The 137,374-nt window shown below is 46.1% G+C and overlaps 11 protein-coding genes across 21 annotated transcripts in view; 7 read left to right on the top strand and 4 right to left on the bottom strand.

The window, feature by feature from the left end:
* Positions 1–25,914, top strand: part of PLEKHO2 (pleckstrin homology domain containing O2) — a 26,921-nt gene extending 1,007 nt beyond the window's left edge. The window contains exons 2-6 of the mRNA XM_041469128.1: positions 3,665–3,817; positions 10,055–10,171; positions 17,123–17,227; positions 19,055–19,153; positions 21,451–25,914. Coding sequence (XP_041325062.1) covers positions 3,665–3,817; positions 10,055–10,171; positions 17,123–17,227; positions 19,055–19,153; positions 21,451–22,683 — 1,707 coding nt within the window. The 3' untranslated portion in view covers positions 22,684–25,914. The remainder of the gene's footprint in view (positions 1–3,664; positions 3,818–10,054; positions 10,172–17,122; positions 17,228–19,054; positions 19,154–21,450) is intronic.
* Positions 25,915–39,000: 13,086 nt separating this feature from the next.
* On the top strand, positions 39,001–50,911 carry ANKDD1A (ankyrin repeat and death domain containing 1A). Its single transcript, XM_041469228.1, has 15 exons — positions 39,001–39,049; positions 41,450–41,553; positions 42,184–42,282; positions 42,855–42,953; positions 43,405–43,509; positions 43,751–43,849; positions 44,266–44,364; positions 45,500–45,598; positions 45,929–46,027; positions 46,248–46,346; positions 46,912–47,010; positions 48,328–48,423; positions 49,419–49,620; positions 50,334–50,465; positions 50,707–50,911. The coding sequence occupies exons 1-15, from the start codon at positions 39,016–39,018 to the stop codon at positions 50,766–50,768; spliced, it is 1,527 nt and encodes a 508-aa protein (XP_041325162.1). The 5' UTR covers positions 39,001–39,015; the 3' UTR covers positions 50,769–50,911.
* A 787-nt stretch (positions 50,912–51,698) lies between these two features.
* SPG21 (SPG21 abhydrolase domain containing, maspardin) lies at positions 51,699–62,539 on the bottom strand. Of its 2 annotated transcripts, none has more exons than XM_041469226.1 (9): positions 62,423–62,539; positions 59,414–59,507; positions 55,888–56,049; positions 54,995–55,075; positions 54,261–54,406; positions 53,697–53,805; positions 53,148–53,255; positions 52,643–52,783; positions 51,699–52,356 (listed from the first exon to the last, which is right to left on the bottom strand). In XM_041469226.1, exons 2-9 carry the CDS (start codon positions 59,474–59,476, stop codon positions 52,234–52,236), a joined length of 933 nt encoding a protein of 310 aa, XP_041325160.1. In that variant the 5' UTR covers positions 59,477–59,507; positions 62,423–62,539; the 3' UTR covers positions 51,699–52,233. The 2 variants fall into 2 exon arrangements, with proteins under 2 accessions (XP_041325160.1, XP_041325161.1); XM_041469227.1 differs by lacking the exon at positions 62,423–62,539 and adding an exon at positions 60,714–60,732.
* Positions 62,540–63,504: 965 nt separating this feature from the next.
* Positions 63,505–82,911, top strand: CLPX (caseinolytic mitochondrial matrix peptidase chaperone subunit X). 3 transcript variants are annotated; one of them, XM_041468840.1, is made up of 14 exons: positions 63,505–63,661; positions 67,227–67,387; positions 68,718–68,835; positions 73,179–73,333; positions 74,150–74,309; positions 75,481–75,522; positions 76,000–76,176; positions 77,317–77,481; positions 77,774–77,862; positions 78,391–78,555; positions 79,178–79,477; positions 79,608–79,700; positions 79,933–80,039; positions 81,133–82,911. In XM_041468840.1, exons 1-14 carry the CDS (start codon positions 63,592–63,594, stop codon positions 81,221–81,223), a joined length of 1,893 nt encoding a protein of 630 aa, XP_041324774.1. In that variant the 5' UTR covers positions 63,505–63,591; the 3' UTR covers positions 81,224–82,911. The 3 variants fall into 3 exon arrangements, with proteins under 3 accessions (XP_041324774.1, XP_041324776.1, XP_041324775.1); XM_041468842.1 differs by having other exon boundaries at positions 79,933–80,089; XM_041468841.1 differs by lacking the exon at positions 75,481–75,522.
* Positions 82,032–87,213, top strand: PDCD7 (programmed cell death 7). The gene is made up of 6 exons (XM_041468898.1): positions 82,032–82,040; positions 82,989–83,507; positions 84,597–84,735; positions 85,065–85,301; positions 85,938–86,025; positions 86,398–87,213. The coding sequence occupies exons 1-6, from the start codon at positions 82,032–82,034 to the stop codon at positions 86,513–86,515; spliced, it is 1,110 nt and encodes a 369-aa protein (XP_041324832.1). The 3' UTR covers positions 86,516–87,213.
* Positions 86,481–98,006, top strand: UBAP1L (ubiquitin associated protein 1 like). 2 transcript variants are annotated; one of them, XM_041469372.1, is made up of 6 exons: positions 86,481–86,619; positions 90,675–90,829; positions 92,101–92,853; positions 93,737–93,946; positions 96,882–96,983; positions 97,864–98,006. In XM_041469372.1, the coding sequence occupies exons 2-6, from the start codon at positions 90,698–90,700 to the stop codon at positions 97,996–97,998; spliced, it is 1,332 nt and encodes a 443-aa protein (XP_041325306.1). In that variant the 5' UTR covers positions 86,481–86,619; positions 90,675–90,697; the 3' UTR covers positions 97,999–98,006. The 2 variants fall into 2 exon arrangements, with proteins under 2 accessions (XP_041325306.1, XP_041325307.1); XM_041469373.1 differs by having other exon boundaries at positions 86,513–86,619; positions 90,678–90,829.
* A 1,600-nt stretch (positions 98,007–99,606) lies between these two features.
* Positions 99,607–109,484, top strand: RASL12 (RAS like family 12). 3 transcript variants are annotated; one of them, XM_041469374.1, is made up of 6 exons: positions 99,607–99,740; positions 105,602–105,718; positions 105,798–105,854; positions 106,923–106,996; positions 107,082–107,272; positions 108,048–109,484. In XM_041469374.1, the coding sequence occupies exons 1-6, from the start codon at positions 99,647–99,649 to the stop codon at positions 108,430–108,432; spliced, it is 918 nt and encodes a 305-aa protein (XP_041325308.1). In that variant the 5' UTR covers positions 99,607–99,646; the 3' UTR covers positions 108,433–109,484. The 3 variants fall into 3 exon arrangements, with proteins under 3 accessions (XP_041325308.1, XP_041325309.1, XP_041325310.1); XM_041469375.1 differs by lacking the exon at positions 99,607–99,740 and adding an exon at positions 104,575–104,749; XM_041469376.1 differs by lacking the exon at positions 99,607–99,740 and adding an exon at positions 105,235–105,345.
* Positions 101,361–103,225, bottom strand: KBTBD13 (kelch repeat and BTB domain containing 13). 2 transcript variants are annotated; one of them, XM_041469371.1, is made up of 2 exons: positions 103,070–103,225; positions 101,361–102,829 (listed from the first exon to the last, which is right to left on the bottom strand). In XM_041469371.1, exons 1-2 carry the CDS (start codon positions 103,112–103,114, stop codon positions 101,732–101,734), a joined length of 1,143 nt encoding a protein of 380 aa, XP_041325305.1. In that variant the 5' UTR covers positions 103,115–103,225; the 3' UTR covers positions 101,361–101,731. The 2 variants fall into 2 exon arrangements, with proteins under 2 accessions (XP_041325305.1, XP_041325304.1); XM_041469370.1 differs by having other exon boundaries at positions 101,364–103,223.
* Positions 109,485–109,600: 116 nt separating the features above from the next.
* Positions 109,601–116,304, bottom strand: SLC51B (solute carrier family 51 subunit beta). Its single transcript, XM_041469377.1, has 4 exons — positions 112,068–116,304; positions 111,319–111,459; positions 110,799–110,889; positions 109,601–110,059 (listed from the first exon to the last, which is right to left on the bottom strand). The coding sequence occupies exons 1-4, from the start codon at positions 112,105–112,107 to the stop codon at positions 109,840–109,842; spliced, it is 492 nt and encodes a 163-aa protein (XP_041325311.1). The 5' UTR covers positions 112,108–116,304; the 3' UTR covers positions 109,601–109,839.
* A 3,840-nt stretch (positions 116,305–120,144) lies between these two features.
* Positions 120,145–127,961, top strand: MTFMT (mitochondrial methionyl-tRNA formyltransferase). Of its 4 annotated transcripts, none has more exons than XM_041469300.1 (10): positions 120,146–120,284; positions 120,717–120,929; positions 121,350–121,472; positions 122,276–122,378; positions 122,941–123,016; positions 123,562–123,653; positions 124,187–124,268; positions 124,578–124,660; positions 124,973–125,191; positions 126,855–127,961. In XM_041469300.1, the coding sequence occupies exons 1-9, from the start codon at positions 120,160–120,162 to the stop codon at positions 125,171–125,173; spliced, it is 1,098 nt and encodes a 365-aa protein (XP_041325234.1). In that variant the 5' UTR covers positions 120,146–120,159; the 3' UTR covers positions 125,174–125,191; positions 126,855–127,961. The 4 variants fall into 4 exon arrangements, with proteins under 4 accessions (XP_041325231.1, XP_041325234.1, XP_041325233.1 ...); XM_041469299.1 differs by lacking the exon at positions 126,855–127,961 and adding an exon at positions 126,122–126,273; XM_041469297.1 differs by lacking the exon at positions 126,855–127,961 and having other exon boundaries at positions 120,145–120,284; positions 124,973–125,409.
* A 2,143-nt stretch (positions 127,962–130,104) lies between these two features.
* The window catches only part of LOC121354552 (cartilage intermediate layer protein), an 11,330-nt gene continuing 4,060 nt past the window's right edge, over positions 130,105–137,374 (bottom strand). Inside the window, exons 5-9 of the mRNA XM_041469257.1 lie at positions 136,231–136,416; positions 134,809–135,123; positions 134,594–134,702; positions 133,993–134,150; positions 130,105–133,398 (exon numbers count right to left, since the gene is read on the bottom strand). Coding sequence (XP_041325191.1) covers positions 130,820–133,398; positions 133,993–134,150; positions 134,594–134,702; positions 134,809–135,123; positions 136,231–136,416 — 3,347 coding nt within the window. The 3' untranslated portion in view covers positions 130,105–130,819. The remainder of the gene's footprint in view (positions 133,399–133,992; positions 134,151–134,593; positions 134,703–134,808; positions 135,124–136,230; positions 136,417–137,374) is intronic.

The raw sequence follows: 137,374 nt of genomic DNA, 5'->3' as shown, positions 1-137,374 counted from the left end.
CCTTATTTCAGCTCCCAACATTCTGTGGCAAGAATGAAAGCTCTTTTAAAACAGCAGGGAGACGGCAAAGCAGCCCAAGTTGGTAGTGACTGAGAGTTGTTATTATCCGCTGGCATCCATGAAATTAATCCACAGCAGAGAAACTGCTTCCAGCTGGTGGCCGCCAGCCAAAGGGGCTTCACACTTACCCCAGCATTGGCTGGCCCTCTCACGGGCTTCTCTTATTTAGTGATACATGAATTCTCCAAGGATTGCTTGTAGAAGGGGTGTCAGAGGCAGTTCCCCAAGTTCCACGTGGATCTGAGCAGTTTGTTTCCAGTGAAACAATCTGTTCTGCTCCAGCAGGCTGGGGAGAAGTGGAAGTGCTAACAGCAAGGTTTGGGAGATAACAGGGAAAGGGAAAAAAAGAGTGGACGTGTGGGGATGCAGGTTGTCTCCTGGGAGTTGTTCATCAGCACCTTGGTAGAAGGGAGAGCATGATAAGTGAGATGCTTGATTGAAATGAAGTTGAGGTAACTGGCTAAGGCACTTCTGTGCTCTGTGTAACTTTAAAAACACCACTGTGATTCAGCTCTTGGGGGTTTGTTTTGTTGGAAGACATGAAGACTGTGTGGGTTTGTGGGCCCATGAAATACAGGGCAGAGGAGAAAAAACTGCCTAGTTGTTAAATAAAAAGCCATCTTGTCTGATTTGGGTTCTTTGCTGTGCTGCAAAATGTGAGGCTAAACCAAGCTGAAGGAGTGGAACTTATGTTTCACTTTTAATGCCACCGTGATATAAAATGCAAAAATGGCTCCTTTGGGTTGGTTTTGGGAGCGATGCCTTTGGCCTGAGCCAGCATTGGGATAACTTGGTTCTTCCTTCATTTACACTGGCTCACTTGGCTGGTGTCAGGGGGCTTCTTCTATGGAATTTACCACAAGAATGAATCCAGCCCAAGAACATCCCAGGAAGGATATCTGAATATTTCTTGTAGAATGTTCATATATAGCTGAGTTAACAGCAGCAGCTCATGTCTTTGTGTCATGCTCCCATTTTAATTGTGGAATTGCAGGCAGGGGACACAGGATGGACACAATGCCCTACTGCCCGTGCCCTTCCCTGGCCAACCTCCCCTTGCCAATTTGGGGTAGGGCTAGCGTAAAAATATTCTGCAAAAATGTCAGGCACCATCTCCGAGACTCTTCTTGCTTTTGCAGGAACAAAGTTTGCAGCTGAATCATCTGGGTTTTTTATGTCCTTAAGCTGCAGGTGTGGGATTACAGGACCTGCCCCCCTTGAGGGATGTGCTGGGTACTTATGAGGGGGAAGCTGCTGACCCAGAGCCCAGCAGCTCAGCATCCCTGAGTGCTGGATCTCACCCATCACATCTGCCTTGTAGCAGGAACTGGAGAAGGCAGCTCAGGCTCAGGTGACTCCTGTGCAGTGCAAGGGGCAGAGCCCTCTGCTTTTGGCTGTTGTCACTTGCTGAGAGCAGCACTCTCCATCTCATTGCACCTTCCCTCACCTTCCCTCTCCTGGGCTGCTCAGGTGGAGTCTGGAGTCATGGATCCTCTGTGTGGGTGCTCCCAGCTGCTGGCACAGCAGGAAATCCTGCCTGGTATGGCTCCTTTGCATGGCTCCTTTCAGGCAGGGTTTCCATCAGGGTTCCTGAGTGATCTGGGGAGCTCCAAGGCAGCCCTGCAATGCCAAGGGAGGAGGTGCAGTCCCTGAAATGCTGGAGAGCCAGACCCCAAACCAGCTCTGCCCTCGCTGTGCCTTGTACAGAGGTGCCAACATGAGCCCCAGCTCTGCTGGGGCAGGTTGTTTTTCAGAGGTAGATGTTAGGTGCTGTGTCTTCACAGGGAGTACTTTTATTTTAAAACCAGTGCAGTTTTCACTCTGCAGAACACAGCATGGATAGACATATTTACCATGTGACTTCAGCCTTTCTGCCAGGTGAAAAAAAAAAAGCCCAGCAAAAATTCACCTGCCAAGCAAAAAAAAAAAAAAAAGCCTTAAATAGTGAAAACATTTTAGCAGTTGTTGGTCTGGACTCACTTGAATAAACTCTTCATACAGCGACATCCATGCACAAGTGCTGCGAGGGAGGTTAAAGTCCATGCCCAATTATCTAAAAATGACATCAAAAGGGTTCTCGATCAGGAAACCAGCAGGTCTGTATTTGTGCAGGAATTGATGTTTGCTGAAGTCGCAGATCTCAACTGAATACAACTTCCTGGCAACCTAAAAAGTCAAGTTTAAAAAAAACCCACCCTATGTAGTCCCTCCATTTCCCGGAAAACTTTTTGATGCTCACTCATCCTGTATTGTGGCCGTTTCAGATGCAGCTCAGTATAACTGAAATAACTTCTACAAAAGGCACTGAGGTTGTTACAGGTTTCAATTTTCTTTTAGGTGAAACAGTTTATTTGAGTTTCCTGTTCCCACTTTGCACCTGAGCCTACCGGCAAAGCCCAGCCCCTTCCAGATCTTAGTGGAGGTCAGAATAAATGTGGGTGCATGGGGTGTTTAAGCTGTTTTTCTTCTTTTTATGAGTTCGAGCTCCCTCTTTGCAATAAGAGCTTACCCTGATGAGAGCTGCTGTCCAAGGGTGTGTTCAGTGGGAGTTTGGTGCATGGGAACAGATTCGTTAGCAAAGCTCTCCTCCAAATTTTTTAAGCTTGTCCATACACACTTGCTCTATCCTGGTTGTGGGAGTGTCCAGCTCTGACTCTGTTCCATGCACTTGGGATTTTCTCATGTTATGAAACAAGATGTCTGAGCTCCAGCCGGTCCAGTTTGTGCAGTGATGGCCATTTTGGGATGTTTGGGGCTTTCTTGTCACACACGCTCTTTTTGTGTGCCAGCTCTCTGCAGCAGGATTGCTGCTATTACACGTGGGGACATGGAGAAAACCGAGTCTGGGGGACAGTGGGGTTCCTGAGAGGAGGTTGGAGGATTTGGGCTTGGCCTCTCCTGACAAATCACAAGGTTGGTGAGGTGATTGTGTAAGGGGATTTGGCTCAGTAAGGGATTCCTCTTGCCTTGCTCCAGGGAAAGAGGCTTATTGAGGGGTCCATGAGGTGTGGGGAGCAGCAGGGTGCTCCAAGGGAGGGGTACAGGGATCCTGCCTTTGCAAAGGCTTCCAAGTGCACTGGAGAGGAGGAAAGCTTTCATCTTTAACCTGCTGGGAACATTTTAATGTGGATACAGTGAAGTCCTGTCCCTCATGCTGTGGATTTGCCCACAGGAGTTGGTTTGGGGATGATGACCAAGCGTAGAGACCTAGAAGAGAAGCTTGCAGAAGTGGACTTGGACTAAAATATGAGTGTTGCTACTGATGCCAGCAGAATCCATCATGCTGGGATTCATGAGAAAGCTGGAGGAGCAAAGAGGAAAGGAGGGTGCTCTCTTTCAAGGTGCACGAGTGAGCAAGGAGTACCTCCCCAGAGAGGGAAGCAGAGGAACAAGGTGGAGTTGCTGCCATCCCAACAATGTCTCCAGGGATGGCTGGGGTCTATGCCCACTTACCAGTCCTGTGAGAGCTGGTTGAGTTTTCCTCTGGAAGATGCCAGTCTCCCGTTGTGATCTGGTGGGGAGGGCCCACATTTGGTGGGTGCCAAAATCTTCTCTGGGCTGGCTTTCTGATGATGGAAACTCCTTATGCCTTCTGTCCTTGCAGGATACAAAGGAGGAGGTCTCAGAGAAACCAAAGTGTTCTCCAACTGCAGAGAAATATGGCTGGATTAAAAAAAGCAGCGGGGGGCTCCTGGGACTGTGGAAGGATCGTTACATCCAGCTGAGGAAAACACAGCTCATGGTCTACGAGGACGAGGTATGGTCACAGCTAATGGCCTTGAATGAGGGGCAGGAGCAGGCCCCTGGGGACACATGCATGTCCCTGTGTTTTTTACTCTTCTTCCAGCCCATTCCTTTCAAAAGGGCTTCTCCAGATATCTCCAGGAAGGGTAAACTCTGTAAAACAGACAGCAGCTGCATTTTAAATATATTATATATTATAAATATTTTAGCCACTGAATATTTTGACAGAGACATTGCCAAAATAAAAAAATGGGGGGCAGGACATCCTGTGAGAAGGTGAACAGAGTAAAGCTTTGGGCGGAAGCAGGATATGTGCAATGAGGTTTTGGCTTTGGAAGGATAAAAGTGATTGTAGCAGACTGACTTCCCACCTGCCACTTGAGGGGATGGCAGGCAACCCTGCAGCTGTTTGGCACCCCTCAGGCTGCTCAGATTGTTGCCAGCCAGACTCTTCAGGGTTTCTTTTAGCCACTGAAGAATGCAGAGTGAGGTTGTGAGTGCTTGCTGTCCTCCTTAAGTGTGGACAGTCTGGATTTGGCTCATCTTTTCCCTTTACTTGAGCCAGTTCTGAGCAAAGGACTCCTGGGAGCCTTGTCCTGGACTTCCCTGGATAAACTGCATGCCTTAAGTTCATGGCCACACTTAGAGCTGTTTCCAGACAAATGAGGAGTAAGAGCCAAGCCAAAGCTGTCCTGCATTTTCAGGAGAGAAGAATGAAAACTGCAGGGCTGGTCCTGCCAGGATGCAAAGGTGGCTTTGTTCCAAGTCAAGCCCTTGTTCCTGGGCTGGAAGCAGCTTCTGCAAGAGCAGAATTTGCCCCAAAAGTTAGAAATGACAGTGCAGAGCACAAGCTACAACCAAAAGGGGTTTGGGATGAGGGATGGGTAGGTCTGAGCCCTGTGGTGGCTTGTGTGTGCAGCAGGGTGGGGGACTGTGGTGTGCACAAGGACCACGTGCCTGTGAGGTGTCTGGCCCAAGAGGATCTGGGTCGTGTGTGGGCATCAGGACGAGATAAAAGCAAAATCATGTAAAGTTTCATGTGCAGTGTGTCAAGGGAAGAAGAATGGGGAAATGTTTCAGCAGCTGCATTGCTGTGGTGGTTTCAGGAACAGCAGGACTGACAGTGAGTTCAGTTCTCTTTTTTAAAAACATACTCTTGCCTAACAAAGAAGATTTGTTATAAACAATTTAGGTTAAAGGGTACTACCTCTTCCCTTATGCTGAACACTCCTGCTCTTCCCAAATCCCAAAGCTTTCTGGTGTCATTTGTTCTTAGCTGTGAAATGTCATGAAGAGTGCAAGAATAATGACAGGAGAAGTCAGTGTCAGGTGATGAGCAGTTCAGAAAGCAGGAAAAGCAAGGGGGGGTTTTCTTACCCAGAGGGATGCAGCCTGGTCCTGCAAACTGTTGACTTTCTGTAGATCATTTCCCAGTGCCCTGGACACTTGTTGACTCCAGCTGAAGCTTCAGGAACTCGAAGATTCAAAATCTATAAACATGACGTAGGTTTTTTTTAAAGGGCATGCCTTTAAAAACAAGATACATGGAGGCTCTCATTACCACAAGGGAAAAGGAGGCTTTTAAAGTAAGATTAATTTTCACAGACATTCAGAAGAAGGAAAAAATCCCAATCATTTAAAGGGTTATTTTATTATCTCAAGAAGGAAAATGGCATTTGTAACAACCAGGCATAATGTTTTCTGGTAGCCTGTGGATTGTGGTAACATCCTGTAATAAATTGCATCTGTAAGCTACAGTAGCTGCAAGGTCCCATTATTGTAAATAAGGGATCATGTTAATATCTATAGGCTATTAAACTGGCTTACAGTGAAGTCAAATGTCTTAGGAGAGGAAATTGCTGCAAAATTATCTGGTAGCACAATAGGATAACATGTGATTGTGCAGACTTACTACAGGGAAACCAAAGGAAATGGCAATTTTCTGCACTCAGGAGGGGTCTTGTTGCAACAGAATTGAGGCAGTTCATGTTTATTACTGTATTTATCTTCCTTTAATGTGAGTCAGGGCAGTGTGGCTGTCTCTGTCTTACAAATGGGGAGCTAAGTTTTTGAGATGGGAAGGGTGGATGTCTAGGCAGAGTCTGTGGTGCAGTGTGCTATGGTGGTTTGCATTTCTGGAGTTCAAGGTGCTATTTTTCCCACTGGAACTTCTCCACATATCTGCTCTGTGTGACCCTGGAGAAGAACACAGCATTCCAGACCATCCTCAGGCTGCAACATTTACAAATGAGATTGTTCAGTGCTTGCTGAAAAGGAAAGGAGATAAAACCTCAGGCAACAGGAATAAAAGGCATCTCTCCATATGTATCCTGAATTAGACTTGGATGGGTTAAACAGGGGGCCAGCTTCCATGTGGGCAGGCAGGTTTGGAGGCTGAGCATTTCAGCTGGTCTGAGCCCATCAGATTTCCAGGAACTGGGTAGAGCCTTGGACTCAGTGTGCTTTTCTCAGTCCCTCCCGTGTCCACCCCTTCACAAAGGGGTGCTAATGTTGCTTTTAGCAGTTGTTTCCTATGCAGGCCGCCTTGTTGATGCAGTTGCGTGAGCCTGGCTGCACTTGTAGCTGAGGCTTAGGTGCAAAACAAGAGCAGAGGGGACGGCCAACACGAGATACAGACAAGAACATTGTACAGTGTTGCTGGAAAGTACAGTGTGAGCAGCACACAAATACCATATATCATCACCAGTAGCAATCTCCAGGAATGTGCTCCTGACCTGCCCTGGGAACGTGTTCCCCAAGTTGCATCTGCTAGTCAGGCTTTGGGTTTGGTTTAAAGCAGAGCCACCTCCTGAAGGCAAATGGCAAATGCCTATTGTGTTACCTGGAGCAGATGGGGTGAAAGTCATCCCACATGGCTTCAGGTTTCTTTCAGAGGATGGGGAATGAAGGGAGATGAATTTCTTGTTTTCTGCTGTGCCTCCATCTACAGCACCCTGCATCTGTACCTTCACCTAAATGAAGACGCAATTAAGCAAGATGTTTGTATATTCCATACCCAAATGTCAGGAAAGGAGGCACTGATGCAAGTACAGCGTGCTTGGATCCCAAGAAACTGCTGTGCAGGTCTACATAGAACCAAGTGGGTTATTTTCTAGTGGGTTATTTTCTTGTCTTCTTGTCTCTGCATATTCTTGCAAGAATAAAAAAAACCTACAGAGTTTTTTTTGCCTGAAGACCAGGCAATCCAATGTAGGGTGACTAGACAGATCAATATTATCACTTCATGGATTAGAAAGCATCAGTCTTGAATTTGGATTTTTTTACTCCTAAACAGTGCAGCTAGTGCTTAGACCTGTTTTCTTGTGGTTTTAGGGTTTCTTTGTAAGTGTATTATTTGAGAGGGAAAGATCCTACTAGATTCTAGAGACCAGAGGATCCACTTCCAGTTCAACAAATGGACACTTAACATCTACATTTTGTCCCTGGTAAAGTGATAGCAAGGTATACCCAAAACGGATTTGTTAAAACACTTTGAGAGCCTCAAATAGAGGAATGAATTCTTATTTCAGGTTTAGACATTTTACACTGAATAGAGGGTCTCAGTGTGTGTCAGTGAAGACGTTTTTGCTGGGAATTACACCTTCATATAAATAAAAATTTCAGGGAGTCCTTTCCCCCCACCTTTTTATAAACTTTTCATTAAGGAAATTGTTTGCCAGGTGTGATTCTTTGGTTAAGCACATGCATTAATATGTCCAGGTGTTCACTAACTTTCTTCTTAAGGGCCAAGCCAATAGACACAGATATGTTTGTAACAGGATGTGCTCCATGAAGAGTTAATGGAATAGTTTTTCTGCATTAAATCATGAATGTAAGGGTTCTGTACCAGGATTGAGCTTGTCCAGAACATGTGTGAGGGCAGGACTCTGGAAGTGACCTTGTCTCTGCATGGTGCTGAGTGTCCTCCAGGTCCCAGGAGGCTGAAGGGACCTGGGGACCTGCATCAGGGTTGGGTCTTTCGTTCTTTATCTTAATAGTGTTGCAGAAAGACATAAAGGATCTCTTTGTGACCCAGGTAGGCTCACAGAGTGGGGATGGCTGCTTGCCAAGGGTAAAACACAGACAAAAGCCCCATTCTGGTGCTCCCTGAACTCAGATGCTTTTCCTTTGCCTCATACATGGAGTTTTTATATTTCTCTGGCTGTTTTCTTCCCTGCTTTCCCTGAAGAGGATAACTCACTTGAAAAGTTCAGGTCCCTGAGATGAAGGAACCATAGCTTGAAGAGTCAAGGTGTCTCTAGGAGACAGCATCCTGCATGTCCCCATCCTCTCTGCCCTTGTTCCCTGGCCAGGTCACAGTCCCCAAAGCCTTCCCAGGGAGAAGACAGGCAGCTGAAGGCAAGAGGGAATCTCACAGCAAAACCACACCTCTCTACCCTGCCGAGTCCCCTTGTTCCCCAGCTTGGTGTTCCACAGCCCTTAGGACATGGCACACGGCTTGCACAGGGAAGAGTTCCTGTCCAAGAGGCAGGACGGGTGGCATGGACAGGGAGGGTGACAGGGGCTCTGCTGGGGGACAGAGCTGCTCTTGAGAGCAGGGAGGGTGGGCAGGAGGCGTGGGGCTGGTGTCTGCTCAGAGCACTGCCGAGCTCTCTGCATCCTGAGCCCAGGGAAGGAGCTGGGAGCTGCACCGGCCGTGCGGCAGGGCTGTAACGTGGGCGGTCGTCCTCCGAAGGCCAGGATGAGATCACCCATCCCCGAGGCATGTATTCCTGACCTCACCCTTCTCTGTCATTTCTTGGCCGCAGAGGGGTTATTATTTCCATCCCTGTCCTTTTGCAGTGACATTGCGATACCAGGATTGCAGCAGGAGCCTTCAAAGGGCCCGGTAGCGTCAGCAGGATTTTATCGGCTGGGTTTTAGGTTTGGGCAGGATTCATCTCCTCCTCCTAGTATGCGTTTTCCCAGTTCACATTCACCTACTCAGTGTTAAATGAAATAAACAGTAATGTCATTAGAATAATAAACCTAAATTAGATCCAGACGTCCCTCGGTGGCTCAGGACTTGCTCTGTGTACTGGCATCAGCTCTGCTGGGCCCCCATCCCCAGATAGGAGGGTTAAAAAAACTGAAACACAGGCTGAGTTCTGCACACTGACTTAAATGTCAAGTGGTAAAGGGAGGAAATTCCCCGCAGCCCACTTCCCTCTGAACTCTCCATTCCCTGCCTCCAGCCACGCAGCAGCTTCCTGGCTATGACATGTTTCCTCATCCCACACCCCCTTCTCTGCTACAGGAATTGCTAAATACAAACTCATACAGGCACAAGGAGCTGCCTTGGGAGCAGGGCCTGAGCTGGGGGTGGTTATGGCCAGCAATTTTAATTCACGATGGTACTGGAGAGGTTCATGAGCCATGCTGACTGTAGCACTTCACTGGCAAGAACTGCTCTGAGATTCTCATTGCTCATTTGTGCTTAGCAAAAGGGAGCTTTGGTCTCTGCTGGGCTACCGAGACATGAAGAATATTATCTGCCCAGTGTTACGCTGCAATTCCTATTAGGGATGGTGCTCTGCAGCTGAACTGAGCCACGCACCACGTGTGGAATTTTAGTTATGTTACTGGGAGAAATGAGCCAAGATCGCGGCCGGCAGTCATCAGTGGAGATACTCCAGAGATAAATATTCCCCACTGAGATGCTGGCCCAGACAGTTTTGCTGGCTGTACAGGGCTGTATTTCCAATCCTAAGCGTTTTGACAGCTCAGACTGTGGCTGCAAGAGGACTGTGTCCATCACACATGGCTCCTGCTGACCTTTGTGATGTGAGGACCAGTCTGCCCCAGCTCAGTGTGGCAACAGGGCTCCCCTCTTATCCCTGCTCTGGCTCAGGCTTCCTGAGGGGGCTGCTTGGACCATCATGATGCTTGTGTCATCTTCCCTGTGAAAAAGCAGAATCACATCTCCTCCTTTCATTGTGGAACGGAGGTAGTGTCACTTCTGGCTGCAGATCCCTGGATGAGGCCAACAGCAATGACAGAAGCTGGTGTTACTGTCCCCAACCTGTTATTTGCTCAGCCACTGTGGAGCACTAGGCCTGTAGCTTAAAGACCAGGGTGTTTTCTTAATGAGATGCCAGCCTTATTTATGGGGCTTTCTAGCTGCATGCAGGTTATTTTTAAGGCAGAAGAGCTTTTAGACAGTTGCGAAGGGAAGAAATGCAGAATTTGATGGTCTATGATTGATTTCAGTGCCTCCTATTCATAATAATGTTTCATTCCCTCTCTGCAGGATGAACAGAAGTGCATAGAAACGGTGGAACTGGAGAGTTATGACAAGTGCCAGGAGCTGCGTGCACTACTAAAAAGGAAAAATCGTTTCATTCTAATCCGCTCCCCGGGTAAGAAGGTAGGATTGCCTTTCTCATCACCCTCAAGTTTGCTAACTCTAAAGTGAGTTCCAGCCAGCTGTGCCCAGAGCAGATGAAAAGCTCTGAGGCTGAACTCCTTGGCAGCTGGGAGAATGACCTGTAGGTGTGAAGGGTGTACAGTGTGTAAGAAGGAAAGCCACTATCATGTAGATTTCTTTCTTGTTGTGGGGAAAGCATCTTCCTGTGGCTTGACCTTTTCCTCTTGATTTTTTTTTTCCTGCCTTAGCGTTTTCTTTCTTCCAGTACTCCCTAAGTGGTACTTCTTAGATCATTCCCTGTGGTTCCTCTGTGTCCTCTGAGCACCTGTGGATGCTGCAGTTTTGCCCAAGTCCAGTGAAATCAATAATTCCAATACATGTACTGAGACAGTTCCTGGAGTTAGAACCATTGATCTGAGAAACTCCACTGCAAATTTACTTGCAGCCAAACAGTTCCTAGGAGAAAAGATTTATTTTGCAGAATTTGTGAAACCCTACATCTGTAGCTTCCTGCACAACATCTGGTTAGATCCAGAAGCTAAAAACCAGGCTGGCATTGCATAGAGACTATGCATCCATCTGAGCACTGGGTGTATGCAAGGACATCCTGCTTTACTTCCTATCTGTAGTCATCATCACTACACATCTTTTGATGTTCTCCTTAGCTCCTACTTGCATGCTATCCATTTCAGCATCTTTATGGGCTAGAATTCTTCATTGTTGCTTTGGGGTATCACACTTAGCCTTCTAATTTCAATGGGATTTTTTTGGCCTTAGAGTTGTTACTAAATCTCCCCATGCAAATCTGAGAAATTGTGAGGGACAAAAACACATTCATCTCCATAAGAACATGAACAGGCACAAATACCAACTTGCTGCGTTCCCCTATCTCCATTTTGTTTAAATAAATGGAGATTGTTTAGTCCTTGTTGTCACTGTTGCTTATTCTTTCACTCCAGTCACTTAATGTTTATACATATAATAAGACCCCAGCTGAGTTCAGAGCACCATTGTGCTAAACTTCATTCAAAACAACAAAACAAGGACTTTCCTGCCCCAGACCCCTGGGCTAGTGAGCTCCAGCAGAGCACTGGAGCCCAGAACACATTAGGAAGGAATTCTTCCCTGCAAGGGTGGTGAGGCCCTGGCACAGGCTGCTCAGAGCAGCTGTGGCTGCCCCATCCCTGGAAGTGTCCAAGACCAGGTTGGACAGGGCTTGGAGCAAGCTGGAATAGTGGAAGGTGTCCCTGCCCATGACAGGAGGGCTGGAAGTGGATGTTTTTTCTCTTCCAACACAAATTATTCTAGGACTATGTGATTCTAAGTGTACACCTATTCCCAGGGAGGCCAATAATACCCTGTGTGCTTAGAGATGGGCAGCATGGTATTATCTGCCAGTATGTTACTGAGGGAGAATTGTGTAATAGCTGCATATGTCTCTGCACTGCTCCATGAATCAATAGAGGGTGTGAGACCTGTTCCTAAACCTTTCATTTCTTGCTATGAGAAAAATATGCCCAAATGGTGCCCAAAAGGGTAACTTCATCCTTTTGGCATGCTGGCAAGTTTACAGCTACCCTGTTTTTCATGCCACTGATTCAATGGAGACCTAGATAGAGGCTACTTTTTATAAGGCTCTTTTGGTGAAAGGAAGGGCTTTTATAAATGAAAAGTTCCCTGTTTGTGGCTCCCCTCCCACCCTTCTTTTGGCTGGGAATCTGGTGAGGGTGTTGACACACAACATACTTTGGCAGATGTTAGCACAGGCTTCAATTAGGAGGCCAACGTACACAACTGTCCTTCTTCTGTTTTGAAATTGCAGCTGTGGCGATATATATCAGTTAAACATTTTCCTTTTGGAAGGCTTGCTGCCATCCACAGTTTAAAATCACTCTGTGAGCCAATTTGCCAAACCCTGCCACATCTTGCTAGGGTTTTTTTCTTTTCACCCTCTCTCCTGAGCATAATGGTGAGGAATGAGTTTGAGGGACTTAGCAACAAGCTAGGAAAGGCCATTTCTGTTTCAGTGCACAAATCTTGAATACAAGGAGCCCAGTTTAGTTGCAGGGGAATCCCAGTTTAAATCTTGGATGGGATATTTTTGAGCAGAGATGAATCAGTCAGTTAAAACTACTCTGCAGCTGAAGTTGCACCTGAATAAATAAGTTGTCCTGCTAAACACTGGTTGTTGATGAATGCACCCCAGATTCTGCTTGGCCTGTTGACAAGGATGACATTTTTGTTAAGCTGTGACAATATGAGCATGTCACACGCCTGCACTGGTATGGAACTGAAAGAAAGCACTGCCCCCTGAGCTTCAATTCTTCAGTGAAGGAAGCTGGCAGTGTGCAAAAGCCCTGTTCTGCTTCGAAATCTCAAATGCTTCATTCCATGCACAGCAATTAAGTGAAAACTTTTGGATGCAGAGAGCTGGGCTTCTAAGAAAGGGCAGTAGCCTTGACCTAGAGACTTTAAAATGTACTACTCACAATGCAGAAAAGCAGTGTAAATGATGCTTGGTGTAAACTCTGAAAATTACCAAGATTGGCACAAGTCTGGTGTTCAGTGGATCTGAAAAGCTTCAGCTGCAGGGAAGTATTAATATTGGGAAGAGGGTAGTAGTCAGGAAAGAGTCCACCAGCAAGTCCTGCAGCTCCTCAGGCATCCTCGCACCTGTGGTCAGGGATGGAAACTTCCATTGCTTATTTTTCCCTCCATCAATTTTTGAGTTACCTGGAACTGCCTTCACCAGGGGCCCAGCCTGGAAGCTGCAGTAGAATGAAGTGAGGCTTGGGGGACTCTGCTCCTGGGGTCTGCCAGTCTGGCAGAGATGCTGCATTATTTCCAGGGGTGATGTAGCTCGTGGTTCAGCTACAGAAATCCACCAGAATCATCTGACAATTGTCTCATAGAAGTATGGAGTGGTTTGGGTTGAAAGGCACCTTGAAGATCACCTAGTTCCAACCTCCCTGTCATAGGCAGGGAGTTCCTTGTCTTCTCCTTTCCCCTTCATGATATATAACCTGACAAAGTCATGTAGAAGAAGGCAAGAAATGACCTCCCATCTGGCAGATAGACTCTGCTGCACTCATGGTAGTTTAAGATATTACTGACCCAGCTCTGCTGCAGCTTCTGCTGGAGGTGACCACCCTATACCAAAAGTCAGCAGAAGGGAACACATCCCCCAGCAGTTCACAGGCAATTCACAGTCCAGCTTAGCCCAGTCCTACCAGGCTTTGCACTGAAACAGGTAAGGACCAAGTGAACACATCCCCCAGCAGTTCACAGGCAATTCACAGTCCAGCTTAGCCCAGCCCTACAGAACAGATCTGTTTCATCTGCACTGAAACAGATAAGGACCAAGCACAGGTTTGTGTCACCTACCTCTGCAGCAGATCTGCAGAACTGCTCAGCAAAGAAGAAGTGTTGGTAACAGCCTTAAACTGCAGCTATAAGCTCTCCAGAGCTTGTCTGTAAATCGCTTAGCACAGGTACAACAGACTGACCCCAGGAACACTTCTCTTTCCTGGAAAGCAAGCTTGGCATTGCCATCAGGCTGTCAGTGCTGGAGAAGACTGATGTCTCAGGGAGGACAAGGAGCAGTGAGGGAGCTGGTGCCCACTGCTGTCACGGACAGTGATCCGTGTGGGAGCTCTCCTGCCTGAGGTCTCAGCAGTGATTCAGCAGGAGCTGTGCTGTGCTCTGAGTAACTGTCAGTAAATTGCGTAGCCTGCATTCATGGCTTACAATGGTCACTAGGTTTGGCCATGACAGCTTTTCCTGGCACACCAGCCTGTTGTTTATGGCATGACTCAGTCTCAGCTGGCTTAGCAAGAAGGAGTGCAAATGTGTTACCCTGCCTGCTGCCCTCTCATATTGGTGTCACTGACTCTCTGCCTTAAATTCCTGCTGGAGAGCAGACATTGCTTAATGTTTTGTAGGAAATACCCATCTTTAGATGCATCTGCAGGTATCTGTAAATATTCAAATGAGTAAAGATGCAGACAAGAGAAATTAATTTGTTCCTTGTTTGCTGAGAGCTTGGGAGTCTCAGAGTACTGTGCAGAGTCCCAGTGACAGGCAGGACTGAGACCAGCTTCTTCCTGCCTCTCCTCTGCAGCTTCCTGCTTTACAGAGAGCTTCCATCCTGGTTTGGGTGAGCTTCCTTCCCCAGTGCCTTGGCCGAGGACAGGAGCCACAGATGGATACAGAGAGACCAGGGACTGCCAGGCAGTGAAGAGGCTGTGGCTGGCAGCAGCCTGAGCATGAGCCTTGGAGCCCCAGCAGCCTGACTCTGCCTTGATGTCTGTGGATGTGTTATAAAAAGGACAGAAAAAAATTCTAAGATACCTGGGCACTGGGAGGAACCTGCCCCTCTGTGTCACAGCCCCAGGGAGCTGTGCAAGGGGGAGCAGGGCTGCAGCAACATGAGGCTGGCACTGCCCACACTGCCCTGTGGGTCCCACTGTGCTGCTCATCCTCCCTCACCCAGCTCCCTTCTGCTGCCACCATGAGTCCCTTTCTCTCACCATCCACTGGATCTGCATTTGATGGCAAAGGGTTGCATGCCAGAGGGACATCTCAGCTTCTCATTAACGAGGAACCACCCCCCTGAGGTTCTCTCTGCTCTGCCACAGAGTTGCTGACACCAGCGCTTAGTCACAGACTGGGAGGCTTTATTTGGAATGAGGCACAGAAAGTGGCATTGGAAGAGGAAGCTTGAAGTGAGGCAGGAATCCTTCTCCTGAACAACGTGTACGGAGATTTCTAAACCCTGGTGCAGGCTGCCAGGTCTTTGCCAGGCAGTGCAGCAGCTCAGCTGCTCACAAGTAGAGCTTTCTCATAAGCTTTTATAATCACAAAGCTTTGGGGCAAAATCGTTTCCAAACAAAAAAAGTTTTTAAGCACACACAAAACCAGGCCAGCTCGGACTAAAACAAAATCTGGCCATCGCTCTGTTTTGGAGCCTTGCCTTCCCTTACATTCCCTGGTTAGAGTGGCTCTTCTGCATCCCAGACAAAGGGCTCTTTTTCCAGAGGGCTGTGGGTCAGGCCCTAACCTCCCCTCTGAGCATTCAGGAAGGCATGTGGTCCCCGTCACCTTACGTGCAAACTGATCAAATAAAGAATCTTTTCCCAAATTACTCCTTAACTCCCTCCTTGCCATGATGGTTGTGAGTGCCTGGCACTTCGAAGCTGTGATGTAAATCCATGGCACTGACACGAGAAATAAATACAGAAAGGAAGAACAGTTGGTTTCTAACAGCAAGAGTGGGTGTAAGGAGATCAGGCTTTAGTTCTGCAGAATTTCTGGTGGTCCCTTCAGAAGTTGCTGAGACCCAGAACAGTTGCTGCTTTGTTGTGCCATGAACAGGGAGCTGCTAAGACCACTCGACTGTCAGTCACCATTAGCTTTGTGCCTCTCATTTAATATAGTCCCTGTTTTATATAGACACTGCTGTGATTTTGGAATGTGGGGCCTCATTTACGAAAAGGCTGAGGCTACAACTGCCCTTGAAGGCAATGGGAAAGTGTAGAGTACCTATAGGATGTTAAATACCCCCAAAAAACTGTTCCAGGCAAAACCCCCATGAGGCTGTGTTTTGAACAAGCCTCTGTAGCTCACTTCTCCACCTGGAAGAGGTGGATAATTTCAGTTGCCCTGAAAAGGCATTTGTGAAGCCCCCCACATACTGTAGTGATAAGCAACAAATTAAAAAAAGACTGTCAGGGGAATCAGTAATTCTGTTTTCAGGGCTGGAGCAGAGTGAAATCAATAAGACATTGACCCAGGAGGATAAAACACATGATGGAATAATTCAGTAAGAAGTGCCACCCTGTTGTTAGGGACAGTGCTAGGAGGAGCACACACAGCAGGCTGACATCCCTGCAGCCCGGAAACAATGGGAGTGTCTAACTTTTCAGTGCTTCATTTTGCAATGTTGCTGGTGTCCTTTAGCACAGGAGTATTCCTGTGTAGTGTGGATTAGGGCACCACATGGAGCTCTTTGGATCCCAGCTGGTCTGCCATGGAGCCACCTGTAAGGTGAAGATGATATTTGTCTCACCTGGAGTGCACTCTGGGGTACAGCTACATTGTACTGGTGAGGTGCTCAGAGGAAACAGCAGCGAATTAAATAATACCCTTCCTATTGTCACTGCTTTGGGCAAGAAGAGATTGGAAACACTGAGCAAAGCCATGGGGCTGTCCTGGAGGAAGGGAAGAGCTGGCTGGCTGGAGGACAAGCCATACAATCACCCATCCTCCCTCCTTATTTGTGACCCATACTTCTTGCCAGTTCCTTCTTATATGGCCAGCTCTTCCCTCCTTCTTGGGGCAGCTCTTCAGACTCCAGAGAGTGCCTGTCTGCAGTGTTCACTGCTGGATTTCATTTGCAAACAGAAAAAGATATGGTGAATTTTTGCACTTACGTTGCTCTTATGCCTCATGGTGTCTGTTCCCAGCTGGGTCAGGGTTAGAGCAGCCAATGTCAGTGCCTCACATTCCAGTATCAGTTCTGTTCTGCAGAGCCACAGGAACAGGGAAGCAGGCAGAGACAACTGCATGCAGCCTTCCCATTCCTGGTATTCTGGAGGAAGTGGGAGATAAAGTGTTTTACTTCGTGTGAACCAGCCAGTATGACTTGGACTTTCAGTCTGACTCTATGCAGTGTGACCATTTGCTGTACAACTCACTGATGCTCCAAGAGCTATTCCAAGTGTTCTGCAGAAGGGAGAAACGTACATTTTTACAACTTTAGTAGTTACCAAAATAAAACTACAACAGAAAGCTGTCCAGCATAACATAATCCTGTTCATGGGAGCTATGCAAAACACAAAGGAATCTGTAGTTTAAACACAGGCTAGAAGTGGATGTTATACAGAAACTGAAGTGATTCAGAGGTACCTCTGTAGGAACACTCAGGCAAAAATTCTCTCTCTGCTCTTGCAGGTTCATGATATCAAATTTCAAGCTCCAACTTTGGAAGAAAAAGAATCATGGATAAAAGCTCTTAATGAAGGGATCAATAGAGGCAAAAACAAAGTATTTGATGAGGTAAGAGAAACAGTGTCTGTGTCTGTTCTCATCCATGGCTCCTTTAGCTAAAAGCAGAACTTGTCTGAACTCTTGTTCTCCCCATCCTTCCTGCATGCCAGCCATGGTCCAAGGAAAGAGAAAGGTGATATGCAAGGTAGGGCAGGTTCCTTCCCTTCAGAGCTTGGGATCAGGGGATTTCTGGGAGTCCTCCTCTCCCCATGGAAGCAGCTGGTGCAGAGAAGCAGCTGCAGTGCTGAGTTGTGTAGAGCTGCAGCCTGGAGGGACTCATCTTCCCCACACTGCCATGATCCTCAGCACCAAGCAGCCTGGAAATGGAGGTACTTGGTTAGGATATAGCCCAGTCTTCAGGACTGGAAAAGTCTGAAGTGACTCAGTCCACCAGCTATTCCGCCTGCAGTCTGGAGAGAAGTCTGGTGGAAAGTTACTCCATGGCCCTGGCAAAACCTGCCTGCCTCTCAGCTGGCCCCAGCACACCTGCACTTTCAAATTCTCCTCCCTTCCTGCTGTACAGAGGGGAGGATGAAAATTGCACAACCTAGAGCCTGTTTAACCTTGTCCTGCTCCCTCTTAGTTTGTAAATCAGCCCTGAGCTAAACCAAAGGAGCAGCATCTCTTCTGCAGTTCTTTCAGTAACTGAAAGGAAATGAACAAAACCACCACCATGGAAATGACACAAGAAAAAATGAGCAGGGTAAGGAGGGACAAGGAAATCAGCAAAACTGTTTAGCAAAGGAAACCAAAGTAATGAGTAAAAGTTCTGAGAAAAGGGTTAACTCGTGTAGATACAGTGCTAGAGCTGTAAACTCTGAGAAGTTGGGCTTTGCTTTTATTCAGTACAGTGGGCAGTGAACTCTGCACACCCTTCAGCAGCACAGCAAGGTGGGATCTCAGATCACCTCCCTGCCCTCTGAAGTGGGATTATCCTCCTTACAGAGGGATCCAGCCTCTAATTCTCAGTCATTCCAGTAAGGATCAAACCTCAGATTTAAAGTGTTTCCACATAGGCTAGGCACAGGGTAATGGGTCAAGCCCTCAGCTCACTTGGATTATCTGTTCTCCCCTGAAGGAGCTGTAAAACCACTCTGCCATACCAGCCATTTTTCTCTTTAAATCCCTATTTCACTCTCACCAGCTTTCCTTTTGTACAAACTTGTGGTACCAAGGACACACAGATGTTTCAGTGTTTCTGGTCACTGGTGCTGCCCCTCCATGGGGAGCAGACTCCAGCCCTTGGCCATCACACTGTGGGTGGACAGAGAAATACCTGTCAGGACACTGGGACTTCCCTCCTTAGGAGTGTGAGGCAGTGGATTTCTCGTCTGATTCCAGGAAATAAATTTGTTAATTCAGCTGGATCTGCAATTAATCCAGGTCACTGCTCACACCTTCTCCTCAGCATCCTGCAGTCATTAGAGCTGTGGAAGGGAAGGGCTGAAACAAAGTGCTGCTGATACAGTTCACAGTCAGGTCACGGTTATTAATGAGCTTTCACCTCTAAGATGGAAACAGCAGTTTTGGTGCTGTGTTCTGCCACATGCAGGAGCTGGTCCAAGCACAGGGAGCAGTGAGGACAAAGTTCCTTGTGTCCTTTTTTCCCTGCCTCTTAGGTGGAGATAAGTTTAGCCATTGCAAACCTCTGAGACCTTAAATATCCATCACATACGTGCAGGGCTTTGCAGGCAGGCTGTAATTGAGCTCTGAGGTAAAGACTAGAGGTGAAATGCTTTAACATTTCATGTGTGACAGTGACAACTTTATAGACATGTCTCGAGAAAGTAATGACCCTCTTCCTTTTTGTTTTCCTCCTCTTCCCCCTGTTAAAAGGTGAAAGTAGACGAGAGCCTTTCCTTGGACCACGTGACTCGGGACAGGGTGAAGGTGTCCCACGGACGTCGGCCACCCACGAGAAGTCACCTAAAGGAGGTAAGTGTACCCTGTTGGAGTGAGCCATCCCACCAGCTGGGATCACTGAGAGCTGCTCCTTCCACTCAGGTACCAAACCCCAGGGGAAACCCCAGGTGTGGACAGCCCAGAGAAAGCTGACAAGGGAAACAGCTTCCTGTAGGAAAGAGTGTGCCAGCATCTCTCTAATGAAGCTCCAGGTTCCCATAGACCTCTATCTGCTGCAGCATGGTACCATATATTTAGCTTTTCATAACTCATTAGCTGCTTCACCATCAGGTCAGAGCCATTAGAGACTGAAGCTCCTATATTTATTTTCAAAGATGTCATAATTTTGTAGCCACAGTGGTCTAAAGGTAGAAGAACTGCATGGTCCATGGTGAGAAGCTGTATTTTTATTAAGCTAACTGGAGAAAGCAGACAAGCTTTCAAGCTTACAAGCCCTTCCCTAGGTCTGAAACAGAATACATTATTCTCCCAGGCAGTTTTATAGACTAACCTGTCTACTTTTAACTGATTTTCTGGATCTGTTACTTTAAAAAAAAAAAAAAAAAAAAAAGAAAGAAAGAAAAAAGAAAAAAACACAAACCTGTATTTCATTTCCAGGGGAGAGGTTTTTACTAATGTTTGATTCCTGTGATTTATGAAAAAGTTTCTACAGACAGATTGATATTTTAGCAGAGCGTTAATCGCAAGCAAGGAAGGTTTTTAAATCAAACCTTCTTTCTTCAGACTTCCAAGGCTCTGACTTATGTGCCTGCACAACACTCAGATGACCCTTGTGCAGAAAATGAGATGCCTTGAGACTTTTTACTTTGCATAGAAATGGAGGGAGAGTGTCTCTCCCAGAGAAATGCATGAGAATGAATCATAGATTCCCATCCTCCAGAAAACCGCAGAAGAAAACATGACAAAAGTCACAGCAACAATGAAGTGTGGATTCTGTTGCCTAATACGGGTTCAGTAAGGTGGGGAGCCCTTCCCTAGGCACTAAAAACATCTCTCTTCCCTGCTCAGATCACTATTTTCAGAAGATACCCCTGAGGTTAATACCTCTAAGATGTCTCACCCTCAGCCAAAATCAGGGGAAACTGACTTACAAATTTAGCAGCAGGAATGAGGGGATAGAGCCTGCAGAAAGATGTGTATCATGGCTGCTGGCTGCAGATTCATGAAGGAAATGGCATGAACATGGATTTTCAGTGTTCAAAGCAGGCCAGGTGAGGATGGGTCAGGGCCAAGCCACCAGGATGCAGCTTGCCTCCGTCTCTCTGCTGGGCTGGAAAGGCAGAGAGAGGCTTTAACTAAAGTCTCTGCACTGCAGGAGCCTGGCCCTGGCTGCTGCTATGCCTCCGTGTGGTTTTGGGTTCCCTCACACAGGAACTGTCACTGCGGTTCTCCTTGTGGGGCACTGAGCTTACACACTGCAATGTCTTTGCTAAGTCCATCCTTTTTAGGAAAACCTCCCTGCTAGTGAGATTTGCATACAGGCTGTGGTCTGAAGGAGGTTTAACCAGCTGAGGCTTGGCCCTGGTCAGGCTGGGATGACGTTGGGTTAGAAGAAGCAAGCAGAAGGCAACAGGATTACAATCACTGGCCAAACGATCTAACTTGGTTTATGACAAGCTCAAAAGCAGAAAAGTGAGCCTTTGGGGGAGCACATTGTAAATGAATGGGGTAGAGGGATACCACTACTACAGGACAAAGAATAAAAAAGCAGAGCTTAACACTAGCAGCCACAGGAAAACCAAGAAATTAGGTTATTGTGGTACAGGCTTTAAGACAGTCTTTTCAAAAGAAGTACTAAAATAAGTTCTGCACTTTTCTTAGAATCAAGGGCTGGGTTGGAAGGGACCTTAAAAATCACCTGCAAGGGCAAAGAACCTTTCACTAGACTAGGTTACTTAGAGCCCCTTCCAGCCTGGCCTTGAACACTCCAGGGATGGGGAGTCCACAGCCTCTCTAGGTAACCTGTGCCAGGGCCTCACCACCCTTATAGTGAAGAATTTATTCTGAATATCTAATCTAAACATGTCCTCTTTCAGCCTAAGGCCATTCCTCCTTGTCCTATCACTCTATGGCCTTGTGAAATATCCCTCTCCAGCCCTCTTGGAAGCCCCTTCCCAAACTGGAAGGGGCTTTAAGGTCTCCCTGAAGCCTTCTCTTCTCCTGGCTGAAAAGCCCCAACTCTCTCAGCTTGAAGCAGCAACCCCTTGCTTGCCATGCTGGTTGCAAGGGTTTTGCACTTTAACTTGAAGTTAAAGGATGAAACACAAGATCAATGACAGAAACTGAAAACTTTCTCTCTTGTTTTTCAGGCTGCCAAGTGCACATCAGATGGTATCCTTCGACTAGATCTGGATATAGTAGACAATGGACCACCAACCTTTGATTCCACTATCAATGAAAGTGACAATGAGCCACCTCAGAAAGAAACTCCAAAGCCCCCTATGCCACCCACAAAACCCACTGGCACAAAAGAAAACCAGGAAGCAGAGAACAATGTTCCTGACCAGGAACATAAAAAACCTCTGTCTCCTCCGCAGCCTCCAGATAAGAAGCTTAAGGAAAACATCAAATCAAAGGACACTGTAAATGCCAAGGAAGAGGACTCTGGAAGTTCAGAGGAGAACGTGGAAGAATCCCAAGCACCAAGTGAGGAGAACAAGGAGAACCTCGCTGAGGTCAGCAACAGAGTTATAACAAAAGCTCCAATTCCACTTCCTAAGAGTGTGCCAGACAAACTGAAAGTAGCTTGGGACCAACCAACCATTGAACCTAAAAAGACAGAAGACTTGGAGTCATCAGGAGATGATGGCAAAGACAACCTGTCTGAGATTGCTGCTGCAGATGTTTCAAAGCCTCCTGTTCCTCCTAAGGTTTTGCCAGAGAAAATGCTTGCCACAGAGAACTCCAGCCATGGTGACCTGGAAGCTGGGGGCTGGGAACAGCAGGAGTCTGGCAGCTCCAAGCCCCCAGTGAATGGGATCACAGCCAGCGAGGTAGCAGAGTTCACATCCCTGACAGCTGAAACAGAAGAAGGAAATGGGAGGACCGCAGCCGAGAAGGAACAGCAAACTTCAGCAGAAGAGACAGAGACTTCCTTAGCTACAGAAACAGACCACGAGAGTGTAAAAGCAACTATTGAGAAGAAAGATTCTACAGAAAACACTTCAGTTCTCAAACTTCGCTGTTCTTCTCTGGGAGACTTGCTCTCTGATTCCAAAAGTAAACAGAGAGCACTTCCAGGCCAAGGTTTCCCAAAGGATTCCCATCAATGCATAGCTAAAATGGAGGAGAAAGTTGCTAATGAAAGGGAAAAAGCAGAAAAGCTTCTGCAGAAGGTTTTACGTGAAGGTTTGGAACAGGCCCAGGAGGGGAATGGACCCCCAGTGGTGGCAGAGACGTTGCTCAATGAGGCAGTAGAACAGCTTCGGCAAGCTTCACAAGTTTTGCAAGAAATTAAAGGTCTTGGAGAACTAAAAAAAGAAGGAACACAGAAAGAAAAGCAAAAGGATCTAGTGACTCTTTATAGGAGAAGTGCTCCCTGACACACTCTGCAGAGACTTCTTTCCCAAAATCAAAGCTAAACATTTGCATTTATGATTTGTACCATTGCTAGGCCAGTGTTTAAAGATGGTGTTTTGCTGTGCACACACCATGTTTGTGGGACAGAATTGAGCTTTCAGTTACAGCATCTTTCTTTCTTCATGTTGTACATACCAGTCTGGTTCTAATCCTCTTAGCACAGCAGAAGGTTACAGGACAGTGAACAGTTTCAAAAATGTGAATGCTCTTTAAGGATTCTGTCCAAAGTCCTTTCAATGGATCAGGCCTTAAAAATTTCTGGTAATCAGACCAAGCCAGATTTTTTTGAAAGGAGCAGAATGGCTATTCTAGCAAAAGCCCCAGTCTCTCTGCATTTACAGGCAAGCAAATACCAGATTACACTGGCACCTATCTGGTTTTCCCAGTTAAATAATTTCAGGATAAATGTAGTCAGTGTTTGTTCACTTGCTGGCATGGTTTCCCAGACCACCTGGCCCAGTGACATCTAGGAATGTAAAGATAAACGGTTTAATCTTCTCCAAAGATACTCATAAAACCACATCCACAGTTAAAAAGTGACCTCACACAGAGGCAAACCAAACTGGCCAGTTCTTGACTCCAAGTAGTGTCCCTGATGTGGAGCAGCTGTATGAAGGCACTTGGAGGCTGGCTCTGCAGTACTTTAGGTGTGCTAAGCACTGTGTGAGTGAACACAAGTCTCAAAGCATCATTGCCAGGCAAGTATTGATTGTTCATCTTTCATTAATAGGGAAATTGAGATTACACTTAGCCTGTGAAAGTGTCTTCTACCAGGACAACACATTTGTTATTGAGGAACATACCTATCTGATAACTCTGAATTCCCTCAGCATTGTTAGGAACAAATAGCCAGGCATTTGGAGAAGCTGTGTCCAGCAGATCCCCAGAAGCTTCCTAGGAGAGCTGTCACAAAGCACCTTTGGGGATGTGTGTTCCCTTAGTGTTGTCTTGGGATGTAACTGACAGGAGCATGCACATCAGGCAGTGGGTCTGGATGAGATCCCCCTTCCCATGGGACACATCTCTACCAGCTGTGTCCTGGCCAGCCTGAGAGCCATGGTTTGGCCCAGATCTCTCTAATTTACACACGTGGAGGGAAAGGCATTTTGCACACAAAACTTTGGGGCTGGTCCCTATGGCTTAAGTGTATGAAAATAAAAATGCATTGCTATAGAAAGGTCTGAGGAAGGCATTGCAGAAGGCTCCAGCATAATTCCCACAGCCTCCCCTGTCCACCACAGTTCTTGTGGTCCTCAGTGACTACAGCAGTGGCAAAATCGTGTCTTTGCACTGCTGCTGTGTGGCCCCATGCCTGAGCTGGGCCCTCTCCCCTGTTCTCTATTCTCCCCTGTTGCTTTGAGGGGAATTGTGTGACAGCCCAGAGGGCTTCTCCTTTGCTTGAGCCAGGCTCTGGAAACATGGAAAATGGCAATCTTCCCAGTCTGGTTTTAAGGAGCAACATGCTACTTAAATTCTTTTCTCTCATTTTCCAGCACTTTGTTCTTAGCTCATCCGTTTCTTTTTCTCCTAATTGCCCAGGTCCCACAAGTCTGCAGGGGGCTGCAAACACCAACCACAGCAGCAGTAAAGTTTGGTTTGAGCCTCCTCTTAGGCTAGGCATAGGTACTTCAGGTATGAGCACAGAAAGGTTGGCTTTGGGCTTCCAAATACCCTGGTTTCTACCACCTGGAGCCAGCGAGACAGATTGTGACCATAACTAATGCTTCTTCCTCTTTTGATTAAACTAGCCTTGGTTTTGGTAGTGAGTCCCCCTCTCAAGACAGACATAGATATTGTATGAGACTTCACTTGTTATTCTGTCACATGGAAAGTTCTACGTGGTCAAACACTCAGGGCTCAGGTGCCAGAAAGTTTTGCTTTGAGGCAAGAATTTTCCAATGTCCTAAGCCCACCCTGAGGCACACAGCCTGAAGCAAACTCTGGGCATGTGCCATTTGCTGCCGTGGGTTCAATGTGAACTCTGGGTCATATTCACCTTTCCAGACACACTTAGGACAAGGGCTAAGAACACAGACAATATTCAGTGCCTATCTGCTATCTAAATGTATTTTTCTGCATGTGCACTTTTGTTTACCGAACACTGTGTGGTATGAATGTGAGCTGTCAGAACCTGGTGTGCACTGGAAGTCGAGGGACATCAGCTCCAGAGAGCAGGCAGGCTTTTGCAAGATGCAGTTCTGTAACAATAGATGGGGGGAAACCCAGTTCACACTAATGAGAGTATACACAAACCAGGGCAAACTCTGGGTACAGGTTCATATCCCAAAGCTGAAGCCAATCCTAAACTTCAGGACAGGCAAATCAAAACCTGGCATTGAAATCCAGGAGAAAAACAACAGCTTATGGGGTAGCTCAGTCCCCTAATTTATACACAAATGCTTTTGCTCTCTCCAGTGTTTTCTTGTGGCAGTGTGTTCTGTGGATACTCATCTGGCAAAGTGCTGGTGAAAATACCCAGACATCCTCTCTGTTACAGCCAAACCTACAGGATGTGCTTATATTTACTGTATATTTTTATATTATACTCAATATTCTAATGAATAAATGTCTGACATTTTATTGAATAGCCATCAGTAGGAATCCTGACAGATAAATACCCTCTACCTGTTAGGGAATGGGCAAATTAAATAATTTTACAGCCTACAGCTAATTACTGTATATGCTGTATACTAACAGATCTTACTGGATTTGTATTATGTCTTGTAAATAGGTATAACTTAAGTGGCATCTCTGTATCAGCCAGTAACTTTACTGCTGCAAATGCTATGGTAGAGACTCTTGGTTTTAACTGTTTTTTCTAATAGATTTAGCAGTTTCATCCTAAAACATCCAGCCTGCAATGGCAACTCCCATCTTCAGTGTACATCCTGCCACCATGCACTTTTTAATCTTCTTTTAAACATGCATTTAAACTTGCATCTAATTCCTGGCTGCACTAAGGCTAGGGGGTTTTGTGCCTGAAAACCCTCTGGGCTTGGAGTGCTGGAGTGTGAGTCTGTGTTTTGGGCTGTGCCACCAGTTTACATGTCTGTGACAGGAAGGAAGTGAGTTTGCAAGTGAGCAAGTGTGGATGACGATCTGAAAAGCAGCTGCTGCAGCCCGTGGAAAGGCAGCACTTTGTCTCCTGTTTGTAAAGAGCTTTGAGATTTGGCAATAAAACCTCCTTTTAAAAATCTGCTGTTTCGGAGTAACTTTGTCCTAAAGAGGAGCAAGGAGGTGCCACCAGAAGCAGCACATTAAGGCTTTGCTCTGAAGGAGGGAATGCTGCACAGGCTGTGGTCAGGCTGAGGTGAGCTTGGTGCTGTGCTAACCACAAGACAGGAGGAAGGAGAAACGCTGGGGGCTGCAGCTGGCACAGAGCTGCAGCTCCTGCTGCACACAGGGCTGTTCCTGGCTCATCCCTGCCTGCCAGCTTGGCTGCCCTGGCCAGAAAGCATGGCTGAGGCCAGGATTTCCTTCTGGAAAGCAGTGGGAAGTGTCACCTCACCAAGTGCAGTCTCCAGCAGGGCTGGCTGGGCTGCTCTTAACACCTTCATGTGGACTCACTGGTGTCTACAGAATGTGGAGCCCACTCAGCACTCATTCCCTTGGTGGTGAGCAACACCAGAGCCTTGTTCCTCTGCCCAGATGCCAGGAAGCTGCAGCAAGAGAAGGGGGTGGTATCACAGTTACTGCTTCCCTTCTGGAATAACAGGTCAGAAATGGGTCAAAAGTAGGTAAGAAGTAGGTTCAAAAGTCACGAGGAAGCAGGGAAAAGAGTGCAAGAGTACGTGCCATCCTGTTGCACAATAAGAACATTCATTTGGGTAAAAAATTGTGGTTAGCAAACCCTCTAATCCCTTGTTGGGAAAGGGGATGTTCCTCAAAGGAACCTCCAAAAGCACAGGGTAATAATTTATAAAGATACAGAGAGAAAGGCATGCTCTTCTTCTCTCATAAGAAAACACACAACACATCATATTTCAGCCTGAAATTGGTGTTGATAAGGAAGGGAAATGTCTAGCACTATGTGGAAGAATAAAATATGTTAAAAAATGCAAAAGGATACAACATAATATTGGCATATGAATAATTTGTCTGACTTCTCTTAATTCAATGGATAGTTATGGTTTACTCATTTGAAGGGACTGTCTTGAGCAATAAACTCTGAAATAGACAATGCAGGTCCTAGATTCCTCACTGTGATCCTACAGAACTCAATAATTTGCTACTGAAAAGAAGCAGAAAGATCTCTTCCAGTCCCAGGAGGCCAGAGATTTACTACAGCCTGAGCTAGCCTACACTGATGACTAATTATTCTTGCTATTTAAAAAAGTGTGTTTTATCTTAAACATGAGTCATCAAGAGTGAAGCTCTCCAACATTTCCCCTTTCCAGTTTAAGACTCATAAAATTCGTAGATGGAAAGGTACCCACAGTGTTTAGAGAATGGTGATCACTGTTTTGTTATGCTGTGAAAATTCACACACTTCAAAAAGCCAGTGCTTAATTTATTCCAGGAAACTTAAGTCACTGTGTTCTAGAGCCTTACCTTACAGCTACAAGCCACCATACTCCTGTGATAACCACTGGTAGGAGATGTTACAAAACATTAACAGACTCAAAGAATGATAAACCTCACAGGATTTTCAGGTCTTTAACTGTGGCTTCCCTCTCACTGGGGACTTGTGAGATGTGTGAGATGATCAGTGTGGTGCCCCTGCAGACCCTGCTCACACCTCCTCAGCCTGGCCTGCTCTCCCAAAATAGATCCTCTCCTTCTGGTCTACATTTCAGTTCTCATCTTTCCTTACTTTTCCATCTCATGCCCCTTCTCTGCCAGAACAACTAAGCTCTAGAATGCTCAAAACTGTGTTGACAGAAACTTTCCCAAAGTTTTAGTTGTGCAGCTGCCAAGAAAATCCTTACTCCTACCATCATCAGATTCACAATCCAGTTTCTACATCCCCTACATCTACAATCCCCATTTTTACATTTCCTATTTCCACCCCATGCCCACGAAGGATGTTTGTGCTTCAGAATATGGGCATTCTTAAAATGAATTTTAAAATTACTAGCTCAAAATAAATGTATTAAAAGGCATCAAAATGTTCAAAGCCAAAACTACCTCTCTTGGTGGTTCTTTTATAGTGTCTTCCAGTACAAAGACCTAAAGGTTTTTTGTAGCCTTGAATTAATTTTGCCTTGTGGTGCACCCAGGAGAGATGACAGAGCCTCTCACCCTGCAGAATGAAGGCAAAGGCACAGAACATTGAAGAGGTGAGCTCCAAACCCATTCTCCTGCAGCAGATATTTTTATTTTCAGTTGGTGAACTAGTGACATTTTGCAATAAACATGGAATAACCAGAATATCCGATGACCACATGAAGTGCCTCTAAAAACAGAAGAAAACAAACAAACAAAGCCAATTCTGAGAACTTGTCCTTTGATGACTTTTCTAACCCTTAACAGGGATTGAGATGAACCTCCAAATTCTGCTTGTTTTGGACAATATGACAGTTAAAGAACTTGTATTCCCAGGCCTTAAGTGGATAAGACATACTATGAAAATACTGTATATATCTATGATATCTAAGATATTGTTCATTTCAAACACGAAATAAGAACTTGAAATATTTTGGAGATATTCTGGGTGAAAAGACAAAGCCATGTGGAGCAGAGACTATAAGGAGAAGAGGTCAGAGGCAGGAAGAGGGCAAGACGTGGGAATGCAATGCCAAGTACTAGCTGTCATTCATGGGTAAGGATATGACATTTATGCAATGCAAACAGATTCAAACTCTCCTTCCCCACAGAACTACACAGCAGGACATATCCAGAAATGAGGATATTTGAATGCTGATAACTGACTTTCCTTTACCCTTTATTGAAACATTTAATTCCCTCTTGGTCTCCCTCTAAATAGTTTCAGATGCTTGTGAAATTCTTAACTATATTAATATTTTTCCTTTTCCACTCCACAAAAACTCTAGTTTTGGAGGAAAGATATTTTTTCCTTCCAGAGAAATGTGCCTTGCACAGAAAGAAATGTTTCTTAGAGGACAAATTCTAATCTGTTTTAGATACAAGTTATCTAGCACACCAGCACACACTGGGATATTTATCACTGAAACTGATTGAACATGAGAAGATCTCCAGAAGTCCAACAGATATGCAAGCCAGCATGACTAACTGGGCAAGGATCTGTGCAAACAAAACTGCAAGTTCCTCAGCTGTTTCATTTGCAACAAGAAGTGAGTTTTGAAATGCTGGCAAAGTCTTCTGGGTTTGTTTAGACCACATCACCATGACAGCAAAGCACTGCCCAGCTCTTCATGTATTGTACAGCTTTGCAAGAGACTGGTGAGGAGAAGCTCAAAGGAAAAAACAAGGCCAGATGTCATATGGGAGATCACAGGAGATACCCCAGCCCATGCATAACCTTTCTCTCCAAGCACAGAGCTTTTGACAGGTTCTTTCTCTGGAGCAACGCTGAATTTTCAACAGCATGGGTTGAATTTCCTGAGCAAGGCAAATATATTCCACTTGTTTTCCATGGCCAAGAGCTAATGAACTTGTGAAAGGTCAGCAGTGCAAACAACAGTCATGTATTCAAAGGGCAGGACTGCTCTCAGCTTAGCCACACGTCTGCTCTTCCATCCAGGTGGGCTCAAAACCACCCACCTTCCAGGGTGGAATCAGGGCCTCATGGGAGTTGCTGGTGAGAAATTTTCTGGCAAAACATTTTCAGGTCAAAACAGAAATGCCAGGCTGTTATCAGAGGACTGCAGATATGGAAAGGTGTGCTGGTTTAAAAAACTACAAAAAATAATTTCGAGAGGCTGACATTTCAAAAGGTGACAATTTTGCTCTGCAGCTTGAAAACATGATTTCAAGACTTTGGCTTACAATTTCTTAACTAACCCAAGCATTTTTTAAAATATGAAATTACATATTTTGATGGAACTGGTGATTGCTTCTTGTTTTCTCACAAAAGTCTAAAAAATTTTAAAATGTTTTTCTTTGCCCTAGATAAAGGGAAGAAAATTTAAGCCCTTGGGAAAGCTGAGAAGATATGAAAGCTTTTTCAGTCCAATCTAGGCAAAGTAGGATTCCTGACAATTTTATTCAAAATGAGGCACAAGGTTCCAGCCTGGCTCCTCCTGCTCCTCAAAGGGGCATTGTTTCATTCTGAGATGATCCAGGCAGTACATGAGCTGTGGTCATTTATTTTGTTTCAAGACAACAGCAGCTGCACAGGTACCGGGTTGGTTTTTTAAATGAGATAAAATGTTACACAATCCCAGTAAATTTGCAGACATCAAAAGAAATCCTCAAAAGGTCTGTAAGGAGTCTGGTCTCATTCCTGTGACAAGTTTGCATTTAAGAATGTCATGTTCTTCTAGTAAGCTGCTTGTCTGGAATCAAAGTATTTTCAGCACTAAACACAAGAGATGTAAATTTGGGGGCTTGCAGCCAAGGCCACCACTCCTATAGAATAGAAAGAGCACAGGCTGTTCTCTACAGCTTCTGTTCTGCTCATTGAGACAGAGGCAGAGGGCAACATCCACAGCAGCCCCATCCTGGTTAGACATCCTTCCTGTGGACTGTGAGACGTGGCAGCAGAACAGAAGGAATTGTTCAGCCTCCAAATCAAGACCCTTGGAGGACCCTTCCCATTCACCACAGTGAATAACAGCAAATTGAAATGCAGCCACTGCCTACCCCAGTTTCCTGGCATTCAGCAGATACTTGCATTGGTTAATTATCACCAGTCCTGTCCTACCTAGAGCTCCCAAATATTGCAACAAACTGCTTTAGGGAAGAACAAGCACACAGGGGTCTGAACATGCCAGAAATACCGTGGGAATAGAAAGGATCTGGGTTTGAAGATGTAGCATCCACAGATTGGTTCTGCACAAATGCACTGATGAGGAGAGCCAGCCATTGGGTTCTGACCCCAATTTCTAGATTCAGCAACAAACAGAGGCCAACAGAGTTTAATTATGATTTTTTTTCCAAGCGGTTGGGCACTCAGCTGAGTTCCTGGGGCTGTAACTCAGCTGTGTTACAAGCCATCTCCAGCAAGAAGGCACTGGAGCAGGAGGTAATTGAGGGTTGGCTCCCAGAGGGAATTTTCCCTTAAAAGGATAACTACATTGTCATGAAGAAACCAGCTCACTTCCACTGCCCGCAGAGCTTTTTGCAAGCACGGCTGCCAGAGCTGGGGGCGGTGGCGGGTATTAAGAGCAGACAGCCAGGAGCAGCAGGGCAGTGCCTGCTCCCTACATGCCACAGCTACTGCAGCCTCTCTCAGCCATGCTCTGCCATGAAGGGCAGCAGGACACGCAGGCAGCCCCAGGGGGTCACTTCAGTGCCATGTAACAAGAGACCAACTCCCATCATCTGCTTGAGGCAAAAAGAAACCCAAGTGAGGGATTGCAATCAAAAAAAAAACCAAAAAACAAACTGTCGCAAGAAGGATTTGCACTCAAAATGAGCAATATTTTCAGAGAGGGGAAGGCAGTGCGCCAGCTGAAAGTGTGCCAAGGAATATTTCCAATTAAATATGTTTCCATCAGAAAATAACCAAAATCCCAGCTTTTCATTTGAGAGTTTGTGGAACAATTCTTATCAAAACTCTTAAGATGGGATCCAGCAGAATGATGAAAAGAGCAGATCCCCATGGTGGCCTCCCACCCAGCAACAGGCTGCTGAGAAGGGAGAGCCAGGTTTAAGGCCAAATTCCCCTCTGGAAGACTCAGCCTGATGACCAGCTTCCCATAATCAAGAGGAAACTGCCTTAGCTCTAACACAGCCCTGCTCCATACCCAGGATACCTCCTTGTCCTCTGGACAGCCCACCCACCTGGAGCTTTGTGCAGCTTTTACATGGAAGGAAGCTGAAATGGGCAAGGCTGGGTTTGGCCCAGCTGTAATGGCAGGCACCAATTCCCACCTCACAGCTAAAGCCTCTCTTGGGTGAGGTTTTCAACTCTGACTCATGCTCCTCTGGTCTCTAGCACAGAATAAGTGACCTATCACACTGCAAGAGAAGGAACCAGAGCCTGGTGTTCCCCTGCACCCTGATGAGAGGACAAAATATGTGCAAGTGAGCAACAGCCAGGTCTGAAATGAGCAGGGACTCCTGAGCTGGCAGTGCAACAGAGGTTTACACAGAGTAAAACACTTAAAACACCATCCCCTTCTCTGAGGACTGGCAGCCCACAGAACCCCAAGCAGCTCAAGTTCTTCTATTGCAGTAAGAAGTCCAGCCTAGAGAGTAGGTGAGACAGATTTCTGGTGACCAACACGTTATCACTGCTGGAAGCAGGAGCTTCTAGTACTGAGCACCTTTAAAAGATAGATCACCAGCAACCTCCTCCAGACCAGAGGTCAGCTCACGAGCTGCAGCAATTCTGCAGCTGCTCCCAGTTCTGCCTGCTGGTTGCTCCATCTGGTCCCATCCTGTTACTATCTTTGTGAAGTGTCCACTTGAAATAGTCCCATTTCAGGAACTCCACAAGCAGCCATGGAGATTCAGCACACTTCCTCTTTGCTTTAGGGGTAGAAAATTTTATTTTCTAATCAGTCTTCCTCTGTAGAAAGAAGTATTAAAAGCTTCAGCAAGGTAAGTGTGTTAGTGTCAGTAAGCAGAAGCTCATCCAGAGCAAAACAGCAGAAAGCTGGAGAATTACAGGTGGCTACAGGCACAGACTGGTTGTCATTTGGCTTTTCTTTTCTATGAGTAACAGCAAGAAAATGAGTCAGACTCTATGGCTGAGTCACAGTGAGTGAATATAAACTTGCTTTTCAGACCAAGAGACCTTGGGCAGGTGGAGGAAGAGCTCTGTATAATCTGCCCTGGATAAACACAGCATGGTCCCTCCATGTGCAAGTCCTGCTCCAGGGCCTAGGATCTGCAAGCCTGTCCCAAAGGAAGACCTCATGGTGGAAATATATGATAAACATATGACAACATCTGCCTTCTGTTTCCTGCACTGTGTACAGATTATCTCTCTCTACAGATAACCCTGTCCTTCTCAAAGAGAAAGCTGGGGTTATGCTTTAAAACGCTGCTGATATCAGTGACAATTTGAGTCAGTTCATTCTGTACCTGTTCTCAGACCACGTGTCTCACCACATCTCAGCACCATCTGCTCAACACCTGAGCGATGTGATTACACATCTGCCCGGGGTTGTTTGTTCTCTCATCCCTCCTGAGCACTGAAGCCAGAGGCAGGATAGGCAAAGTGTGCTTTCTGCATTCACGTGTGCTCTCTCCACACACAGAGTGGAGCTGACGCCCAGCTGAGCTCCCCCACCTCCTCTCCACTGGTGTCATTATTTTCCATGTTGCTTTTTGAGCCCAGCAGTGAAGAAGCACTGGGAATGCAGAAGCCCATGTCAGAGCATGATCACCAGCAACTCCAGCAGAGGACTTTAAAGGGAAGCCTGGTGGGCTGCAGTAAAGTAAAAATCATCAGGCTACAATTTGACATCAGCAGAGCTCCTTGTAAAACACATGACTTCGGCTGCTGTCCCAGCCCCCTCCCCCTGCCTCCAATTCCAAGACCATAAAATTACTCATTAGGCTTGGAACAAAACGCTCTCGGTGCACTTGCATGTGGCTGGAGGCAGAGACAGATGTTTTGGGCTCTGGAAGAAAATTGCTGAGAGACAGAAATGAAACACTTCCAAAGCTGCACTGTGCTTGCCTGCTCCTGTTGGACTGCATGGGGGTCAGATTTAGAAGGGAGCAATAGCATCACTGAGCAATCCTTTGCTTCCACTTAGCTTTTATTAAATCCTCAAACACAATTTTCTGTTTCACTTCAAGTTTTGCACTGAGTCCTTCAGCATGGCATAAAAGCAGCTCAGGGCTGTACTTCTGGAAGTAGGTTTCAGCACTTCGGGTTTATGGTTAAAAGATCCTACATTTCAGCTGCACTTTTGTCTTGAAAAGAACAGGGAGAGTTTGCCTTTAGGAGCCAGACAATCCTCAGAGGCCCAGGAAGCAGAGGATCCTCCCTCTTTTTACACATGCAGTAAAGTGAGAATAAAAACATTGCCTGCAGGCATGTCAGTGAGGGGATTAGGATTCAGTGTCCCGATTATAGCTTGGTTTATAGGAGGCAGCCGTTCCCACCTCCCATAACCAAACACTTGCTCAGTTAACCATCACATTCAAACGAGGGAGTGCAGTGACTCCAGCTCCATCGCACCATTTCTCTTCTTAAATTCAAGAGAGTATTCTGCCTTTAGATCCTTTCCTGCTACATTTGCTTTTGGTCACACAGTAGATGTTTTAAGACCATGCTACGTTACATTCCTGGCTTTGAAAGATCAGGTTCTGTGATTCCAGTAAGGCAAACAGTTCAAAGCACAGACAGAATGACCACTGCTACCTGATCACCACCATGAGACACAGACTGTCAAACCAGTAATCTCCCAGCTACTGGTCAAACCTGGTCCTCAGGCACTAAGAAAGTCTGAAGACAATGGGCTCATTTAGACCTCCCTCAGCCAAGCATCACAGAAATAACAATTTTTTTCTCCTACAGTTATTTCTAAGGTATCATTCAGATACAAAAGATACTGGGGAGGTGTTTTTTTACCTCTCATGTACTCCTGCAGGATAAATGTGAGCCCAATTCCCCACAGCTGGAAGGAGAATATATTGAGTTGGAAGATGTAGGGCCATATGTCAGTAAGCTCCAGGTGGAGGCCAGGGATCAACAGGAGTGGCCTGATGGTCAGGAACAACCCCTGCCACAGCGCTAATTACATGTAAGCTTCACTTTCAAAGCTACATAGAAGCTTAAGCTCATTTATCTTTACAAGGGATTTAAAGGCCTATCGGCTTTGGGAAGTGAGAGTGACAGGAGAGGGAAGTGCCAAATCATCAGCTCAAACTTCCAGTTGCTGTTAATATGGACTGAGCTATCTGTGTCAGCACCATGCAGCACACTGGCAAGGCTCACTCACCAGCCCCCTGTCTGACATCTCTGCCTGGTTCCTTGAGACTTTTTCTTACCAACAAACAAACAAACCCTTCAGTTTCTCTAACATGATTTCCTCCCAATCCCATAATACTGGATTATTCCTAAGCCTAAAGCAAAGAACATCACTTTGTGATTCAGGCTGCTTCCTGAGCTAGAAGGAACAGCTCTGCTGAAATACCTCATTCTGTGCTGTCTGAAACACTACACAGCATGAGCTGAGTCTGGGAAGACAGGAAAAGAGATGGAATTATGGGCTCGTGAAATGGACACTGACAAAAACCTGAAATGTCGAGCTCACTCAGATGCAGTCTGTGTTTAATCCAGTCATCAGACAGTCTCTGTTTAGCTAAATATTTGACTTCAGAATTGGGCCTGAATTATTATTGGCAAAGCTTCCAAGCTCCACAGGTCCCTCTAACAAGCTGTTCCTCTGTGGAAGCCTTGCAAGGAAATGAATGCAGCCTTTGAGGAAACTGCTGGAACCCTTCTCAGGCTTCCAGAGTGGGTTTGCGGAGTCCCGTTAGGTGTCCAGGCCTTCTGAAAGCTCCATATGTTGAGTGTTAGAAGCTACAGGGCTGATGTTTGTGTGCATTTCTGGGATGTTCCCAGAGGAGTTCTGGCTCCGCAGCATGTCACAGGAACAGAGTTATCAAAGAAAGCACCAAAAATAACCTAGTCTACAGAACAACTAAAAGCCAAACTCAGACAAAAAATAAATAAGCTGGAGCCACACATGAAGCCATGTAGCCAGAGCTGTAACGTGTATTCCATTCTAATGGGACGTATCTGAAAGAGCACAGAACTGGCATGGTTGGTCCCTTGTGAATACTCACAGCAGGGACATAAAGAAGCACAAACACAATTCCTCATCAATGGCAGCTGTGTATCACAGGGCCCAAAGGTCTGGTTCAGGTGCTGCCAGGCAGAGCCCATGGTTGCTATCTCAGCACACTGGGAAGTTTGACACCCTGTCACATAAAAACAGTCCGTCAGCACTGAAAGAGGAACGTGGTCATCCCCTCTCCCATGCAATATTCAATTTCTGTCTGTGGCAGCATATGCCAAAAAAGACAATCCTCCAAGGATGGAGGCTGTTCCTCAAGCCAGGCTCTCCTGCTATGGGCACCTCCAGAGAAGCAGAAGCTTGGCTTCCCAAATTACAGGCAGCTGCAGGCAGGAGGAGTCACCTTCCAGTTTTGCTTCCAAAGGAAGATTATAAATTAAAGTCCAATTTGCTAAACCTCTAGGTAAGCAACTGTTTCTGCATAAACACATACTGGTTTGTGGGCTGTATTACATGGCTAACTGCAAACCTGAGTGGCTTGAAAATCACACTGTATACAACTAAACCAGGGAGCTAACAGAGGCACATTTTAAAATTACATGGATTTAAGCAGCCTGGCTCATGATTTTTGAATGTGATAAAAAATAATGATTATCCTAAAGCAGTACCTAAAAATTGTGCATGAAAAATAAGAGCACAAAATTTTCTGACAGAAAGCTTCACTTCTAAGTGGGAAAGAGCACAAAGCTGGCTCAGCTAAAATTATTGTTCAAGTGAAATAAAGTCGAAGATTTTAATACCATCCTGAAGATGGGGTCAATGTCTGGAATATTTTGCAAAAAGGGGTCAAATTATCACCTCCCCCTGTCATTCTCTGTGCTACAACATTAGTGGAAAAATCCAAGAGCTGTTTCAGGTCTGTTAGCTAATAAATGGATCGCCAGGCCAATGTTCAGTGTCGTTAATAAATCGTCGCAGCATTCTGTACTTAGTATCAGCAGAAAGTCTTGGTCCCTTCCACCCCTGAACACATACCACTTTGGGAAGGACAGAAGGAACTGCCTACACTGCCTTTTTTTCTGCCTGCTGGAAACATCCAAGCTCACAAACAGATGCGAACTCTCAGTGCATCTGCACTGTTCCTCCTCCGAGATCAGCATTAACCCGCAGGAGAGCCGTGGGTGATGAGTCCTGGCTGCTCCAAGCTCTGGAAGACAATGACATTAACAGCGGCAGTTTAAATCCAGACAGCTTTCCATCCAATGATCTCTTACAGCATAACAAAAGGCTGGCAAGAGCCAGAGGTCCCATCTAAGGCTGGGATGCACAGTACCTCCATAGTCCGTGCAAGCAGGGATTATTCCCTGCCCTATTCAGGGCTGTTTCCCCAGCCCCCAGGCACTAGGATACCCAGTGGGAAGGGCTCATCCCTTCTCAGTCACCCCTGCTGGCGCCGTTCCAGTTTGTCTGAAGACACTTAAATATTCATCGAGAAAGCGCAAGACTCCGTCTTGCCGGGTGCACAGATTGCTCCCCAGGGAAACAGGACACCTGCCTTCTCCACTCCCTGCTCCATCAAATCATTAATTATTTAAAGTAACAGGAAAGAGCAAGAAAAACTCTCCGCATCAGACATGCTTGCAGCCCGTTGTTTGCGGTGCTCTCTGGGGTCTTGTGTGGCCCGAGGTTTGCATCTCCCCTCTGGCAGAAACAAGGATCAAGCCCAGCTTTCCCCTTTCCTTGGGGAGGATGCTCTACCCGCTAAGCTATTGTACAAAAGAAGGGCTTCCCCTTTATCCAGACAGACCTTATGTTCACTTTTCCTACCAGATAGAGTGGTGTTTTTTTTTTAACTTCAGTTTGAATAAAAGGCAAACAAAACACAAATCCAAATCTCTGAGAGAAGCAGCTATCCATAAACCTCCGCACATTCTGTATTTGTTCAAGAGCTTAGGGTCCACCTCCCCATTTCACAGCTGGGCAGGCCAAGCCATAGTGATCCAAATGGATTAGCAAGCACTTGGCTACTGAATCCATCGGTGATGGGTTTCAATGAAATGGAAACCACTGTCTCCCTGCCCTGAAGACAGTTCTGGTGTGCACAGAGGGACATGTTTGGAGAAGCAGAGGGTCTCTTATCTGCCTCCCGTCATGTCTCAACACACCAAACGCCCCACTCTCTCTCACAGGAGCAGCACGGATCCACGCAAGGGTCCCCGAGATCGGGATGTACCCCAAAACTGTCCCCAGCCCAGGGAACAGCCCCATCTACACCCTGCTAGAGCAGGAAGTCGTGGCAGGTGAACAGCACTGGCACCCTCATGTGGTGACAGGCATCAGAGTGAGCTCACAGTCAAAATCAGCGGTACACAGAGAGATACTTCTCCAGGGAGTCCTGACAAAGACCATCTGTGGGCCAGCATGGTCTAGGGACGGGATACAAACCTGATGTCACCTCTCCTATTCTGAGACCAGCAGCAAAGAATGACAGAATGATCTGCGCTGGAGGGGACCTTAAGGATCCTCCAGTTCCATCACCTTCCATGGGCAGGGACACCTTCCACTATCCCAGGGTGCTCCAAGCCCCTCCCAACCTGGCCTTGGATGCTTCCAGGGATGGGGCTTCATATAGGATCTCCCCGGAGCTGTCTTTTCTCCAGGCTGAACATCCCCAGCTCTCCCAGTCTGGCTCCAGAGCAGAGGTGCTCCAACCCTTGGAGAATTTCTGTGGCCTCCTCTGGACTCACTCCAGCTGCTCCATGCCCTTCTTATGCTGGGATCTCCCAGAGATGGAAGCAGTATTACGGGGGGGAATTACTGTGGGGGACGCACAGAAACAGATCTGGTTATCCCCTCAGCATCAGCTCACCCTGGTTTCTTCCTCATCATACTATCAAAATGGAGAACAAAATAAAAGATAAAACCAGGCCAGACGCTGAAACTGGAGAATTCACTAAAACTTTGAGGGAAAAACTCTTTTGCCCCCTCCTGCACCTGCTGAGGGACCTGTGGTAACAAGAGCACCTCATTCCCAGGAGACATCAATCCCTGAGCCTTGCTTTCAGCAGAAAACAAAAACAACCCCCCGTATTTCCTGCTGATTAGAAATCCCTCTCCTCCCAAACTGCTCTGGAAACAGAATTAAATTAATTTTAAATTAAACCACCCACCACCTCGAAGCAGCAGCACCCAGCAGAGCCGCGCTAAGGTGAGGAGCGGCACCTGGCCGAAATGGCGGCAACTGGATGTCCCCGCTCAAGTCCTCCCCAGACGGCCCGAAAATACCGTGCTTGCCGGGAAACGGGCTTGTTTTATGATCTTTTGCTTTAAAGAGCAGCAAAAGAGCAGCTCGGCGGCGGCGAGGTGGCCCGCGAGGAGGCGGGGACGCGCCTGTCAGCCGGCTCTGAGGCGGCGGGGACGCGCCTGTCAGCCGGCTCTGAGGCGGCGGGGACGCGCCTGTCAGCCCACCCTGAGGCGGCGGCGGCGGCGGGGCCGCTCTGTCGCGACATGGGGGACGACTTGGCGTCGGAAGGCGACACCCGTGAGTGGGGCCGAGGCGGGGGCTGCCCCAGCGGTGAGGGGCGATTCGTGTGGCAGGGGCGGGCGGGAGCCGGCGGGGCTGAGGGGCAGAGCCGGGATGCCCTGAAATAGAACCGGACACCTGAAAATCCGCTCGGAAACAAAGCGGGTGGTTAAAGCTACCCGTGAATCAGGACTGCTGTTGCCCCAAAGCATCCTACACCGTTGAGATGCTGCACATAACTCTGGTACCCCGCACTTGGGGTTTTTTGCCTCCTTGGTCCCTCGGTCCCCGTCGCAAGTTGTCTTTGTGTCCTGCAGCCCCAGGTGGGGCTCGGTGGATGGGTTTTGCACGTTTCTTTGCATGTCTTTCTCCTCCTTTGCTGCTTTTCTACATCTCTTGCATAATAAACCGCCTGTGAGTTGGTGCATTGCATTGAGGGTAAATAATTTAAAATGTTTTCCACGCTGTTTGTGGTAACGGAATTCCTGTTCAGTAACTGAATTCTTATTCAGTACGCTATGAAGTACCCTGGAATCTGAGCTCGAAAGAGAAGGAACACTGCTAAATATCCACTGAAGTGTTGCTTTTGGACAGGTGCATGCCGTGATGAGAGTGCATTTACACTTCCAGAGCCACTGTGGGTCTTAAGCAGGAAACTCAGACCATCAAACTGTTACTCATGTGTTGCTGAAAATAAATAAATTGCGGCTTCTACAGCCTTGGCAATGCCAGATTTGTTACTGCATCCTCACTGCTAGTACAAAGAATAACTAAGGTGGTTTGGCATCTCTTGGAAATGATGCTTTGTCTGTCCATAAAATGTAAGAAAACATTTTTGTCACCTGGAGAGCAGGGTCAGCAGCATTTGCTTAATCGGAGCATAGGATTTACTCCACTGAAGGGAGATGCTTGTACAAGGAGGTGTTATGTGTGTAGCCATTGGTGTTAATAATTAACAAAATCTCAACGTGTTTTTCACAGGTTCTCTTGATATTTCCTCTCAAATGAAGGGTCCATGCAGGGTGAAATGCAATCCTGTTAACATAGCTGATAAGGTGATAAGAGAGTCTTAATATACAGTATAGGAAATCCTGTTTCTTGCAGAAATCAGTGTCCAAATCCTACTGCCTTCATTGTAGCAGCAGGTCCAGCACTCTTGAATTCACACTCTCAGATGACCATGTCTGGTGTTAAGTGGATAAACATACTATTGAATGATCCTGTCTAGCATTAAAATTTGTGTTATTTGTGTTTTTCTTGAGCTAAAGTTCTTTTGTTTGAAGGCAAGGGGAATGGAAACTGGAGGATGAGGTTATACCTCTCTTGCTCTAAGAGTCCTCGGTAGGGATGCCTTTCTTCTGTGTCCTCCAAAGAGATTAATTCTGTTATTTAGGCAGCAAGTCTCCTGATTTTCTCCCTCAGTGTGGTGGAATGGGACCAATAATATCTTTTATGCCTTTTGTATGGCATATGGTTAATATGCAGTTGATATGTTGGAACAAACTGAAGTTGCATTGAGCCCCTCAAACTACAGCCTGGGTTCTGGAGAAGTCTAGAAGAGAGCAGAGCCTCTGGGCCAGCTCTCCAGTAGGATGTGATAGGCCAAGGGTCTGACTCAAGCACTTCTTGAAAGAATTCCCCAAAAGCCCTAGGACAGAGACGGAGTCCAACAAATGCCGACATCAGCCTTGCCAAAAGTCTTCAGAGCCTCCCTGTTGGGCTGTGGCCGTCACAGCCTTGCTCTTGTTTCTTGGCAGGAAGGTTTATTTGATGAAGAAGAAGATTGCTGGGGCATGGCCCAGCATGGAGAGTAAACACTCTTAAGTTGTGCCTAACTGTGCAGGACAAATACTGCCAGTCATGGTAAATTATGTGCAGAACTGCCATGGTTTATTAAGAGATGCAACACTAATCACAGGCCAGGCTGGCAGTTTTGTGCTGCTTGGCTGGTTCAGGTTGCCTGGAGGGGAACCATGTGTAAAGGCCTCCTTGTAGAGCAGTGGCATGTAGGTGTAAGGATGGATGGAGGAAAGGGTCTGTGTCATCTCAGAGCCTTCACACTGACTCTGGGCCTCAGAGGGTGCCCAGAAGATATGGACCTCATGGATCAAAAGGTTTTGCAGCTAGAGCAAATCCATGCCAAGAAAGACACTGAATTAGAAGAGAAGTGGGTAGGACTGGAAGAGCACTGATGTGGCACAGGGGTAGTCAGGGAACAGAGAGACAGTGGTAGAAATCTAAATCCAGCAAACATGCCTACATCTGTAGGTCTGGGATTCTTACTGGAAGAATCTTTCTGCAGTCATCCTTCCCTGAAGCCACGGGGCCCGGTGAGATGAAGGGGAGGTTTGTTGGGGCATGCTGTTCCCTGCCCCTTGCCAGCACTGTTTTAATGCTCACTCTTCTGCTCTGCTGCAGTGCTTCAGTCAGAGAAGGAGTTCCATGATGCGGCGAAGCGAAATGATACAGCCAGGATGGAGGAACTCATCAGGAGAGGAGTTGACATCAAAGCCAAAAACAATGTAAGTCCTGGGTTTTTCCACCTCCACGCTGCAGGAAGTGCTAAGGGCGTGTTTCAGAACTGCAGCTCCTTAATGCTACTCTTCTCATTAACTGCTTAATTTGTCAAAACTTTAAAATACAACACCCAGTGCCAAATAGGGCCTGTGGCAACCATGGAGTTTTCACAACACACTGAGACCCCCCAGAACTATCATCCTGGCCACACTGGATAGCTGCAATTGCCAGACAGATATGATTGCCATGAAAGGCTCTGATTTTGCTGTCTCTGTAGAGTAAGACTGTGGGACAAACTCTGTTTCTGGTGCAGGTCTTTCCTTGTTGACTAGTAAGTTCATGGAGATACAGGATTGCCCCCATCCCTAGTGTTTCAGTCTGTCCATTTATGGTCAGCAATGTTTTTCACTCTGTGCTGTCATTATAGTCCAGAACTGCAGCTCCTGAGCAGAAGGTGACTGACACCTCTCTGCCTGACAGGAGAGCAGAGACAGAGGGCTGCATCCAAAGAAAACTGTGCAGTGTGAGAAATTCTGGCTTCATAGATGGCCAAAGATATTTTGGCCTTCAGAAAGGCTGGTGGATACACACACTCTGCACACATCAGGCTTCCCTGCCTCTGTCCTTCCTTGCAGGCAGACCGGACTGCCCTGCACTGGGCTGCGGGAGCAGGGAGCGTGGATGCTGTGCGGCTGCTCCTGGATCACGACGTCCCTGTGGATGACGAAGACAGTGTACAGAGGCGACTCTGCCTTGCATGTGCTGCAGATGTGTTCAGTGCTGGGGCAGCTCCAGGGACTGGGTGCTAGGCCAGCAGTTAACAGACTGCACCTTAGCCCTGGGTGGGTGGCACAGGGTGGCACGCTGCACCTGCTGAGCAAGGGGCTGGAGCAAGCCTTGTTGGCACATGTGCTTGTGCTCTGTATTTTGGTCTTTTCCTTGCATGCACAGTGACTTGGAATAGGCTGGTAGAATCTGTGAAGTTTTCCATAGAGCATGGGAATGCTTGGCTTCTTCTGATTGTGTTGGTGGGTCTTGTAGGATGACAGTGACAGCCAAAGAGTTTTTTCTCTCCCCCATACAGTCAGGCTAATACATACCATTAAATAGGTAGTAGCTGCCAAGAAGCAGGTTTCTGCTCAGTGACAGGAATAACAATAATTGGAGAAAGTGCAACAAAAAAATATACCAGAGAGAAACAAATAGATTTGGAAAACTTCATTAAGCTAAGAAGACAGCTTCCCTCAGGGTGGGGATGGTGATGGCTGCAGTTTAACTGTAAATATCTTTCTTCTTTCTTGCCCAGTTTGGAATGAATGCTCTTCTCCTGTCTGCCTGGTTTGGCCACCTCCGTGTCCTGCAGATCCTTGTCAATGCTGGGGCCAAGATTAACTGTGCCAATAGGGTGAGAGTCTCCCCATGTGGTTCCATCACTTCACTCTAGACAGGGACAGGGAGAGGTTTACCTGTGAGCTCAGTTGTGTGTGACAGCATCTGCTCTGGGGACTGCCATCTGCACTCTGACTTATCCCAGAAGCAGCTGTAATAGTTGGAGCTCTGGAGATGCACACAGCTTCCTCACCTCATGTTTTGCAGTGCTAATGTGGAAGGTGTTACAGAAATGGAAAATGGGTTTAGTGAATCAGCAGTCCTTGTATTCTAAACCAGACCTCATCTGGGAAAAGGGGGACTAATATTTCAGTCATAACTTGCTGTCTGCAGCATAAGGAATTTTAGTCCTGGAGGTGCAGGGAGGATGAAATAGGCCTTTGCTAACAGGAGCAGTTTGTCAAAAGAGACTGACTGTCCCACAGTCTTGGACTTGTTGAGTGAGCAGTCCTTTGTCTCCTCTCCAGAATGGCAGGAACCTGCTTCACTGTGCAGCTCAGAGGGGACACATCCAGGTCATGGAGTTCATAATGGAGGACTTGGAGGACATGTGTGTGGATGAGACAGACAAGGTAGAAAGTCTTTTCACAGCTTTGTTTTACGAAGTCTGGTCTTGCTGTGCTGAGTTTAGCAGGAGTGTTGCCCTTGGTCTTGGGAAGAGAATCAGAGTCTGACACTACTCCAAGAAGTCTTCCTGCAGAGTAAGCTTAGGGATGATGGGGATTCTGGCTCTGGTCAAGCTTCTTGCAGCAGATGATCTGATCTTGTGTTTTCTGAGCCTTTTGGACTGTGTTTCTCTGTTTCCTTCCAAAGATGGACAGGACAGCTTTTCACCTGGCCGCAGAGCACGGGCAGCTGGAGGTGGTGGAGTTCCTCCTTCGACTGGGTTGTTCTCATGGTGCCAAAGACAAGGTACGGGCACAAAACCACATGCAAGGGAGGTGAAGTCCAGGGATTAGGGGATATGAAAACCAGGGAACAGAATACCAAATGGGGCTCAGGCAGGCAAGTTGTCCACAGCTGTTACTATGGCTGTGGTATGTCAGGCTTTTCTTCCCTATCCACTTCAAGCCATTTTCTTGCTCAGTTCATGATTTCTCTCCAGGACTTTTCAGGCAGGATGCACAACAAGTCTGGTGGACTGTGCTCCAGTTTAAGGTAGGAGGGGTTCTACCCTCGCTGCTGCAACTGTAGGAAGATTGCTTCATATTCGTGCTACTGGTTACAACCTCCTTTTCAGCCACACTGGATATACTCTGTGCAAGGTTGTGGTATATGAACACTCAGTCCTGTGAGACATATGTTTATAAAGTAATGTTTACTTTCAGGAAGAAAATACAGCATTACATTTAGCTGCTAAAAATGGACACCTCTCTGTGCTGGAGAAGATTATAGATGTCGGAGTGGACCTTGATGAAAAAAACTCAGTAAGTACACTTAAATTAAATCAAAACCACATCAGTTTTGCCCTTTTCCCCCCTAGAAATACTCTTCTGCCACAGTCATCAGGCTGAAAAGCCAGTATTGACAGGATAGGTCTAGAAAATAGCTGATTTTATCTGAAGCCTGTGTGGGTAAAGGCAGGTCACACTTGCAGAGTATCAGTGAAAGGCAACATCCGTCTTGGACCAATTTCCGGCTTTAAAGTGTTGCCTTCTCTTCCTGCTGTATCTGCACACCTACCTTATCACTCCATTTAATCTCCCTTTCTCTCCCTGACCCTTGTACATTCAAGTGCCTAAATGGTTATTGAGTGTGTTTTAAACTAAACTTCACCGTGCTTTAAAGTATTGACTTAGTCACTGAACATATGGGCCTTCTGTTTGAGATCTCTCTTTTGACAGATCCGCTCTGGAAAATTATGTGGCTGGAACACAGTTAATGACTTAGATAGCAAATATTGGCTTAGTATCACTGTTATTTATTCCAGGGCACACTCCCAATTAAGTTTATCAGCATTTTTTTTAGTCTTATTTGGTTACTGTCTTTGAAAAGTGTATTTGATTGTGATTAAGATCTGAAGGAAAGGGGGAGCCACCTTCTGTGGTAACTGGCAGCATTTGTCTACCCCCATAAGCTGCCCTTTGTGCAAAGAGCAATAATAAAACCAGATGAAATCACTTAGGAATTCTGCTTGCTTGCTTCTGTTTTCTTATAATGAAATGAGCTGCAGCCCTCAGAAGGGAAAACCAGTGATAGAGGGTTACAGGTTTCAAATTCTGTCTCTGCGTTATTCCAGGAAAATGGTTTGTCTTCACTGTCCATGTGAAATCCTTTTTGGTTTATTGATGGGCTGGAGGGGAGGAAAGATGGTGAACACAATGTCTGTCTTGTGGCCCAGAGCCAGTGACATTCAGGACAGAGCAGTACTCTGGTATGTCCAGGGCAGATAATTGTGTTCTCTATTTTCGTAACAGTCACCTGGAGATCCCTGGCCCTCAGAACTGGTACTGTAACATGTCATGGATTCAGAAGATGGGGTAGAGTCTGTGACTCATTCTGCTGCTCAGTCTTGGCCTTGTCTACAGAAATGCTGCTTGTGTCCTTTCTTGCCTTGTGCAGGAAGGACTCACGGCTCTGCACCTGGCTGCTGAGGGGGGACACAGCCACTGTGTGAAGCTGCTCCTGGAAGCGGGTGCTGATGTCAATGCCCAAACCCAGGTTAGCTCCATGGAGGTGATTCCATTCCCAAACCCTACTTTGTGGATTTATGCCCAGACCTGTGACTTCCCAGGTCACCCATAGAGAGAGGTCATGTGGAGCCCTGCATTCAGGAATAGCACAGGGAGTTTAGAGGAAGGTAAACATGGTTTTGTACAAAGAGGCAGGTGAAGCTCCCTGGGACTGGTTTGGCTGGAGACAATCTCCAGGAATTTGTCAGTGCTGGGCCATAGGACTCTTGCAGGGAGCTCTTTGTGGGCAGTCTGTAACAACTGCAGCCTCTGGGAAGAATCCCTGAATAACACTCCTCTCTTCTGACTTCCCTCTCAGAAAAAGATGAACTGCCTTCATTATGCAGCACTGCACGGCTATGAGGAGATAGCCAGGATCCTCATGGATGCAGGAATCCACACGGATGCTCTCAATCATGTGAGTCCCTCTCAGTGCTCTCACCACTAACAAAAAGGGTAAAGCCAGTTCACGGAGCTGCTCAAGGGCACAAAGCAACTCTGGAAGTACTAGTGCAGTATCCCCATCAGCCCCCAGTGCAGACTGGCAGCTGTGATAGAATAGGACATGCTGGGCACAGCATGGTCCTTTCAGTGCTGTGAGCTAAGCTCTCCCTAAGTGCAGGATCTTCTTTCCACAGCAAAATGCATCAGCAATGCACATCGCAGTCCTGCAGAACTTCCCAGCCATGGTGAAGCTCTTCATCAGTGCAGAGTGTGACCTTGACATTCCAGATAATGTAAGACTGCGGCTCCTGTTCTTTGTGTTTGAAATGTGAACCAGTTTCATGGGGATTTTGTCACTTTGGGACAGGATTAAAGAGGAGTGCTTTAAAATGTGGAGAACCTGGAAGCGCAGCTTAGGAAATGTGAAACCTGTGAAATTATTCTAAGTGTTGCAGTCAGGTAATCACTTGAGGGTGTTCAACATGAGGGCAGTGCTGTGTCCCCTGCAACATTGCATAGTCAGGCTCTCTTGCCCTTGCTGGAAGCAGGTAGGAGGAATTTCAAGATGGAATGTATTCTGCAAAATGTTTGGAGGGCTGAGAATTGGAGGCAAGGCTGGAGGTAGCTGATTGTCTCACCAAACTGTAATTTTCTGAATGAGGGGCTTTGTGTAGCTTGTTTTGGTTAATCCTCATACTTGTAGTGACGTTCTCTACTGATGATGCTGTAAAATTGACACATTTATATTCAGTTTTACTGGTTTCCATTAAACAGTCCCAAGCTCCTCCTGGTAGTGTTCTGTCCTTCCAGCCTCACCCTTGTCCTCTGAAGTGTAGTCCTTTCTCCCTCCTTCTGCAGAGGCAGCAGACCTCACTCCACATTGCTGCAGAGCACGGCAGGCAGGACATTGCTGAGATGATTCTCATTGCAGGAGTTAATCTGAAGCTGACAGACAAGGTAAAGGTCTCCATGGGTGAAACAGGTTCTGTGGGAGTATGGAGGGAAAATATACATAGATGGTCTTTGCTAATGTTTTTCATAATTTTCAAGAAAGGCTAGTAATATTAAAATTTTGATATTTCCAGAGATAAGCCCTTAAAACACAGTTGAATAGGTTATTTTGATGTGTTTTGCAGGAAAGAAGTGACTGGTTCTTAGGCAGGTAGAAAATAGATAACACAATGAACAACTCTTTCCTTCTCAAAGTTGTTCTAGTTCCTTCTACTTGTACTGTGATGAACAGTAATATCAAAGATTACCTCAAATAATGGTAAGTAATATACCTGAAAAATTACAGCCCATATATTCTAATAGGTTGAAAGGATCTGTTTGGTATAGATCTGGCACAGTTCTGGGGCTTTTGGCAAATAATAAAACCAACAGAACAAATTTCAAGAGCCCTGAAAATGTAGTCTGTGCCCAAAAATGCTGGAGGCCCTTGGGCAGGGATTAAAATATTGTTTTCCATTTGCAGTGGGTTAGAGCAAGTGCAGACCTGAAGCCACCTGGCTGAACTGGCCTTCAGCTGTGATGAATGTTTGTCACCTTTCAGCACTCTGTGGAGCTGCAGTGACACTCAGCACAGGGGACACATTCACACTTTCCTGTATGAAATTGGGTTTCTGCTCACATCTGAGGATAGAACTGTTCTTCCTGTTATGCCTGGTGCCTGGGCTGGCTCACTTGCCTTCATGCAACTTTCAAGTCTCATTCTTTTCTGCCTTCTGATTTTAGATAGAAATACAAATCTCCCCCTGCCCAATCCAAAATCATATTCATGAAAGGAACATAGCCACATTTTCATAGTCTCATCAGCCTGTGCTTCTCCTAGGAGACCATTTTTAATCATGTGTATCTGGAGCCTGTAAAGTTAATGAGGTTGTATAAATCACTTTGGTTTCATGTGTCAGCAAACCTGCTGTGCAAAAGGCTATAAAATACCTTGGACTGCAGAGCTGAGCTGGTTCTCTGATGGTTGCTCTCATGTTGGTGGGTTGCAGCTTTTCCAGTTGGTGGGTGAAGCTTTTCCAGTGGCTCCTGCAAAATAGGCAGATCTCTTGTAGCAACAGAGGAGATGCTGCAGAGGCTGGAAAACCACTGCCCATGCCCCGAATGCAGGAGCTTGACACCAGCTCACATCTGAAGTTCACAGGTGGAGAACAGGTCCTGGTGGCTGCATCCCTCAATAGTCCACGTGCCAGCTGCTGCAGATGCTGGGTGGCTGTGGAGATTGTACCTGCTAAGGTACAGCTCATTTTTCCTTTCTAATTTCAGCAAGGGAAAACATCTCTGGATGTTGCTGCCCGAGGCAATCACATCATCTTGGTGGACATGATTATCAAAGCTGATCGATTTTACAAATGGGAGAAGGTGAGCAGCTTACACAACAGCCCCTGTGCTTTCTCCTCTCCACTGAGACTCCACATAGCAGCTGTCAAAGAGAAAGAAATACAGGACATGCCATGACAGCCTGACCTCTATTTTCATCCCCTTACTTAAGAAAAACAGAAGTCCTCACCATGCCAACAGCATCTCCTTAAGGCTTTCCTTGTTTAAAAAGGTCTCTGCTGTTAGAAATCCCAGGCGGCACTGCTGGGAATAGGGGTTTCCAAAAATTATTTAACAGCTGCTCCCAAAGGGATACAATTAGTTCCTTTTCCCAGAAGGAGAAGCTGAAGGACTTGAGCGAAAAAGTGCTTGGCCTCAGGTCACCAAAATGGGATTTTGAGAGTTTTTCAGCAGTGGAAGGAGACAGCTCTTGTTGGAGTCATACAACTTCTCCCTCAAAGTGCAGCCTCTCAGCCCCAATCTCCCCTCTGAAACCCTGCCTACCCCAAGCCTGTGCCCAAACCAAGCTGAGCAGAGTGAGCTGAAAGTACAGCCCAATGTCACATCCCCTGCATGTTCTTCAGAGTTTGGTCATCCTCCCGTGGCAATGCTCCAGAGGGGGAAGCAAAGGAAGGAAAGGAGAGCATGTGCCTGTGGCTCAGGTGCAGCTTTGGGAGTCATGCTCAGTGTATCAGGCCCTTGCATTGGCTTCCCATGCAGCCCTAGAGAATGTCATGCAGCCTGGCATGTAGGCACTGTGAGCACAGCTCATGTTGCAGGGAAGCAGATTTAATTAAATGATTCTGCCCCAAACCCCAGATAAAAGGGAGTGTAGAAATGCAAATCGTGATCCGCATGGGCTTCCACAGCTGAGTGGCCATTAATGGCGTTTTAACCCTGATGAGAACAGAGATGATCATAAAGAGAATAAAAAAATGAGCTGTGCCAGAAAGAACTCACAGGGACCACAGAGCTGGGGATGTGGGAGGCTGCAGAACCACAGGCACTGCTGCAGCACCCCTGTTCTGGTTCTGCAGGACAACCTGAACAGCGACTCCAGCGCATGGGTGGCAAAGGACTTGACCTTTAAGCAGGATCACAGGCTGGAAACACAGCACATTCGCTCAGTCATGTGGAGATTAGCCACTAAGTACCTCAAACCCGGGGAGTGGAAGAAGCTGGCACATTACTGGAAGTTCACCGATGACCACATTAGGGCCATTGAGCAACAATGGACAGGTATAAAAAAGCTTCCCAGGTATTTTCCTTTCTTTCCTTGGAATTTGTTTCTAGGAGATAAAGCTGTAGTAAGAGCAAAGCATGAAGAAAACGAGTTGGTTTATTTGAAGTAACCAAAAGGTTAGGTTAAAAATACTGGTTTTGCTGAACGTGGAATTACCTACACACTGTAATTTGTCTAGAAATAAAGCACGCAAGCAGGGGAATTAGTGGTTCTTTGCTCACTCCTTCGGAGACATTTGGCAGGCCTGTGAGTTCTTGCTACAATTCTTGTTCTACAGAACAGAAGAAACTTGCTGGTTTTACTTTTTTCTTTTGAGTAGCAAGAAGGCAGTGAAGTGAATTCTTAGAATTTAAGAAAAATGTTAGCAGAAGCAGGGTCCGAGGGTCAGTAACAGATCACTGATAGTTCTGGCTGTGTCAAGAACTCTGTAGTTTGGATGATGAGCAAGGGGCCAAGCTGTGCTCTGAAGACAGAAACTATTGCCATGAAAGGCTGTGCAACAAACCCAAGCTCAGCCATAGTCACTCCATTAAGTTCCACATAAATCCAGCAATCACATCAGAACCAGGAATTAAAACCATGCTTTACAGCCTCCTAGTAAAATCCAGAAAGGAGGGAGGGGTGTGCAAACCCACCAGGGCAGAAAACTGCTCTGGTCAGGGCCGTGCACTCTGAGAGTGGGATTTCATCTGTGGTTTGATCCTGCCAGGCACTAAAAGCTACAGGGAACACGGCCACAGAATGTTGCTGATCTGGCTCCATGGTGTGATCACTGCAGGAGAAAATCCAATCAAGGGACTGTATGAAGGCCTGGTGGGAATTGGGAGAAGAGATTTAGCAGGTAATACTTTTGTCTTTCTTCAAATAACACACACTATTATCTATTTGAATTAATTTCCCCAAATTCTGTGCTTAGACAACATACACAGAGGAAAACTTCAGTGAAGCCAACTCACGAGCTGAAAGCACCTGCTCTGCCCCCTTGCTTCCATTACATGTAATCTCTTTCTCTTAGGTTTGATTAATGAACAGAGCCTGCCATGGCTTTATTGTTCTGTGCAGCAGATCATTCTCTCTTACAGAAAGTATCAGGAAAAAAGCAAACGCAGACTCCACCTCTCCACGGAAGTGCACCGCAATGTAACACCAGGAGCATCCTCAGCTGGTCTGAGCCACAGGAGAAACACTTCTCTGCTGCTGAGAGAAGGCAGATGCAACCTAAGGCCTTCTTGTCACAAACTGCTGGCACTGCTGCACCCTTCTGGACACGAAATGACAAGGGTAAAACAAATGGCCATGGTCAAAAACGCCTCTACACAGAAGGGAGATTTTTATCAGCAATTCCAAAGGGTCTGGGCACTGCAGTGAGTTTGGTGAGCGAGCCTTACTTGTCATATACTGCATCAGGAAATATTAACAGTTCTACTGTAACTTGTCTACAGCACAGTTTTGTATATAAATTTTCAATTGTCAAGTTTTTAAGTTAATGAGGGCAAAGGCTTTGTTCTCAGGAATGTTCTTTACTTACCTTATTTGAGGGGGTGTCTCATGTCTTTGGCATGTCCATACATTCCCACCGTAAGAAGAGAACTTAAGCAAAAGCAAAGCTACTGTTTAATCCTTTTGGAACCTGCGGAGTTGTGATCTTTAATGCTTTGACTCCTCACAAAAAGTTTGAGAAGAATATTAACATAGGCTGTTTGTAAATGTACATTTAGCATGTATGTTTATAAATCAAATAGGTGACTCTGACCTTTTCAAAACATCTTTTCATTTGTCATGTAATCCTTCATACTTATTTTTTACAGCAGCTCAAGGGGAAAATAATGTCTGTATTTCAATAAATCTAGATTTTACCCTTTAAAGTTGCAAGTTATATCTTGTCATCTTTATTAAAAAAACACTACAGCATTTTTTTTCAGAGCTAAACCAGTACAACCTTATAGTTAAAGCTGGAGAGGAATTCAAGCAGGTGGTGGTGGTTTCTTCATTTCCAGAGGTGTTTGTAGAGGCAAACCAGGACTGCAGTGAGCTCAGCTGCTGTTTTCTTGGAGTCAAAACAAGAGTCACTTGCTGAAAGTGAAGTTTTTATTGAAAACCATTTTTAAGCAGCAAGAAGGTTAAAAATTCAAATGCTTTATTTCAAATAGAAACAAACTAACTTACAACACAATGAATGAAGCAAATAAGTGATGGCAATATTGACACTTAAACATCTTTTAAATCAAATATTCAACAAAAATATATGTCAGCTTATAAGTACACAACCTGCATGTGGTAATATATACAGCTGAGTGAAAAATATAAAAAGAAATACCGTTCTGCTTAAGAACATGATACAGTGAAGACTTTGGTAGAAAAAATGTCTTTTATTTTTAAAAGTGTAGTCTTCTAAGATGCTTCCTTGAATCCAAAGACTAAAAATTAAACAGATCTATCCCATTACACTGCTGGAGGTTGCTGTCCATGGGTAGTTCACCGACTGTTGATCCTGCTGGAATCACACAGTGATAATCGGCTAACGCAAGGGAAAAGGCAGAGTGGGAACAGTTGATTGTACACAGGAAGACCACCAGACCAATGCCTCTGTTCCACTGGCACTGCCAAGCCTACTGCTCCTCTTGCTCGTTGCTGGTGTGAAGGCTGATCTTTTGGACTTCCAGCTCTTCTGCACTGACCATGGAGGGATCAATGGCTGCGTACCGGGTGCCGTGGAACTGCAGCAGATGGATCTGTTGGGAAATAACACAGGAACAGGTGTAGGAGCACAGTGTTTTGGTAAAAGAGAAACATTCCTTTGAGTAACTTTTGTGAGGGTGAAACCACAGCTCTGGAGTACAAGAGTTCAGGGACAGAAAACCCCCAAAGCTGGCCCAGCATGGACACAGCTGCTCCCAGCCCTGCCCTTTGGTATCAGCAGCACAGAGCACACAGGGAAGTTAAGTAACAAAAACTCAGCAGGAGTTTCCTTCTGCTGTTGTGGTTAAACACGTTCATAGACTGAATTCAGGAACTCACTTGAATGTACAGGTTGACCTCAGCACTCCTGCAGAGGTAGGGGAAGTTGCCTCCTGTTTTGAGGTGAGCTCTTCTGGCATTAGGGTAAAGCTTATACATTTCTTCTTTTGCTTCCGTTGAAAGCGCGCTTTGGTCGAACACCTGTGGAACAAGTCCCAGCAGTGAGTTCTGAACCTCAGAGTTTGTTGTTACATCAGATTGCCTGCATGCTGCTCCTAGAGGAGACCCTCAGCTTCTCTGTGGAATGGTGTTAATGAAAGAGAAAACAAGCAAACCTGGGCACTGACAGCTAGCAAGCCAATACTGTAATATTGAAACATATGGCACAGAATATCTAATCCATAATGCAGCACAGAAAAGTCACGGTGTTGCCCAGTCAGCAGAAGGCTTCCATAAATAGGAAGTTACATGCTGCAAATGCTTGCTAAGTTGCTGACTGAATAGTGTGGCTCCACCTGCCAAAGGGAGGAAATAGTGTTTAATTAAAAAATTGAGATTCACTTACATCCATAATGGTTACAGGGATGTCTCGGATTTTGTGAGGTTCTACATAGGAGTTCTGGCAGTTGAGGGTGAGTCTTGAGGCCAGCTCGCTCTGGCCCAGGCTCTCCAGCTTGCAGTAGAGAGAAACACTGATTAACAACATATTTCACTGCAGGAAGTTAATGCAATATTAATAATACAGCCAAAGAGAAGATAGCTTTAAGGGATGAAGGTTGTAATTCCAATTTAGTATTACTCTGCGGGAGACAAATGCCTAAACCACATTCCATGAGTTGTTCCTGCCCCCAGAGCATGGCCTACAGATCTACCCCAGCATTTTCTCCTTTTCCACCTCAGTTCCTTACTCCTCTTGATTGACACAAATAAACAGAACTAAGGTAGAGGGTCAGTGAATCAGTTGAACTGCTGGGGCTGTGACAGTCAACACCTGCTAAAGATCCACTTCCCACTCCTCCCTCCTGGGTCAGTGAATGAAGAAAGCAGCAGAAATATCTCCAACCTCCCAGTCAGTAACTCCAGAGTGACACCACAGCCATCAGAGCACACCTACCCTGTCCACCATGAAATCAATCCCATCTGCCATCTCAGGATCTAGAGGACCAGATGCAAAATTCCCAAGGACAATTTTTTTCAGCATAAAAGCAGGCATCAGCCAAAAGCTAAAACAGAAATAAGGTGTAAAAATATCTTCAAGCACCAAGGACTCAACATCAAGATGCTGTATTGTAAAATGCTTTCTTTCCTTGCAGAGGCTTTGTGTTTTAACTTCAGATTAAATCCTTGAAGAAACTTCTAGTTACATGGCAAAAGTATACTTTAAACATGGTGAACAACACTCTTCTTGCTCTAAATGGTTTTGCTAGACAACAGGCAGAGTTCTTAAATCTGACCACACATACACAGAGGATCACAGAACAATTTATCTAATTCCACACTCTGGATTGTTAACATTTCCATTCTCCTTGTGGTGTGCTTTTAGAAGTCACAAGTATTCCATCCCACACCTCCCCTGCCCAGGCTGGAATCAGGTTAGACACATATCCAACTAATCAATGTGACATTTAATTGCAAAAAAATTAATGCCATGAGTCTGCTTGCTCTCTGTGTTCTTTACCTGTTTGCTGTCCATGTCTGATTGAAAATAGAAGTGTCACTGAAGGCATTACACAAGATCAGAGATTGGACTCTGGGAGATTTGTGTGTGTATTCAGCAAACTTTTGAGCCAGAAAGCCTCCCAGAGAAGCTCCAAAAAGGTGAACCTAATGCAAGGGAAAAAAAAAAAACCAAACAGATGATGAAATGTGACCTCTGAGCACAGTGTTTCATTACAAAAATAGGTCATTCAAGTTGGCCTTGTCCTTATAACCCATTTTTTGAAAGAATCACTGTTCCATTCATCTTCTGGTTTTATGTGCAATATAAATGTGATAAATACTAACAAAAGGAAATGTTTCCCAAAGACTCACAGTGCTAATTTCTTTGTGTTCATCAAGCTTAAGAAAAAACCCAAATATTTCACTTTGTTCTCTATAGCTATTCCAGCACAACAGACTTGACTGTGCTCTTCTGTACTATGTGAGTTAGGAAGGATCTCACAAAAAATGAAGATAACCCATACAATTTAATAGGCCTGGAATAGCAGTTGAATTCAGGTCAAGTATGACAATTTCCAAAAGCTTCACCTTCAAAAATAAACTAGTTTCAAATGTGAAATTGCAACACAGCCTCTTTATTTATAGGCTGTATTTTTGTATCCTGTTTTTTGCACTGGCTCTTAAATGAGGCTGTTTCAAACATCAGATTTTTATTGCAACAATTTGTCCACTGCCTTGTCTTGGAGCACTCACTTTATCCAGCTGAAGGTGGTCTAAGAGTTTCCTGAATCCATCACAGAACTCAAGGTGATCCCAGTACACTGGATACTGCAACTAAAATAGCACAAAGTTAGAAAAAACTGGCTGAGATCAATCTGCTGCAAAGTTGTACCAGTCCCACATTAAAGGTTTCGAGACAGTGCTGTGCCTCTCCCATGTCATGAAGTTCCTCTTCAAGGTCCCCAGAGCCTGAGGGTGCCAACACCTCCCCCTCAGTTACACAAAAACACACAAAGTGCCACAGAGCAGAGTTTTCTGGGGAAAATGCAGCATTGCTTCACTCTGGGATCAGTGGCAGGGGAGGCTGGAATGGTTCTTCAGTGATTTTGTAGCGTGTAATAGATACAGAAATCATTAATTGCTGCAAAAGGCAGTGGTGCTGCTAAAGCCAGGCTGTTTAATATATTGTACAAATTTGTACAAATATATTGTACAAATTATATTGTACAAATATATTGTACAAATCAGCAGTTCAGCTCAGGAGCTGAGAAGCCCCAGAAGAGCAGGCTGGTAGGATTTAAGGAGTGAACCTGCAGCTATTATATAGTCTAAGAACCATGTTATCCACCATCCCAAAGGAAAACATGGAAACCCTGAATTAACTCGTGTGTTTGCCTCAGGGCTAACAAAGATGCAGCTGGAGGCAAAAAATACTTCTGTCCAGGACACACAAGGAGAAAAGTAGGCTGAGAAGTCAACAAGGTTTTGGTAAATCTGCTGTGGACATAGAGCAGATGCCAGCCTGGATCCATATGCTAACTACAAAGATTTTTGGTGGATTCCCTATGTCAAAACTAAGAAGTTCATTATCCAACCTCTACCCAGAGCAACAAGCACAAGTCCACCATAGGACTGAGAATACTCACAGCAATAACTCTGTAGCCCCATCCAGTCAGTGCCAGAATTTGCTGGAAAAACACATCTGCAGTCCCACTCACAGGAGGGAGAAATATGAGTGGGCAGCGAATGCTCCTTGGCCCTGCATCATACAGTGACCAGACTTTGCTGTCATCATCATCTACTATTATCTGGAAAGAGAGGCACAGAGGGGAGAAGAAACACAAGACAAGTGAGGTTCTTCAGCCAGCTTCCAGGATGGCTTCTAGAAACTTCCAACTTCTAGTGAATGTTATAATACTTAAGACCTTCTTTTACTCTTCTTCACAATAGCTTTCAGGCTGTTTTCTAACTGGAATGACAATGTGGATACAGCTGGAACAGAATTGTGGCCACACCATGAGACAGAATATTTTGTGCATCGTGACATAAGCTGGATAATGAACTGCACACCAGGAAAGGAGCCACCACGCTCAGAAGAGACCCAGGAGATCAGTTCAGGGTACCAAGAGCAGCAGCTGGAGGCTGGAAGAGCCAGCACTGCCCCAGGGACAGCTTTTTAAACAACCATTGATATTTGCATCACAGACAGAAGATGTTACAGGTCTGGAACCACGCAGGCCAGCGGAATTAAGCAGCTAGCACCACAAATGATTGATCTGAAACACCTACAGCAGCCTGCCAGAAATAGATACACACAACTCCCAGAGCAGCGCTGCAGGGCTGACCTGGAGGGAAAAATTCTTCCATCACCTGGCAGCATCTCAGGAGCTTCTGGATTGCCCAGGACACAGAGCTGGCTGAGGGAGATCACTCACACATGAGGTGCTATCCTTAATGAGCAGCTCCTCATACAGTACCACAAGTCCTAGCAAAATTAGTGCCTTCAGAAGTGTTAAGAATTGTGTCTTCTTTTCTAGCAGCACCAAAGCCTGACTTGTTTTGACAAGGCCTGTTCTACCAGAAACTGCTTCTATACTCCAGATGTTTTTTCAACTCCACAACCCAGCAGAAGCTGCATCTTGTACCAGATCAACAAGCACAAACCTCTGGGGAAAGCCTGAGTCAAGCAGCCAGGATGCATCTCCTCTATATCAAGATTTTATAGCTTTCTGAACAGTAATATGCAAGCACAATTTGCTTTTCCAACCCAGCAGTTAAGCTTCTCAGCAATCAGAGGAGAAGAGTGTACCACAAATCAGATTTGCTTGACTAACAAATCTGCTCCTAATAAAGCCAGTATTTCAGGCTCTGGGAGCATGTGAGAAATCACATGGTAACATTGTTTTCTAAAGTCTTTATAAAAAAAGACAGTTTGCATACCAGAGCCTCCAGACCACTGAAACCATTTAAACCTTGTACAAAAGCCCTTCCAATCCCCACAACAACTCCTTGCACACAACCCCTGGGCTCCAGGCCTTGCTGTTCTCAGCTGTAATTCCATCAGCAATGCTGGATCCATTCAGGATGGCTACTACCAAGTTTACCTTTAGGAGTATTTGCAAAGGCACACCATAGTCTTTGAAAAAACAACACCAAAGTTACTTCATGCCAGGAGAGCTGAGGCTGAGAGATATTGTTTCCTTCCTGGAGCCCAGACAGTGATACAATGGTTTAAGCACTTGTTCTGGTTGATTTCTAGCCACATGCTGGACAGTTTAACTCCAGCTCCTGAGCTGTGCAGGCAGCAGTGGGGTTAACTCCTGACTTGGGAGGTCACCAACCTTTTTCTTGTTCTGGTTATTGATCAAGATCAGCTACAGTTCACACAAAAGGTAAAACCTGCACTGCCTCAAAACGAAGAGCAGAACTTTTTAGCAGGGCCAGGGTGTCCCTTGATGAAAACTTTTAGGAAGGACTCAGACAAGAGCAAGTGTTGTATGAAAATGCAGGCACACAGGCAAAGCAGGAGATTTGGTTAAAAAATGTTATTTTCTATGCTGTACTTCCTATATCTGACCAGGGCAGGAAGGAGCTGTGCATTTCCTGTGCCTGTCAGGAGAAACATCTCAGCACATTCTCAAACAAACTGCTCTGGCTCTGCTTCCTTAGGCTGACCTGACAGCAGTTACCAAGGCTGGCCATTCCCTCCTCTGTACTGCCCATGCTTTGCACTTCTGGGGGATAATGCAGGCAAATGTATTCCCAAAGACTGCTTCAGAGATTAATTACATTTTCAATTTGAGCTTTTTAAAATTCTCTCTCCAATAACCAGGACTAGTCTGTTTATTTCTTCATACCCCACATTCAGCCCTGTGGCATCCTTTGCCTTCTGAGGAGACAGAAGCACTCAGGAGGGTAAGGCATTCCCGAGGCTGAAGGTCACCAGGTCACCATCAGCTTCAGCTTACACACATCCCAGTTATGAAACCCTGAGCACTGGCAGCAGCTGAAGGCTGTGTCTGCTGGCACTGAGCTGCAGCAGAACCACGTTTCCTTGGAATTAAAACCTCCAGCTCCTTCCATTCACCACCTTGCATCCCACCAAGCAGAGCCTCAAAGCACCCACACATCTTTGTACTGGCCCTGGCTTTGGTGACCCAGTGAGGCACTGCCCACTGAAGGCAGCAACAGAGCACGTGGGGTCAGCAGCAATGCACCTTTCTTATCTGCAGGACACTGGCAAAACTTAATGAGACTGCTACATCCCTTCCCTAAAGGTGCTTCTGCAGCCCACACAGTCAGGCAGGTAAGGGAGCCACACAAAGGTCAGCTTAGCCCAAAATCAAACTATAACACACCTGAGGCTAGACAGGACACTGCTGCTCAGCCTGCAGAGCCACAGCAGTGACTGTGCTACAGCAGCAGGGTGCAAAGGCAGGGCTGTCCCTCTGTCTGGCAGTCTGGGCTGCTGCAGGGCACTCTGTAACCACAGCCCCAGCAAGCCTGACCTGCAGAAGGTACACAGTGCTTTACTGGGTCAGGAGGTGCACACTGCACTGCCACTCTGCCACTCAGCACACAGAGAGCAGAAGCTGGAGCCCTGCACACCTCAAACATTCTCCTGGGGCTCAGTGAAAGGCAGTGGGGAAATCCAAGTAAGAGGAGAAAGTGGTTGGACAGTGTGATTAAGCAGAAGAAACTGTCTGGGTTTTTCCCCCGTGGTTAAGGACATTCCCACTCCCAGGAGCCTGCCTGACTGCTGGGAAGGTGCCTTTGGACATTGCTTTGGCCTGGGGACAATGGGCAGGAACAGTGGAGGTGGCTCTGGCAGCTCAGTCCAGTGTCCCCAGGCAGCTCTGAGAGGCCACACACGTGATGCCCAGCACACAGCACTCCCCTGGAGCCCCTCCTCGGGCAGGGCTGGCACCAGGATGGCAGGTACTGCTGCCATGGCTCACAGCTGAGTCTCTGCTCCCCAGCACAGGCAGAAGTGACCTCCAAGAAGCATGGGAAGATGAAGGGTGTGCTTTCATGCACTCACATGACATGTGGGACAACAGTTCAGGAGATAAAGCAGCTCAGTAGCACAGCTACAACTGCTCTGCATTAACCACACTGAGTTTCTCCTCCTTAAACAGCAGAGGAGATATTTCACCCACAAGATGTACATACCTTTTTAAGAGGAACTGTGCTTCTGAACCAGTTATAGTCAGGAGAGACTTTAATCTCTCCCATGATGTTTAGAAAAAACTCAGTTTGGATCAGCCTGAAAAAGAGAGAGAATGAGAAGTCAATAGCACAGTTTCACCGTGGGCAGCTCTCCAAAGCTGTGCTATGTAAATAAAGCAGTGCAGGCTGATTTGCTCTTATCAGTTGATGGCCCTACCTCTGACTCACACCAAGTTCACTTTTGCTCAGTTTTCATCAAAGCATGCAATTATTCTCCCAAGAGGCAGTCACCTGACTGCCTTACTGCACCAACCTAATTATGAAATGATGATGCTTCTGTAGCAGCATTCCCGTGTGACAGCTGCAGAGAAAGTCAATTGTGTTGCAGGCTGTAAGTGGCTTCAAAACCTAAAGCAGCTTCTTGGTTTCTTTTAAATTGATAAGGCACTCCAAGTTTATAGCTAATAAATATTCATACAATTCACTCAGGAGTTCACACCACAGACATTATTTCATGAACCTACTCAGTATTCAGGTCACGTTTTTCCATCTGAGTATAACTGACCCAAACGAGTCCCAGAGCACATCAGGAACATCACCTGATCCGAGGCTTAATTTACAGAAAATCCTTGAAATTTTAATTCTATCCACACAGAAGCAGGCTCTTGTCAGGAGTTACCAATGAAGAAATCCTTGAAGCACACCAATTAATACAGCACAAATTGATTCTGAGTTGGATCCACACAGGAATGCCACTAATTCACTCCCCAGCCAGAATGTCCAAGCATACATAATGAGTATCTTATAATACTCCGTTAATTAGTAATAAACACTGAGGTAGCTCCAAGATTTAACTGTTTGGGGTTTTTTTAGGCAGCAAGAGACCATTAGCTTCCATTTATACAACAAATAGCATCAAACACTTCTGAAGTTTGCAGACTCAATAGCTTCACCCTGAAAGCCAGCTGCCCTGGGAGATTATTTTCATGCATTCACACAGCACCAAGCACAGAAAAACAAAGAAACTTTTGCTCTTGTTACTTAACAGTTGCCAAGTCTAAATCAATAGGTTTTGTTTCTTAATTCTTCACAAAATAAGACCTCGTTGTGTTCTGTGAGTCACTCCAATTCTTTTGTCCCTGCAGGAGAGCTGCTGGTGGACAGCTCAACCAGTTTATGGGGTTACAGCTAGATTAACAGTGAGCTACACTTTCCTCATCTTTCAGTCTTCATTTGCCATCTTCCAAGTGCAGAACATATTAATTTAAAAAGGGAAAGTACTTTCTAAATTGCAAACACACACCTTCCACAGAGCACGTGCTACACCTCCCATGTTCAAAGGTCTGAGGTGGGATGTTCAGCTGTGGCTGCTGATTCAATGTGGTGTGGTTTCACTCTGGTGCTTGCACCAACTGCTCTGCTCTCTGTCAAAGTCTGGCAGCAGGAAAAATTACAGCTAGGGTAAAAAGGGTCTATTCCAAGAACCTGCAAGGCAGAGAAGGTGCAAGGATGCTTTCCTGGGCTGGGGGGCTGCATTGGAGTGAGGAAACCACAGCTCACATTAATTCCTTCCACAACCACACAGCAATGGCTCCTAAAAGCACTTCAGAAAACGACAGTGTGACAAAACTGTGGCAGACAAACTACAGGAAATGCCTTAAAACACACATTATCTTGGACTGATACTTGGGCAGGAAGCAGAAGCAAGAAGCAGAAGTCACAGTCAGGGCCCCGCAGGGACACAGAGGCACTGGAGACTCCTGCTGCTGTTCACCCTGGCTGGCAGAGAGGGCTGGCAGCCTCTTCCTGCTGTGCTCACCCCACTGCCTCTGCCACCTCAGTCCTTCAGCACCCTTTAGCGAAGTGCTGGGGGCTGGGAGCTGTGCCACTGCAGCTGGTAGGGAAAAGGCACCATGCAGGTGGACTTTGTGCTGGCCCTGCACCTTGCCTGGTACCACAGCGAGTTTAGAGTCCACCTGAAACCCAAATTTTGAACTTCCCAGTTCACCTGTTACCACTCATGGAAGGGAACCATTGGCCACTAACGCCTGGGCTGATTTCCACCAGATTTCTTCTGAAGGAGCATCTGTGGTTGCCACTCCTAAGCACTGCCTTTCTTTGCAGGCAAGAGGAAACCTGCATTAGAGACTGCCCTCTTACTGAAATGGGGTTTCTTCCTCCTTTGCACAGAAATGCACCATTAAATTTGCACACACAAACACTCACACTAACAACAACTACATGTGCTTTCCAGCCACAGAGAAGGTGAGCCATGAACTCAAAACAGGGATTCAGCTACTGAAGGTAAGTCAGACCACAAAGAGCCTGATGCTGGTCATGAGCAGCCTCTAAACACCCAAGTCTCACTTTCAGTAAAACCAAACAACCTGAAGAACTTTTAACCTTTTAAAAACAATTCCTCTGGAAGAATCACCTACGGATGTGCTCAGAGCACTTGGTAATAGTCTCCCTGTGAGTTATTCCACTACACTAATGACACACTCCATTCATTATTGATTTGAAAAGACAATGAGAAAGAAGATTTATGGGTAACTGGGATGTGGCAGCAGCACCTTCCCCTCTCCCCCAGCACTGCTCCCCCAACCCTGCCCCCCGCCCCTGCTCCTTCCCCCTCCTCAATCACATTTGGCTCCACAGCTTTGCAGGGAAAAGGGGACAAAACCCCGCAGCCTCAGCTCAGGCTTCCCTCTGCAGCACAGGCAGCCCCTTCCCCTGAGAGACCCCCACAACCGGAGCCCCCAGGGGGGCTCTGGGCTCCCCCAGGGCCGCGTCCCGACCCCGTCCCTCCCCTCGCTCAGGGCTCGCACCGACCCCGCTCCAGAGCCCAAAGGACACCCCCGCCCCGCAGGGCTGGCGCTGTCCCGAGGAGCGGAGCCCGCCCCGCTCCCTCAGCGCCCACCGGCCCCTCAGAGCTCCCCGCTCGGAGAGATCAGGGGCAGGCCCGTCTCCACAGCGAGACCCCCGCCAGTCCCATCGCTGCTGGGCGCTCACCGGCTGGCAGGGCCCGGGAACGAGGACCAGGCCCGGGAGCAGCAGGACCGGGAGCACCGGGGCCGCCGCCGCCGCTCTGCCGCTCCCGCCCCGCGCGCCCAGCCGGGGGCACCCGCCGGCCGCCACTTCCGGGTGCTGAGCCGTGCTCAGCCCAGTGATCCGGGGGCGGGGCGGGGGCGGGGCGGAAACAGCTCCGCCGCCATCGCTACCGAGGCGGAAGTGAGCGAGGCGGGCGCCATCGCTACTGAGGCGGAAGTCACGTGCCCGCTGTGTTAATTAATGTAAAAATTTGCGTTGGAAAGGACTTTTTAAAACTCGTTTTCTTCCATCCCGCCATAGTCAGGGACTACTAGATCACGTTGTTCCACGCCCCGTCTAACCTGGCCTTGAACACTTCCAGGGATGGGCCGCAGCTTCCCGGGCCATCTGTTCGCTGCCGGGCAGCTCAGGTTAATTGAGGAGGGCGGCAGGTGATACTGAGTCATTCCTCTAATGAACAGGTGGAGTCAATTAGCCCCGTTTAATTGGTATGTAATAAGTAAGAGTTGAAGGGGAGCTGAAAGAAACAGACCTATAGTTACCTGCAGTTATAGGTGTGCTCTCTGTAAGGCATGCCTAAAGGACTCACTTCATTAGACAATATATATTTATACAGTGCTCTTCCCTAACTGAAAATCACCCCACAACACGCGGCATAATTTTCTATTCGCTCTCAAAATTGCTTCATTATTCTTGAAATTTTTCTTCTCCCGTCTCAGCCTGATCTTGTCATGAAAGGCCTTTAAAAAACCTCATTTCTGTGATCTAAGGGAAATATTCCTCTCACATCGTATTTAGAAAGATAAATTAAAGAGCGGAATCACAGGGAACAAACACACCTGGACGGTGCGCACAGGACCGAGCAAGTCGGGGAGCAGACTACATTTCCCGCGATGCCACGCGGCGCCCGCGCACCCATTCACTGCTGGGACTACACTTCCCATGACTCTCCGCGTGGCGAGTGCGCTCACACGGGGCGCGCTGCGGCGCGATGCCCGCTGGGATCTGCAGTCCCGCGGCGACGCGCCGTGCCGTCACGGGGGCGTTACCGGGGCGGGCGGGGCCGGACCGTCGCCAGCGAGGCCTTGTCGGCGGCGGGGGGAGCCGGCCGGGCCCGCGGCCGCTGCACCATGTCCGCCTGCCACAGCTGCGCCGCCGCCGCCCGCCTCTTCGGCTCCACGCTGCCCTCCGCCCGCAGAGGTAACCGCGCTCCGGCCTTCCCTCGCCGGGCCCGGCGGGGTCGGGCCCTTCGCGCCGCGGCCCTGAGGGGAGCCCCGGCCCCGCCGCTGCCCTTATCGCGCTGTGACAGCGGCGGGACGCGGCGGCCTTTCCCTTTTTTCCCTCCTTTTAACCGTTTGCTGGGGTCACCCGCTTGGTGCGGCTGGGGTAAGGGCAGCTGTGGAGCTGGGGGAGAGTTTGCCCTCGCTGAGGGGAGATGGAATGCGAGAATCGAGTTTATTTCAACTGAAGCGATGCTCGGCAGCTGCCGGCCGGCGTGTGTTACTCTGCAGCGCGAGTAAATGTGTTTAATTGGATTAAAAACGGCTTAATTGCCCTAACTAATTAAAACCCTACCTTTATGGTAGTCTGAACTTGAAATATTTCTCCTAAAGATGGGCTTAGCAAAATTAATTATTACCAACTTGGTAGAAGGACGAGACTGTGCCAGCTGCTCCCTGGAAATCGAGGGCTGTGGGAGGTTGTTACTTTTTTGCTGTTTTTCCTTGTTTACCCTTTTCATGGTGTTCTCGGGGGTGCTGAGAGCAGATAAACCCTGTGCTGCTTTGGGTGAAAGGTAGAGCACTCCCAAATTGTGCTGAAAAAATCTCTCTGTTGCCACATTTGCAACAATATTTTCAATTCCTGTACCCTGAGCAATAGCCTGATGAGTCAGAGATCATGACTGCCCTTAAGAGGTGAGTTAACTCTTTGTAGGTGCCTTTCATTTCTCTCTCAGATATCAGCTGAAAGGTTCTAACCTGTGCTTTCAAACCCAGCCTGTCTGACCTTATGCAACCCCTATGGAACAACCGACTTTAAAGCAAGTACTCTTTGGAATTCATTGCAGAATTATCTTTTTTTTTTAAATTGGTGGGGTTTTTGGTCAGATCTAAGATTCAAAAATATTGTGTAAAAGAGCAAATGAGAATAAAATGCAGATAGAGCAATACACTTGTTTATCCATCAGCTTTCAATGAAAGCTACATTTAAAAATAAATGTGTCTCACTTTTGTGTGTCTTTTCTATTAAATTGTGTCATCTGCCAGGTGCTTTGTTTGCTGTTGCTGGTTGCTGCAAAGTTGAGAGTTCAGAGTGCACAGATCAATGTGATCAATCGAGTGTTATGTGGGACAGTTCCAGTTTGTCACTGTGTCCCTGTCACTTTCCTGAGCAGTAGATGCCTCCAAGATCCCCCAGGCTTGCCCCAAAAGTCAGTATTTATTCTGTCAAGTATCAATTAAAGGTTAATAAGGTGTTAAGGAGCTTCCCATCGTTTCTTAACTCACAAATCCCAGCACCCTGGATCGTTTCCATGGCTGCCAGCAACGTTAGGGACACGTCCTTTGAAGTCAGTGCTCCAAAAAAACCCATCACCTGAGCCTCCCTGCCAGGTGTGTGTGAGCACATCCTGCCAGATGTTACATGTTGGAACATTTATCAGAGGCTGGATCCCTCAGTGGCAGCTGCAAGGCATTGGGCTGGAATGTTGATTTCCCCTGGAAATCTCCCTCTGGGCTTATTGACTCAAGGAAGTCGTAGTGATAACTTTCTTATTGCTTCATTGTGTAATTATACAACGATATTTTGTCCAAAAACACCACTCAGACCTCACAATAAGCACGTGAGGCTTTTTGTGCTCAGCCACAAGCTGACGTAGCATTAATATGGTGTTTTTCCCCTGGTTTAGTCTTCACAGCTCAGTACTCAGTGCTGTGTAAGGTTTCATAGTTCATCCCGTGCAGTGCTCAGTGCATTCTGAATTGAAATGTCTCACAAGAGCACTCTGAATTGAAATGAGGAATGAAATGTTTCAGCTTCTGTGTTAGTGCTTCAGGCCACATCCCCCCGTGTTACCTGTGTGACTCCAGGTTTTGTTCAAGCGAGGCGAGGTGGTCATTGTTGGATTTTCAGGGGTATTTTCTCATTCCTAAACCAAGTCTCAGTGAAGGAACCATCTCAGAGGAATGAGCCTCCAAGCCGGGGAGCTGCTGAGAGCAGCTATTGCATTGTAAACACTCCCCACAGCTTGTTCCTCACTGACAAGTGCACTTGGCACACGGGGCTGTCAGAGTTCCCTGCACATTCACTTAAAAGACACAACTGCTTCTGAGAGCCAGCCAGTGTTTTCAAGTTTTCTGTGATGTTTTTGTAGCTTACCCTGTGTAATCTAAAATGTGTTGCAGTGGCACTCAGCAGAGGAATTTAAGATGGGGAGGCTCATTGATTGTTATTCCTCCCTCGCGTTTACAGACAGAAGCAATGCTGTTAAGAGATCATTAAAAGATTAATTTTTACTGATGTTAAAAATAGTACAAGTCATCTTCAGTAAGCAGCATGTAAGTTAATAAACCAGCTTCAAATCTCATTTGACTCTGTCATCTTTGTTGTGGCTTTGCAGAGCCTGTGAGAGTTTTCCTGGTAAATTTAGGTTCCTCTTCTTTATTTTTCTCCCTTCTTATTATAGTAACAAGGTGAATTTTCAGAGTATCCTCTTTCAGCTCCCATCTCTTGGTTGCTGTCGTTTCCTCTTTCAGAGCAAACGAGCTGTGCTTCTCTTGCCATTCTTTCCTTTTCTTATTTTTTGAAGAGTTTCTGGATTTTCCATGGGATTCTCTCATCCCCATAACAATAAACCTGTGTGTTGTCAGCAAGTCTGTAATTGCCCTTGTTGCTGTATAGCTCTGCTGTCAGTAGGGCACAGAGTCCTTACCAAAACCAGCGAGCCAAGTGAGAAATTTGCCACTTTAAATGCGAGAGATGAGATACAGATCCCAGGCTGTTGTTGATGTTGAAATCACAAGCACAACATATGTTGGCTCACGTCATACCCTGCCATGAAATGCAATCCTGCCCGTGTTGCAAGAGGAGGAAAAGGCTGTTTAGTTTCACAGGGAGGGTTTTTTCCATGTTGGCAAGAAGGAATTTCAGCAAAGTGAAGGTTACGCTGAGTTTGCCGGTGCCGGCCGGTCGGTGAGTGCCAAATAGGACACAGCTTCTCAGGTTCCCTCTGCACAGCTCTTGGTGCCAAGAGGTGCCTCAAATTCCTGGAAACTAATTTTTAGTGGAGTTCCCAAGTGAAAGCCAGATCCAGCCGTGCAGTTATTGAGTCTGAAATACCCGATTTGTGCATAATAGAGACTCTTCAAAGGTTTCTTTCTTTATTATTTCACAATAAAAGCTGTAAGTTGATTGTGTTTATCATTCTGAGGATCAGTTTCATAACTGGGATGTTCCCTATTTCATGCCATAACAGGACTCTCAGTTGTCTGAAGTTAGAGGATCTGAAATTATTTTGGAGTCTTTTTTGGGCAACCAAGGTAGCTTTCAACAAGGTGAACATTAAGGTGGTAAAGATCATTTATTTTGGATAATGAAAACCTGTTCAGAGCTGAATTCTGTTGCCAAAACCTTTAAGTTCCACTTAAAGTAAATCAGTTCTGAGATTTGGTGGCCATGGAATTAAAACAGGAGAATTTTAATATTTAACTTTCTTTTTTTTTCTTTTTTTTTCTTTTTTTTTCTTTTTTTTTCTTTTTTTTTTTAGGTATTACTTGTGGTCGAACACGCATCCCCGTTTTAGGAAAACTTGGGACTTTTGAAACTTGTTCTCTAAAACGAATTCCTCTTAGAAACTTTTCAGAAACACCAGCATATTTTGCTTCAAAGGATGGTGCAAGCAAGGATGGTTCTGGAGATGGAAGCAAGGTAATTTCCACAAACTGGGGGTTTCAGTAATTTATGTAAAATGTCCCTTACATTTTTAAAATTTTTTAACTTAAAATTAATCTTGACATTTTGGCCAACTCCTGACATTTCTAATCCCTCATATTGCTGCAACTGGCAGTGAAGAAAAAATAAATTGTATTGTGAATTTGTTAGGAGATAAACCTTGTCAACATTCCCACAATGCTTTTCCCAGTTTTATAGGTCTTTTTGCTCAGTGTAAACTTGAAAAATTTACTTGATGTCATAAATCAAGAACAGGATTTCAGGAAAGAGTAGTAATCAGAGCTATTGCTCCCAAGCAGACTTTTTTAAAGTAAATTTTAAATGTTTCTGGGTTAAGAACTGGTTTGTCTTAAGTAAGACAAGTCAGTGAGGACATGAGCTCACCTCTTGTTAGTCAGTAGTAGTCTATTTTTATCCTAGTCATTCTCTGTAATTATAGTTAATAAACAGCTTCTTCAGATAAATGATTACCTTGGAATAAAACTGCTCTTTAGTCAGCAAATAACATTTTGAGAGTTCACAGGCAATAACTTTGCCTTAGTATGGTGTGTTGTGAACCTGAGGAACTGTCCTGGTGACACAGGTCTGTTCTGAAGGTGCAATTAAACTTTTTAAAAAATAAATAAAAAGATAAATTAATAATTTTTTTTTTTCTTGAAAAGGGTTGTAAGGAGAAATCAGTAGGCAAGACAGGTTTAAAAAATGAAGAACTGCCTTAGAAATGGGAAGAGAGATTTTTGCTGTTTCCTAAAATATAATAACTTGTATTAATCAGAGTATGAAGGCATAGATACAGATATAAGTAAAAAATGCAGTATTTCCAAGCACTTTGAAATGCATGTTTTAGCATAGATTGCTGCACCTGCCAAGGAAGTGAGAGGAGCTGTGGCTTCAGAAACCCTTAGACTCCACGCAGTTGACATAAAAAATACTCTCTCAATATGATTTGTTTTCTTGTCTGGCATTAAAACATCAAAATACATTATTAAAAGAGAGCTTGCTACTGTTCTAGTGCCAGACAAGCAGCTCTAAGGCAGGTGTGGGATACCTCTTCCATGGGCATGCCCAAGACTGGCAGACCTGGGAAATGCAGATGTATTTGTAAATAATTTGCAAACGTAAAACACTTCCAAGTGTTTATGTCACATTCTTCTGTGTATCCAAAGCTTTTAAAAAATCCTGACAATAGCTACTTTGTCATTCAGCTGTTGCAAAATTCAAATTATTTGATTCCATAAGCACACTGCTAAATACCTGCTGTACCAGCTCCATTGTTTGGGGCTAATTGTCTGGAAATCTCTTTTAGAAATCTGTTGGTGAGGGTGGTGGTAAAAAGTCAAGCTCTGGAAGCTCTGGGAAAGGAGGGAACCAACTGCGCTGCCCAAAGTGTGGGGACTTGTGCACACACGTGGAGACCTTTGTGTGTAAGTTTTCCTTAAAACTTCCTTGTTTTAAATAGGCACAGATGTGACTTTGTGATTTTACATAGTCCTGATAGCTAAGTGGCAGCCTACCTAATTACATGGTGTCAGAAATTTTGTTATGCTCAGTTTGGCCTTGTTGGTTGGTGTAACCAACATTTTTTGTCTCTGTGGGTACATTTGTGTAATTCTCATGATGTGTGGGGATGTGGTAGTGGAATTCACATTGCATCTGTGAAATGCATTTTTAAAATAGTTCATGGCATTTTATACTTAATACCATTTGAACTACAGGTACTTTCACATCTCTATTATATAAGTATATACCTAATATATGTGCATTTGTAATGACTGTCCTTTCTTTCCTAAATAATATAACTTTAATCCTGCATGTACTATAACTAAAGTGCTTATCCAGCAGAGGAATTAGTGTGTGACAGATGGCTTACTGGAACAGTCTTCCATGGCAAAGTCAGAGCTATAATACATTCCAAACAACAGGCTGGAAAGTCCAGCTAGAAAATCCAAAATGCTTGTTCTCCAGCAGCAATTGCTCCTTTTTTTTTTTTTTCTTTTGAAGTATAATCCAAATTAATGCCTTTTATTCTTTAGGTTCTATCAGTCTTGAAGATATTTCATACTTTATTTCAGCACTAATGAGACCAGATTAGAAAACAAGAACTTTTGTCAGAAGGCAAATACCCACTGTTAGTTGGTGAGGTCAAGGAGCAAGTACCAAGTCATAATCAGACTTGTGCACTAAGAGGCTTAAGACAAGGTCAGCATAAACGTGTTCAGCAATTGTTCATATAACAGCTGGCAAAAATAATGAGTGGATGTGCTGTTATTTGCTGCTACTCGTATGAAATAGTATTTAAAATGATCAAATGTCACAATGAATCACAAGACAGTTCTATGGCAATAACAGTATATTTCTTTAGAGAAAGGATCAGTCCTCAGTAATTTTTCTCCCCAGGAATAAGGTTGTTTTTCCAGTTTGTTTGAAACTATAGGCAACAAGGTATTCTGCAAAACCTGGCACGAATTCATGGAACTGGAAATCTGATCCTGTCTGGTGCTCAGTGTGGTTTCTCCCTGGACTGGGTGTGGTTGGAAACTAGAAGGATTTTTAATCTCATTTACCTTCTTGTGATTCATGAGCAGGCAGAGATGTTTTTGAAACTCTCTCACTTCACTGGTGTGTTTCCCTTGGTGCTGCAGTTTGTGCTTTTGTCTGGAAATACCATTCAAGCATTGTCCCAGAACAATCCCTGGAAAGCAGAGATGTGATTTAGTGCTTTCTCAGTGTTGTTGGGAACACTTAAGCGTGCCTGGAAACTTCCTTGGGAACAGGATTTATTCATACCAACACTATGGGAGAGCATGTATTGATAGATACAATTTAAAATTCCCAAGTAGTGAACCCACCTGAGTTGCAGCATCAGAATAACACAGGTTTTGTAAACAGCTTGGGACTGGAAACCCACTTTTTTCCAAGGTTCCTGGGAGTCCTGGTGAAGTTTTTTCTGGACTTGTGTTATTCTGGTTTACTCTGTTAATTTGAGCAAACTGCTTCCCAACCACACTCTATAAAGCAGCTGGAAAACAGAAGTGCTAAATATCTTAAAATTGATTTGAAAAAAGAAAACAAAAACTAAGAAAAATAAATCTGTCCAATTCTGCCCAAAATGAATAGGTTGCAAGTTGTATTAAGCCTACTGTAACTTTATTTTTTTTGTTGTTGTTAGTCAGGAAAAATGATGAATTTGCACAGTTCTGGTTAGAATTGCCAACCTGCAAAGCCTTAAAAGCCAAAGGAAAACGTGCTATTAGCATTTGTTTCAGTTTAAATATTTTATTTTCTGTCATTTTGAGAGAAGCAGGGAAGCAAAATACTGAATAAAAGCCATGTTCATTAGAAAATTAATTGCCATTGAGTGGCATTGTGACAGGCTGGTTCTCCAGTGGGGTTTGTTTTTGATGGAGCTTCTCTTTGTATCTGCAAATCTTGCAGAAAGATTTGCTTGGCAATGGTTTTCCAGTAATTAACAATGAAGGGAAAACACGAGGCAAACAAAAAGTTATTTTGCTTTGCCCTCCTTTTTCAGCAGCTCCTGTTTTGTTTTGGGTTGTGAAAGTCTGTGAGGACAGTTTGTGATCAGTGAAATAAGACTTGATCCTCAGATGTGGAGTGAAATCCAATAGCTGAAAGCTGATTGACATAAGAAGCCTTATCTGGATGCAGTTTTACTGTCTCCACCTGATGCCAGCAGGTTACTCCACCCTCCAAAGCAGCACTTCCCTGCTATTGTACACACTCAGAAGCTTCCCTGCTTTCTTTTTCCTGGTTTGGGGTTTATTTTTTACCTTACAGCAATTTGATAGCAGCCCATTATCTCAACCCTACAGCTCTTTTTAATTTTAATCCTCTGATTATTTCTGTTTCCTGTATGTTTTGTAAAAACCTGCCATTTCTTTTTGGCAAGGTCAGCTCACACAGACTTCAGAAATGCCTTTGCTAATGCAGCCTCTGTGGCAATGTTGTCTGATGCAAAACAACATTTAACTTGCATTTTGGCACACTGGAAATATTTGCAGGCACCTTAATGACAGGGAGGTAATTTGACATGGATGTTCTATGTTGTGCTTTTATGTGTTTGCTAAAAGAACATAAGAAAACCTGACAGTATTTAGGATTAGCAAAGTTGCCTGCAACTCAATTTTGTTCTCTTTTTTTTTTTTTCTTTTTTTTTTTTTTTTTTGTGAAGATGCCCCATAGTACTCTTACAGTCCACTCCTTATTTTCTGGGGTTTTTAAATCATTCATGTGGCTCTATAAAGGCACCAACCATTCCCATGGCTATTCTATCCTAAATAAGCCTTGCATAAGGAAGGAGAGCAGCCTCATGGCACTGTAGTCATCACAAATATCACAGGTGTTTTGAGTGAGCCCTGGGAGAAAGGTTGAGTTGTTTTTTTCCCCTACAATATCCTTGCTAAGTAATAGTTACATAAGAGGAATGGGTTTGTGCAAGTGGATTTCCATCACATTCCCATGAGGCAGATAACAGTAATTTGGAAGGTTGCCAGGAGAACTTCCAGGCTGTAACACAGAATTTCTTTGAAGTAAAGTTAATAAAGCTGTGTTGGTCACAGTATTAGTTGCTATATTCTTAAAGTAATCTGTTGTTCTTGCTTGTCCAGGTGTAAGGTGGGACTATTGGTAAGAAAAACCCCACCCACTCCTCTTCTGCTGGTGCCAGTCCTATGGGAGACAACAAGTTATAAATAAGCAGCTTGTTTATTGCTAGAGGGTGTTGTTACAGTCAGCTGCTGCTACAGTGTTCAAGCCATTTTCTAAAAACTTTTTATGATTTCAGAAGTTCTGACATTGAAGTTTTCATGGCATTGTTTTTCTGCAGTTACTTAACTTGTAATTAAATTCATTTACTAGTATATTTCTTTTAAATGTATCCTATTGCTCATGATTTGCATTTAGTAGCATAATAATATGGCTAGAAAGGGTCTATTCTGAATTACTTTTATTATTCTTTTCTACTGTCTGTTTTTATTATTTCAACTTTGCTTTGCCAGAGGAAAAGAAGAGCAATGCAGGTTCTCATTTTCAGGCTTATGAAACCAACCTCTGCAGATTTCTTGAGACATAGTTCACAAAGCCAGCAGCAGGAGGGTTTAGCTTTTGGAATTTGAAAGAAATTTGTCCTAGTCTTGACAGTAAAAATAAATAAGCAGAAGATCTTGCAAAACATCCAAGTCCTTGATGGTTTGTTGCATACCACAGCTGCCTGTTGTTGGGGTGAGCCCTTTGGGTGCCCCCCCTGTGCTCCGTGTCCCAGGCTTGGGTGACTCAGGCCTGATCCACAGTGCTCCAAAGCCAGAGGGATGCAGAGAGCAGCAGCTGCCAGAGCCCTCCTGTAATGCTGTCTTTGATATTCTAGACTGCTTCCCTGCACTTTAGTCTGTGCCTAACCACAATATTTTATTTTGTTGTCAGTTTGAGAGTTAGGAACATTTCCTGCACAGCTAAAGCCTTCATTAATTTTGTCTCTCTCAGGAGTGTGATGCTACTGGATGAGTATCAAAAGGAGTTTAGTGTTTAATCCATTGTCTGGTTGCTGCCCAGCATTCTGATTTTTTTGGGCAAAATGTGTTCCCTCTGTGTCAAATTTCATAGGCCAATAGTAGCTTTTAAATGTTCTAAGGTGAGTGAGGGAGAAGTGTTGTGTAAACACAGAGAGGCTGTGCTGTCTTACAGGTGCTTGTCCTGTGTGATGAGCTTGGACAGAAGCAATTCCTCTTACTGTTTTGTTTGACTTTTTCTGCAGCTTCCACCCGTTTTGTGAAGTGTGAAAAGTGTCACCACTTTTTTGTTGTCCTGTCAGAGGCAGACACAAAAAAGAGCATCATTAAAGAGCCTGAGTCAGCAGCAGAAGCTGTGAAATTGGCATTCCAGCAGAAGCCACCACCTCCACCGAAAAAGGTATGTTCTGAATTCCACCAGAGTTCCCTCCTGTTGCAGCATGGAGAAATGCTTCCTTTAATCTGCATCAGGTGTGCAGTGGGCTGCTGGGACAGAGCAACAACCAATAAAGATGATTAGCTCAAGATTAAACCTTTGTGAGCTGTGTGACCCAGCAGAGCACTGATAAAGGGAACAAGTAGATCCAATAAAGGTATTGGAGCTGTTTTTCTCTGTCTTGTGGTTTCATTTTCTACTTTGACCTTGAGGCTGACCTCAGCCCTCACCAACCTAGTAACTTTTCTTTCTCACTATGGCCTTGCATTCTGTATTTTTATTTTGGCAGCTTCTTTCTGTAGCTGCAGAGCCTTTTATTTGGTGTGGATTTGGGTGAGAGCTGTAGCTGATTAACTTGTGGCCATGGTCCTTCTGAAGTCACTTGGTTTCCCTCTGGAGATTAGTGAGGAAGCCTTTTATGTTTCTCAGTTCTTGGTGGACTGTAATGGTTTCTGAACCTGCATGCAGCTCCTTGATAGGCCTCTTTTAAGAAAATAAGTGTTCTTAAAATTTCTGTTCCTCTTAAAAATCTGGGTGAAAATAGCAGTGGGCTTATGTATTAGTAGGGCAGAACTGACAGACACAATACGAGTCTGTGTAAGCATCACAGTTTTTAAGTAAACTTATCAACAGGAATATGTTTTGCATTTTAGATGTTAGTTTCTGTTTCTCAGGTCTGTAAGAGTTCAGACCAAAGTCTGTCTTTGGCACAATATACTATTTTTCCTTTTTTGCTGCAAGACAGTTTAGAAGTGTTACTGAGATGGAGCTGTTTTTCAGATTTACAACTACCTCGACAAATACGTTGTTGGTCAGTGTTTTGCCAAGAAGGTGCTTTCAGTTGCTGTGTATAATCATTACAAGAGAATCTACAATAATATCCCATCTAACATGAGACAGCAAGCAGAAGTTGAGAAACAGACTTCTTTAACACCAAGAGGTTTGTATGATATTTGGTATTTTTCTACCATAAATTACCATTTCAGGGCTCTTGAGAAATCTGAGAAAGATTTTACCCTGACTCTAGATGTTCTGTAATTGAAATGATCTATAAGAATTGAATGATCTATAAGAATTTCTACTAAATATAATTTTCACTGTGAACTTCTGTGATTTATTTAAATGGTAAGCAGAAGGTTTATGGTGCTTACCATATTAAATGCTTAGCCCTTTTTGCTGATACATATTATGGGGTATCCTCCTTTAACTTTCTAAAGTGAGTCTCCTGATTTTTTCTTTCTAATCTCATTTACTACTTAAAGGTAAATCTGCTGCTGAATCTGCAAGCAGCAATGCAGATCAGGAAGGTGATATTTGCATAGGTAAATTGATGAGTACTTGGATTTCTAACGTGCCTTGCTCCTGCTGGCAGCATCTGCTGGTCACCACAGTATTGTTCCATGTCCAGCAGGTGTAGATGGAGTTACTCTTGGCAGTACTTTTGCTGCTGAGTAAGTGTGTAGCTATGTTGATCTAATTTATTTTTAGAAGTAGGATTAAGTTACCATCTCTGACTCAAAGTGTACCTTGGGTGGTTTTTTTGAAAGGTGCTTTGTTCTGTCTTGCAAAAGTTACCATATAAATCTCCTTTTTTTTGAATTAACATAAGTATTTTAAATGAGGAGGGAACATTGTTAGCACTGTTCTGGTAATGGTAAGAGAGCAGTTGTGTACCTGGCACCAGGAATTTCCTGACCCTCCACAGGGAGATAACATGGTCCATACCCACAGAGACTGATGTGAATGTTTACATATTTCAGAGTTCTGTCTTGTAACAAGGAACATTGTTACACTCAGGGAGAGTTTAAGGAAGCCTCTTCAAACCAAAATTGTTATTCCATTTTTTTCCCTTCTATAATTGGTTTTAAAGTGAAAATCTAATTAGAGGTAATAGATTGTTGTTTTTAGAAGTAGATAGCTTGCTGGCATTTCAAAAACATGCAATTTGGGTTTTGGGTTAATTTTGACAGCAATAAAAATAGCTCTTCTGGGGATTTCTTGTCAGAAATACATTCATAGACAGTGATGTATTCAGAAGAGGGCAAGAGGTGGAGAACTTATAAGCTTTTATAGCCTTATTTTTTTATGACTGTTTTCATCCTCTCTCTTAGAATTAGAAATCAGAAGACGGGAGGATGAGTACAGATTTACAAGTAAGTGAACCCTCTCCTCATGTCCTCCTCTGCAATACCTACTTTATGACATGGAGAAGAGTCTTTAGTGACTGCTAGTTTGAAATGTTGGGTGAAGTCCAGTGCTTGTACTTTTTGTCATGGAAATCCACAGCTTGGGTTTATTTCTTCTTGTATGTTAAAAAAAATATATAAGAAATTAGAGTAAAAATGAGTAAATTTGTAAGGAGTGAAAATTTCTCTTGCTTTTTAATGTAGAGGAATGCTTTTAGGTAATCCACTGTGCCATTGGAAATTATTTTCCTATATGCCTCTGCAAAAGTGTGGTTGGAGCTGCTGTTTGTGTAATAATTGTACTGTATTTCTGTTGCTTTCCTCTCTGTAAGCTTCTGTACAGAGAGAGTTCTGGGTTTGCAGAAGAAGCTTGCTGTTATTGTGTGTCTAAAGTAGTGACAGACCTCGTTGGTGCTCAAACAGTGCTGTTATTGTTCTCTTCAGAACTCCTGCAGATTGCTGGAATCAGTCCACATGGTAATGCTTTGGGAGCATCAATGCAGCAGCAGATGAACCAGCAGATACCTCAGGAAAAACGGGGAGGAGAAGTACTAGATTCAGCCAATGATGACATTAAACTTGAAAAAAGTAATATTTTGCTGCTTGGACCAACTGGATCAGGTATACAGCTGCGTGTTTCTATAGGTGTCCTATTTTTCATGGAATTTGTTGTTAATGGGTGATTTTCCTCTTCTGTGATTATTCAGATTTGGTTTATAAGAAAACTAAACTGGATTGGATTCCAGTGCTTTCATGCCATGTTAACACACTGAGCTAGTGGCCTTAAAAAGGAATGAGCTGTAGTTATATGGTTTTCTTTTTCTCTTTTTTTTTTTTAATGCCTTTATTTACTGACTGAATAAGATATGCCACTTTGACCAAAAAGTGGCAGTTACAGTTTCACTGCTTTAGCTGGCAAGCTGAGATGTTGCAGTTAATGCTGTTTCACCTCTGGGACAGATTAGTTGCAGGGAGTTGGAAAGAGAGATTACTTTGTATGTTCATAGGACTTGGGAGTATTTGTGCTGAAGTGATGGCATTTTGCAGACTTTTTGGGAGAACATTCACTAAACAATATTTTAATTCTGTTTCTTCCCAACTTCAAAGCAGGAACAATTGGACTTTGCACTGCACCCTGAGTGTCTGCAAAGGACTACTGATTTATTTAATCTTTAAACTCTGCAAGTACATGTATTATGGTTTTTATATTGTGTGACATTTTGTGATACTGTATGCATTTCAAGCTGCCTTAAATGTGTATTATTAAACTAAAACCAGAAATACAACCTGCCAATGTAAAAACCACTGCTTATGAAAGCTATCTCCCTGGGAAAATACTCTTATATTAAGATGTTGGTATGATTCAGAATGTTTAATAAGAGTAATGATGATCCTGTGGTAAATCCTTGAATGGTTTGGGTTGGAGGGTACCTTAAAGCTCCCCTTGTTCCACCCTTGCCGTGGGCAGGGACACCTTCCACTATCCAAAGTTGCTCTAAGCCCCATCCAGCCTGGCCTTGGACACTTCCAGGGATGGGGCAGCCACAGCTTCTCTGGGCACCCTGTGCCAGGGCCTCCCCACCCTCACAGACAAGGATTTCTTCCCAATATCTCATTTAAACCCACCCTCTTTCAGTTAAAGCCATTCCCCCTTGTCCTGTCACTACACACCCTTGTTAGAAATCCCTGTCCAAATGCTTGGATTTGTGTGCTCTAAGAGAAATGTGTGTCAGTTCTACCATGCAGCTTTTATTTTACCAGGTAAAACCTTGCTGGCTCAGACTCTGGCTAAATGCCTAGATGTTCCTTTTGCCATCTGTGATTGCACCACCTTGACTCAAGCTGGCTATGTTGGAGAAGACATTGAATCTGTCATCGCTAAACTCCTGCAAGATGCCAACTACAACATAGAAAAAGCACAGCAAGGTAAACTTCTCACGTGTGTTACAGAGACTGTTCATTTTGTTGAAGTGCTCTAAGCTTTTGAGACTAACAGTATTCCTGAAATTACTGTCCTGCTGCATGTACCCAAAGTTTAAACCAGATAGAATGAACCTGAAAAGAGCTCAACATGTATTTTTTTTGGTTTTGTTCACAATTGGCCAAAATGACACATTTTTGCAGTTGGGAAGTAGAACAGAAATCTTATTATTCTCTGTAAATACTTGCTTCTCTTTAAAAGTAGGGTCTCCTTTAAACCCATTTTCTGTAACTGCAGGAATTGTTTTCCTGGATGAAGTAGATAAGATTGGCAGTGTTCCTGGTATCCATCAGTTACGGGACGTTGGGGGAGAAGGTGTTCAACAGGTAAATATTTCCATGGAGTAATTTTACTTCCTGAGTGAGCAGGACATAGGATCCTGTCATGTCAAACAGCATGGGAATGTATGGAGTCATGGTTCTTCAGTTCCTTCATTATTCACCTTCAAAACACACATCTTTCCTCTTGACTTTGTTAAAAAACGTAATCTCAAAACCAATTTGAGACATCCTGATGGAAACATTTTAGTTCAAAAATGTCTTTGCAGCATTCAGACAACCAGTTCATAATGTAGGCAAGGACAGGTAACAATTCCCATTTAAACAAAACTCTTAAAGCAGCTCATCATTATATGCATAATGTGCATGGGACCCACATTAAAGGAACATTTTTGTCCTTGCTTGGGATTGTCTAATAGGGAAAACTGACTTTTTTGGACACTTACTGTTACTATAAAGGCAAAAGGGAGCAAAAAATAGGAGTGTATTTGTTAAAGTGAACATATCATGGTGTGCCCCTTTATATGATGCTACAGAATGGAAATTTTTATTGCTTGTTTCTTCTTTCCTTCTTAGGGCTTGTTAAAATTACTTGAAGGCACAATAGTAAATGTTCCAGAAAAGAATTCTCGGAAACTACGTGGAGAAACGGTGCAGGTTGACACAACAAACATTCTGTTTGTAGCTTCTGGTGCTTTTAATGGTCTTGACAGAATTATCAGCAGGAGGAAAAATGAAAAAGTGAGTGCATCAGGCTGTATCCAGGCTGAAAAATCATCATCTTGATCACTGTTTGCGATACTGACTTCTACAGGTCTTGCTGTATTTGTAAACACACTTAATTTCTTTATTTCAGCAAGTGGTGCTAAAAACCATCATCATCTTAAAATACCTGGTCCTGCAGTTCACTGTTTTGTAGATTAATGTCTGGGGACAGGGTTCTGGCTGCAGCATTCTGACAAAATGTGCTCCCTGTCTAACACTAAAGGAGTGAAATTCAATTATTGTTCACGCTAATTTGTGTAGCTTCCCATGTAAGCAAACTTGCCTGAATTTGCTTCACTTATGAAGTGTCACTGGTACTTGTAAAATGACCAGAACATGTTGATAACCTCCTTTCTTTTAAGAAAAAATTGCTCTTGCACTGATGTACTAATCCTTCACTGAGGAGAGTCAGTCTTTTAAGAAACTGATTGTATGCAAGGGGTCTAATTTTACTCTGAATAGTTTTTTGAGCTCAAATTAGTACACAATGACCTAATCAGTCACTGCAGATTTTTTAATACTCATGGAAAGTGATTTATTTACATCAAGAAAACTCAGTTATTACAGTTCTCTAAGCAGAACACGTTTGTTTTTGCAGTACCTAGGATTTGGGACACCATCTAACATGGGGAAAGGCAGAAGGGCTGCAGCAGCAGCTGATCTTGCCAATATCAGTGGAGAGTCTGACCCACAGGAGGATATTGAGGAGAAGGATCGCCTCCTGCGCCACGTGGAAGCCAGGGATCTCATCGAGTTTGGCATGATCCCTGAGTTTGTGGGACGTTTGCCTGTTGTGGTTCCTCTGCACAGCCTGGATGAGAAAACCCTCGTCCGGATTCTGACGGAGCCGCGGAACGCTGTGGTTCCTCAGTACCAGGCGCTCTTCAGCATGGATAAGGTTTGAGTTTTCATTTGATGGCTCTTTGGTGTTCATTTTTAGAAATACAGGGGTTTCAGTAGTGCTTGTACTCACCACATTGAGTTATAAATGAAATGATTAACTGAACTTGCCATTTTTCTCTGTGTAGTGTGAATTAAATGTAACTGAAGATGCGTTGAAGGCTATAGCCAGACTGGCCCTGGACAGAAAAACTGGTGCCAGAGGTCTTCGATCTATAATGGTGAGTAAATTAAGTCTTACAAACAGCAAATGAAGCTTCCTGGATTTGTGTGTATGGACCTAATCTTGACCATTTCCAGTGAAAGCCACACTTAGTTCTGGCCCTCACATGGATACAGTAAGTTTTTCTAAAGCTGTGAGTATTCAGAGTTCTTCCAAGAAGACTCTCTGAAAATCACTTGTTTATGTAGAAGAGGGCATACAGAAATATTTTCCCCTCTATTTTCTTGTAGGAAAAGCTGCTGTTGGAGCCCATGTTTGAAGTGCCCAATTCTGACATCGTATGTGTGGAAGTTGACAAAGATGTTGTAGAAGGCAAAAAAGAGCCAGGATACATTAGGTAAAACGGTAACAGAAGTAGCAGAACAGACCAGTAATACAACTAGACAGGTATTCTGATGGAATAAGCACAAATCATGCACACAACCTAAAAAAGATGCAATGCTCTGTATCTTGTACACAGCTGAATTAGTGCCTGTTCTGTCCTAGAGACTTTGGATTTGTATTGCTTTAGTTTTCAAACAGAAATTTTAAAATAAACATATGTGAAGTTACTTTTGTGTATACCTGTAGAAATGGAAGTAAATTTTGAGGTAACAGTAAAACTTTGAAATTCAGTTGTGATTGTACTGAAATTTCTGAAATGAAATTGTTTCTTTCTCTTCCTACTTTTTACCACAGATGTGGGGTTTTTTCTACAAGCTCCAGGCTGCAAAAATTTTCTACATTACTCTTGCAGCAGTGGAGAGCCACAAAGGCAGAGCTATTGATTTGCTGAACTCTTGTTAAAATAATCAATTTAATGTTGTAAAGAGTATGGTAATGATGTGGAATGTTGAAAGCACTGGACAAATCTACATTAAAAAAAAAATCCAACCATTTCCATGAATGAAGGATGGAATTAAGAGAGAATGGGTCAGGTTTAAAAATTAATTTCTGAATTTTAGGTCTGAAATTTAGGAGCTGTGTCTTGGTTTCTGTCACTGACAATGTTGTTTGAGTGGCTGTATCCACTAAGGTACATTTACTCATTCCAGCACCTTGTCTGTGCTGAAGCTTGGCTCAGCCTTGGTGTTGTTGGAGGGAGTCTCATTCCAGCACCTTGTCTGTGCTGAAGCTTGGCTCAGCCTTGTGTTGTTGGAGGGAGTGAAAAGTATTACACTGATGGTTGCTTGAAGTGATTTTGTGTAGCACCAGAAACACTGAATTTATTGATTAAATCAAACAACTTACTGAAAGTCAGAAGGCTAATTGAATTCAGCTAATGAGCCTGTGTGCTGGTGGCACTGCAGATGTGCACAGCAGCATTTCCAGAGCAGAAGGTCAGGACTTTTGCCACGGGGCTCTGTGCATGTGATGTGTTTGTCAGAAGCTATGGAAAGTGTCTCTTGTTTTTTCCCTCTAAGGTGTCTGATCATTCCTTCCAATCCTAGGGCTCCCACCAAGGACTCATCAGAAGAGGAGTACGACTCTGGAGTGGAGGAGGAAGGCTGGCCTCGGCAGGCAGATGCTGCAAACCATTAAACACTGTCAGAACTGTCACCTGCAAAAAGCTCACTCGGTTCTTTCCTTGCCTCCAGCCTGACCCCAAAGGCACCAGATCTGCCTCGGATACGACTCCTGATGAGAAACTTCATTAGCTAAATCAGATCGTGTATTTTACTGCAGCATCACCTTGATTTGATGGACAGAGTGTGTACTGGGGTGGCATAATGTTCAAATATGAATTGTATATTACACTTGTTCAATTAAAATGTATAGCAAATGCAGCAGCACCTGCACTGCCCTTGCAGAAACTAAACCAGCAGCGCAGGTGCTGCCAATAGTTAGATTTAACAATAATGTTACTCTACAAGTGGGAAATCAAAATTAATTTTTAGTAGAGGGTGAGTAAACTATCTTAGCTCCTGGTACGGCTCACAGGGGGTTATGTTCAGGTCAGTGTTAGAGTCCTGCTGGTGTGTGACACCCAGCGGGCACTGGAGTGGCTTGTTACATTGGTGGGGGACACGTTTGTGACACTGCTGGGAGATTCTGCTAAAATGTGACACTAGTTTGTTACAGTCATTTGAATATCAATAATACCCTTCACGTCTCCACTGGGAGCTTTAATCACCTTGGATACTGTGAAAGAAGGTGAAGTCTGATTTTCCAGAGGGGTAAACAAGATTGCTAGGAAGCAGTAAAACCATCTAAATTTGGATGAGAAGTCGCCATAAATTTTTAAATATGAATGTTCTAATATAGTACATTTTGTTTAACGTATTGGAACTATCATGCATCAATTTTTTGGTGCCAGGTATTTGCCCAACCTATCTTATAATGTTAAGAGATGGAAGAAGTAAATGTATAATATTTTTGCTGTAATCAGTAGTGATTGTTCACATGACAATGCTTTTTAAGTTATATTCTCAAATGCTAGTATTGCATCTTGTGGGTTTGTCTTTGATTTTAGTCTCACAGCAAGCAATCTTCCCTCTTCTGTTCTCCACCAAAATTAATTCAATCCTTTAGCAAAGTCTTTGTGAAACACTAAAGGACCTGTATGTTTTCGATTTGTTTCAGGAATTAAAATTGTCACTTAAAACTTTGTTTTGTTCTTCGGTGAAAACATGGACTTGAGTTTTCCTAAAACTTTAATTCACACTATTTAAATAAAATTTTCATCCTTCTTTTTAGTCTAGTGGATGTTTTAGGACAGGAAAGGATACCGAAAATCTATTGACCCTATTTTTGTCATTAATTTTTGTCATGTAAATTCTGTGTAATTCTTGTGTTCTTCCCTAGCAGCAGTGTGACATGCAGTTGTAGCCAGGTGCAACAGATACTTCCCGTGGGATTACAGATTCTTTTCAGGTTAAATGACCCACTAATGGTTCAGAAAAAGCTGCATTTGGAGTTGAGGATATTTCTAGAAGCTTGGTCCCCTCAAAATGGGAATTTGTGGTGAACTATCTGTAACTGCATCCTCACTTTCCTTTTTGTAGAGTGAAAAAAACATAACAGCTTTTAATTCTGAATCCTTTAATTCAAATCCTTTTTTAAACAGATAGAAAAAACCACCACATTTTAGGTGAAACTGTTCAACAACTTAGTTTTGAAAGTTGTTTGGAATTCTGTAACCAAGAACTGTTTTTAAGGAAATAAAAATGCCGTGTAACTACAGTTTGTACTTCACCTCTGGCGTTTGAATAAAAGCGAATATTCAAGCAGCGGCGAGTTGTCATCCCTGACGCCACCCCCGCATATTTTAACTTTTAGGAGCAGTTTTTGAAATTGAATTTTTAAGTGGAGCGGGAGGCGGGCGGGGCGGGTCCTCCGGGCCGCCAGGAGGCGCCGTGGCGCTGTGCTGGGGCGGGCGCTGAGGCGGTGTCATGGCGGCGCGCTGAGGGCTGCGGCGGGAGCATGGCGCAGCCGCCGCCGTTCCCCGCCCGCCTCCCGCCCCAGCAGCGCCCGGGCCGTGGCGGTGGCGGCGCTGGGGCGGGTGGCCCGGGTGACAGCGCTCTGCCGGGCCCTGCGGCGCAGCGAGGACCAGGGCGACGAGCCGGGCTGGGCCCGGGCGCGGGAGGAGGCGGAGGCGGCGCTGCGGGAGCTGCGGGAGGTCGTGAGGCCCCTGCGGGAGCCCGGGTACGGCGAGGCGCTGCGCAGGAAGGCCGAGAGGGCGAGGAAGAGGAGGCTGCGCCTGCAGCGGAGGAAGCACGAAGCCAGGGCGGCCAAGGAGGAGGAGGCGGCCCGGGCCGCCGAGCGGGAGGCCAAGATCGACCAGTGGCGGGCTAAGTGCATCCAGGAGGTGGAAGAAAAGAACCGGGTATGGTCCCCAGTGCCTGGTCCTGCCTGTCCCCGGGGCTCCAGGACAGTGCGGTGGGGTAGGGGTGACCTGCCGGTAGTGGGGTCACGGCAGGCTGTGCCTTTCACACGCGTGGCTTTGACCCCCTTGCTTCAGTGGGTGCTGCTGAGGTGCTGCATGACTTCAGCATACTGAGAGACGTGCTGTTTCCAAGGCCTGCAGCCCTGCTTCTTGCTTAGAAGTCTTATTGGGCATCTCGGTTTTGCCATACTCATATGATAGGCCTTGACATGAAATTGGGGTTTAAGTTGTTTCTGAACTCCTGGAGGTTTTGCTCTCTGGTCCCAAGTGTCAGCTTGTCCACAGCTACCCTGTGGTGGTCAGAAGTTTGTGGGTTACAAGCTTTTTCATCTTATGTGGAGGTAAAACATCTCCAAAGTAAAAAATACACCTCAAATTAGACTGGTTGGGGAGTGCTGTAGTCACCTTTCTGTTTGTTTTGGCTAAAGAGCTCCCTTAGTGCTGGTCTGCTGCTGGGATGGTCCAGAGCAGCTGCTGAGGAAGGGTTTGTGGTCTTGATTGCAGAACTATGGAATCGGGATGGTTTCTGTGGGATGGTCCAGAGCAGCTGCTGAGGAAGGGTTTGTGGTCTTAATTGCACAAATGGAATCGGGATGGTTTCTCTTAATTGTAAAAGATTTACCCTAAATTTCTGTGGTTAAAGATTCTCAGGCTTTCATAATTCATAAATCATCTAGGAAGTGTTCAAAAATGTGTGGATGTGGCAGTTGAGGACATGGTTTAGTAGTGAACATGGTGGTGGTGCTGGGTTGACAGATGGACTTGATGATCTTGTCCAACCTTAATTCCATGATTCTGTGTTTTGACCAGGATTTATGAGTCCCACAGCATGTTTTTTTTTCTGAAGTCCGTGGTGTTTTAGCCTTTTTTTCATAAGAAGGCAAGGCTGGATGGTTGGCTTGACTTGTTGCTGTTACTGAGAAGTCACTCTGCTCTCCAGTGCTTTGCTAATCTCTGAGAATACCATTTGATTTGTGTCTTTGAGGGATATTTCACACATCTCATCTGGTTTTTTCCTTCCTTTGCTAGGAACAAGAGCTGAAGGCTGCTGCAGACAGTGTCCTGTCCGAAGTCCGCAAGAAACAAGCAGATACAAAGAGGATGACGGACGTCCTGCGCGGGTTGGAAAAGCTTCGGAAACTGAGGAAAGAAGCTGCTGCCAGGAAAGGTTCATTACCAGATTGGTCTAAACTGTTCTAATTGCACACACAGGAAATAAGATGAGGGTGCCCTGTGCTGACTAGCAAGGCAGCAGCTTCAAAAAGCTGTGTCTTCATTGTGATTTTAATTACAAGAATAGGTACAAAGTGCTGAATTCAATGGTTCTGTTCATGTTTCCAACCTCTTTCTAGAAGAAGGATTATTCCAGTAAGAATTCCATCTGTTAACAAGGTTAAGCTCATGTTCCTCTTGAGGTTTTGCCAGCTCTGCTCTCAAGTCTGGTACCAAACCCCCTTCTGAATCTGCAAACTTAAAATCACTTCTCTTTCTGTTCAGGTGTTTGTCCACCTCCTTCAGCAGATGAAGCATTTGAAAATCAGGTGGAGAGTCTCAAAGCGTTGCTCAAAACTCGCACAGAACTGTATGAAGCTGAGGAAAGAGCATTAAGGGTTATGCTGGAGGGAGAACAGGAGGAGGAAAGGAAGAGGGACATGGAAAAGAAACAGAAGAAGGAAAGGGAAAAACTACTGCAGCAGAAGCTGGAAATGGATTCTAAGCTGTTTGGGGATCCAGGTAAATTCTGCCTCCTGTTCTTAACAGTATTTTTCCACATCACATCCCCATCTCACAGATGCTGGATTTGAAATGCAGGCACAGATCTAGTTGAGAGAAAGGAGAGTTTCTAGCTGAGAAAGGAGTCATCCTCTGTAGTAATTTGTGGTCTGAGAATGGGGGATAAACATAGTGCTGTTAACACCTGTGGTGTAAGGAGCTGTTGATCTCTTCAGCGTGGACTGCAGACATCTCAAGCTGGTTTCATGTTGTTCTGCAAGAAGAGGTAGATGAAACTAGTGAAGTGAGAATAAATAGAATAGGTTGAAGACTTCCAGAACCATAGATGCTTTAGTCTGGTGCTTTGGTAAGTGTGACTCAGGTAATCTGTAAAGATTCAGTGTCCATATGTTCCCCTCTTTTAGATGATGGAGTCAGGAAGTTCTGCTAGCCTTGGCTTTCCTCTGACAGCTGTGGTACGGACCGGGAAATGTGGAACATATAAACAGTGTTTCATATGTTACCTCGGGACCTGATGTCAGATTACAGCTGGGCAGTAGCAAATGATTTTGCAAATTATGGGCTTCTGAGACTCATAGAATGGAAGGTTTTTCTGGATTATTAAACCATTTCTCTGTGTTGTCTGTGTTTTCACAGCTGAATTCCCACTTGCCCATCTACTGCAGCCTTTCAGAGACTACTACTTACAAGCTGAACATTCTGTAGCAGCTCTAATCCAGATCAGGTAAAACCAGAGAAAGTATTTTATCATCAGAGATGGCAAACACTGGTTTTTTTGCAGTTGTAAATTCAGTACCCCTTTTGGTTTGTCAGCTTCCAAATATGGTTATGCAATGGATTGTTCTGTTTTTTTCAAGTTTCTTGCTTGAGTCATATCCAACAGATGCCCATGTGAAGCAGAGTGCTCTTCCATGCATAACCATTCCATTTAGCACCAGAACATTGAATTTCCACATTTGTCTTTTGAAAAAACAGGTTTAAGAGTACAAGTATTGTGGGTTTTGTATCAATCAGTAACATCTATCTGGGTGTATAATAAGTCTTACCACCAAATTAATCCCAGCTTTCCTCTCTAACAACACTCTCTCTGTTAAAGGCATGAATGGGATCAGTACTTGGTGCCAGCTGACCACCCCGAAGGAAGCTGCATCCCTCCAGGATGGGTTCTCCCGAGTCTCCCCACCAATGACACTTGGGCCACTGCTGTCAGATAATTTGGCAATAAATAATTTCAGCGTTGGAGGATTGCCTCATTATAACTACGTGTAAATATGAGAGGGTCCAAAGAGGAGGTCTCGTCCTCTCTTTCGGCAGCCAGGTACTGGAAAGTCTTTACTGCAAGGTCTTGAAAAAAAGTTTAAGAGTTGTTTTTGCTGATTGACTGTGCAGGAGATAGCTGAGCAAGCCCAGAGCTGCCAGGCCTCTCGTGGTGTGGAATTACAATCCAGCTGCGAGTTCTTGTTAAATCTCAGTCTTAATAAAGGAACATTGCTGATGGTGGTATTTGTGCCAGTATTAACATCATATTTTTAGTGGCTTTTATCTTTATAAAGGATGATGGAAGCTTCAGAAATGAAGAAATTTAAAGAAAAAAAGAGATCATTAGTAAACATGTTTTTTTTCTTAAATGAAGCATGTCAAGCATCACTGTCTAAATAGTTCCTGTATTTCTGGGTGTAGAGACAAACCTATTACAAGTTTAAACGAATTCTGAAGTACAAATAAGACAGGGTTTTTCAAGTTTGATTAAAGCAGCTGTTGACATTTTACTTTTGTGGACTAAAGCTGATACCAAAACACCGAAAAAATTCCCAGTTGTGGTGAAATAGGTCAGACAGCCATGTGAATAAATACAAATTTGATGAATAAGCCTGCTGGAAAAAAAAACCAATAAAATCTGCGGTCTAACCTACTGTAAGTGTTATGACTATAGATATTTTTGTATATGTCTATAATATTTGATTAAAAACCACAGCTTTATTTTGTAAGTTGGTTTTTTTGTACAGAACAAATAGAGAAAAATGGATTTTTGTTTAAAGCATTTTCATGCTAGGGAAGAGATTTGTTTGAGTACTTTGCATCAAATACAACTCCAACAAGGAAAAAATTGTTGGGAAAAGGTTTGTGTGAAGGAACTTCTCCCTCCTGCAAGGTGACAGAGGTGACATCTGATGTCAAAGCTTTCCATGTTCTGGACAGTTTGCTTGTAACTGTGATGGATTGGAGCTTTGCTGTTCTGCACAGATTGCTGTGGCACCTTTCCAGAGCTGCAGTCCTTATTCTTGCTTAGCCCCTGTGTGTGGCAATCGAGTTAATCTCTCTGGTGCTTTGCCTCTTGGCGTCACAACCGTGCGTAATCCACGCGTGTCATTGCCTAAATTCAGTACTTGGGCCTTAGGTGTAATGTTAGTAGTGTCCTGGCTGAACCTTTGCACTGGTTTGTGTCAGTAAGAGACACGAACTGGTAGTTCCTGATAGAACATGAGTGCAGAAGTTTGCAGTTCTTGCTCACCTGTAGCACTCCAAAATACAGATTGCCATGAAGTTCCCTGCAGGTGGTGTTCTGATTTGCTCCTCCCTACATCCTCCCATCCCTCATGTCACTTCTGGTATCTCATTACTCCAGACCCAAGGCTGAGTCAGATCCTGGGGAGTCTTCCCTGATGAAAACACACAAGATCAAATATAAAAATAAAAACAACTGCATAAAACCAATACAAACCCAACACTTTCAGTTCAGGCAGCTTAGTGACCAGAGGATGCTCTGCTTAAACAATTAGTCTCCTTATCCCATCAGCATGTCTGATGGAACAGGCCAACTGCTTAAGCTACGATTATCTTAAAGCTGTCCAAGTCAGCTGCTTGTCTGACACTGCAGGAATTTACAGAGCTGAGCAGTAGATAAGGAGGCAGCAAAGCAGCAGCCCTGTTCTCCCTGCCCTGCGAGGAGAGAGCTCCATGAGTTCATCTGATGGTAAGGACAGCTTCATATTGCTAATGAACATAGGGATTGAAAATGCCAGGGGAGGATCCACCTTTAGGTATGTTCTGTGTATTTGCTCCTGCCTAATGACATCTACATTAAAATGTTTAATAGCTTTAGTGAGGAAGTTGTTGAAGCCACAGATGGGGAGGAATGTTTAAAATCTGAACTCATAAAATACATGGACACAGGGTATTAATTTAAAAAGTGTGTGTTCAGACTTGATTCCCATTTTTCTGAGTATAATATTTCCCACTGTTTTTAAGTTTTACAAACAGTGTAGCCCAGAAGAGAGAGGTTGGCCATGAGTTTCCAAGCTTCATTTGTATCCTATTCCTCCTGCCCTGGTCCTGGTGCAGTCTGGGTTTCTCCTGCTGTTTAAGCACATCCTTTTCCTGGTATGAACTGGTTTGTGCACCGGCAGTGTCTTCAGTGTGAAAGTGGGCAGGGCTCCTGTGGAGAACAGGGGGTCAGAGCCCTTGTAGGAGTTTCCTTCTGGTGGGAGTTGATGTTTATGACTGACCCTCTTTTATCCTTTTCTAGTAGCATTTTTGTTGTGGTTGCTCCTGCCCCAAAGTACTTCTTGTTTTCTAAACTGTGGTTTTGGGAATTAACACTTGTGAGAGCCTCTCTTAAAGCACAGTATTTATGCAGTGAAATACAGAGAGGTACAATACCATCATCTTCTCGTATTTTCTTCATTGTGGCTTCAGACACACTCACTACTCATCACCATCCCTTAAAGTATCATTTGCACCTGAGTGGGGCCACTCTGGATGACAGATGCTGAGACATTGATTTCCTCAGCACACTGGGATTTTGGGAAGAGCCAGTTTACAGCCCAAGCTGCAGGGAAGGTCAGTCCCCCCTGCATGCAGGAGCTGCTCAGGGAGTAGCAGAAAGCTGAGGGAAGGTGGCTTTGCTTACAGATGTTTTCAGGCGTCACCTTTGTCAGTGCTGACGTGGGCTGTCCCTTAGGCTGAGCCCTCTTAAGCTGAGCAGGCGGCCTGGCTCCACGTGGGATCCCAACACATTGCCTGTGTTGCATGTTAGTGGCAGGACATGTGCAGGAGCACAAAGCTCGTTAGGGGCTCTGCTTGTGCAGGGGTATTAAAGGCTCCTGGTGTAAGCAGGCAAAGTGACACTCCTGTTGTCATTCTGGTATGACTGGCTGAGTTGCCCGAGTGATTGTGCATGTTGATTGTGTGTGTGTCACTTTCTCTGGCCTGGAAGCTCTTTGTGAGTCTTTTGCCAACACAGGAAACTGCCCTGAACCCCATCTCCCATTATAGATTCTTATTTTTGCTTTAAACAGGCAGTTTTGTCATCCTTGTGTATATTCTTCTGCATATTTCCTTTTAGTGGAATGTTTATCCTTGTTGTCATAGAAGCTGTTTGTTTTTAAAGGAAAAAAAAAAACTGGGAAAAGCACTTAGGGATGTCACATACGTATTTTCTGTGGATGAAGCTGGGGAAATATGAGGATGAGTGCTGGGGACTTTGGGATGAGCAGGAACATGCTGCCAGTACCAGAACTCAGTGGAAGACTGGCTACCAGCTCCTAACAGTTTATAATCTATAAAAGAAGTGATTTTACACATTGTCATTGCTGGGAAGCTGAAAGCTCGAGGCTTCATGTAGCAAGTAATGGCTTTTTAGTAAATTGAGACATTTATAGAGACCTGATGGAGACACTTGAAGTAATATTTTCCTGACAACATTCCCAATTCACCAGCAATTTTTCTCTCCCCTGCAATTTCTGATCTAAAACCATCACCACACTTGAAATGAATGCATGGTTCCTAAAAGCTAGTCTTAAAAACTACTTGTTTGACGTCCTCCTAATTCCCAAGCTTGCCTGATGCACAGTCTGCCTGCCTGGTTCCCAGTAAGCTGCTGCAGTGTCCAAAGGAATGCCTTCACCCCAGCTCCCTCAGGATGCTCTGTGTGATGGCTTAGCAGCACGAGGCCAGGTGCATGAGCTCTGTCACCACAGGTTGTGCAGACAGGGGAGACCTGCAAGGTGTCCTCCTTGGCTGTGCTTTCTCCCTCTGTAAGTGGGAAAAGTGCTCAGTCCATCCCCAGCTTGGGGAAGGGAGTGTGCAATGGCACCAGAGGGAGAGGGAGAGACAGGAGGGATGGGAAGCAGCAGGGCAAGCATGGAGGAGAAAAATGGTCAGGATCTCTGCCAAAGGAAGCCATAAGCTTGGTCAAGTCCTTCTGGCTCAAGCTGAGAATAGCAAAGGTTAGTTCAGACAAAGCTTCCTGGTGTCAGTAATTAAGATTTTGCCAATCTGTTTTTACCCAACTGGCACTTGAAACAGCTCATCTTTTTCTCCTTCCAGCCAGCTTAAGAGATGTTCTTACAGTTTCTGTTTCCCTTCCTCCAGCAGCAAGAAATCAGACAGCAGCAATGAACTACCTGGATGAAGTTCCCTTCCGGACAGCCATGAGCCTCAGTGGGGACTCAGAGGGAGAAATCCCTTTAGTCACTGCCCCAGACATTGAGCTCCCTGACTGCACTGACATCCTCATGAGCACCATGGTGAGTCCACACCTGGTCACTGCTGGGGGATGCTGAAAGGAAATCAGCACTGTTCTCATGAAAGAAGGAAGGGAAACCTCCTAAGTGATCTCTTTGCTGGCTGGTTTGCAGCAATACTGGGAGGAGCTGAGGATGATTTGTGGTGTGTGGCAGTGATCATGGGGTTGGTTTGGAGTTGCTTTCTAAAAATCTTTTCCAGGAAGGAAGGTTAGGTTTTTCTGGGATAGGAGGACAATGGCTCTGCTCTGGGGTTGTTTTCTACTTTGGAGTTAGCAGTGTCTCATTTATTAATAATATTTATTAAATATTTACCAATAAATCTACCAGCTATAAGCAGGCAATACTACCTGTGCTGGAAGCATATAGATATATAGATAGTGTTTACATTTATATACATATATATATATATACACACATGCTGTGTTTCTCCATTTAGCAATGATTTGATGCTCCCCTCTGAGGCTAAGCCATTGAGCTGCTGGTCCAGGCTGATCCTTATGGAGGGACGTGAGGGTGTTTTCCTTGGGGAGGCTGATTTGGGTCCACAGCTGACCCAAGTGGCAAGAACAGTAAAAACAGCATTCCTGGGCTGTGAATGTACTTGCCTGCCTGTCAGGAGGAGACCTTGTTTGGAGAGCTCTGGGACAGGCAAGGCTTGTTTGTTCCAGGAAAACCCTCAGATTTCAGTCACAAACACACTTATATTTTAAGCTGAACTATGTGGAAATGACAACTCTGTTTGGGGACCAGCCGAGACCCTGGCGCCACTAGATAATCCCATGGCTGGTTCTGCTTCTGCCCGAGGTGGCATCTCCCCTCTTGGTGGCTTCTGAGCCCCTGAAGTGGCTCTGCCAAGTGCTGCTAATGAGGGTCACAAACAAACTCTGCCACCATTCTGGGTGCAGTCTGTGGCTGGATGCAGTGCCTCTCTGCAGCTGCCTAAAATTGGGATGTCTGCACACTCCTGCCTTCCACAGTCAAAGTGACACAAACACCTCCAAGCATAAAATACTTTTCCTAAGAATTGTAGGTGCAACTTACAATAGTAATGACTTCATAGCTAAGAATTTTTTCAAGTATAAATTTGGGGATTCCCTACAGAGATGAGGCTGGCACTGCCCAATCCTACAGCCAGCCCTAATGCTCAGGGAAATAGGAGCTGATATGGGAAGACTGCAGCCCTTAAGACGCCTTGTGGAGTGCATGATTTGCTCCATGCCACCTGGTCTGGTTTCACATGTCCTCACCAGCTGCCTCTCGCTCTTCCACAGCACGACTTCTCATTGGAAAGGAAGGTGCTGTACTGGGTGGAGGTGGCCTCTCAGCAGCAGACCTCCCGCCATCGAGTCACCTCCGAAGTTGTCCCCACGGCTCCCCCGTGCTGGCTGCTGCTGGTAGACCCTGCCGACAGCTACGGGGGGCGGAGTCGGGACGGGGCAGTGCGGCGCTCCATCAGCCTGAGCGCTGCCGACAGCTCCTACGGGCACGCCAAGGGCAGGGCGGTCCTGTCCGACACCGAGAGTGACACCTGGCACTCCGAGGAGGGGGAGTACTCGGATGATGAGTACTCCTCCACCTCTTGGGAAGAGAATGACAAGGACGAAATGCTCCTCTCCAGGAGGAGAAGCTCTGCGAGAAGTGTCTCTTCACGCCCCGGCTGTTACCAGACCCGACCAAAGACATCGCCCGGCTTGCTGGAGCCCTCGCCAGAGAACAATGTCCACAGCCCAGCCAGCCCAGACCCCAGCAAGCAGAGAAGATCCATGGTGATATTTAACAACATGAAGAATGAGCTGGAAGCAGCCAGGAGGAAGCTGGCTGCTTTGGTGCATCCTTTGAACAGGGCTGCTGCAGGGAGCAGAGGGATCCCGGTGCCACGGCTGCTGCCCCAGTGCCCCAGCACCAACCACAGCGTCAAGTATGGGCCAGACCCAGACGTGTCCCAGCAGGGGACTGTTGTGCCAACTCCTCCGGCCACAACCACACCAATCCCTCACATCAAGCAGCACAAGCCCACGGTGCCGGTGAGAAGCTTCCTTTGGTGGCCCCTTTGTTCATCACTGGGAGAGGAGGGAGGTGGAGGGCATCGAATTGGTCTCATTTGGTGGGGGCTGGCCAGCAAAAAGGGGGCTTTGGAAACACTGGACCCAGTGAGGAATTGCTGAAGTTTTCACAAGAAGAAAGGGTTTGATTTTGTCATTGAGGTTGAAAGAAGCTTTCTGGGTGCACGTTTACTTGCTCTGTCCAAAACATCTGTGTTTTCCCCAAGTAGGGTCTAATCTGATTTTCAATTGAAACACTAAAAAAAGAGTGAAATATGAGGGGGTTGTCCTTTTTTTGCTACATTATCCCATTCTATCCCATAAGTGGAGTTTATAGGGAAATGTCCCCCTTGCAGTCATTATGTATTTTCTAGGAAACTTTGGACTTCATAGTCCTAATAGAAATACAGATAATTTAGTGATAGAGACAGTGAAAGGATGGAGTGAATAATACTCTGTCAGCTTGCACCCTGCTTTTAAGAAATTGCATCTAATCCAGCTGCTTGAGAGATGTAGGAGATAAATTACTGAAAACCTGCTATAAAACCATCAGACACTTGAATGAGCAGGTTATTTATATGCAGTTGCATTTGACATGGAGTAATTAAGGAGAGATTAAATGCCCATGTGTATTTGTACAAACACCCACACTGAGCACTCTTCTCTGACCTGTATCTATAGCTGAGCCTGGATTTAATTAAGTCCAGTCTCATTTGATGCTCATTTCATGTTTCTTGTATGGGAATTTTCCTCTTCTGGAGAGAGCAAGGTAACCACTAGCATTCAGAAGCATTGCCTCAACCTGGGTTGTTTCACCTCATTCCTTGACCTGGAGCAATAAGACCATCTGTTTTTTTCCTTGCAGTCCCTCAGCCCCTACACTTGCCTCCCCCCTGCCTCCACCCCTGGACGACCTCTCAGCTGCCACAGATCCCAGCCAGATTCCTCAGCTGACCTGCTCTCTGCACTGAGCCAAGAGGAGAGAGACCTCATCGAGCCAGTCATAGCCCTGGGCTACCCCACCCAGAAAGCCATCCTCACCCTCCAGAAGACAGGAAGGCAAAGCTTAAGTCAGGTTGGTGAAGCTGGCACAGCACTGTGAGAAACTTTTGGTAAAGGAAAACTTGATTTTCATGGAGAAAGGAATGGCTGTCTTCTTTGGAGTAGATTTTTGATGGCCTTGCCTTTCCACTTTGGTGTCAGACCACAGCTGACAGGATTTTCCATGAGATTACACTTTTGCTGTAATAAAATAGCAATGAGCCGCCCTCAGCTTTTCAGTGCATAATCACGGCTGGCTTTGTTATCTGTTTAATCTGTTGTGTGAAGCATCATGTCCTTTTGAGGTACAAATTTTGCCCCCATATATGGAAACTTTTTGCAAATAATTTTTCCTAGCTGTTGGATTCATGTGATTATTGCCATGGCTCATCCTGTCAGAGTGGTACTGTAGGAATACCTTGGAGATTTGGTTGGGCTCTCTCCAAAACACAACCTCCCTGTGTTGGAGCAAGCAGGGAATCCATGCAAACATTGCAGAAGAGTCCCAGAGCTCTTTTCCCAATAAACCCTCTATGATAACCTGAAATGTATTGAAAATACTTAACTTGCAGCCTCTTCCTACCCCTGGTATGTGAGTACATCCCTGCCTGCTGTGCTGCATCCTCATTCCCAATGTCTCTGTCCAGATGAAAGTCAGAAAGGTCCAGGTGGGCTCAGAGCATCCATGACATGAGAGAAGCTGCTGGCTCTGACTCCCTTGGCAAACTTGGGGCTGGACCTGCCCATCCCAGCAGAGGATTTTAGGGCTAAATTATCCAAGTAGTTCTTGCGATGACAGAAGAGTCTTAATCATAGCTGAGCAAGAGGGAATATCCATGGGGCTGTCAGGCCAGGGAGCAGGAGCAGATCCTGGCAGGGCTTGAGCAGGCAGAGCAGCGAGCTGCTGCTGGCTGCCAGTCTCCTTCCCATTCCCCTGGGAGCTGTTCTCACCCGCCTGGTCAGAGCACGGAGCTGCTCTGTGCCTGAGTCATCCTGCAGCTTCCGGCTCCCTCCTTACTCACCCCGGCTGGACCAGCTCCCCAGAGCTCGCTGGAGTCTCAGGTGAGCTGAGGTGGGAAGGGAAGCTTTTTGTCTTCAATCCATAGAGGTTTCATCTAGGCACAGAGAGATGGGCAGAGCCCAGCCCATGTTGTTTCATAGAGCCATGCAAGGGTGTGTTGTAGCAACTCCTGGCTTCAAATGAAGAAGCGGTGCATCTTATTAAGGGTGGACATGGGTACAGCCTGCTCCCTTCTGTATAAACACCAGGACTCCCACACCCTTGGAGAAGAGATTACTGCATCCATAGACAAGGTCTGTCTTCTATCCCATGCCTTCTTCACCAGCAGTTCCCATCTTTCCCATTTATGCCCAATGCAGCCAAGATAAAGCCTGACCCTTCGTGCATTTTTTAAACTACCAAATTAGTCTAAATCTTTCTGGAAAGTATGTTCCAGCTGAAGTTAAAAAGAAGACCTGCGCTCTTTATTGCTTGCTGTTGATACCTGAGGTTTCTATGTGTGATAGTGACTACTTCAGCTGTGAGGATTAATGGAAGTACCAGATGGTAGCCAAAAATTGCTCAGCTTCCTTGCAGTATTAAGAGAAACTGGCAGAGCCCACCCTGGTAGAGAAGGCAAGGCCTTCTGTAGCCTTCTTTGGAAGCAATGCTTTCCTAATTTTGGTGGAAGGACTTGTCTGAAATGCTCAAGTAGTATTAGTTGCCCCAGCATGCCAGAGATTCATCGTGTAGGATGTCATGGCCAAAAAGGCACCACTGCATTTTGATCAATCATCATTGATCAATTCAAAATGCATCATTGGTCCATGGAGCCCTCAATGTACATGTGAGCTGAGACATGACAAAAGCTGCAGCTGGTCAGTGTTAAAAAACTCTTCTTGTTTAGTCTTGAGGATAATATATATAATATTTCTAGTGATAAAAAACATTAAGTTGACAAAGGCATTGATTTCATGCTGGGCTTGACCAGGCTGCCAGGACCGTCTGTGTTATGCTGTGGGTGAGTGGCTGTTCTGCCACAACAGGGGAAGAAAATACAGCAGTGATCTGCAGTTGTCATTAGCCTGGTAACAAGGGAAAAAACATGAGGTGAGGAATGCCAATGACCAGTGACTGTCTCCTGTCTGAGTTACTGGGCTCCTTAAGGCTGACATTTCTGAAAATCCCTACCCGACTCTTCAGCCAAAATAGATCAACTCAATGTTTGAAAGACTTTTTTGTCTTTTTCCTATGTTTTATGGCCTTTCACTGAGTCCTTCTTGTCTATGGCAGTGCTGGGGAAGGTGGAGGTGTGTGTGCTGGTGAATCTGGGGAGAAATGAATCAGCTTCTCCTTGGATGAAGAAGCTTTGGAGAGACCTGTGGGATGTTTCTATTCCCCCTGCTATTGTATAGCTCATGTATTATTGCCTGTCCCATATGTTTTTGGACAGTGAGTGATTCTCGCAGTATTTAAAAGATGCTGCTGGGAATTGTGCTGTCAGCACTCCAAGAACAACAAGGAAAGCCAAAAATAACTGTTTACTTTCAGTAATGACAGCACACAGGTCTCCCCTGGGGTGGGCTCTGCACTTGGACCCTGGAGCAAACCCACGGGTGCCTGAACCCCAGAGCATCAAAGGGATGCGGGGTCAGCCGAGCGAAGTCATCCCACCGGGACAGGCCCTGCCTCACCCTGGAGGCCATTGCTCTGCATCTCAAGTGTTCACATGTTTGGTTTCCTCCTTGTTCCCATTCCCACCCTGGGAGGGTGAAGGAGGACAAAGATGTCTCCCACTGTAAATCCCGCAGACAGACCACCCTGGCTGAGCATTAGGTGGGAACTGGCAAGATGGTGGTGGCTCATGTACCCCCTGTGGTGTGTCCCTGGGAGGTGGCAAGGGGGCTCCTGACTAGCCTTGCTCCCCATGCCTACAAGGCTGGATTAACCTGTCTGTCTTCCTCTGCAGTTCCTGAGCTACCTGGGTGCCTGTGATCGGCTGCTGAAGCAGGGCTATGAGGAAGGGCAGGTGGAGGAAGCCATGGAAATGTTCCAGTACTCGGAGAAAAAGGTCAGAATGGAATGGCACAGCCCAGCCCTTTGTGCTGTGTCCTCCAGGCTCTCTATTTCAGTGGGCTGCATGCTTCCCTCTGCCTCCACAGGCCCTCCTGCAGCCTCATGGAGGGCCAGATCTCTAGGGCAGTGTCACCATAAGGACCACTTGGGGAGGACACCTGCTCCTTCACTCCTCTCTGCCCTTCTTCTCACCCTGTTGTGCGGCACGATGCTCACTCAGCCTTTGTTTGGGAATCCCGTCCCGAGCCCACCAACACTCACACTGTCTCCTGCTCTGCCAGCTCTCCCTTCTAGCCCCAGGGAGGAGAACCATGGAGAACTGGGAATTTGTCTCCATCAGTCTCCCCCTGGGGGTAATGGAGAGCCTGGGAAGGTAGAACTGCATGAAATCCAGGCTGGCAGCATTTACCAGGATGCTGATGCCTGTAGGATTGCCATATCACTACTGCTTAGGGCAGTGACGGTGGGAGGGCGCCTGGGTCTGAGTGTCAGGGAAGGGTTTATTTATTAAGGACACAGCTCTGGGTGATGTTGTGGTGCTGGGGCCCAGCCTGAGCAAAGTAGTGGAGCAGGACAAATGAATTTCAGCTGTGCTCACTGCGATTCCCTGCTCTCTTCATAATGGCAAACACTGCATGGAATTGATATAAACAGTATAAGGAATAGTGAAGCTAGAGGCTGGCTTTATTAAATATTTCTTATTTAAGAAGTTTCAATGCTGCCAGGGATATGTGTGCCCCCAATCTGCTGTCACGGTGGTACAGCTCAGCCAGATCTTCTGAGTGCAGCCTTGTCCCCCAGCACTGCTTTTTCTGCAACTACACAATATATCCATCCATGATAACATCCTTCTTCTCTCCTCCTTCTTCCTCCAGGCAGCTGAATTCTTACATCTGTTGGCTCAGTTTAATGATATGGGCTTCCAGCAAAATGAAATCAAGGAAGTTCTTTTGCTTTGTGGGAATCAGAGGGAGAGGGCGCTGGAAGAGCTTGTGATGAAAAGCCACTGAGCAGCACCATGCAGCAGTTGCAGCTTCTCCTCTCCACACCAGACCAGAAGGACCCAGATGATTCTCCTGCTCCATCCCCACCCCTGGAAGCACCAGACACACAACTTCAAAGCTCTGCCTTGGTGTCTCATTTTATGGACATGGATCATAAGAGTGTTTGTCATGCAGGCACTGACTGCATAGCAGGAATGTTTATCTCCTCACCCACACGTCCCCACCCTTGATCATCTCAGCTGTTCAGATTAGATGAAAGAAGATCCAAACTGCCTTTGGCTTAGATTTTTGCAAAACACAAACCAAACCAGTGTTGTCCCTCCACCTGGGGTGATGAGTGTCATGTTTTCAGCTACAATCAAGTGGGGATTCTTAAAAGATTACATAATCAACAGAATAAATTGTTTTCCTAAAAACTGAAGGCTCCTGCAGGAACATGTGTTGGTCTCAGCTTAGGAAGAGTTCAGCTGACTTAGTCATGGTTGAATATTGTAATTGAAATCCACTTTGATCACATTAGCTTCTCCTTTTAAACCAGAAATGTAAGGAAAATACATAGTTCCATGTGGATAAAGAAAGAAAACAAGCTGCCCTTGCTCTGAAATACATGAGGTTTATCCAGTGCAATGAAAAATGGTGGAGGCAAAGGTTTGTCCTCAAGCAACTTCATGAGATCAGAACAGAGAGATGGGGAACTGCTCACTGCCCTCATGCTCTGTCCAAATAAGGAAAATTCAGGGGATGCTTCCCTAAACTGTGGAGACAGTGGTTCCAAATGAAGTGGAGCATGAATGTCAGCATCAGGAACATCTGGATGCCCAAGGGAATTTCTGTATATAACTGAAGGACAGAGAATGGGAGATTCAGATCACTGTACAGGATGTGTGTCTTGGCTTGGCAGTGGAACAGTGGACAGTGTTTTCACATAAAGTATGTTATTTTCCTGTGAATTAGAAACAGATGTAATTTCTTTGAGTAAAGATGCTTGGGGGTTCTTCTGCAACATGTTTGTCTTTTTCTGTCAGGACGCCAACTGGCACAATCCAGCAGAGAAAATCCTTATTGTATCCGTACCATTTTCCATTGTACCCTTCCAAACAATCTCCCAGTGCAATGTGCTGCCATCAAGGTAAAACACTATGTCCATTCTCCCTGCATCTCCAGGTGGGTGCCAGACAGCAACAGGAAGGTACAGCTCTGCATGGCTGCCTTCATTCTTGCCTGGATGCAACAAGGAAACTTGGCATCCAGGTTTTGGGGGAGTTGACCCATCCATCCCCAAGGATGCTTTGTTCCTGCTCTTCTCTAATGGCACTGAAACAGAAAATGTGGCACCCTCTATGTCCTAGGGAGATATTCCTGGGGAGCTCACAGGCTCTTTTTGGAACTCCCAGCCCTGTTTTTCCTCTTGCTTTCCCTTGGTTATACAAGCTTTTATTTTTGATACGGCCCATATAAGGCAAGTCCATCTACAGACAGCTTTTCCTTACATTCCCCCTTGCCAAGATGATGTCACCTTAAAAACGAGACTTGCAGAAGGTTAAGCTGTGATTAGGCAGATCGTGTCGCCTCGAACTGTGATCTTTGGCGGAGCGAGCACCGTGAGCATGGAAAGGGGAAGATAAGGGTGCTGTGCTGGTGCCAGTGGTGCTGAATGCTGGAGCAAAACACACTGGCAAAGGCTGAGCAGCTTCTCACCCTCCTTAGTGGTTTGATTAGTCCTGCATCTTGGATTGTTTCTTGCAGAGGTAAGAAATGTATCTTTTTTCCTCCCTTTGCGCATAAAATTATCTTGTGTTACTTTCTGGATCACAGTTTAGATTGATGGATGCAACAAATGGCTCTTGAGAGCATCCATGCCATACTCAGCTGCCTGCCAAGACTCAGACTTTCCCTCAAGTGCTACACTTAAAATCTTAAAACCTTTTGCATTTTGTTGACAAATATCTTTGTAAACCCCTGAACTGTCAAGAAGCAGCATGTGGAGGTGGGGAGGAGGTTGTATCACTTGGTGTCAGAGCTGGAGGAAAGGAGTGAGCCTGCCAAGTTCTGTGGTCTAGGGTTGGCCACAGGAGCCCAACATAAATATTTTAGTAACAGAATTATTTTAACTTCATTTTAATGGATGTTTAAGCTGTTTGTTCAGCTTAAAATTGTTTTAAAGGAACATGTTTCCATGTGCTGCTCTCAGGAGAAGACAACGTGAAATGTTAATTCACAGAATTCTGTGAATTCTGTGAAATGTTAATTGGCTTTGTCTGGGAAGGGGACAATGATTTGATCTGATGGGTTGCTCTGCAGTGCTGCTCAGCTCCCAGTGCCCACAGTGCAGAGCTGGGACAAGTCTGTTGGTGTTCCCTGCCTTCCCTGTGCCACTGCCAGACCTGCGGCTCCACCGGCAGCAGTCCTCTCGGGGGTGACATTGGGGTGGTGGCCTGGCCCAGTGGCAGAGAGCAAATGGGGACAAGGCGCATCCAGTGGTTTTCCATCTGGCTGTGGTTGCAAGCTGGGGTTTTCTGGTTTGTTTTGGTTTGCAGTTGTGTTGAGTGGGTTTATTCTCAAATGCGGGAACTGTTTTGAAAATGCTGAGAACTTGGCGGGGATCAGCAGCGGAGATATTTGAGGCATCCCAGCTGGTATCCCTTCCGCTCCTCCCGGCATGGACAGCACAGGCAGCCCAAAGCTTGCCCCATGGATGGGAAACCAGCTGAGCCAGGATCTGGGTTTGCTGCTGCCCTGGTCCCTGTGGTCACAAAGGGGAGCTCTGTGCTACCCATCTGTCCCCAGAGCTGGTGTTGAGGGCTGTGAGCCTTCAACACCAGGTAGTGGGATCTGATGGAACAGCTCCTCTGCCTGTGGAGCTATGCAAGCCTGGTATCACCATGTAATAGCTCCCTCATTCCCTTTTGGCACTCTCTGTATTTCCAAGCTTTGCCATGTCCTCAAAACACCCTGACTTGGCTCAAGCAAGTCTCTGGTGAGAGCCAGTACTTGCCACCCTGTTGGGTCTGTGTTGGGGCCTGGAGTGGGGGTGATTGATGGTTCTCAGGTCCCAGAAAACCCTTGGCACATTAAGCACCTGATGCCCAGGAGCTGCTTTCCTTTACTCCCCATCTCCCCTCCTCCTCCCAAGACCCCACTGCAGCCACAGAGAATTCCCAGGGGAGTGCGGGGCTTTGTGGGAACTGCACTCCCACGTAAGGCTCTGAAACAGCCACAGCTGAAAAAGCATTCAGGGGCAGAAGCGAGTCCTGACACAGATCCCTGTTAGGAGGTATTTTCCTTCAGAAGCATGGGAGGAAAAAACCCCAAACTCAAGAGTAAATTAAAAACACAGTAATGAGAAGCTTTTCTATAGCTTTCCTTTTAATTCCAGCCTGTAATGAATGATTTCCCATCAAAGCAGAGAGGAGGTGGAATGCTGCACACCCTCAGAGTGCAGTCAGAATAAATAAATCATGTTTGCATCTCTATGGTATCTGTCCTCTGCAGAAGCCACAATCCTGAACACAGCTGGCTTGTGAGCTCGTGGCTAACAGGACTTTGTGCCCGTCAGGGCAGGAAGAGGCAGACAGCAGCTGCCCTTTGGGAGGGTCTGATGTCACCTCCAAGGTCCAACATGATGCGTCCCTGGACCTGAGCGCAGCTCCGTGGAGGAGGAGAGGAGCCCAGGGGAGCAGCGAGTGCAGAGCTGAGGCCATGTGCAAGGAGAGCATCCTGACATGGGATGGGGGACCAGCTACGTCGCGATGTCATGGTCACGTCTCGGCAGCCTCAGGAGGAAGGTCTGCAGGGAGCCGCTCCGTGGGAAACCTGCCCGCTCCTTCTTCTGCTTCCAGGTCTCCTCTTCCACGGAGTAGAGGAGCGTCAGCATCTTGTTGACGGTGTAGATGGTGTCACCCCTGACGACGGCGGTGAAGAGAGCTCCCTTGCTGTTCATGAACTGCCCAGGCAGGGCACTCCACTGCCGGGACGTCAGGTTGAAGCAGTCGATGACACAACGCAAGAAGTCGTCGTAGGGGCCGTTGCGCATGACGTAGAGGTTGTCACGATGGGCCACCATGCAGTGCCCGTAGCTCTGGTGCCGCTTGAGCTCGGTGACGGGAAGCCACGCGTCTTGCTGGGTCTCGTACTCGTAGATGACAGTGGTGTCCAGTGGCTGCCACAGGCAAACGAAGATCTGCCCCAAGGCCTGGGCACAGGGCGCTGCCGTGCTCGGTTGCGGCAGGTCAGAGACGAACGTCCAGGTGCTGGAGGCCAGGTCGTACCTCTCCACGGACTTGAGCGAGATCTTCTCGTACTCACCACCGATGGCATAGAGGTAGCCCTCGTGGCCCACCAGCCTGACATCGTAGCGCAGCTGGTGGGGGCTGGGGAACTGGCTCCAGGCGTTGGCATCAGCATCGTAGCAGAAGCTGCTCTCCACCACCTGCTTGTTGGCCCCATAGACACCACCCACGATGTAGATCTTATTATCCATGGTTGCCATGCCGGCTAGGAATGTGCTGGCGCTCAGCGGAAGGCAGGAGAGGGTCCTCCATGTGTTGGTGTCCTCGTCCAGGTAGCAGATGGTCCTGGAGAGGTCCTCCAAGAACTCGAAGGTGGGTGTGTGGGCTCCCACTGCCACAAAGGTGCTGGGTAGGAGGGCTTCCACATAGGCCAGCAGGTCATCGGAGAGGCAGTCCAGGTACTCCTCCAGCTCAGCGTAGCTGTCCCTGATGTAGAGTGCGGCGCAGTGGAAGAGATCCAGGAGGCCGAATATGGCAGCGGCTTGGTACAACAGGATGCAGTTGTCAGAGTTGATGGAGTGGATCAAGTACTTGGCCAAGGGCTTCACCTGCAGGAAGGCAGCACATTCCACTGCCTGGAAGGTCTCCTCGCTGCCAAGGATGGGCCTCTCGCCCGCCAGCACCCGCAGCATGGCGAGGAACCCGGCTGCGCTCAGCTCCCCCAGCCCGATCTCCTCCTGCGTGCTCTCCCTCATGCCCGAGCGGAAGAGGGCACGGAAGTACTCACTGCTCTCCACCAGCAAGGACTTCTCCACTGAGAATGACTGCTCCTCCACCCGGATACGCACCCGCTCCGGGGGTCCTGCCTGGGAACCTTCCTCCTCTGGGGTCATCCTCTCCTGGGACCTCAGCGGCTCTCAGGGGTGGGGGAGCCCCTCTGTGCCGTGCCCCTGCACAGCCCCCTCCGGCCTTCTCCACCCTTTGATGCCTTTGCTGCACTGCCCGGCGGCCTTGTAATATAAATACCTTGGGCTAAAGATAGCTGAGCTCGTGACCGGGGCCCTTCAAAGGCATCCACCAGGCTCAGCTGCCCCCCCAAACTCAGGCAGGTTTCCAGTGTCACCAGCCAGCACTGGGCACGGCAGAGGTGCCTGGATCATTCCATGGAGTATGCCCAGCCACTCAGGAGAAACCAGGTTTTGCTCTCTCTGCTCTCAGGCATCCTCCTTGTCATGCCCTACGGAACAGTCCCCAACCTGGAGAGGGCAACGCACTTGCATGGCTGGGAAGAACATCTGGCCACACTATTTTTTTCCCTTTAAAACGTGGAGTTTACAGCCCAGGGAGGTAAACAACATCAGCAAATCTCATTGCCACCCAGCTCAGCCATGGAAAAGGGGCTTGGATGTTCCTCAAGTGTTGCCATGGGCAGGGAGAGACCTTCCTTTGTGACCCTCTCCATGGCAGCAGCATCTGCAATATCCATCCCAGCTAAAAGGAGCCATAAGCCAGCCTGTGCTTCACCTGGGCATCTCATAGTGAGAAAAAGGAAATGCAGCAGCCTCTTCTCACCATAAAACTTCCCCTCTGGCATCAGGGCTTGCCCAGCTCCCCATAATACCTGGCTGTGGGAAGAGATAAACCCCTGTTTACTGACACAGAGCTTGACAGTGCGGAAAAGTGTTATTTGTGGCACATCACTTGTTTGTGTGCTAATCACAGGTTTTTCTGGCTAGAAATCCCATTTCAGCTCCACCGTGGGGTGCCAAGGAAGGCTGACAACAGGGCTCACTTGGGGGCTCCTTCCTGGATCTCCCCATCACTACCTGTGATTAGTTTGCAGCTGGTGTTTTGTTTTGATGAATAATTTAACCTGAGCAGCTCATCCTGTTGAAGGTCTATTTTTTGCTCCCTCCTTAACCCCTTCATCCCAGCAGCTGGGAATTTTTCAGGCAGTGCATGATGGCAAAGCTGTTGTCTCAGGATCGTGGCCACAGCAGGTTCACCCAAAAATCCGAGGGGAGAATGGAAAAGTTTTGCACTTGCACCACTGTCATTGATTCTCATGGATACTCAGCTTAAAATACCCTGTTTAGTTCTAATTGCTTTTAAGCATCCTAGACCTGTGACCAAAGGGGGTCTAGGGTAAAAGGTCCTCAGAGGAGCTCTGCTTCCCGCAGGGGAGTTATCCCTGTGATCCCCATCCTCCCCATGCCTGGGGCTTGCAGGGACTTCCACACTCCCAGACTATTTTGGGAGGGTTTAAAAATATCCTGCCTGTATTAACGGGCAATATTCCCAAGGGCGCAGCAGCCCCGCATGGCCACGGCGCAGCCTTGGTCCCCCAGCCTCGGCTGTGCTCCCCCCGCAGTCCCTCGGGGCCGGTCCAGGGGCCGTATCCTGTGGTCCCGGGCATCGAGCCCTATCCCAAATGGCTGTGATCACCATGGCAACGCTGACTTCAGCCTCCGCCACCTACTCAGGCTCAGAGCCACTGGGTGCCGGCTGATGGATTGGTACGGGCACCGGTGAGTACTCCCCGGGCTCCCTCTTCCTTTTGGGACCGAGGCTTTTGGGTGGCAAAAGGGCATTTCTCTGCCTCGAAAACCTCTGCCGGCAGCAAAGGTGTCTGTGCTTTAACTGCGTCCGAAGGAGCCGGGCAGGTGGTGCTCAGGGTGGCTCACGGGCAGCTCCGGGTGCTGCTCCCGCTGCCGGAGCTGTGATGAGTTCGCCGGCCTCAGCCGGAACAGAGGGACCAGGCTTGGGCTTGCCGGGGGCACGGCGAGGAGCTGAGGGCTCACGAAGGTGCCGGGACACGGCGAGGTGGCCCCAAGCCCGGCCCGGCAGGTCTCGGGCCCGGGGGTCCCTGCCCGAAGCCGGGGCAGCTCGGGGTGCCGGCGTGTGCTCTGCCGCGGGGACTGTCCTCGGGGTGGCCGGGGCAGCGTGTCCAGCCCCGCGGCGTGGCAGCTTTCCTTACAAGGAGTTTGGCTGGAGCCCGAGCAGCGGGAGCCGCGCTCGCCTCCGCCTGCCTCATTCATCGCAGCCCCGGCCGTGCAGGGGCCGCTGCTGCCCCGGCCCCGCGCTCTCGGAGAACCCCGCGTCCCCTCCGGCCGTGGGTTTTAAGGTGGGAGGCTGCGATTCTCTTCTCTTTCTGTGGTGTGATGGGTGGGCAGAGGGCTGGAGGGTTCTTTTCTTTCGGTGGGGTGCTGGCCACCACCGTGGGATGAGGATGCCAGCCAGCCTCAGGATGCGGATGGAAGAGAGGGGATCTCCCACCCTGGTGCTGCTGAGCCCTTCTCTCCCCCGGGCTAGGGCAGTGAGCAGGTCCCCCCATCCGACATGGCAGCGGGTGCTCCATGTCCCCCGGCTCTCTCCCGCAGGACCGAGGATGTCCTCGATGTTCGGCAAACCCCGAGCCAGCAGCGAGCGGCCGCCCCAGAGTCCCCTCCCCGAGTGCAACGTGGCCATCCTGGGGTGCAGAGGGGCCGGCAAGTCAGGTGAGACGGGCAGGGCATCGGGGAGCTGCTGGGTGCAGTCAGGGGACACCTGCCTCACTGCCTCTTTCACCTCCTGCAGCTCTGACCGTGAAGTTTCTAACCAAGAGGTTCATCAGTGAATATGATCCCAACTTGGGTAAGGCGGTTCTTATCCCATGGAGCATCCTTCCCATCTCCCACGTTTCCCATGAATGTGGCATGTAAGGGGAAAGAAAAAACAACCCACCCAAATTATATAAAAAACAACAAGAAGGGCTGGATTTGACCCAAAACCATCTGCAAAATCAGAGGTGAAAGCAGTGCCCTCTTTGGGGGCACTTCCCATGGGAACGTTGTCTCCTCACATTGCCCCCGAAAAACCAAAAGCTGAATTCTTGAGGCTCTCTGAGGAGCATCTCATGTCTGTTGGGCAGGGAAAAGGCTGAGGAAATGAGGATGGGTGCACAGCAGGCGACCCTGGGGCTGAGTTTTGCAGTGAGCAGTTCTGGGCATATTTTTTCCACTCATTTGAGTAATTAATAACTGTTTTCCTAGGCCTGACTCCAGGCTGTGGGGAAGAACCATAAATGATTTATCAGGGACATTAAGGAGTTATGGACCTTGTCCAAGAACCAACTCCAGCCCCTAATAATTCAGTGACTCTTAGAAAAAAGGATAAATCCTTTCTTCCTCAGATATTTTTGGGAATGTGGTTTCATCTTCCCACGTCAAAACCTTTCCGAAACACATCTGTTAAAAGCTGGCCCAAAGAAAGCATCTTTCTCCTGGGGGAATGGCTCAACGGCTCTCCCTGCCTGCCCTCCTCCCAAAAGAAAGGACTGCTCCTCTTGCCTGATTTATTGGGAAACAGTCCCATGTCAAGCCCCCAGCTTGTTTTATCTCATCAGGCCATGGCTTTTAGATAAGGGCCGAGCCCTGGGTGCAGTGATTGTTGTGCCAAGCTCCTTCCCCTCCCTCCCTCTCCTGTGGGAGCCCACGCTTGCAGCACGTGGGGAGGAATAACTGCTCCTAGCCCAGCAACATCACCACCAGTCCCCCAAAATAATGTTATCTCAGGAAGGAGTAAGGTGGGAGGAATTGGTAGAGGATGTTCCTCATCAGGGCTGAAATTTTTCCACGGTGTCCCAAGCATCCTGGGCTTTGCTTGGCTTTGAAAAAGACAGGATGTGCCAGCCCATCCTCACAACCACCCTTCTTCTTGCAGAGGACACCTACTCCTCGGAGGAGCTGGTGGACCAGCAGCCTGTGCTCTTGAAGGTGATGGACACTGCTGACCAGGTGAGGCACTGGGGGGCGTGGTGACCAGCTGGACCACGGCTGGACCACGGCTGGACCGCAGCTCAGCCACTCCTCCAACCCCCAGGATGGCCCTGGGAACTGCGAGCGCTACCTGTGCTGGGCCAGCGCCTTCCTGGTTGTCTACAGCATCGACAACAGGAAAAGCTTCGAGGGCTGCCAGCGCTACCTCGAGGTGCTCGCCCTGCACGCGCGGGGCTGCCAGCGCCGCTGCCCCGTGCTCCTGCTGGGAAACAAGCTGGACATGGAGCAGTACAGGTACCAGGCACGCGGTAAGGCTGCCTGCTCCCCGTGGGAGAGAGCTCACAGATCCCCATCCCTCCTGCTGGGATGCAAAACCCAAATCTGATTTCTTCACGGGTATTTCCACCCACATTAGTATTTGCAACATCCTCCCACATCCCCGAAGTTTCTGCTCTCCTGCCTGAGGGCTGATGTGTTTATTTTGAGCCCGTTGGTATTTTCAGTAGGATGTTTTTTGGCTGAGTGGTGAGGCAGCGTCACCATCCCTGGCAGGGCTTGAGCCGGAGGAGCCCCTCTGGACGTGCCCTTCCTTTCCCTGGAGCCCTCTAGTTCCAGCCCCACTGCCAGGACTGGATGTGCCCAATATGTTTTTCTGGCCTTTTGTGCTGCTCTGTGGTCCCACGGGCCCCTGAGTCACGTGCGTTGCTGGAACCCTTGTGCTCCCAGGATAGAGGTATCCCCCTCCCCACAGCAAGGACCTGCCCCATCTCCTCCTCCCTGCTTCCCAGTGCACTGTCATCACACCCACCCCTGGGTTCCTGGAACACATCCCTAGCAGGGGAAGCTGTGTGATTCCCAAGGAACACAAAGAGACCATTACTCTGGGATTTTGGTAAAGGCAAAACTCTTTGGACTCATGTACCTGCTTGTCCTAGGGCAGGGATGGGCAGGTGCTACCTCGGTGCTCTTTGGGAAGGAGGCGTGGGATGCAGGATCTGTTACCTGCACCTTTTTTGGGTGGCTGCTGTGCCCCAGGGGTTCCTGCACCCATCCCCTCTGCTCTCACCAGGCAGGTGCTCTCAGCAGAAGGGATGTCCCTGGCCAGCAGGTTCGGGTGCCTCTTCCACGAGGTGTCGGCATGCCAGGACTTCGCTCGGGTGCAGCACGTCTTCCACGAGGCCGTGCGGGAGGTGCGGCGCCAGGCGGAGTGGAACCTTCCCGTGCGGCCACTCTTCATCTCCGAGGAGCGGCCCTGCCCGCCCGTGGCCACGCCGGTGGCCCTGCCCACGCACCACAGCTTGGCCACCTGCACCTTCAACACCCTCTCCCCCGTCAGCTACAAGGAGATCCCCTCAGTGGCCCAGGCCAAGCTGGTCACCGTCAAGTCCTCGCGGGCTCAGAGCAAAAGGAAGGCTCCCACGCTCACCTTGCTGAAAGGCTTCAAGATATTTTAGGACACATCCCTGTGGGCTGCAGAGAGGGAGGAGAGAGACCCTCATCTGTCCCCCCAGCTCCACAGAAGCTGGGACCTTCCATGATGGATTCACAGGCACTGCAGCAGCTGCTGGCAGATGGTGGCCCCGGTCTCTGTGCCGGGGCAAAGCCAGCAGTGGCAACTTGGCGAGGAGGCAGAGTGCCAAGGGTCTGACACGGGCTGTGGCATCGCTCTGCCTGCCCCTGCCCGGGGCTGCTGTGGTGTTTGCACCCTGTTCTGCCACTGCCGCTGGGGCCAGCCCAGTTTTCTGTGAGGATGCAGCAGCTCCCAGAGGAGGCAGAGCTGTGGATACCATTGGCAGGGGAAGGGCCAACCCCATGGCCACAGCCAGCTTGGACACCTGGCCCACAACTACAGGAGCCCAGGAATGGGGAACTAATCATTAATCCAGCATGGAGGCACCCATCTCATTCATCCCACAGGTCCCCGACTAAGCAATAAGTAGGAGGAATTTTTATTTTTTTTTAAATCCAGATAAAAAAGGTGCAGATACTGTTTCAGCTGCTTAAAGGCCTCAGGTGACCTGAAATTGATACCTACACATCAACCTAAGTCACACCAAAATTGCTGCTTTTTTGCTCAACTTTTTACACTATAGCATCCCTTTCCAAAGGCTTTGCAAAGAGATGATTTGCTGACAAGGACATGGTCTGCAAAGCCTGTGTTTAAAAGATTGATGCATTTCCAATAATGTCTTAAATTATTTCATGGCTTCTACGTGTGCCCAGTGAAGGACACAAAGGAAATCCTGGAGCAGACCAGGCTCTACCTGTGCCCCAGCCAGCATCAAGGGCTGGATGTTTGGTTTCAGGTGCTCCATCAGATTAAATGTTCTGCTTCTCCCTGGAGTTGCAGTTACTTTGCAGAGTAAAATATCTATGTGTATATTTGTACATATATATATACAAATATATATATATATGACCTTACTGACAGAGAGATGCAATATGGCATTTTGATCAACCACTTTGGAAAGTATTTTAATAAAGAGGATTCTGAAAAGAATAAAAATGTCTCAGCTTCAGTGTTGCTGTTTTCCTGAGGGGAAGTGAGGGTACTTTCCCTGGCTGACTTCAGGCCAAGCTTCCCCACTTACTTCCCTGGCTCAGGTCAAACCTGTTTGCAGCACTTGAGAGAGGAGATGAAGCTGGCACTGGAGGGAAGGCTGGAAGCAGCCAGAGCAGGGGGGGAACACCAGCCAGGCAGGAGCTGAGCCCAGGGCCCCTCCTGCAGATGCAACTCTGCTGCTTTCTTGTTTCACACTTTTCTTTCTCCAGGCTAAACTGCATTTTTCAACTTGCACCCCTATGAATTGAGACATTCCAATACCTTCCTTAAGGCCTAAATGGGCTGACTCCAGCTGTCACTATATGGCCTCCTCAGACATCCCTCTGTACAGAGATGTGACAGTCCCGTCCTTCCACTGGACCATCACATCCCCTGATCTCTGGTCCTGGGGTCCTGGCTGCTGCTTCAGTGGCTCAGCCAGGCTGTATTCCTGCACAGGCATCAGGGCTTGCTTGGCATCGAGGTCAGCCTCCTGTGTGGTTTGTGCTGCTTCTCTGTTCACGAGGATCTTCCTTTTCCTGCAGGGAAGGCACAACAAGGACACACTGAGAGTGAAGCAGCAAGCCCAGCCCACGTCTGAGGGCACCAACCCTGGTGAGGGTCACAGCCATCAATTTACACCGTGTTCCTGGAACACGCTGCCAGCTGCTTGTGGGCAAACACAGGTGAGCTGTGCCAGGTAAGTGCTCTGAAGTGTTTGAGCACGCACAGCTGTGGGATTCCCACTTGGAGAGCACCCAGCTCCTGACGCCAGGAGCAGCACACAGCGAGCTCTCACTAGAGGGAGAGCGAGGCAGGCTCGCAGCGTTAGCTCTTCTCTGGTCTGAAGAGGCAGCTCTGACACAGTTCTGTTTTTGTGCCCTGGCAAACAGCGAGCTGCTCCTCAGCTGCGGGGTTGTGCAGCAACCGGGGAACTGTGTGGGGATGTGGAAGGGGAAAGGCTGGGAGTCCTGCTCCAGAGCCCCTGTACTTAGGAGAGAGCACCTCACACCACAGCTACCATCACTTCCCTCCCAGCAGCCCTGTGCAGACCTTTATTCGATCGCAGACCTTTATTTGATCAAAGTGACACAAAAGTGAGCAGGCATCAGGCAAGGTTTTATAACAAAAAATGGTTCAAAGGGAGTTTGTTCTTCTTTGCTCTTCTCCCCATCACTCAGGGCTTGTCCTGCCCTGCCAAACCTGTGTGTCTGTTTGCCTGGGAGGCTTTCAGGGCATCACCACCCACCAAAAGATTCTCAAATTTTCCCGTCTCACCTGTTTCGCACAATGTTAATGGTCAGAAGAACAAGACCCAAAATCATGGTCGCGAGGGACAGCGCAAGAACGGAGTAATTCCATGTTGAGGCTGAGGGAAAGCAGAGAGGCAGTGTTAGCAGGCACAGCACAGTGTGACCCATTGAGCCTGGCCAGGGGTTTTCTGAGGACACCCAAGATGCTCTGTCCTTGATTTTTGTGGCTTTGAAGTTGATCCCCATGACGCTGACCTGCTGCTATGTCAATCTGCTCCTTCCACCCTGCCAAAATCCAAAGAGACCTTTGCTCTCTTGGCAGGCTCTGCCTGGAAAGAGGCTGAACTCTGGAGACATTACCTCAGCAAAGCCTCCTGACTGTCTTCACCTATGGCCTGCTTATTCCAGAGGCAAGACTGAGGGTTTGTGTGGCTGGGGTTAATACCACTATCCTCTTCAGGGTAGTGCCCTCAGGCATCTCTGTTAGGCAAGAAAGTTAACAGCCAAGGACTGGGTCTCAGCCCAGGAACACCGATGGGACTTACGGTCTTCTCTGCGGAAGAACCAGAGCAGCTCCTCCAGCTGTTCCAGTTCCAAACCCAGTGGAAGGGTAACATTGCCTGCTGTGTGCTCGTCCACGCGTGTGCTGGCCAGGGTGGTTGGGAGGTACTTGTGCTCTGCCTCAGCTGTGGTGGAAAGAGAAAGATGCAATAGTCACTCACTGCAGCCCTTCAGACTGGAGGTGACCTTCCCCTTCACTCCCAGGGTTGCCCAGTGGAGAGTGTTTTTGGCTGCAGACCCCATTATGGTGAGGCAGCAGGGTTGCAAAGACTCCTGAATGCTGATAGGGCCTTCCTACATTCCCCACCTCCCACCACGGAGAGGCAGCTCCGTGTGCCACAATTCACCAAAGAGTTGCCTTGCCAAGACCAGTCCTGGAAATCTGACTCTGGACTGCAGTCCTCCAGCAAGAAATTCTTATTTATCAGGCTAGCTTGTATACACAGCTTGACTTTAGCATTTTTTATCATAAAAGCTTCAGTGTCTCTGCAAAGAAGCCAACATTTAAGTGTGGCCAACCCCAAGCACAGAATATACACACAGAATACAGATGGAAATGACACCCAGTTCTGGAACTGGGGTGCAACGTTTTCCTTGGCTCAGCCAGGTTGCTGTTGGTATATACTGAGGAAAATAGCCACACAGAAAGAAAGAAACTGTATTTCCAGGAGGTTAAGGTTTTTGCACATGTAACCTACATCACCCACACCATTATCCTTTAAGCCAAGACTACCTTGCAGCAGGAAAAATGGGATTATCCAGAAGAACTTCATATTTCTATATGCAGATGGGATGGATCACACCTTCACAGTATTTCTTCAGCGTGGAGATGACTGCAAAGACAGAGAAACTAAGGAGTTGAGAGAAAAACTGACTCCCCTCCCTACTCCAGCTCTCTTCAGAGAGGGGATCTCATGTACCTCAGCATCTGTTTGCTCCTGAGAATGTGAGTCTGACCTGCCAGGACAGGGTGCAGAAATCCCTGGACCACCAAGGTGACAGCAGAGGGGGTCTGGCACAGCATCTGCTGCCCGGGTTGGACCCCTTGCCAAGGTGAACCTGTACAGATGTGAGCTCAGCTGCTGTGAGCCAGCCCCTCCCCACCTAACAAAGCTTCCCTGCTTGCTCCCCTGCCATAATCCCTAGAGAACATATACTTTGCATGTGACTACCTATTGCCAACCCATGGATGGCAGAATATGGGTGTGGAGATGAGGAAGTGGAAGGCTGAGCTCCAAGAGGAGGCAAGGCTGGCTTGCCATTGAGGCTACGGTGTCTCCCATCCCTCAGGGAAACAGAAACTCCTCCTTGACCTTTAGTCCCTCATTTATTAATGGTATCAATCCAACTTTTATGGCTGCTTGTCCAAGTTAGCCCTGAGCACGAGTTCCTGGCTGTCCACTGTGAGGTGGTGAGATGTTGAGGTGGCTCTTCCCAGCCCACTGCTCACTGGCCATCACCCACTGGCAGGTCAGCGACACCACAACACACATGCATCCCTCAGACATTCTGGCCCCACAGGCCATTAATTATTATATGAAAACTTTTACAACAGTCTGATACTCCCAGCTTTTACCTGCCTTTGCTGTGTGGCCAGGTGCTGTCTGAAACTTGCTCCCAAGCATGGTCCACTGTGCCAGGCGTGTCAACAGCACTGCTGCTGACTCCTCAGGGAAGCATTTGTCCCGTCGGTTATAGACCTAATGATTGCTACTATTTTCCCCCCCATTCTCAATGTCTTCACAATTCAAAGTTCACATTTTATTGCTAACCAGGCATGCAGGCTTACTCCCTGCTGCCAGAAAACCACCTGCTAGCAATTCTTAGAGGAAGGGACTCTCAAGTATGTGGTCCACTTTGTATTTCAGAAAATACGGGTAAAGCTGCTCCCTGCAGTTACGTGTGCCAATTACCCTTCCATCCAGGTAACCTTTAGCTTATTCACATGGATCACCCCTCACAAAGGAGGAAATAAGGCCTTGGGCCAATGAAAATAAGTTACAAGTCAGCTACACCCTAATAAGAAGTGGCACTTGAATGTGTTAAATCTTGCTGTGCAAGGCTTCTGGGTAATCATTTGCTCAAAGAGGAATATTTGACAAGCATGTTGCTGATTTTCCCCTAAGGTGTTTCATAAGCTGTGGGCTACCTCCTGGTGTCTATGCACAGCAGGGATGCTGGAAAGCTGCTGGAACTACTTGGCTAGTTCATCAAGTATTGACCAGCAGCCAAATCTCCCCAGACATTGGAGGCCAGAACTTTGTGGGTAAAACACAGCAGCAGAATGGACCCTTATTGTGCATTAACAGGACATTTAGGTAAAAGACTTTAAGAGACTCTTCTGTTATTTTACAGATCTTTTACATCTAAATCACATTAACAAAATTAGTTTCACTCATCAAAGCTACAAACCAAAGTGTTGTCGGGTCAGTGTGTCTACTCCAGCGGAGTCTGGGAAGAATTCTGCCTAAACCACCAATTCCCCCGGTAAGGAAACAGTGACTCCCACCGTTGGGCTGGACATGCTCTGAGGAGTTTGGATCTTCCAGCCTGGAAGAGATTGTTAAAGGCATCTCCTCCAGCCTCCCACATACAGCTGCTCTGCCCTGGTGCCCAACGTGGGCACACACTGCTCCACTGTCCAGAGCAGCTGGACAGCGTGGGGGATGTTCCTCCCCATTGCTCCCCTGCCTGCACAACTCAGCAGTGACTCTGGGGGCTGATGGACAGGGATGAGCCCTTAGATCCAGGCCTCTGAAACTCCCATGCACTCTGCTCTCCTCTCCCTCTGAAGGCACCCAAGACCCTTTTTAGGTTGCTTCCCAGCTTGGGTACAACAGGGGAAGCTCAAATGAGAGAGAGCTCATGCATTTTCTGCTCGTATGGAAGGAGGCAGAAAGAACAAAGAGGCCAGTGCCTCTCAAGAAACATTTTACCTGTGTTATTTTGAGTTTATATTGACTCCTGAACGTCTTTGTAATTTCTTTCTTCTTGCAAATGGGATTTTACATCAAAAGCTGCAAAATCTGTACAGTATTATGTATTTCAGGAACAAAGAGTCACACAACAATGCTATTTTAAATCCTCCTGTGGATCTGTGGACTTTGCTAGCATTCAATGAAATCTCAAGATATTACAGGAAATGTCAAGGGACTGCTTTTTGCTCTATGCATTGATCCCAGCACTTAAATGGTAAAAACCTTTCTCATAATGGAAGCCCTTGAAGATCTGAGACATATCACATGCAGAAGGCAGAGCTGAGGGACTGGTGCTCTAAAGGTTGGCATAATCCAGCAAGGGAGCTGTGCCATGTGGGAACATAGGGACACACACATCCACAGCTGCACGTGGACTCTTTCAAGCCAGGGCACAGAACGTGGTGCTGTGAATCCACCCTGTGCTTGGCTCTTGTCAGCTCTGATATTCACAGTTGTTCATCAAGACACATTTTGCCCTCATTCTGCAAATGAGAAGTCCTTAGATACGTATTCTACTGGTTTAAGTAAAGATGTGGGGAAATCTTTTGGAAAGACCATCAAGTACAGCTTCTGTTGAGATGATAATGTCCCTCTGGGCTCCATATTCACAACTCACTACATAGTTTGGGACAATGCATTTAGAACACCTCAGTCTTTTTAAATCAGTCTCCTCTTGTCATCCAGATTCCCTCTTTGATGGTTGTCCTATCTTAGCAGATTGCGTTAAAATGGGTCTGTTATTTCAAACACAGTAATAAAGCGGGATGTCCTGTCTTTGGGATTCATAGAGGATATATATACAATGTCACACCACAGACATGCAAATGGATGATATGGTTTATAAAGGTACATTAAGGTCTGAGCACCATTAAGGAACACAAGGAATTGTTTAATATTTAAAATATTAAGGCAAGAAAGTAGTCTGTGCTATTTTTTAACCTCTGTAAAGCAAAAAGCTAAAGAGAAAATCTAAGTTATATTACACATTTTCCTTTGACTGCTTTAATATGCAGGAGTTACCTCAGCCTGCTTCTTACCCGCCACTCAGACAATCTCTCCTTAAAAAGTCTGCCTTCACTTAAAATTTCCAAGGATTCCAGCTTTCTAACTGGAATAAATAAACAAGCCTTTCTTTACAGATAGCTATAAATTAACCCAGCAGCCAGTACAGCAGGAATGCCCCTTAATCTCTGCTAACTCACCAGAAACGTGGAGTTCCCAGCAGGGAGGAAGCTACATTTCTTCTTTAAGCCCTGTCATCCGAAGACATCTCCTCCGAGCAGCGTGGCAATACCAGGCTCCCTGTGCTCCTGCTCTGGGTATGCCACGAGCTGTGATTCACTCTGCTCCTGAGTCATGTGTGAAGGCCAGTTCAACAGGTGAGGTACACTCCAGCCCCTGAAAAAACACACCTCTTTAGTGGGACCATTTACAGCACGAGGTGAATGACCTTTTGCCAAAGAATGAGCTGTAGCAACTTCCAGTTTGTTTGCTCAAGTTATTGGCATAATCAGTATTAAAAGAGCATGCTGAGTAGAATGACACTCAGCAATAAGTTACCCTTCAGTTAAAATAAATGATAATGTTCACTCTGCTTGGCTCAGTCCTCATTGCATACAGGAAACATGTTCTGATAAAGCACATGTAATCCTTTCTCTTTTTTCTTATTTTTTTTTTTCAATGAATGGCCATTCTAAGGCTGTCAGAGCATCTGACCAGAGCAAACAACTTTGCAGGCAAAGCTTGAAGCACCAGTCAGGTTTTGCCATCCCACTTTCACAGGTACTGGTAATGCCTGCCTAAGTCAGTAGTCTGTAAGAGGCTTTGCAGACTGATGTGCTACTTTTTGTGACAGCCACATTGGGAAAGGAGGATTCCTCCCCCCAAACCACCTGATTCATGGATGGAGCTGCTCACTGCAAAGCAAGAGAGATGCATCTCACCAATGGGCTTGGGACACACAGCTAGCTCTGGTTAGCTCCAGCTGAGCTGCAGATGGTAGGTGTAGTATCCGTATGTTTGTCCTGTTCTTGGTGGTTTTCAGCTTGAAATAAAGCGCTCAAGGCCATGTTTGACAGGGCTTGGAGCAATCTGGTCTAGTGGTAGGCATCCCTGCCCTTGGCAAGGGTATTGGAATGAGATGATTTTTATGGTCCCTTCCAACCTAGGCAATCCTAGGATTCTATGATCTTTGGCATTGAAGCTTTGTTCAATGTTAATTGTTAATTGTGATTAATCCTTTGAATCCCATCTCACATCCAGAGTTTCCCTGGGCAGCCCCTGTGAAATATCACCCAGCAGACGTGTGCTCCCCAAACAGAGATGTTTCACTGCTCAGCCTCAGCCTGGCAGCGATCAGATGGGAGCTCAGAAATGCATCCCCCAGGAAACCAGAGCTGCTCCCTGCTGCTGGAGCCGTGTCCAGCCAGGACATCCCACCACATGGTAAATTGTGCTGTCTTTCCTTTTCAATCCCAGCTGGATGCTTTGATGTATATATCCAGGGTCAGGATGCAGGTAGGTGGCTGAGATATGTTTAGGACTCAGCATGACGTACATGGAAATAAAACCAGTTCCCCACTGGTCAGAGCTGGCTCTTGTGCCCAGTAATCCTCTCCTTTTCCAGAGAACCACAAACATGCTCAGGAGTGCTCCTCTCCAGCGAGGGTGTATTTGATTCTGTGTCTCTCCTGACAACACTGGCACCGGTTAATGCGAGATATCTTTACTTCTTGGAGACACTTTCAGCGTCTTTGGCCAGGAAGCAAAGTGGAGATAAGATCTGGTTTCTGTTCTGTTTCCTCCTTGGATTTATCTTCACTATTCTTGGGAAGAATTTGTCTGACCTTGGTGTTTTAATTTTGCTTATCTTTTTTGATCCCTTCAGTGTCTTTGACCTGAAATGCCTGGTTACAGAATAACTAAACATTCAGGGTTGTAGGTTTTTTTTCTTTCCATGTACAAAAGCAGAGTTCAAATGCAGCAGGAAAGCCAGATTTTTTTTTAATTTTTATTTTTGTGAAACAATCAGATAGTTGCTTTCATTCTGAAAAAATTTATATCAAAATAAATCTTCAGTTAAAATTCACGAACACTACGTCAAAGGCATAATAATGAATAACAGCCATAATGTGTTTGAAATGTGCTGTCATAGCAGAGCCAAGGATGAATTACGTGGGAGCAAGTGTACTGGAGGGAATTTAAGTCCACTTCAAAAACTCACTGCAAATGAAACTTTAATCAGTTTGTGCATATGTCTGGCAAAAGCTCAGCGTGGAGTTACAGCATTTCCAGGAGCTTTAACTACAGCCAGAAGTGAGAATCCATCTCTGGCTTAAGTCCTGGAAGAACAGCAGGTGAAACTCAACACACGGTGTCAATGACATGTTCAGTGCCTGGATCTGATACCTGGGAATTAACACTGAGCAGCAGCTGGATTCTGGGTTCAAGCTCACAACTTTTGTGCAATCCAGACATACATGTTCATCCCTGGCCTTTCTGAAGTGGTGGTGACAAATCCAGGGCTTCACCCAAGACCTCAGAGAACTGGTATTTGCGGTCACCACACAGGACATCTCCTTCCAGCCTTTCTTCCAGCAATCGCCCTCACTGCCTCTGGAAACCATGAGTATTTTTCAGCATCTGAGATAAGATGAGGTCAAATTTTTCACCATCTGAGATAAGGCCTGAAATCACACTCTGTGCTGAACAGTGCTCCTCGCATTTGGGGCCTGACAGCCATGAGTGTCTGTAATCACTTAGTAATTGTGCAATGACGAATTGTTCCCTGTTTATGATAAGTCAGACCGTTCACGTTCCCTTCTTTCCAAGCCACCTTCCAACATGAACCATGGTGGGAGCTTTAATCTCTTCTCAAGCACAACCCATTCCTTCATCCTTGCTAGCTTCTTGTTTATATTTTAATTTATTTTTACTACAACCTTTCATTTATGCACTAAGATGAGGTGACCAGAGTTGACGTGTACTGCCTGTGACTAAACAAAGTATTTTCATGGGACTCCCCAGCTAATAGAGAATTGTAAAGTTTTTTGAGCATTTGATTTTTTCATACTGATTAGGAATTTACCTCAGTATTAGGTAGCATATTCTCCTTTTCTCAGGGTGCAGGAATGTAAGCACCCCAGTTAGGATGGTCTGACTTTTTTTATTTTTTTACCTGTAACAGCAATTTTTCATTCTCTTCTCCTTATTACCACCACAGGAGACAATGGCATCTTCAGTGTCTGAGAGAAGAAAACCCTAATGATGGGCAAATAGACATGAAAAAGGAAGGAATATATACAGCACTGCTTAGTGCAGCACAAAATTTCACTTTTTTAATTGATCCTTCCCTAATGTATCCAACATAAAACTCTGCTATCCATTTTCCAAGTAATTTACATATTTCCACAGGCATATAGGATATTTACAGATTCTCACACTCCATGCCGCAGAAATTCCTAGTGTCAAAGATTGTAGGACAGACTGTGATTTAGATGTGCAGGGAATTTGTGTATGTGATTTACATTAAAAACTACACAAATAATCCATCTTCCCATGGGGGGAAAGAATGTACTTAGCAGAATGATAAAATATTTCCATACTTACGTTATGGGAGGAGACAGTTCTTTAAGTGGTGATTCTGACCCCATGGTTTACAAGAAAACATTCTTTGAGTTACTGTCACTGTTAAAACGAAGCTGTCCGTGGAGTCAGAAACTGAACTCTTGTTTTTCAAATGCTGTCAGAGCCAGATCAGTGGCTTTGGGGTCAACGCCCCTTTCAGTCCCTGATGTTTTTCTGCATTATCTTTGCACTGAGGCAGCATGGACAATTCCTGGTCAGGGTGACACCACTCAGCAGCACCGACGCTGTGGGGCTGGAGCCATCGGTAGCACAGACCCTGATGGCTTCCACCACCCCACGCCAAGATCACGGAATTGTTAAGGTTGGAAGGGATCTCTGGAGATCACCCAGTCCAGCCCCCTACCAAGGCAGGGTCATGTGGAGCATGGACACAGCTGGACGTGTCCAGGTGGGTTTGGAACATTTCCAGAGAGGGAGACTCCACACCCTCTCTGGGCAGCTGTCCCAGTGCTCTGCCACACTCAACATAAAGATCTTCGTGGTGAGATGGAACTTCTTGTTTTAATTTATGGATGCTGTTCCTCATCCTGTTGCTGAGACCACCCAAAAGACCCTTGCACTAGCATCTTAGCACGCTGGGAGATATTTTTATGCATTAATGAGATCCCCTGTCAGTCTTCTCCAGGCTAACCCCAATATGAAGGCACTGTGCTCTTGGAGAGTGTCCAAAGGAGGCCACGAGGATGGGGAAGGGTGTGGAAGGGAAGCTGTGTGAGGAGTGATGGGGGCACTTGTTTTGTCCCGCCTGGAAGAGACTGAGAGACCTCACTGTGCTCTTCAACCTCCTCCCGAGGGACAGCAGAGGGGCAGACACTGCTCTCTTCCCTCTCGTGACCAGTGACAGCACCCGAGGGAACGACATAAAGATGAGCCAGGGGAGATTTAGGCTGGATGTCAGGAGAAGGTTTTCAGAGGGTGGCTGGCCACTGGAAGGGGCTCCCCAAGGAATGGTCACGGCCCCAAGGCTGCCAGAGCTCAAGAAGCGTTCGGACAACGCTCTGAGGCACCGGATGGGATTATTGGGGTGTCCTGCGCAGGGCTATAGGTTGGATTCAATGATCCTTTTGGGTGCCTTCCAACTCAGGTTCGCCGATAATTCCATCATTTTATGACTACGGCGGCGCCGCCTCAGCCCTCAGGGCGGCCCCGCCGCCGGGCGGGTCCCGCTGCGTCATCGCCGCGCGCGGCGGCAGCCCCGCGATGCGGGCCCGGGTGCTGCGCGCCGGGCGCGAGGCCGTGAGGGCGGCGGGGCCGCCATGGCGGGTCCTGTTCTTCGGCACCGACCGCTTCGCCGTGAGCACCCTGCGAGCCCTGCGGGCCGCCGGGTACCGCCCGGGCACGGGGCAGAGGGGTCTGAGCGGAGACGGGGCCGGGAGAGAGGGGCAGAGGGGACACGGGAGACGGGGACGTGAGGGAGGAGCCTGAGGGAGGAGATGGACCCTGAGGGGAGCGGAGCCTAAAGGGACACGGCAGGGGCAGGGGAGGGTGAGAGAGGGGTGGGCACCGAGGGATGGGAGATGAGGGCTGGTGATGAGGCTCAGAGGTTATTGAGGGATGAGGTGGAGTCGCGCGGGAGGGACCGTGGGTTGGGCAGGGAGGATGGCAGAGAAGGGAGGGGGAAGGAGCCTGAGCGTGGGACAGGGACCGGGATCATGGAGACTGAGGGAATTGGCACGGGGGCACAGCGAGGGGTGGAGGTGACCCAGCCCTCGCCTCAGTCTGCCTGCACGACGCCTTCAACACGTTGTCCACCCCAGGGAGCCCAGCGAGGAGTCGCTCGTGTCCCGGCTGGAGGTGGTGACCCTGCCCTCCCGGCTGCCCAGGGACCTGCCCGTCAGGAGCTGCGCCAGGGAGCTCCAGCTGCCCGTGCACGAGTGGCCGCACACGGGACCCGTGGGGCAGTTTGATGTGGGTGTGGTGGCATCTTTTGGACGTCTTCTAAGCGAGGAGCTCATTCTGCAGTTCCCATAGTAAGTGTGTGGACAGGACATCTGTCACTGCTTTGTTGGCAAAGCTGCACTCTCGTTTTGGGGCAGCATCTGTGACTTGCAGTAGGTGAGGTCAGCTTGCCTGGGTTGATATGCTTAGCCTGAGCCTTATTGCTGTCATGGTGAAATTCGGTGTTCTTTGACACATGGGTGTAAATTTACGCAAATATCCAGCAGAATGTTTGCCTTTATTCCTCACATCTCTTTCTGTGTTCGCTGAGAAACTGAGAAGTTTATATAGTGTGAATTTTCCTTCAAGTGCATATTTAAGCCAGTAACACATGAGAAGGTTTGAGCAGATAGTAATTTCACGAAATCTGTGTTGCACTCCATTTATGTACGTTTCCACACATTTTACGTGTGTTACCACTCCTATTCTAACTTGTGAATATTTAATTCCAGTGGTGTGCTGAATGTCCATCCCAGCTGTCTCCCACGATGGCGTGGTCCTGCACCCATAGTCCACACAGTGCTTCATGGTGATAAGGTGACTGGGGTGACAATTATGGAAATAAGACCAAAAAGGTAGGTTTGGTGTCCTTTCCAGACGACTCACTGTTGCTGTTGCCTCTCAGGGCTTTAAATAATCACTGCTGAAGTAATCATTTAACTCATTCTACATAGCCACATTTTTTTTAATGTATGTGGTTAATTTTAAAGTTTGAAACACTTTATAATGTTCATCTAAGTATATGAGATTTGCCACAATTACAGTATTTTAATAAGTGTGTAATTTGCACTCCAGGCCTGTTCTCTAATTCTTAGCATTAACACAGGGAACAGACAGAGAACAGTCACACAGTTTTATCAGTAGGCTTGGTATGACAGGACAGAAAAGATCTGCTTTTCAAACTTCAGAGTCACCTGTAACGTCCTGTAAGTGGACAGAAGACAAGAAATTGCCTGACCAGGCATGAGGAAGATATGTTTTGGTTTCAGCCCAAGCTCTGCCTTAAAAGGCTTGTGAAAGGACATTATTCTGATTACCTTTTCTTTCTTAGATGCTTGTCTAATAATAGATTTCAGGAAGGTGTGAAACTTGAGTATTTCAGGTTGTTTCTTCTGAGATCTCATGTTCTGAACTGTAAATTGTGTGTTCATGTCAGTCTCAGCTTGCTGAGGAGAATCTTGGTGCCAAGATTGGTATTCTCTTCCTTGTGTTGTCTTGTGAACCAAACATTTGATAACATGAAATGACATCTGAAAAATAGTTTTAGAGGGGATAAAAAAGGATAATTATTAACTGAATTAATGCATTGAATGCAGCCTTTTGAACTGCTAATTAGCTTCAGCTTCTCCAGTAAGGTTGTATGTTTTCTACCTTGCAGGTTTGATGTAGGTCCAATTATTAAGCAAGAAGAGGTGGCTGTTCCTCCCCGCTGTACGGCACAGGAGCTGGAAGGGATGTTGGCAAAGATGGGTGCAAGCATGGTAAAGTCCTGCCAGCTGTGTCACTTCTGACTGGTACTTTGCTTTTAACATGCAGTTCTGTGCAAACAGAATTCTTGCTAATCTTGTTCTGAGCTGGCTCCAAGTTTAGGAGGAGGATGGTGTGAAACTTGGTGTTTGTGAGCACTTTGCTGTGCTAGGAGGAGAGCTCAGTGGTCTGTGATCTGGCATCAGTGTCCATCCCACGTGTTGCTGTTGTGTTTCTGTTCAGTGAAGAACCCAAATGCTGTTTGTGGAAACAGTGCAGGTTCTTTCTTTTAAATGAATATCTGCTTTTTTATTTTAATCGTCAGCTTTTGTTCTTTTCTGGGACTAATATCAGAGATGAGATCATCCATAAAACAAACCTGTGTTTTTTTGTTGTGATTCAGTGGGAAGATGTCTTTACTGTCTCTGTGTCAAGGATACGCATTTTCTGAATATACTGAGGCAATTTTCTAAAAGCTCACAGGACAGTTTCACTGTTGAAAAATTGAGTTTTACTTTGTTTATTATTGATTAAACTTAGCTTGACTAATACTCTGTATAAAATTTAATTTTGCAGCTGTTAGCAGTTTTGAAGAACTTGCCTGAAAGTTTAAAAAATAAAAAAGAGCAGCCAAAAGACGGAGTAACGTTTGGTAGGTACAAATTGTTTTTAATGTGACTTGTTCATTTTTTCCTTTATCAGCAGGAAAGTGAAAGTTTCCTGCCATGCTGGGTTGTATTTTTTTAGATTAATTTCTCAATATGCTCTCTTCACTGCCTTCTCTGGCTTAAAAAAGTCATACAGGAGAAAAATGCTTCAGAATTCTTCAGACTTAGTACATTAATTTTTTTCCAGTTATTTGTACAACATCAAAATCACTATTGATGTCACAAGATCTGAGTTCATTATTCTTCATTGTTGTAATGCAGACAGAAGGGTTAGAACTGTACTTATAAGCATGATACAAGTTTGCAGTGCAATGGGTAAGTAAAGAGAACAGCTGAGAATAAAAAAATAATCCAAACTGAGGTTTTTACAAAATCTTTTCTCCAGTTTTTGTCTGAGGTACCTTGGCTGGATAATAGACTCACTATTGGTCAGGAAAAACTGAGGTCTAAAATAGGATAAGTAGTACAGCTGTTTGCTAAAAGATGCAAAGCAAAATAAGAAGTCTTCTAATTTCTCTTTTCCCCACAGCTCCTAAAATCTCTATAGCGAAGAGTTGTATAAAATGGGAAGAGCAAACAGCTGCACAAATAATTAAACTGCATCGTGCAATAGGAAGTATGGTGAGACTGGATTTTTTGGAACCCTTTTCTGTCCTATAGCATGGCTGAGTTTGGTGTAGATATTTTAACGAATCACTATACCTCATTTTTAGTTATTTTAGCCTCTGTAATCTTGCATGTGTTCTAAAATCCTGGTAGTTTGTCATTAGAGGTGGAATTAATGTGCAGGAGAATTTTTGTGGGCTTGATCCCAAGTGTAAAATCAGCTCAAAAATTTTATATTTTTTTGCTAGCTCTGAGATTTTCCCTCAGAGGAGGTTTGGAATGTTACAGTGACATCTCTGCATGGCAGTAAACAGTGCAGACAGCCACAGTGAAGAGCTGTTGTAGCTCATTGCTTAACTCATTTCTGCATAGGCTAATGGTTTGAGTTGAGGAAGGGTAAGGAAAACTAAGTCTGATAAGGAAGATCTCTTATCTAGACATACAGCTAAGTTGTCCCTTAATGTTGTTATCACAGGTATTTTACCTAAGGAAAAAATAGCTTGGAAATGTGAAAATATTCTGAATGTGTCTTCTGTTTCTGTTTTCAGTTTCCTTTGCAGACACTCTGGAAGGGTACTACCATTAAACTCCTGGATTTTGTGGAAGTGGATAATATCCCTGATTTTTCTGGTATTTACTCTTAAATTATTAAAATTTTTAAACCATTTTCTTTAAGAATCTGAGTACCATGTGGGCCAAGGTGTGTGACTGATCAGGGCTTAGTGAGTGTTCATGGATCAGATATGGAGTAGTGCCAGAGAATGACTGTTCTGACTGTTTCTGTTCATTTGGTTATAATAAAACACAGAATACAATAAAATGTTTTTCAGCAAAATAGTGACTCAAGATGATTATCATGCTTCAAAGGAACAGAAGTGTTTCAAACCTTTTCTGTACTTTTTGGCATAAAAATGCAGGATGATCTTTCTTTGCTTTTAGATCAAATACAAAATGACTGTGAAATTGTTCCTGGTTCAGTGCTGTTCCATAAAACGTCCCAAACATTGATGGCTCGCTGCAAGGTAGGCTTTCCCTACTTGTTTTACATTCACTGCCCTAAAGATGAGTTTTTTAGTATTTGTGTGGTGTGTAACTTTTGTCTTAATTGTCCACCGTTAGTCTTTGTACTAGTTTAGATCAGCACCAAATGTTTTATTTGATACCTTAAACTTTTAATTTCCATTAACAGTCTTGGCACATTTGCAAGCAAGAATTCGACTTGTTAGCCTGTTAACATTAAATAAAATGTATTCTGTAAGCCAGCCTATGGGAGCTAAAGATAGTTTAAACATGGAAGGAGCTTACTGCCTTTTTTTGCTTGTTTTTATTTTTAGGAAGGCTGGGTTGGAATCAAAACAGTTGTTTTAAAGAAGAAGCTTACAGCAGTTGACTTCTACAATGGATATATGCACTCTTGGTTCCAGCAGAATCCAAGAACAGTTCATCAGGAATGCAGATTTCAAACACTCAAACTTAGCATGGCAAAAAAGACTCTGAAAGAGAGGGGAATATTGGCACAGGATATAAAGCAATAAATGTATTTTTCAATGTCTGTAAGTTCATATAAAATATTTCAAGCCCGCCTATAACATTCAACTTAATTAAGGGATTTCTTCCCATGGTGTTTGATCTGATTGTCATCTACATGTTTTCATGGTGGCTTCCTGAAGATACTTCTTCTTTTTCCCCACTAAGGAAGAGCATCTCCATGAGTGCTGTAGATATTGAATAAATCCCTGTTTCCACTGTTGAGAAATAAATTTATTTTTATACTACATTTTCAGGGTTTTTTTGAGGACTTTGGTGTAATTTTCTTCAGGCATAAGTTTTGGACAATTACTTTAATCTGGAAATACTAAAATCCAGTGAGCTTTTTTAATGCTTACCGAGACTTAGACTGTCTAGTTTGATATTCTTGTGGAGCCTAAAATTCTCTTTGTATCCCTGCATTGAGGTGACTAACTTAGCTGGAAACATAAGTATCTTTCCCTGTCCATCATGATTTTCTTCCTTCCCCTTTCTGTTTTCATGTCCTGAGATACATCCCCTTTGTATTTTTGTGCCCTCTATCCAGAAAATTTGTGTTCAGCTGTTTCACTTTCTGATGGGAGAGGTTTTTACCTGATGAGTTGTTAATCTATTCCAAGATTTTCCTCAATCTGTCTTTGCTTAATGGCCTATACAAGGAGTAGTTCATGTCAAGAACCCCAAAACTTGTGATTCTTACACTTTATTTTCTTAAAAGAGGTAATTTAGCACTGAGCATAACAGCAGAGCAAAGACTGGCCATATCTTAGAGCTGTTGTAATATTTGCTAACTTTTTCCTGCTTTTTGTGAGTTCTACTGAAGTAAAAGCAAAAAATCTAGAAAAATGTGTCATATCACAAGGATTGAAATGTTTCTGAAGAAGCATCTGTTAAAGCAGCTGCTGCAGTATTTTTCTTCTACTGCCATTAGACCATCAATTAATTGCCTCTGACAGGTTTTCCAAAACACATGGTCCTCCAAGAAATCCAAGCCTATGAATCAGAGTCAAAAATTGGAAACAACAGCAAGGTGGAAGTCAGGCTCCTGTAGAGAATTCCTGTTGTTCCTGACCGCAGACTCAGTGCAGTTTGTGCTGCAGAAATTCTAAATCTGGCAAGTTTGCTTCCAAGAAAATTATGTATTTTTGTGTTTTGCTCCCTGCTACCTTTTGCAAGTGCAAGTTGTGGAGTCGCTTTGTTTTTATTCTGCTCAGATCAGTCTGGAAATGTTAGTAACTGCTTTATGCCAATAGAAGGGTGGGTGGGTCAGTGAGTTTTCTGTGGGTTTGTGGGGTTGGTGGGTGGTTTGGAGAGTTTCCTGGGGCTTGCTACCTCTCTGTATGGCAAAACCCCACCACCACAATTTAGAGACAATTTTGAGCACTAATGATAGAGTTTTGGACTTAAATGTTTTAGTTTACTGGGACTCAACAATTTCAGTGTTTCAGGATCCAACTTTTCAGATGTTCCAGTTCCTTAGGCACTAGAAAATTAGTTCTTGTTCATTATAACCTGAGCAAAGTGAACAGTGAAGCATGACTCCCACAGAAAGAATACAGTGAAAAAAGTTCAGGCAAAATAGTCCAGGTTAAAGGCTTTTAGATAACCAAACTGTTAAATCAATAGCTTCTTCCTAGCAGTGACATGAGGAAAACTCTTTTAACTCCTTTGTGTATCTCTCATCCTCAGTTTTAGGTCATGTCCGGTGTGAGACCTATTGCTGGCAGACAATAATCTGGCTCTCACTAAAGCATAAAGCAACAGGAAGAGTTTGCCTGTGTTTTTGGGAAGTTCGAGGTGGCATGTGCCCAGAATCCCTGTAGATGGAGCTCGCTGCATCCCTTTTGGGTGAAAACCAAGGACAGCTGGACAGAAGATGGTGAAAATCTGGTACAGAACGCCTTCAGTTAGTTGTTTAATAGTGAATAATGTCTAAACCATATTTCAGCCAGGATCCCATGTACTTGTAACTTAATCTTTTGATCTGTGCAGAGTTTGCTGTAAGGCTTCTTTTGCTTTCTGTGTGAGAGGTTATAAAAGATTAGACCATTCTGAGTTGTGTAATGTCCTAGCTCTGAATATGCACAACTTTACCCAAGTCATTTTATGGAGCAAAAGAAGGTAAGATTAATTTATTTTTTTATGGAGAAAGTCTTTGGCATGCTATTTTTGGCATGGTAGAGAAGTTTTAAATGGAATTGGTGTTCCCCAGGCAGCTGTTAGCCAAAATGTCTCTTTGGAAACTTTGCTTTCACCTGGCTCTGCAGGGATTTAACTCAGTAAAGTAATGAAAATCTGATTATTTTTGCAGACAAAACAAAAATGGGGCATTCACTGATGAAGTGTGGAATAGCATGTCAGGGTTGACTGGAACACAGACACAGTGATTTGATCCCCAGTACCACTGATGAGGTTGAGTACAGCTACCCTGGCCATTAGAACAGGATCGTAGCGAAATAAAACAGTTGTCCTCCTCTCAGAGGAGAGAGGGAAAGCAACTGAGGTATTCACAGACCCAATGTCCACTGTAGCTCAGTTTAACATCACTGGGACCAAATTACTGGCAGAACTGCAACATACTTGGGCACCAGAAGGGCTCTGGTGTTGGATAGGGATGATTTCATCATGGATTTCAAATAAATGTTAGTAGAGAGAGTGATATTTCCTAGGGTGCTGGTGACTCACAATTAGATGCATCTGTTTCATGTTCCGCAACCTTACTACTCCCCCTGCTTCCTAGGAAACCTCTTTATTCCTGTTTTCTGAATACATTACAAATAAATAAAAAGTGTAAGTGACTAATCAGAGAAGTACTTGAGCCTTTTTATAAAGTTGTTTGCAAAATCTCCCAATAATTTGCTGGTTGAGGCCAGACAAGAATATCTCTCCTTTTGTTTATCCTATCTGCTAGTGTCCTGATAGCTTCTGGGAAGCAATAGTTTCCTTCAAAAACAGGAGGGATAGGTCACTGGATTTATCTGTGGATTGGAAACTAAGTGACCTTAATGGGAGATGCTTTGCTATTAGCCACAAACCTGCCGATGTTTAGGAGCCAGGTCTCCTTCTTCAGCCTGTTCCTCAAGGTTGGTGGTCCAAAGGCTAAGGCCAAGGGAGGAGCTGAGTCCCAGCCTTCCTGCATTCCTCCAGCTGATGCTCTCTGGTCTGTGGGAGTGTGCATTGGGTCTCAGGCTGCAGAAAGGACACTGCCATACACCGACCATAAACACAAGCTGGAGGAGTCAGAACTGACATGGAACTGTAGCATAAAATTTGTGTGAGTAGCAGATGCGAGGACCCTGCTGTAGCTTTGCTCCTGTATAAACTTTTCTTCATGTATTTGGGATGGTGGCTCATCAGTAATGGTGAAGTGTTAGCACGGAGTTGTGGTTATGTCATGGTTGTTTTCTGTTGGTAGTGCTTAAGCACCCGTGTTTGAAACCTCTGTCTTGCTTTGTGTCCAGCACAGTCTGCCAGAAGCCTCCTGGGAGAGCTCAGGGACTCAGTGAGTGCACAGATTAGTTTGTTCCTCCAAGCCAGTGCTAAGCTGCAGAGGGGGGACAGTTTGGGGAAACTTGGAGAGCTTCTGGCTGTTCCAGGCTGTAGGGCTGTGACTATTTCAGTGCTGTTAAACACACATTTCTCCCCAGAAGGAAGAGCCCTGTAGTCTGCTGTGTTTGACTGGCAAGCCAACATGCAGCACAGGGATCAGATACTGAGCCTGCTTTCATCCATTTATCTCCTGGGTTTGTCTGTAGAAGTCATTTGTGTTACTTCACTCTCAAAGTGATGAAACTAAGTTTGGGATTTGGCTGTCTGTCTGCAGAGGAGGAGGGGAGCAGAGGGAAGAGACATTTCTCTGTGCAAGCCAAGAGCTCTGTGGGAAGGTCCAAGCTAATGCTCCCCACTGGCTGCCTTGGCTCCAGCTCCTGCCAAGCCCTTGCAGCAGACTAGACACAAAAGAAAACACACTGAGTCTAAATTCATTGGTATGAAGAGGATGTGCCAGAGTATTCCACAGCTATTCCTTTTCTGCTTCTCTTTGATAACTGTCAATTTGCATAAAAAAGTGTATTATTAAGGTTTTTTGTTTTTTTTTTTTATCTGTTAAGGCATAATTCAGCCTGCCCTGTGTCAGACCTGAGAACAAGTTTGCTGAACACTATTGAAAGATTCCTGATGCCCTTGGTGGGCAGTGGGTATGGCAGCTTAGGCCTAGAACTGCCTTCATATCCATAGGAGGGGATTAGGTAGGAGAGGGAAATCCATGTTGGAGCATGTGTTTGAATTCCAGTTTGCAACCAATTGCACTGCCCACCTTTTTGTGATCTCTCTTGTTTTGTTGTCAGAGACTTGCAGGTTTGTCTGCACCCCAAAAGTTCATTGCCAGTGTTTGCCTGTAAACATGAGATGTCTTCTGTGCTGTGAGGCCCTTGATTTCACTCTAGGAAGGGTGGGGGGTTGAAAGGACAATTTAATAGGTCACTTGGAGAGGGATCACTGACCCCTTCTGTGGCCAGCTGTACCTTCAGCTAAGAGCAGCTTCTTGCCAGCTGCTTATGCTCACTGCTGCTGAGTGTGGAGGGAAGCCTGTCTTCTCCCTATCTCCACCCAGCACTGCTCTACATTGTCTGGTTTCCTATCATCCTTAAAGCACAAATTCCCAGCCCTCCTTTCCCTCTGTCTTGTGCCACTCCTTAATTCATCCCTGCCCAGACCTGCTGCTCTGATTCTCCCAGAACCATTGCTGACTTTCGACTTGTCAAGCTGAGGAGAGATTCCCTGACTGCAGCATGCCATGGCCAAACCCTGGAGCTGCAGGAGAGCCAGACATCCACAAAACCCCTCACCCATATCCAGGATCAGTCTCACACTGATAAAGTTGTGACCTGTTTGTGAACAGAAAGATGAAATCCTGCAGCTTATTCTTTGTTCAGCTCTACATGTGATTTATTTGCTTGGGCATTTCAAACACAAAAGTGACACACATTGTCAAAGTTACAAAATTACTTTTTTTATTAACCTACCCTATCATAGAGCATAGATTTTCTTGTCAAATAATGCAAGAAGCAAGAGAAAATTTTAGCTGTATCTATGTGGAGCCTACAAATCCACATGGCTTCTCTGTGCTATTGAGCATGTGAGTTCTTAAAAATGCAGCTGCCAGTAGTTTAGCTTGAATACAGTAATTCTAAAACAAGCTAGAAATAAATAAAATACTTACATTTCAAGTACAAAACCTTGCAGTTGAATTCAGTATGAGGAAATCAGTTTATTCCTTTTCATGTTACCAACTACTGTACAGGTACTTGGGCTGGCAAAGTCTGCAGATGCAGAACAGAAGAATGTTTTATGTACATCACTTAATTGAATTATGTGTTTAGTCTTCCCTTCAGGCTATCATGTGAAGCTGTTTAATGTCAGGCGGAAAGAAGATTTTTATGGATGCATTTAATAAGACACAAACTTACTACCTCTGCTGGGCCCCAATTCTCACGTCTTTTCTTTCTGGTGGGGGGAAAAAAAATGGCACCTTAATTATGTCTCATAAATAATGACACCTACCAGCTTTCAGTTACATTATTTAGCAGGTTGATGTTACTTTCAAATTATATTTAATTGAGCGTGAGTGACTTTACCAATGCTCCTATGCAGCTCTAGTAGGTGGGACGTTGACCTGTCATTGGGATCCTGGCTTGGTTGTTACGGCGGCTTGCCGGCGGCCTCTGGTACACAGGGCTTTGCCCTGGCAGAACCAGGATGGACTGCTGGCCCGAGTCCCTCGGAGACTGCTGGCTCCAGTCCCTCGGAGACTGCTGGCTCCAGTCCCTTGGAGACTGCCGGCCCGGGTCCCTCGGAGACTGCCAGACTGGGTCCCTCGGAGACTGCTGGCCCGGGTCCCTCGGAGACTGACGGCCCGGGTCCCTCGGAGACTGCTGGCTCCAGTCCCTTGGAGACTGCCGGCCCGGGTCCCTCGGAGACTGCCGGCCTGGGTCCCTTGGAGACTGCTGGCCCAAGTTCCTCTGAGACTGGAAGATGCTTTGCTCTGTCGTGCTCCTCTCCGAACAGGTGAAAGTCAACCCAACGCCAACATCGCTCTTCATGGTTCTGGACGTGCCATCAGATGTGCCATCGAAACACCTGCCCAGGGCGATTTCCTTGGCGATCCTTGGGTCTTGATCAGTGACTGTGTAGATGCCGTAGTTGTGTCCCAGCGGGTCAAGAGGTGCCAGCATTGTGTACTCACTGGTGTCGTTGTTGGTGGCCATGGGGAGGTGGTTCACCAGGTACTCGTGGAGCATGCTGTTGACGCTCACTCGACGGCAGTTGCCTTGTGGGATCACTTTGACGAGCGTGCGGTCCACGCGGTCCTGGTCGAAGAGCATTCCACTGCACTTGAACTCCAGGCAGGCTGCTGACACATCCCGCTGCTGGGGGTCACGGATGCTGCGCACATCCCGGATGCCGTAGAGCTTGCCGATGGTGCGTGGGTGTGTCCCACCCATGTTACGAGATCTTACATTCACTTCTTGGGGTCCATTTATTTTTACTTTAATGTAGCAGGCTCTAAATTCCATGGGCTTGGGCCACCATGCCAGGTAGTCATCGGTCCAGCTCATGAGGTCATCTTCACTGAAGGGAACCGTGTTGTAGTCATACCGGTCTCCTTCTATCCTGTAAAACCTGAAGTGAGCAGCACTGTGTGGAGCTTCCTCACATTCACTGAGGTTTTCATAGGCATAAATAGGGCCATTGTTCTCTTCTGGGGAGTTAGGGCTTGGCTTGGCCATGTTAATGCTGAATGCTGTTTTCTTGATGTTGGAGTCCTCGTGGTCTGTCCTCCTGTAGTTAAGCTTGTTGAGGTATGGCTGTGGGACCCCAATAGCAACAGGGTTGAGTTTGGGAGCAGAGGGCACAGCTTCGAGCTCTTCACCCCCCATGCTTGCCAAGATATAAGCTCCGTAGGCTTCCGGGTTTTGCTCATCACAGAAGGCGGGCACACAGGCGCCGTTGGGACCGGTGACTACGCTGTCAAAACGGCCCCATGCTCTGGGGTTGGAGGAGAACCCTGGTTCTGGCTCCATGTTTATAATAGAAATCACAACCCCTTGGATCTGCTCGCTTTGCAGAAATCGCTCGCTTCTGTAAGCTCGGACTTTGACGTAGCACCGTCTGCTCTCAGGGACATCCAGGTTAAAAAGACGCCTCTCTTTGATCTCCATATTCCCAACCAAAAAGGTTCTCTCCTCCCTTTTGTGCCGTGTGCTTTTCTCGAGGTTGAAGTCCCCTTCTTCCTCCCATAACCCTGTCTCTGGGTTCAGGGACCAAAGCTTCATCTCTTGCACATGCTCTGGCATCTTGACCTGAGCAGCATCCAAATGAACCTTCACCTTTTCTGCATTGAGGGACTCGGTGCCCTGTTCATCTGTGAAGTCCACAGAAAACATACCGTATGTACGGAGCGGAAATACGTCTCCTTCCTCATCTACAAAGTTCAGGTCGCTTTGTGTCACAGGGGCTGTGGAGATGTTTCTTGGGTCCAGAAATGTCACACTGGCTTTCACTTTGCCACTGTAGACCTCTCCATTTTTTCTATAAAATGCATTGGGAGGAATTTCTAATTCAGCAATTGGATCATCTTCTTCCATTTCCCCCAAAGAAATCACATTGGTTTCGGCGGATTCCAGCGTAACAGGGGCTTTCTTTCTCAGTAGCTTGATCTCATGAAATACAGCACCTCCGTTTTCCTTGAAGGGCAGAACTTTTGTTGTGTTCACAAACTTCTGCAGCCGATCCACGAAAGTTAGAACCAGTCTCTCCATATCTGCTGGGACGTGGATGGAGAAGGTTCCCTTGTAGCCAGTCATACTCACTCTCTTGTTCCCCATGTAGATGTGGCCAAATCTCAGTGGTTCACCATTATCTGCTGCTGTGGCTCTGCCTCGAACCATTATTTTGGTCTCGGTGCATATTTTGCAACCACATTCGACAATGACTTTAGTGGGGAGCGTGTAGCCATCGCAGGAGATGTCCCTGGTTTCCATCTTGGATACCCCACAGCAGTAGGAGACATTGTCCTTACACCGAAGTCCCTTATCCAGCTTCCCTACACAGGTCTTTGCTGGGCACTTGCCCACGTCGTAATAGAAGGAGTTTGTTGCTTTTTGGAAGCAATCGTGAGGAAGTCGGATGAGGTGGCTTTGGGGCTGGGAGTCACAGGCTGCCTCTTGTCTTCCTGTTGAATAGGATTTTTTAATGAGCAGCATGAAATAATTGTACAGTTATCGCTCTGTTGTCTGAAACCTCAGAGCTAAACATTGCTCCTAAAAGCAGTGAGGTTTTTGCAGGATTTTGGTGAGCTGGTTAACTCATTTCAGTGAAGCAAGTAGCTCAGCTTTAGCTTTAGGACCCTGATTAAGAGCTGTTTGCAGGATCCACCCTAATCCTGCTTATCCACTATGGTCATCTCAGCTAGATGCTCTGTTGCTGCCTGGCTTTTTGACTATGGCAAGATTAGAATATGTTCCAAGACTTTAAAAACAACTCTAAACAAGCAGAAATATTCCCATGTCAGGCAGCAAGTACAGTGAGAAATCTCCTGACAGCAGCAGGTTGAGGTTGATAGGCCACCTGCAGTCCAGAGCTCTCGTTTGTAGGGAGCGTCTGGTTCATAACCAGCTCACTAAAGCTTGTCTGCAAACAGATGAATGACATAAACCTCAAGAATTTTTCCTGTGACTTTTCTTTACCAGATGTATAACAGTTTCTGGTTCCTGCACACCAACACCTCCCCAGCTGCTTGGAGAACATCAGGCGCATTTTCTCTTACCTATGACAGCCAGCTTGGCAACTTGGGACTTTGCCGACCCCCCGGCACTGCTGGCCTTGCAGAAATACTCTCCTGACTGTTCTCTCTTCAGGTTCTTCAGAATCAGGTTGTTTTTATATTTGTACAAGGAGGGATCCAGCAGTGAGCCATTGTGGTACCTGCCAGGAACAGTTAAGGGACAGAGACTGACCATCTGGCTGGAGCACAGCAATGGGCTAATCCTGCATCCTACAATGTGGATTTTGCCAGTTTTCCTGCCTCAGTTTCCCTGAGGTTTTAGTTTGGCTAGGTGGCATCACCTAAAAATTTTCCCTTACTCGTGGCAGTACTGTGATGTGGCTGCTGGACAGCTGGCAGGGAGGCAGAGCTGCCAGTTGTGTCTGATGAGGTTTTTAAACTCCTTGTGTATTTTTCCAGTGAATCCCTCAGCAGATGACATAGCTGTGCCATCTTGAGGAAGAGGATCACTTGCAGCCATCAATTTTCAGCGCATTTAACTGTTTTATAACTAAACCCCCCAATTTATGGAGATGGTAAGGAGATAAAACTGGCATCCATGGGACAGCTAAGACTTCTGGCAGATCAAATTCAAGCTCCTTACCAGAGGTAGCGGTCAGGAGCTGGACTCCCTCGGGCGTCGCAACAGAGTGACACGCTCTGTCCCACTCTCCTGGCTTTGTCCTCAGGGCTCCTGAAAACATAGGGTTTGCCTGCAGGAGAAGGAAAATGCCATCTCATTACTCTTCCTCTCATAAAACCACAGTTTATTTCTGACACCTGTATAAAGCTTCCTGCATCCCCCCTCTTTGGGCCTACCTGATCGGTGCAGCTGCACTTGGATTGCCAGGTTTCTCCGGTTGCTCTCAGGCACAGTGACAGTCGCTGTTGCATATTTGGCTTTCTTTATCTTAAGGGTGTTTTTCCCATCAGGACAAACCCCTGGGATCATAAACATGCCTCTATTATCGGCCGTTGTCAACAGCTTGAGTTTCTTGGCTTGCAGGTAGACCCGGGCATCAGCAGCAGGTGACCCATCCTCCAGTGACACCTTCCCGTGCAGGGTGGCATCCTCACACATGCAAGTGTCACAGTCAGCATTGACATGGCCCATGGGGCAGGTGATGTTGCAGGCTGGAGGAGAAGCAGACAGGTCAAAAAATAGCCCCAAGTCCCCACAACTCTCACAGCATGTTCTTGCATCTGCTTTTCATTTAGATGCAATAAGGCAAATACCGCATAAGGAGTAAATTGTATCCAAAACATATTTTTCCTGATTACCCACAGCTGTGCATTAGAAAGGCAGGGACAATGTCATTTTGAACCTGACAATTAGTAGAAAGCAGCCACGTGGATATAATTACAGCTAGGAACTGTTATGTACCTTCCCCAAAGGGCTGAATTTCAGGGGAATTTGAATCCAGATCAGCATGTGAGCTCTTAGCTCAACCCTGGCAAGATTACAACTTCAATGTCATAAACTTTCTAGGTTTCTGTTACCACTGCATGCCCAGAAGTTGTGATTTTGGTCTATCCCAAAAGCTGTCTTCCCTTATTCAATGGTATCCTGGCTTGGGCAGGATGTGGGGTAATTGCCAAGTGAGCATTACCCAATGGGTTTAACATTTGGGCTCACAAGTATTGTTCTGTTCTCATTTACCTATAGTGATTAATCTTAAATAATAATCTGTCTTTTCTCAAGTCTCAGGTCATTCCTTTTACAATCACAGAGCATCCCTGTACAGGAACTATCTGATATTTCAAAGATGAAAATAAATGTAAGAAATCAGGGAAAACCTGAAACAACTTTTCTGCACAAAACATATTTTCAGAATTTTTCAGAATTATTTGGTTAAAAGGGGATTATAAGAATAATATAATTAATTACAAGCCCCTTCAGCAGGGACTATAGCAATTTGATATTCCCAAATCATCTCTTTCCTGGAGGTTTTATGGAGACAGCTGTCTGCAGTCACTGACTCTACCTTGAGTGCTGCTGTTATAAAAAGATTAATGAGATTTTTTTCTATATCCCCAAGATATTGTGAATCCCTGTTATCTTTCTGTTTGGCTATAAAGTCTCCCTGCTCTGCTCTTTATACTCTCCAGCCCTGCTTGGAAATCACTAAATTCTGTCAAAGGAGAGAAAGATGGTAAAATGACAGCAAAGGGAGTTCAACACCTGGGCAGTGCTGAGACCACGACATCCTCCCCTGCCCATAAGTGAGTTTATAGGAGCACCTGAGCAAACATGTCCGATGCAGAGCCGCCCTTCCTCAGTTGCTTCGTTACAGTGCACGCCCCAGAGGGGCTCAGCTAGGCAGGATCTGGTACGCTTCTGCACCCCGGTTTGGCCACACTTTGCTGAGCACTCGCTCCATTTCGACCATGGAGACAAAAACCTTTTTGAATCTTGCACCAGCGGACCTTGAATGACATCAGTGGTGTGTTACTGAGACGCACATTACACATACAGCTGCCCAAAAATGGGCAGTTGGGTTTTAGCAGCTTCTATCGAGCTCAGACTATACATTTGGATATTACATACAACACGGATTAAACAAACTCAAAGCATGTTCAGGGAGCTGGGAATTAAAGCATGAGAAGGCATCTGAAGGCTTCTGACTTAATTCCCTGCAGGCTACCAAATTCAGGATGATTAAGATAAACCCAAGGGGAGCAAAGTGCAGGCAGCTCATGCTTAGTGTTGAATAACTTTGGCTTAAGGAAATCAAACACACGTTCTCATTTAAATACGTTGTTTGAGGGGCAACACTTGTCTGTTTCAAATGTGGTTAAATGTTTAAATAAAAACTAAAATGGTTAAATAGTTACAAAAAAGGGTAAAATTGTTGGTATGATCGTGTTGAATGTCTTTAACCAAATTACAACATATGTTTTCTATAGGGGCAGCGCGTGTCCTATTGTGAGCACCACTTTTACTAAGTGCAAACCAGAAGCTTAAGATGCAACCGAGCAGGCTGAACATGTCAGGAGCCAGCTGATTGGTAAAACAGAAAATTTGCAAAACACATTGGGAGTTTAATATGAGGTTATATTTTTAAAGGAATTTCTTTAAGCGGGCTACTAGATGTTATTAATTTAAGCTACTTTGAATGGATGAGATCCAGTCCAAGTCTGTGGTTTGGGCTTTTTTAAAAATGACAGTGTTCTAATAATGTTTATGAGGATGCACTAGTGACTAAAGTTTCTAAAAATGAAGTTTCTTGGAGACGTGTGCTATGTCATCTCCCATACCTATTCTTCCACCCAATTTGTAATAGAGCAGGTTGATTTGTTTCCTAGAAAGGCAGACAGGCAGAGGGCTGGACTGTTCAAATTGTGAATGGGTGGTTGAAAACAATCCTGGCTGATAAAAGCAGGT

This window comes from Pyrgilauda ruficollis, unplaced genomic scaffold (assembly GCF_017590135.1).
Source record: "Pyrgilauda ruficollis isolate IOZ18807 unplaced genomic scaffold, ASM1759013v1 scaffold23, whole genome shotgun sequence".
In the NCBI taxonomy this organism is placed as follows: domain Eukaryota; kingdom Metazoa; phylum Chordata; class Aves; order Passeriformes; family Passeridae; genus Pyrgilauda; species Pyrgilauda ruficollis.
This window is presented reverse-complemented; position numbering and strand designations above follow the sequence as displayed.

Excerpts from the sequence above, each read along its gene's own strand:
- ANKDD1A (XM_041469228.1), top strand. The coding sequence starts at position 39,016 with ATGGGGGACGACTTGGCGTCGGAAGGCGACACCC. Across the intron at positions 44,365-45,499 it reads ACCTTGATGAAAAAAACTCA|GAAGGACTCACGGCTCTGCA; the intron begins GTAAGTACACTT and ends TGCCTTGTGCAG. Across the intron at positions 47,011-48,327 it reads ATCTGAAGCTGACAGACAAG|CAAGGGAAAACATCTCTGGA; the intron begins GTAAAGGTCTCC and ends TTCTAATTTCAG.
- SPG21 (XM_041469226.1), bottom strand. The coding sequence starts at position 59,476 with ATGGGAGAGATTAAAGTCTCTCCTGACTATAACTGGTTCAGAAGCACA. Across the intron at positions 54,407-54,994 it reads ACCACCTTCAGCTGGATAAA|GTTCACCTTTTTGGAGCTTC; the intron begins GTGAGTGCTCCA and ends CCCTTGCATTAG. Across the intron at positions 53,256-53,696 it reads TTGATTTCATGGTGGACAGG|CTGGAGAGCCTGGGCCAGAG; the intron begins GTAGGTGTGCTC and ends CTCTACTGCAAG.
- CLPX (XM_041468840.1), top strand. The coding sequence starts at position 63,592 with ATGTCCGCCTGCCACAGCTGCGCCGCCGCCGCCCGCCTCTTCGGCTCC. Across the intron at positions 78,556-79,177 it reads GCAGGAGGAAAAATGAAAAA|TACCTAGGATTTGGGACACC; the intron begins GTGAGTGCATCA and ends TTGTTTTTGCAG. Across the intron at positions 79,701-79,932 it reads GAGGTCTTCGATCTATAATG|GAAAAGCTGCTGTTGGAGCC; the intron begins GTGAGTAAATTA and ends ATTTTCTTGTAG.
- PDCD7 (XM_041468898.1), top strand. Across the intron at positions 84,736-85,064 it reads AGAAGCTGCTGCCAGGAAAG|GTGTTTGTCCACCTCCTTCA; the intron begins GTTCATTACCAG and ends CTTTCTGTTCAG. Across the intron at positions 86,026-86,397 it reads GCAGCTCTAATCCAGATCAG|GCATGAATGGGATCAGTACT; the intron begins GTAAAACCAGAG and ends TCTCTGTTAAAG.
- UBAP1L (XM_041469372.1), top strand. The coding sequence starts at position 90,698 with ATGAACTACCTGGATGAAGTTCCCTTCCGGACAGCCATGAGCCTCAGT. Across the intron at positions 90,830-92,100 it reads ACATCCTCATGAGCACCATG|CACGACTTCTCATTGGAAAG; the intron begins GTGAGTCCACAC and ends GCTCTTCCACAG. Across the intron at positions 93,947-96,881 it reads GAAGGCAAAGCTTAAGTCAG|TTCCTGAGCTACCTGGGTGC; the intron begins GTTGGTGAAGCT and ends CTTCCTCTGCAG.
- RASL12 (XM_041469374.1), top strand. The coding sequence starts at position 99,647 with ATGCTGGAGCAAAACACACTGGCAAAGGCTGAGCAGCTTCTCACCCTC. Across the intron at positions 106,997-107,081 it reads TGATGGACACTGCTGACCAG|GATGGCCCTGGGAACTGCGA; the intron begins GTGAGGCACTGG and ends TCCAACCCCCAG. Across the intron at positions 107,273-108,047 it reads CTGGACATGGAGCAGTACAG|GCAGGTGCTCTCAGCAGAAG; the intron begins GTACCAGGCACG and ends TGCTCTCACCAG.
- KBTBD13 (XM_041469370.1), bottom strand. The coding sequence starts at position 103,114 with ATGACCCCAGAGGAGGAAGGTTCCCAGGCAGGACCCCCGGAGCGGGTG.
- SLC51B (XM_041469377.1), bottom strand. The coding sequence starts at position 112,107 with ATGAAGTTCTTCTGGATAATCCCATTTTTCCTGCTGCAAG. Across the intron at positions 111,460-112,067 it reads CCCATTTTTCCTGCTGCAAG|CTGAGGCAGAGCACAAGTAC; the intron begins GTAGTCTTGGCT and ends TTTCCACCACAG. Across the intron at positions 110,060-110,798 it reads ATTAACATTGTGCGAAACAG|GAAAAGGAAGATCCTCGTGA; the intron begins GTGAGACGGGAA and ends CCTTCCCTGCAG.
- MTFMT (XM_041469300.1), top strand. The coding sequence starts at position 120,160 with ATGCGGGCCCGGGTGCTGCGCGCCGGGCGCGAGGCCGTGAGGGCGGCG. Across the intron at positions 123,654-124,186 it reads ATCGTGCAATAGGAAGTATG|TTTCCTTTGCAGACACTCTG; the intron begins GTGAGACTGGAT and ends TTCTGTTTTCAG. Across the intron at positions 124,661-124,972 it reads CATTGATGGCTCGCTGCAAG|GAAGGCTGGGTTGGAATCAA; the intron begins GTAGGCTTTCCC and ends TTTTATTTTTAG.